Source organism: Marmota monax, unplaced genomic scaffold (assembly GCF_021218885.2).
Source record: "Marmota monax isolate L192 unplaced genomic scaffold, Marmota_monax_Labrador192_F-V1.1 WCK01_AAM20220418_F8-fsc00140, whole genome shotgun sequence".
NCBI lineage: Eukaryota > Metazoa > Chordata > Mammalia > Rodentia > Sciuridae > Marmota > Marmota monax.
Genome location: NW_026694256.1, coordinates 3,248,843 through 3,393,021, shown reverse-complemented (window position 1 = coordinate 3,393,021; position 144,179 = coordinate 3,248,843).

Genomic DNA, 144,179 nt, shown 5'->3' with positions numbered 1-144,179 from the left:
CTTACACTCCAGGCCACTACACACCTGCCCTAATCACCCCAGTGTAGCTGCCAGGCAATGACAGGCAGCCCCTGTATACCTTAACCTATGAAATTAGCCAATTCTAAGTCTGCTTACTCTGTTTATGCCGACTCTTTCTGATAAAATCTCCTGTCAACAGTTTCTTCCTTTCCTGCTGATGATCCATGCTGGTGTCCACCGTGTCCACCCCTGTAGCATGACCTCTCATTCTTCTTTTAGGATAAATGAATATAATAAACTATGTTTTCAGTGGCAGTTATCTCTTTAACTGTTGGTCTTACCATACCTGAATGAAAATAAACCTATTAAAACAAAGTGGAGGCAGGAAGAGAGAACAAGGAAGGTGGGTATTAGCTGAATCTGAGTAAGTGGCAGAGAATCTGCGTGTTTTCTCTGTGGTGTTCCACCCAAGAAGGACAAAATGGCTGTCTCCTTTCAAAATCAGGACACAAGTAGAGCTGGTGTGGAGGCCACTAGTTAAAGTCCAGCTAATAAGCAGGACAAATACAAAGCTGGGGGGGGGGTCAGATAAAAAATAGAAACAAATTACAATTGCCAAGCAGCTTAGCAAACACCATCTTGGAAGAGTTGCAGCATCAATCAGCAATCAGTTGAGGGTTTTTCTTGAGGTTTCTCAGTTGAGAGAACTGTCTGTAAGAGGAGGCAGTCATTGTCACTTCTGCAGTATGCAGGCTTCTGTCCCTTCAAAGGAATCCTAGGAAGGTCCCCTGCTCATAAACCTCGACAGATTACATAGGGATGGTCAGCAACTCCCAGGGGAATAAAGCAAAATTTCTCCATTGTAACAAAGTAATCAATACTAGAACCTCAATGTCAAGCCTCCATTGAACAACTATCAACACCTCTTGCTTCTCCCAAATTCTTCATCCATTACTTAAATATGCAGGATAATTTCTTCTCAACATGGCTGCATGCATTTTTCTTCTCCCAGCTAAGGATATTTGAACACAAAAGAATTCCCCCAATACCTGAACCAAATAATAAGATGTCTTCAGTAGTCCTCCCAGTACTGTTCTCTAGGCTTAAGCTTAAGAAAAAAAAAATGCTGAAATGACAGTGGTGAGTGGTTTCTGAGAAAAACCACACGTGCTGCAATTCATTAATTAATTTTAGTGCTTATCACATTAACTGTTATACCATTTCCCAACCAGTAAGAAAATATTTCAATGTTTAATAAATAATGTGTCTACATTGTTGTGTCTCTTAAGTATACGGACTGGCTAATTCTTTGCAAGAGAAACAGACTCAGCACTCTACAGAGAGCAAACTTGCATAAATCTTAGCAAAGCCTCCAACCATAACTTTTAAATAAGATGTCCATACATACATACTCAGGGATACAAACATGTATATAGCAAAGTGACTATTTTAAAAGTTTTCAGTGTTTCTTAATATAAAAATCTTTTTTTCTTTTCACAGATTTGCAGTTTAGCGGTCCCAAGTGCTGGAGGTTCTCCATGCCAACAGGATACTCTCCCTGCAGCATGAAAGGCTCTTTGTTACTGTGTTCTTGTGCTTGTTTTCCATTTAGAATGTTTCAGAATACCACAGTTATTCCATACTCTATTATAAATAAAAGAAACACAAATGGGGCTTTAGGAAAGTGGTAGAAGCTAAAAGAGAAGAATTTTTTTTTAAATAAGGACATTATAGTATTATGGATAGAAGACCATGAATACTCTTGTATAATAAGGCATTGAGACTTCACCATAGGGACTGAGAAAGGAAGTTAAGTAGTTTATATAGGAAAGCATTTGACCATATTTACAAATTAGAAAAATCAGAAGTCAGAAGGATCAGGCAAGTGGATCAGGAAAGGCTGATTCCAGGTAGGGTGATCACAAAGTTTTTGCCAAACCAGAACACTTTGAAAGTAAAAATACTGAAAAGCAGGCATAAACTTGGAGTGTCCCCAAAATTCTAAGATGTATAATCACCCTTATTTGAGGAGATTTGGGCACACAGAAACCATTTGAGACATTTCTGACATGATCTATATTGGAGGCCAAGAAATCTGAAAGAAAGTGATATCAGTGGGGATAAAAAGAATGGTTGAATTTGAAAGAAGAAGATGAACCCAGGAAGCTTTGATTTAATGGTCACAAAGAATGAAGATAAGTGAGAGGACTTCTACCATCATCCCTGATATGTTTAAAACTTTGAAGATATCTCATCTTGGGCTGGGGTTGTGGCTCAGTGGTAGAGCACTTGCCTAGCATGAATGAGGCACTGGGTTTAATCCTTAGCACCTCATAACAAAATAAAAAATAAATAGATATCCCATCTCTCCGCACATTAATAGCACTTCAGGCCAGAGCCCTGATGGACTTTGGACTGACTGAATTAGGTCACCTGCCCATATCAGAAGTGAGAGAAAACAATAGGAAAAGGAAAGATGAATTTAATCACAGATCAGCCAAAACCCAGAATGCAGCTAATCTGCCTCTGCCTGTCTTATTGAGTCGATAAAATTCATAAGAAGAAAAGCTAGGAAATAGGCATACGTAGATTTAGTCTGGCTGTGCTAGCTAGCCAGAGATAGATGACAATGCCAATTTCATTGGTGCCCACAAAAACCTGGAGTTAGTGGCAGCTTTTCACTTTCCATTCACAGCATAAGGAAGCTGGTACAGAGAAACAGAGATTATCAGGAAATCGGAAAGCAAAAAGCAACTGGGGGCTTTCAATTTCAAAGAGGCACTGTTACACTTATAAGAAACAGGAAAGAAACTGAAAATCAATGACTTGTTCTTGAGTCCATCAGAAAACAGGTTACATGGCAAGCCACCACTCGCAAATCTAGCAAGACAGGAAAATCCAGAGTAAAAGGCAAGCTATATTCACATGGAAAAGAAACCTCTGGAACCATGCACTATTAGGGAGACTTAAAATGGTAATCTGGATGAACTGCTGGAAGCTGAATGTAATCTAGCAGGAGAATGATAAACTCCATAGGGAATATTAGAGAATCACCCACACTTCCAGGGGTTCTACCTCCAGAAATCCCACTAGGGATTATCTTCTCTGATAAGCCAAGAGAATCCCCCTGTGGCTCTGGCAGTGGGGGGAGGGAAGAGCCATAGAGTGGTCTCCAAAACATAGGACAAATTCTAGGAGAAAAAAACTTTAACAGAGCCTTATCAATCATGTGAACAGGGCACTCCCCACAACTCCTGCCTTTTCTAGCCTTCTTGTCTCATATGGAAAGGAAAAAGGTGAAGAAATACTTGTGAAAGTCTTAGTCCTCAACTCAGGGCCAGTAAAAGCTGAGATTTATTCATAAGATTATTGAATACTTACCTTCCTCACATTTTACCACTATACCAAGAAGGCTTTGATAAAATAACAGTGGATTGCAATTTGAGAGCTGCCAGATGCAGAGACTGTCTAAGGAAGAGTTCCTATGGAAACCCAAAGTCAATAAGAGAGACAAAATCAAGGACACTAGAGGAATTTGAAGTCTCTAGCACTAGTAACTACAGCAAATATTAAACATGGCCCAATCCAATTTGCAGCAGACTAACATGATACCTTACACTAAAAGAGAACTTTAAAGCTAATATCCCATATATTCCACAAAAAAATTATAAGGCATCCTAAAAGGCAAGTCAAAAAATATTTGAAGAGAGAAATAAGCATCAGACCCAGATCTGGATATGATAGCAGTTTGGGGATAATCAGACAGGAAATTTAAATTAACTATGGTTACAATGTTAAAAATTTCAATTGAAAAAGTAGAAAGCATACAAAGCAACTTGGTAATGTAATAATTGTGATGGAATCTCTTAAAAAGAGATCAAAAGGAAAATGTAGAAATTAAAATCACTTCATCGGAAATGAAGATGCATGGTGGACTCATCGATACACTAGAGGAAAGAAGTGTAAGAGCTTGTGTAAGAACATGATTTTTTAAAATCTATGATTGAGTACACCAATGAGCTTAAAGATAAGTGAGCTTAAAGATAAGTCAATAGAAACTTCCCAAACTGACATAGAAAGAATAAATGAATTTATATATATATATATATATATATATATATATATATATATATATATATGTGTGTGTGTGTGTGTGTGTGTGTGTGTGTGTGTGTGTATACATATATATCTCAAAGAACACCATGGCAATGTCGAAAGATCTAACCTATACATAATTGAAACACTAGAAGTGAAAAAAAAAGAAAATGAAACAGAAGAAATTTTAAAGATCCATGAAGCTCAGAAAACACCAAGAAAGTGAATTTTAAAATGTATACTTAGAAATATCATGTCCAAATCAAAGACAAAAAGAAAAATCTTGAAAGGAGAGCATGAATGGCTAGTGATAACTCTCAGGCATTAGTGTGGATGGCACCTAGGAGATGGGGAAACAAGCTAGAGAAACTTTCACCCTGAATTTGGCCCTGTATTTGTTCTTGTTTCTCTATAACCTTCTTCTCGGCATCTGTCAGCTCTCTCGGGCACCTCTTCATTCTACCTGGACTCCTACATCAACATTTTAGAAACCACCCTAAATTCATGTTCTCCCTTCCCTTCTGTTATCCAGCTTTGTACTGCTCTGTACCACTTTTTAAAATAATATTACTTCTAGTCTTATTTTTTTACAGTATCACTGATTTTTTTCACTTTCCTGGATACTTAAACACTTTAACATTATAAGATAGTATGTTTTCCTTGTATAAAACTAAGAAAATTGAAAAAAGAAAAAGAAAATAAATCAAATAAAAACAGTGTAAGAAAAACAAAATCACTCATAATTCTATAGTCCAGAGTTAACTGCCATTAACAAGTGATATAGCTTCCAGTGTTTTTCTCTCTGGACATAGCCACCCCTCTCCTATCTCTTGTTCTAACACTTGCTGTTCTATTTGTCTGGAATTCTCTCTTCCTACTTTAATGTGCTTTCCAGAACAGTGGCTAAGCACGATTATATGAACCCCAAAGAGCTAAAATCTTGGCACAAAATGCAAGGTACCTCAATAGCCCGGTGTGTTTATCTGAGTGTGTATGAGGATTAGCCATGGTGACCCAATACTCTCCATTAAACTGTAAAGGCTCAGTCCTTAGCATTGACATTGTATGTCAGGGAGCAATGGCAGAAGGAATCTAATCAGACAGATAGTTCTCTCTGTGCTTGATGTTGGATTCAGGACAAATCCACACATTTGTTTTCTCCAGACTAAGTTCCTAGATTCTTGGATGCTTCTTCTTCTCCTTCTCCTTCTCCTTCTCCTTCTCCTTCTCCTTCTCCTTCTTCTTCTTCTTGTGGGTGGTGGGGGAATGGGAGTCTTAAAGAGAAGATACCATTTTGTTTTACTTTCTAGAAAAAAGTGTAGCAGAATAAGTGATTGATTGGGTGAAATAGGGGCAAAGATAATCATATTATAATCATATTTGTGTCCTAAAGTTTGAAACAGTTCATGGAAGTTCCTGTTCTGTACATGTTCTTTACAGAAAGGAGCTGTATGTATCTGTAGGAAGCATTTCAAAAAGCCAATGATCATCTCATCAACACGTAAGCCAAATGCAGCATTGTCTTGCTTTACTCTTAATAGCAAAACAAATGTGCTATTACTTCTCAAAGCAAACACCATCTTTTAAACTAAAGAAAATTGAGAAACTCCCTCTCTTTCATTAAATATATGTTAACTTCATTCATTCATCGGGGCTAAATTTTTTTCTGGGTTTTTTTTTTTTTTTGCATTACAAAAGACAATACATAGGCCTTCATTAAACAAGCTCACCAAATAACACTTCCATTAAGAACAAAGCCAGTATTATGGCAAGCAAGTTATGATATATAGTCTTGTCCAATTAACTCCAGTCAATGCAATTACAAAAGATCTCTTTCACGATCTTGGTTGACAAATGTTAAAAGGTGTTTATTTACCTGCCTTGCAAATGGACAATTTTCTATTCAAAGGTTACCAAAGAATGAATGAATGTTTTTAAAATCTTGTAACTGTCAATGTAGGAAGAAAAAAAAAAACAACCATAGGACATTAGAACTCTTCAATGGAACCTATTGATTTTTATTGAATTTTCAGCACTGTATTTATTGCCTTTCTGTAGGTCTTCACAGTAAAACTCATTTCACCCCTGAGGCTATCACAGTTAAAAAGATACTTCTTTCTCATGAACAAGTTCCACACAGTTAAGATTTGCATGGTGTACTCAGTCATAGATTTTAAAAAATCATGTTCTTAATTATCTACAATTTTATACAAGAAAAGCAACTACTGTGATTACTCCAGGAACAAAAAAGCCTCTCCATATTCCTTCTAAACAGCAACATTGCATAAGATAAAAAGAAAAAAACGTGTATTTTATTTTGAAGTAAGCATCAAAAGAGCTTGCCTGGTGGGATTATAAGAGTACAACTGGGCTAAGAGTGGCTCAGGCTAGAAGTTCCACACCGTGGAGGGGCTGGGAAGAACAGCAGCCCTTTCAGGAGCTGCAGAGAGGGCTGTGAGACTGAGAGGCTACTTTCATCCTTTGTCTAAGACAAATTCAGGGCCAGATCCATGCTCTTAAGTGGATGCAGAGTGAATAAAGAACATGCCTGGTATCCAAAAGCTGATTCTCCACTGAGATTCAGGATCACCCTTTTTGATTTGGGGGGTAAAGGAATCTACAAATGTTGGAGAAAGTATGTGTCTTTTTGATGTGAGCTGAATGTAGTTGAATCCTTCTTTGCTCATCTGGTCTTTAATCTCCAGTCTCTCCAATTACAAGGGGAAAAAGTAGATAAAATGAGAGAATGAAAACACCATGTAGCAATTTTCCCATATTTCTTTTTCCAATCTGAGTTGTAATAGAGGTCAAAATTGAGCTTATGTCTCAAAAGTATGGAGAAGTATGCAGAAAAAGGCTGAGCTGAAAGACACAGGGATATATGTGCTTTTGATCTTGTTCCAAGTTACCCAACCAAATACCCTTATTCAAAGTTCTGCCCTCTCTCAAACTCCTACTTCTGCATTAGACATTCCCAGACAATTCAGACAATTCAGCCAAAGGGATCTTCTAGAATCAAACCACTTAATGCTGGTAATGCTCATTTGGCACTAAATGCTTATGTCCTCAAATGATCATTCGCACATGTTGGATTTGAAGTAACTTTAAAACATTCTAGTTGAGAATTCCAGCAGAAAATTGAAAGCACGAGTTTGTCACTCACAAGGATCCAGTGTAGAGATAACGAGATTATAAGGTGGAAATCTTTACAGAATGGGCTGTAATTGGAACCAGAAGAAAGAATGTAAATATATAAAGGAATGTAAAGTGGGAAAAGAATTTGAAAAAAATTCTGAAGAATAACATTACTTAAGCAGTAATAATAGAAAAATTAGTGCAAGAGAATTGTAAGATGTCAAAAAGGCAGGAAAATGGTTGCTTTGGGTGTGTTTTTAGTTTCCCCAAAGAGGGGAGAGGGGGTCATGTTTGTGATTTCTGTATTTTCTAGACAACCTATCACAATTCAATGTATAATAACAAACCCTAAATACTTATTTATTGAACAAGATATATAAGAAGAATCATAAATACTGCTCTTATTTTTCTATTGTTATTACTTTCTTAGCCTTATAACACTAGGACCACTTCTCTCAGAGGACAGTAAGTGGCAGCAGCCGGTCTGCTAATAAAGGACTGTCACCTCCAGGGGGCACTCCAAGAGAGGCATACTGAATAAAGGTCAAGATTAAGGATTTAGCTGGGTCATGGTGGTGAACTGTGTATTTGTTGAATTAGGAAGGGATAAGATCCTGCTTAGCATGGTTGAATCTTTGGTTCTTTGGAAATCAAACCTTTTTAAAATTCTACATGACAGCATGCAGATCCAAGCTTGACTCCCATTTGGAAATATTGTCCTAACCTGCCCCATATCCCGAAACTAAACAAAACACTACAGTAGAATTCATGGATTTAAAATAATGGCCAGGGGCTACCCATAGTGATCAGCATGTTTGGCTCAAGATATGGGTGGGGGGCAAGGTCCAAGAATTTGAACAACTTTAGACTTTGAAATAGGCATAAATTTATCATTCTGCCATAGCCTCTACTACTTTTTTCATCTGATAGATGCCATTTTTCATAGATTCTTGCTACTTTTTTTTTTTAGTTGGCAGATATTATTTGAATTTGTAAGTACATTTTTATACTTTCCAAATCTTCATGGTGAAGATTTGAGTGTTCAGTACCTCTTAAATTCCTGCATCCCTTATCAGAAAAACAACAGCTTTATTTCCTTTCTCTGGGATCATGTTTTGTTTTACACCGGGTAGCTTAGCAGAAAAGGCTGAGGATTGTGTGCATGCGCCACAGAAATTACCAGTCTGTTCTGACTTTTTTGCCTTTTGGTTCAGTCTCTTCCCTTATAATGTCTACCTCTGTAGAGTTGGAATTGGGGAGTGCACCTCTTAGAGGGAACAAGTCTGAATGCTTCTTTGGGATTGTGTATCTTATCATAAATAATTCAATACAAAATACAAATAAGACTTGAAAACAAATTATCCAGTACTAGATGTTAATCAAACCTTGATTTTCTCATACTCAGAGAAAATGAAGTGTGCTGAAGTGAAAACCTTCCCCATAGTTCTATGATCGCATCCAAAGCAGGAGACTTCACATTCTGATACAAATGAACATTTCAAAGCAGGAGGGATTGGACAACCTCCATGAAGCAAGCACACTGCCATTGTACCCTGGATTTCCCAGGGTACAAAATGCTCTTCTGCTATCCTAAAAGTACAAACATGTCAGGTCTCACCATGGGTACCGGGAAAATCAGATAGAAAAGGGTATACCAAACTTTAGACTACCTATTGGTTTTTGTTTTTGTTTTTGTGGGGGAGCTTTGTGCATATTTTGCAAACTCAAGAAACCTGGTGTTTAATTTATCCATCCAACCAAAACAGCATTAAGTGTTTACTGTGTGTTGGGATCTATATACACATAAAGGTACAAGGCAAGGTCCCTGCCTCTAAAACCTGACAGATCAGCGCTACAGGCAAAGGTAGATGGATGTCCTGTCTCTACCCAGACCCACAGCAATATTTAATCTTGAATCCATAGGGAAAGTACTGTGAACCCACAATACTTATAAGAGCAAGTACCAAATATTAGCATTCCCAGGTATGAGACATTTCAGATATATTTTTTGTGGTGATTTTCAGGGTCCCATGGCAAAGATTTTAAATGAACTTGATCAAAAGTCAAAAGAAGCCCTTTCACATGCTCTTGCTGAAGAACTTGGCATTGAGACTGTACCTAATTGAGAGGCTTTGTTGGCTGAAGTGTGCTGGCTTCAAGCCCAATCACAGGACCCCTTGGAACAATTAGTAAGGCCATTAGTTTGCATGCCTAATCCCAAGTGACCTTGTATGAGTCTCCCTCTTTCTTGGGATTTGCAGGTCCCATGGTTTGGTAGCATGGGAGAGTGACACATTCACTAATCCTGCTCTTTTTTCTCTCTCACCCTTATAGATTGCCACAGGCCACTGACTCCCATAAATGGAGATAGAATCTTTTTTTTGTTTAACAACTTGACAGTGAAGCTTACATCAGAGCATGTAAAAAGTACAGGTGATGTTAACTTTGAACATCAATCTGACTATACATGTTTTCTTCTTTTGGCCTTAGTAATAATTCCCCCTCCCTTTTTAAAAGAAACTTTAGTAACCAAGTGTAACTGGTTTAAATGCTACCAATTAATTTCATTTCTTTTTTCCTTGATCATTATTATTTCTTAGAATCTTATTGCATACTGGATTTGTACTTTTTTTTAGTATTAATAGAGTGACTAACCAATGCAGTAACTAGCTATCTTAAATACATGATGTATTATTTACTTCATTCCTCAGACATTTTCTCTATATTTTTTAAAATATATTTTAGTTGGGTTCCTCTATATCTTTGTCTTTAAAAAGAGCAAAACAAAGAAAAAAAGAAAAGAAACTAAATTCAACAAAACTTTCATAAGCAAAACCAAAAAAATAAAAGTGAAACCTGGGCAAATATAAATTATTTAAGCTCCATTTTCCATTATCATGGCCTGGCTTTGACATTTCTTTTTTGCCAAACTGTTTGTTTCTGGTTCTATGGAAAATATTTTGAGAAAATAACTTGGAAGAAGCAGAGGAAACAGTTCTTTAAATAAAATAAATGTATATAGTGGTATAAGATCATTAGCAGATGGTTTTTAGCAAAATTATACTTTAAAAATGATGACAGCTGAGGTTCCCAAGGATCTTTCTCTGTTTTTTTCTTTTTCTTTTTGTTATTTAGTTTCTTTAGCTGCTCTTCATGAATCTCTACCCTGTTAGGTAGTACAAAATCAAGTCTTAACAAATAACATCTTAATTACTTATGGTTTATAGCTCCTTTCCTGCTGAAATGGTATAGGTTTTCTAAGTTAAATTCCAAAGAATGTTCTTGAAGAGAAAGCATTCTTTCTCTGAAGCTTGACTGGGGGTTAAGAAGTTTGACATTAGGCACCATTCCATCTAAGGACTGGTTTCCAGAACATAGAACCAGGCATGCGATAGTGACCACTCCATAGATGTTCTCCACCATGAACTTCAGATCTTGCTGTGAATACTCCTGAGCTAGACCTGTTGAAACCCTATGAAGAAAAGACCCCAAATTAGGATCAAGTGAGAAGCTGGAGTCTGTCTGAAGAGAAAACAAAACAAAAATTACCTTGAAATTGTTTAAGTAAAACTAAAATTAATAGTTTCAATGAACAATTATACATATTTTTTCAAAAATTATTTAAACATCTATTTAACCTGAAACAAATGCAGAAATGGAAAGTATTTTATTTTCCTGTAATGAATACCCAGTTTTGTCTATGGCCTTCAAAACCTATTAGTTACATAATAGCTGTTACTTCACCCATGAGCCCTGAACCCTGTTCCCAAATCATAGCCCAAATGGTTCCCACACTCTCCGCCCACCTTCCCCCACCTGTAGAGGGGCTAATTTTGACCAAATACGAATTATACAGATCTGTACATCATTAGAGAGACTTTGTATAATGAGACTCAAAATCCTAGTTTTGCTCTATGGCCCATATGAATTGATCTTTTGCTGTTTGTGAAACAAATGCTAAATTTTAGTGTTTAAATTTGAAAAGATGTTCAAATTTGGGAGAAAACAATGAATCAAAATCAAGGAGAGATATTTATCTTCTTTATTGTAATGTACATCGACAAAATTCACTAAATACTTATTGACTGTTTAATAAAAAACAACAACAAAAAAAGCTAAATAATAGCATAAGTGTTCTATCTTTTCAGGTAATTGGCTAATGTAATCAGGAGGGGTTAATATAAGACTATATAGAAAAACGTGCTGATTTTTGTCACATATGATATCATCAGATGCTAACAGATATGGTGAAATTAGGCCATTGCTCAAATAGACAATTGATTAAAATATGTAAAAGGATTTTCTGCTTTTAATGTAATTTTTTTAATTTTTCTTTTCTACTTGTAAATATTTGTATACTACCTTTCTAAGATTTGACATATTTCACCATAAAAATAAAATACATAAACAAAACTCTGGTGCTGTACTTAGTTTAAATCTAATCACTCAAAATTTCCATATAAAGATTGTGTCTTGAGTTTTTCCCAGGAAGTCTAAAATGTCTATAGTCACAGATGTGTTCTCCCCTACAGATAAAAACCAGGCAGCCTGTTTCTGTGTGCCTTTTATCAGTTCTGACACATCCCAACTCCTGCTTCTTCAGAAGTACCCAGAATGTAAATGCATACTGCCCCACCTCACTAAAATTAGTGTTCTTATCTAATAAAGGCATTGGGTTCTGTTTCATGTGCCTTCTGAGCTCACACTATATTTATTAGAGGAAAGGGCAGAGTACTGTTCCCAACACTGCTAGGTGATTGCTGCCTCCCTGTACTATTTTAAAGATTTTGACTCATTCACATTTCAAGGTAACAAAAATGGAACCGCTGCTTTGGATTTTGAGTTGTAAGAAATGGCAAGTGTTGTTAAATATATCATAGATTATAAGAACCTCTGAAAGAGTAATTTTTTGTTCCCACTGAAACTGTTACAGGAAATTGGGAGAAAATAGCAAATGCCCTCAGCCTTGAGCAAAACCTGAATAAACTTTTAATAATCATCCTGAAGCAGATATGTTTCCTTTTCTTTTACCACAATAACTCAATTATTTGTTTAGGACTTCCCATTTCTGCATCCGGGCTATTATTGCCACTCTTCACTGTGAAATTTCTCTTTTACTCTCACCACTGTTTTCAAGTTCTCTGATTCATCTTGAGTCCCAACCACAGGCAGTGAAAACTCACCTTCCTAAATCTCTCATGCTTGAGCTTTTGGGTAGATGCTCTTCATCCAGTGACAACACAGTGATGCCCAAATCTACTCCAAATGTCCTGTCTTCTCTACAGATGTTAGATGCATGCTGTCTAAAACAATAGATACCAGCCACATGTGACTACTACATGTGACTACTCTGTTACCATGTGCCATTTTCCATGTAGACTGTCCCCAAATTATAATGATTTGACTTAAGGATAATTGGACTTTACAATTGTGCAAAAGTGATACCCATCCAGTAGAAACCTTACTTCAAATTTTGGCTTTTGATCTTTTCCCAAGTTAGCTATAATATGCTTTTGCAGTGCTGAGCAACAGCAACAAGCCACAAGTCCCAGTCAGTCATGCACAATCATGGGGTAAAATAACCCATAATCTACAGTGCACTGTGTTGCTGAACTGTGATGTTCAGAGGCAGGTGTATTAGATGCATTTGTAACTGACATCAGTTGAAAAAAGAAAAAAAAAAAAAAAAAATATATATATATATATATATATATATATATATATATATATATATGACATTTTAACTATTTCTTTTGCCATCACCTTAGTCCAAAGCATCATGTTCACTTGCCTGGATGACCTCATAGTCTACAACCCTTCCATTGAAGTTCCCCTTATAATATTTCCAGAAAAACAACTGATTTGTAAAAATGTAGATCAGATTACCTTACTCTCAAAAATATCCAGTGGTTTCTCATTAACTAATGAGAATAAAACCTAGACCCTTGATCATGATCTACAAATCCCTCCATGGTGTGTGCTCCATCTTCTCAACCTTGTCACTTTGGTTCTCCTTCTATTCCTAAAACACAGCAGTTCATCATGGGGTTCCTCTATCTTGGAGGCCTGTATCTTGTCACCTTTCACCCTGTGACCTTTCACATCACAGGGATGTACAGGCAGATCCCAAAATATACTGGAGTCCCAAGTTTACCTACAATTCCAAATAGAATACCCAACACCTAAAGGTCATTTCAGTACATGCTATTGAATACAAGAATATAAGTTTACAACAGCTTCCAGAGCTTACAGGGTGGACATGTGAAATAGAAGGCATTTCTTGCCTTCTGTCTGAAAAAGCTCTTCCTCCAAATATGTCATCATGGGTCCTTCTTAGCTTCAAGTCTAAATCCCAATGTTATCTTTTCAAGGAGTTTTTCCCTGGACCTAATGTTGCTACCTCATTCCTAGTTATTGGCCTTTGTCAAAAATAATTGCTATCAGAAAGGTTTCATTCATTTACTGGGAACCAAGGCCAGGCTTTTACTCATACAACAATTTATAGAGGCAAAGAAGATAGAATTTCTTTCCAGGGTCTATTAACTAATCTGGTTTTACTTGTGACATAGTCTCCAAGCCCACCAGCTAGTAGTAAGGAAAAATAATAGAAATTATATGTAATATATTTCACTTTAAAATTTAATTTAATCCAAGGGTTTAAATTGCCTCTTCCGGTTTGATTTGGAATAAATATTTCATCTTTTAAATATTTCCTCAACACCTTGCTTTCCTCAAGTTGGAAGAGGAATTCATACAACACTGTAGCAACACGGAAAGGAGATTCCCTGTCCTCATGCTGGTTCTGGGGTAACTCAACTATGTTCAGTGTTTATTATAATCCTATTATTCTAAATTGGCCACAAGCATTGTTTAATTCAATCATTGTAACAACTCCATGAGGTAAATACTTTTATCGGTCTTATTTTATGAAGAAAATGAGGCAGACAGAGGAAATGTTATTTGTATAAAATTAAACCACTGTAAATGGCAGGGGCAAGAATTGTGCCCAGTCAATCTGCCCCATAACCACCATCCTATGCTGCCTGTTTTTATACTGGCTGGGATCCAGTGATCTATGGTTGGCTCGGTCCCACCCTTGGGTTTTCTGGAACTCTTTGCTGCTGACATCTGTATTTGAAGAATTGTGGTTGAGACTACTTGGCTTGGCCAGGGACAGGGCTGTCAACTCAGCATTCATATTGCAGCAGGCCTGAGGAAGCTTCAGGAGAGTAAACAACACGCTGGATCAGCCTGTCTATGCCAATTCACCAACTTACCTAGTACGACTCTTCCACTTTTTGTGTGGACACTCTTTAGTGGACTCCTCCCAGAGAGCCAGTGGGGACTGAGGACAAATCCTTTATTCTCTTTGTGTTCCTTCATGGGCATGTGTTCCATGTCTGACTCTCCCCTGCCACCCAACATGTCTTGGTCTTCTCTATCTTGTTCTGTCCATCAGCCACTGACTCAAGGACGTATTCTGCCTGCCTGCTTTGCAACTCAACTTTCACTACCATATGTCTTTCTTTTTCTAAAGAAGCATTTGTCATTATCTAATTTCCAAGGGCTACACCAACAAGATCACTATTATGGAACATGATGTGTAAGTGAGAGAGATTCAAACACATTAGTTTAATACTTGTCAAATATTATTCCTACCTCACTTGATTGTCTCCCCCAGAAGAATACAGGTTTAATGATAGCAAAGATTTTAAATGACCCTGTCAGTACACCAGCTTTCTGACTTCTAAATCTCAGGAGTTTGCTTTCTTAAATCATAGGAAATGACCCTTAATAAGGCCTATGCAATACTTAGAAGAATGAGATGCATTGTAAAACATTTCATCCATCAAATATCTGTCATACTGCCAGGCCAGGTGGAGTGATAATTGTGTTTGCATGTATCAGCAAATAATAATGCTAATAGATGAAGTCACTTCAAATAATTAACTTACTCATAGCTTTTTTTTTTCTTTTAAAAATTGGCTAGAAAAACTGACGTTGTGAAGAGCCAGAAAGAATTATATGTGTAGAAAAGATTGCCATAGCACCACCCTGTATGCCTAACTATTGACAAGGCAAAGTCAGCAGCAATACAAAAACACACATGCTTGCACACACACACAAACACACACCCACGTGCACACACACAAATGTACAAATAGTCAATAACCCGAAGAGAACCCTAATTATTGGTTAAAGTGAAGAATGAAGGAGTAACCTTGCTGCGTACACTTAGGTAAAAAGAAGATAATTCAATGTGTTTGATACGATTATAATTTGTTTACTGTATTGCTGGGAGCCATTAGCCAAGTAGGTATGACAATTTCCTTGCCAGCGTACCCCATGTTGCAGTGACATTGAATGTACGTGACCTTGCTCAAGGACCAAGGCAGATTAGGGTGTTCCCGGTTTTAAGATAATCGTGTTTAGGGCGTTCCCAGTTTAGGTTCCAGGTTTAAGGTTTAAGATTATTCCTGCTGGGAATAGGGCGTATCCTGCTGCCTCAGTTCCCCTTGAGTTCTCACAGGATTCAGACAATATATTTTGGAGATAGAAGCCCAGTGGAGGTGGATTTGGGCAGAGAACGGGGATTTGGGAAGAGAACGTGGATTTCCCCAGAACGTGATTGTAGACGGCTGGTGTGAGTTCGGGAATAAAGAGTTGCTGTTTGAATCTACAAGCTGTGTGGTGGCTCGTGATTGTGTGCCCAGCCAGACTGCGGCATTTGTGCCCAGCCAGACTGTGGCACTGTATTCATTTCCTATGGCTGCTATTAAAAATTACCATGGTGGCATAAAACAACAGAAATTTATTCTTTTATGGTTCTGGAGACTAGAATTTCAAAATCTAGAGGTGAGCAATACCATCTTCCCTCTAAAGGTTCATCCCCAACTTCTGGTAGCTGCTGCCATCATATATTGGCATGTGTCTATGTCCCTCCAACCTCTGCTTTTATCTTCACATCAGCATCCCTGTGTGTCAGATCTTCCTCTGCCTACTTCTTGTAAGGAGATATGTAGTAGCATTTGAATCTCACCCACATAATCCAAGATAGTCTCCAGGCCAGACAAGGAGAGGACACAAACAAGAAAAGGAATATCTAATTTCCTGGCATGATATCTACCGTGGTCAAAAGAATTGGCCTTTAGAATTTTCTGTATTTCCATGACCAGGAAAATCTCTGGCCCTCATTGTTCTAGCTCTCTCATAAGTGTGTTACTACTAAACTTTGCCTAGATTTGTTAAGTGAAGGTCACCTTTTACCATTTTTATGTTCATTTGAAATTAAGCTCTTGATGATCTTGTCCACTATAAACTGATATTTACCAAAATATGCAATGATGTAAGTACTTGCCACCTCAATTCAAATGACACGTGATAAATACATAAAGAGGATATAAATAAATCAACTCATTTTTTTTCTGTCCTCCAATTTTTCCCACTTCCATCCCATATCCCACCTCAGTCCTCAAGTGAAATGAGCATAGGGAAAGGGGGAGATAGCTGTGTATGTCTGAGTCTGCCATTGTAGACTCCAGAGGAAGTTTGGAACCACTCTGAAGAAAGTAAAAAGCCCAAAACTCTTCAAATGAACATGATTTAATAACAAAAGTGATTTAATCATGTTGGGTCAGTTGGACACTTTTTCTTCATTTAGATTACCTTGAATATGATATCAGCTTGATGTTTGATGTACAGAGACCCCCAAATAAGTCACTTGACACATATGGTAGCTCCAAAGCATCAATGACCAAAGACACCATCTACTTTAGTGCTCTCAACTTCATGATGGGTGGTATCTGCTTTGTCAATGGATGTCCCAACACCTACCTTCCCAAAGATGAGAAAGAGAAAGGGAGCATGGAGAAGACAGCCCCTTAATAGAAAAATATGGAAGTGCATATGCTGCTTCTGCTCTAGAAGCCAGAACCAAGTTATACAACCCTACGCAGCCACAGCAGAGGCTAAGAAAAATGCATGCTATGTCCAATGTTGATTTAAGAGGTAAAATGCTATTACCATGGGTTAGGAGAGCATTATTAGTCATCTCTCCCTTAGTTCATCCTTTCTTTTACTGTGTTAACTGCTTTTATACACAAAGCACATTAAATCCCCTCTGAGTCCTGCTCAGCATCTGGCAATCTATAAAATGAAAGACAAGTTTGTGTCTTCCTCCATATACACTAAGTTTAAAAGAGTTGAATCAGATGACAGTAAGAGTCCTCAAATCTGTAATTTAAAACAGTGGAAAATGGGCAACACTAAACAGTAATCTGTCCATAGTGATTTTCAAGGGCGATTGGGTATGAAATGCAAAGATCCCCTGCCTTAGAGTAAGTTCCTTACATAGTTGGGAGGTCCAGATTCTTCTATATATAAAGAATATAGCCCACCATCTTCTATAGTTCCATGGCTTTGGTCTTTGTGAAGTTCTTTTCAATCTGTTGTTCTCAGCAGCCGCAAGATATATGATGACTGCTCACCTGTTGCAGACTGGTTTACGGAATTATCTGATTTAAAGCTGGAAACATAATAAATCCCTTGTTAACCAGCATTCCTAATAACCATTTTGTGATTGAAGTGTTTAAACCATTTTCTTACACTTAATTTATCTGGATATGGTCAAATATCGGCTTATGTTAATATCATTTTAAAGCCAGAAATAAAAGATAAAACAGAGAACAAGGAGGGAAAGATAATGATATAAAAATTAAAATGAACGTTTGGACGGAACTTGCAGAATCAAAAATATTCACCTGTGAAAGAAATGCTCTTCCTGAGTAGCTCTCCACAACTGCAAGTGTGGGCAGCAGATTCAGAGCTCATGCCAAGGCTTTTTTGGAACCCAGCCATAAATTTGCTCTTCTTCCTATCCCCTCTTAAAATTACTTAACAAACTGAGACTTTTGACGTCTATGAAAAGAAGAAAAACAAATTAAAGGGTTTTAGGAGATTCTAGTTCACAAGCAGTTTATGAAAATGAACACAAAGACACAACAGAATTTTATTCTTATTAGAAATACCTGCAACTATATCTCACTTGGAGATTTTGGGTAAGCCTACATCAGGGACCTATTCTCATAGTCACTGAAAGAAAGCATAGGATCTTATTTTAAAGCAAAAGATACATTCTTGAATTTAGTGATTTTTTTTATTGTCCTTTCAAAATCCTCTCCTTGAGAAAATATCTCCATGTTATCAATAGATAAATATAGTGCTTAGAAAAATCTGCATAAACATGTCACTTTTCTCTTTTATCAGTCTCTTCAGTTTAATCTTTTCTTACTGCAATTATCAATATAATCCTAGGTCAAATGTTAGATCACAACAAAAGAAATCCAATTTCATCATTCTCACATCTTGTCTCCGTTCTCTCTGCCAAGGGATAACTTCTACACAGAAAGGCAGCAAAAGCCCACAACCATGTGCAAAAATAGCCCTGCACATACACACAAACACACACACAGAAAAGTTCCCCCGACACACAAGCACACACACAAACACAAACACCAGACTCCTACAGATGGAAATAAGACTTGAGACAAGTGAATTTCTGTGACGAATTTCCCAAACTGGACCCAAAATAGTCCTTCTACACATAAAACACCAATTTGATGCAAAAAAAAACTTACCATCTGGTTACTGTCAGTTCTGCAAGTGCATAAAAGGAGGCTCTGTTTTTATACTTTGATTTATTTTTCTTTCACCAAATAGGCTGGATTTCTTCCCCACCGTGTGTATTGTGTCTAGAAAACACATATTTAGTCCTCCTAGTCTGGAAAGTCATGACAGAACTATATCAAATCACTATTATTAGTTTCTACCTATTGCCCCACAAATATAATAAGCAATATTCACTATTTTATGTAAAAGAATCTCGAATTCTAAAAAAGTGCAGCTCCTGAAATCACCTTCCTTATAGTCTCATGCAAATCAAAGACATAGAGACTGTACCCAGCTTCAGCATGCATTTCCACATGGAATTTGATACAGGAAAAACTAAACCAAAAATTCCAGAAGAAGTGGACTCCTGAATAGTGCCCAGGATTCACACTCAATGACCTTATTTGAAGATGTTCATGATATCAGTCCTGGTCTACACTGCTAGATTTCCCAACTCCCTGAGCCCTAGCACACAAGCCCAGCACAGCTGCTTTTATTTCCCTAAAATAATGAAAATAGCAGAAACACATCTGTTTGCACGTTCCATTGTTGACAACTTACCAAAAAAATGTTCATCCAATAGTTTTTTATCCAAATAGACAGAGTCAAGTTGGGTCCAAAACACAGAAAGTCTATATGATGTTTTGGTTTTAAGTTTGTGCAAGAAGTTTCAATTTTTGCACTTTCTGTTATGCCCAGAAAGAATCTCACTGACTTCTGACAATATTCTTAGTGAAGTTCAAAGTATTTCCTGGAGTGTCAATACAGTGAGTTGAATGAAGCTCATTCTTACTTTTTATAATGCATATTTTGAGCTAGTTGTTTAATAAAAATGAATTATGCAAACTATTTTAGTCTTCAAAGCAGGGTAAAAAGTACAAATGCATATATAATGCACAGATGATATGATATAACAGAAGACACATACAAAGTGATATCTGCTACATTATTGATGCTTAGCATACTATATTTGGGTTTTTTTTAGTTCTAACCCCCCTCAAAATAAACCTCAAGTTGAAAAATCTAATTTTTTAAAAAATTGGCATAATATGTATGCTTATTTATGAGATACAGTATTATAATTCAATGCAATGTCCAAAGATTAAATCAGGGTAATTTGCATTTCAAATTTCTCAAATATTATCAATTCTCTGTGTGGAAAACTTCAAACCCCACCCACCCCTTTCTTAATAACCCATATCTGAAAAATGTTTAGTTTAATAAATTAATATTTTTCATAACCTCAGGATAACAAAGCATCCACTGTGATTTTTATCACTCATCAAACAGAGTGAGAATGAGCACAAAGCTACACAGCATGTGAAATTTTGTAAACCTCAAAGAAAAGATGTTTTCAAATGTGTCTGATCAGGATTCCCCGGGGGGTAACTATAGGAGGATGTCAGCTGAGAAGCTGTGATCAATTGGGAAGGTTTTGGGAGGAGAACAAATAAATGGAAAATTATTGGCTTCCATTGTATAGTTTGTTTCAACCACATCAAATAGATGTTGAAAATGAATAACCACATGCTGTTAATACTAGCTATCATGCTATTATCATAAACTACTAGAATCAACGTGTTTTAAATACACATCTAACTTTCCTACCTCTGCTATTAAAATTTAGTCTTAGAATTAAATCTGAATGATCTCTTTTTTTTAATTATTGACTTGAGTATCTTCCATCTAATAGTAGCAATTAATTTATCACTGAGATGACAAAGGACTATGTTGTGTTTTTGTTTGTTTGTTTCATATAAGAAAACCAAAGATCTTAAGGAAATTTTGTGATTATTCACAAATGTCCCAAAAATTTATTCTGCAGAAGAATCTACATATACCTAAACAGACAACTGAAAAGAGTCAAGTTGATTTTCTATTACAAGGCATTAGATTACTTTGAAGTAAGACATTGCCATGGTTTAGACTGAGATGTTCCTCAAAAGCCCATGAGTTAAAGACTTGGTCCACAGCCTCTGATGCCATTGGGAGGTGATGGAACCCTTAGGAGGTGGGGCCTAGTAGAAGCATGTTAGGTAATTGGGGAGCATGCCCTCAAAGGAAATTGTGGGACACTTACCCTATTCTTTCTCATTTTGCTTCTTGGTTGCCATAAGGTAAATGGCTTCCTCCACCATGTATTCAAGCCATCTCAGGTCCAAAGACAATGGGGCCAAGCCACATGAACTGAAACCTCTGAAACCATGAGCCAAAATAAACTTTTCCTTTTTATGTGCTGATTTATCTCAGGCATTTTGTAAGAGTAATGGAAAGCTAACTTAACACAAACAACTTTACTGCCAGAAAGGCAAATCAATACAAATCGTTCTAAAGCTGGTATAGACGAAGCAATGCAGAATTATTCAGCTGAGTTTCAAGTTAATGTTTTTAAACAATAATTTCAAGAGAAGTGGAAGACATTCTGTTTTTGTTACATACTTTAGTCTACACTCCTTTCTACCAAGTTGGCTACAATATTTGTGCAACTTAATTTCTCCAGCCCATGTGCACCCATTTGAACATGCTGAGATTCAACTTCAGTGGGACACTCATATTCTGTTGATGAGCATTTATTAACTAATAATTACTATAACTTCATAATTATTTCCTTAAGAGAAAAAAACACTAAATTACCTCTCCAAATGTGAGTATTCATACAATATAATGTGTCCTTACCAAATGCATGAAGATGTTATTTCTACATTCCAAATGCTTAAGACTTAACTGCTGAAATTAATTAATTAATTAATTAATTCTAACCTAAAACAGAAAGAATTACGGGGAAAAAGAGGCAGTATAAAGACCAACTTCCTCATTTGTAAAATAAATGTGTGAGACACCAGAAGTTTGATTTTTGTCTCAGTCATAGGAAAGTGGACATTTTCCAGAAAATGGACAGATTAGAAATGAAAGTAGGGAATTCAGGCTTAAACAACATTCTCCTTTAAGTGTTTGGCAAACTTCCTGCTTCCTTCTCCCTCCTCACTTTACCTTTAGACATTTCTTACCACAGAGAATGCTGTGCTCTGCATTACTGCATGTACTCTGGTTCACCCTAAGTAGAGCCCAAGACTACATTCTGCTAAGCATTATTGTCTGTGAGAGCTCATCATTTATGGGGAAGGGAGGGTGCATCAGAGGGACTCTGGGCTAAGAAACAAGGAATCTAAATGCTAATCCTAATTTCTCCTTGTTTAGGAATTCATTCTGACCAAGTCCACTAAACTCTTTAGATGAACTTACTATAAAATATGGTGTATTGAGTAGCACAGAGTTTTTTGTTTTGTTTTGTTTTGTTTTGTTTCTAATTCTTAAAAGTGGGTTTAACTCCATGACTCATTTTAACTCATTGATAAAATGAGCATAATGTTTGCATTACCTCACAAAACTGTTCAAAATAGAGACCTTTATGAACATTACATATGTTCTATATTATTATTGTGAGTAAACCTGCCAAATATTAATTCTAAATTTAAAATTATAAACCACAAGTAATTTTTTTTTATTTATTCAGTCATATGGAACCCTGAAGTACAATTAAAAGGTCTTTAAGTGGCCCTATGAAATAAGAAGTGGTAAAACAAATCAGCTCTGCCAGATACTGAGAGTTCTGAAAACCTCACTCTGCCCCCAGTCCTGCTGGTTGTCTTCCAGTTCCCACTCAGACATTTTTATCTAATCAATGATTTTTTCTTATTTAAATGCAGATTTAGTAACAAAATAATAAGTAGCTATTTTATGGTTCTTGCTTCTTTGTTCAACCACATCTCAGATCATTTCCCCACTCCCTGTGCTCCAGCTGTAACAGGTTCCTGTTTATACGAACCTCTCATCTTGGTGTCAGGACTTTTCCCTTTGATGTACTCCCACTGCCCCAAATCTTCACAAGACCAGTCCATTCTTATGCTGCAGCAGATCTCTGCTCCAGTACTACCTTCACAAAATGCCTTCCATGAACATTTCCTCCAGGGAGAGAGTAGTATCTTCCCAATACTCTCAACTGCATCATCCTTGTAAGAAGTGGTACTTTCATAATAATTTTATTTTTTAATTGTATGCTCCAAGGAAAAGAGAATCATCTTTGACCTTTATCTTTTCTTCACCCCTGAACCCAGTCTATCAGTTACTCATCTCAATCTCCAAAATATACTCATTAAATCTTCAATAATCTCCATTTCCAATATTATTACTGTACAAATGACCCTGCAATATCCCTCCATTTGGAGAACCTGCTTTCCCATCCATCCCCATGGTTTCAGCATGATTTGTGCCCTCTGATACTCATGCTGGAGTTTAATCCCCATCGGGATGTACTAAGAGGGTGGAAACTTACCTACCCAGCATCTGGAGGTGCAGCTTGTGGAGATTGTAAGAATCAGAAAAGTTCATCAGGATGAAGTCTCCATGGTTAAACAGGAGGTGACTGTATGAGCCCGAGGAGTGAGACCAGAGGACACACACACACACACACACACATGTGATTCCTGTCTCTTGTCATGTGATCCCTGAGCTGCCTCAGGGCTTTGCAAGTAAGAGTTCATCACATCACACAGTCCCTCAATTTTGGTTCTCCAGAAACATGACCCATCCCGCCAAAAGTAAAATAAAATAAAATAATCCCTTTTCCTTAAAATTTAATCCATGCTGGCAGCAACAAATTTTTTTTTTCATCATAGCCATAACAATCTCTCCTAAAAACTTACGTTAGATTTAGTGTGCCTACTTAAAATCCTCCCAGATTTTTCAGTACTTAGAAAGAGATCCAAACTCATTAGCATGGTCTACAAAGTAAGCCATTTACCCTCCCTTCTCACTCTGTCCAGCCATACATCCATGGGCTTTCTTCTGGTCCCCATAGGGCATTCGGGGGTTGCCTGTGCTTGAACATGTCTCTGCGGCCTTCACATGACTCATTGGTTCTCATCATCCATCTCATCTCAAATGCCACCTGTTTTGCAATGTCCTTCTAGACCTTCTTCTGTCCCCACCACTTTCTAATACATTACTTCTGTTATTTTATTCATAGCACTTATCACTATTTAAAATGATCTTTTTCTTTTATATTTTCACATTTTCTGTCTTTCCCATGAATGTATTGTATCTTTGAGAGTAGGATATTATTTATTGTGTATCTAGTAGTCAGAGTATTACTCTATCAAAACAGTAGATATTTGATATAAATATTTGCTTAATGGATTAAACAAAGGTTCATGCCTGCCTTCCTCACAAAAGGGTAAGGAAAGGACCTTACCCTATTTTGGTATCCTCTTGTCACATACACATTGCTGTCTCTATCACTTATTCCGATACTTGATAAATACTCATTAGTTATTTTTTAATACATTTGTTGAATCCAAGATAAATGAATGACTCAGTCTGAAGAAGAAAATAGATGTTAAATATTTCTAGGCTTCAAAACACTATATATTTGTAATTAGTATTGGGGTAGCAGAGATTAAAAACTCTTTTTAGTATCTTTTGGCAACCTAGTGGAAGGGAAAATGGTGAAGAATTTACTTTTAAATATGTATCTGGTACAGTAAGTATGGGTTCTCATTCCAGACTAAAGTATTCAATCTCTTAGTTGTTCAGATCTTTGCCTACTGATGATGCTCAGAATCCTTTCCCAAGAAATCTCCATCTGCCCAAAGGAGCTGCCTCGTCCAAGGCGATGTTGCTCACAATCAGTGATTTTTAGGTACGGGGTTATAAGGCACAATCTCCTGCTTCAACATGAGATTACTTAAAATCTCATTCTCAAATACATGTTCCTCTGGCTTTCCTCTTTACTTGAAAGGTGTCCTTCTTGCCCTTAAGTCTCTATCAGAGTCTATTCCACTGAGAGAGCTAATTTCTAAGAATCAGTTTTCAATTCAAATTCTGGAGTTGAATCAACCCAGTGACAATGAGGACCTGATATTACGTGGAGTTTAGACAGCCCCACCCACACATGAGTTCTCAGTGTACAAATGCTACAACTTTCACCAGTGATGACCTGGAGCAAGATACAAGTGGGACAGAATATGCTGATGATGGAACCATCTCAGGTGTCTGAGAGGATCAGGAAAAGTAGTAATTATAAAGATTATGGAGTCATACATTCATTGCCAGAAGCTACTGAGACATTTGGGAAAGACAATAAAATGTTGAGGGTGATTAATTACCAATTAAAGTGAAATCTGAAAGCCAGAGGCCTTCTTGGCAACATATAAAAAAGACTCATTCTTGTAGCCAGAGGCACAAAAAGCTGAAAATCAGGCCTAAGCTTTAAATATGCATATTTCAGAGAAGGGTGAGTCCTCAACTGTGTCCTATGGGGAACTAGTTGGGAAGGAATAGGGCCCTGAAAATTGGCAGGGGAACATTGGGGTCAATTGTGCTTGAACATTTTTTATCTCCAGATTTCTTTATGCCTTGTGTGCCTGCAGAAGAAAATTGTTATTCCTGTTTAAAGTGAATGCCTAAAAATGATGAAGTCCCTGCCTTACAACACAGCAAAGAGAAGCTGTTCCAAAGAATAAACTCTCATTTTCAAACTAAAATGGATCTGAGCAAGGCTAGACTGCTGTGAATGTCTTGGGGCACCGTCCGTGGCCCCATTAAGGTTCAAGGCACTCATTCCCACACCTGCTGATAGTGAAGATTCTGGTGGCTCTCAACTGAGGCCTCTAGGGAATGCCTGCACCCAATAAATGACCAAGGCAGGAGTACAAAGGCCAGCCCTGTCTCCTCAGTTCAGAACGTCTTGGAAGTGCAATACTACTTTCAGACACTTCTGTGGGATTGGCTGAAGATTCTTACAACTACTATTTGTATCCAGTCCTGCTTCTCTTACCCATCAAAGTGAATTACAATGGAATTCATGGATAAGCTGTCTGCAGGGAAATTGTCATCTCTGAATCCATTTCTAAGCAAACCTGGCCCATGCCATTATTAAACCAATATTAATTTAAGGAATTTAGTTTTGCTTTGAGTGGTTGTGACTATCCTTTTTTTATCTGAGAACACCCTAATTAAGTGTTGATATCATGTAGGAATAAGCAAGATGTAGAATAACCAATACTGAAGAGTTGACTCTCTTTCACTTTGTGGAAGAGGTAACAGTATGATACAGCTGTGGAACATGGCTAGATAAGTAGAAGGGACATAAAATAATAGATAGTCAAACAGATTACATAGGCACTAAATTTATATCATGTGCAGTCCCACATCATCTAGCACTTCAGAACAAAGCTGTCTCCAAATGGATAAAAGTCTGCATATAAGAAAGACAATCTCTAAGAAGACACAGGGCTGGCAGTGTAGCTCAATGGGAGAGTGCTTGCCTGGCCTGTGCAAGGAACCTGGACTTAATCCCCAGCAAAGCAAAACAAAACCCCAAGAAGACACAGAACATGTTATGAAATCAAATCTTCAAATCATAAACTGTATTGAAGAAAAAAATTTTCAGGATTCACTCAAAGCTTTTTTCTTTCTAAACCCTAATTTTTCTAAAGCCTTGATTTTTCTGGTTTGGACCAGCTATGTGTTAGAGCTATTAATCAGTCGTGTATGCCTTGATGCAGTGGTGACAAAATAAATGAGGAGATAAATGAGACAAGAATATTGATGGAGCAGACAATCATAGAAATGGTGGGCAGATCAGTAGGCAGTTAGATGGGCTTTGAGGTAGGTAGCAGGTCTGCTTTCAGGTTTAGTTCTTCTACCTCATGCAAATTATTTTACCAGGTCTTCTTGTTTTTTAACAAAACTGGGCAATTTTGCTAGGCAGAATAATGAATCTCAAAGATGTTTATTGTTAAAGATGATATCAGATAAAGCTTGCAAAATCGTTCAATTTCTACTACATACAATGTTAATTATGGAAGTCCAACGTGGTAGTGTAAGGGCATTCAGTAGGCCAACAGTTCACACTGTTCCCTTCATTGGGGCTCCAAGTCACAGAATTTGGGGTTTATAAGCATGATCCAGTTATTGAAAGTAGCTAAAGTTGGTACATTGTTCTTTCAGGAAAAAAAATGCAAGTGTGATTTCTTTCTTCAATTTTAAAGAGTGTTAAAGCTAGATTTTATTTACGTATAAAATGCTTTAAGGAAAAGCATGCCATTTCTGCAAATGCCAGGTAGATTATTTATGTAGCTGTACATAGGGAGCAAATCATGGAGTTCTCCAAGGTCAGAACAATATTAACCTGAGAGAATCTGGGTCCTTCTTGAAGTCTACTTGCTGATCTTCATGCGCCATGATGATAACCTTCATAAAAAAGGTCTCTCGCCATGTATGGCTATTACCTTCTCACACAGACACAGCTACAAAGAAGAAGAGTGACTTGTATATCCATAGCTTCACCTACAGTATATAATTATATACTTACATAAAAATTCAAGTAAGTAAGTGTCTATGATGGAAAATGGATTGTAAATAAACAATAACAACTACAAAGGAAGCCAGTAACGTGATTCTAGGATTCTAGGCCACAATGTAGCACCTGGGACAGTTGATCTTGGAGACCATTCTCACTGGTGATTCCACATCACTGCTGGAAGCAGGTGCTCAGCTTGCCTAGAGTTTTTACAACTCTATGGAGAAATGAAATAAACAAGGATAAAACAGTCATTTTTTTCTTCAATTTAGTTTTATTGCACCCAAAAGACTGATATTCTGAGATTATGTTGCTCCCACCTTAAGGTATTCAAATTTTCTCTATAATGATGAGGATAGTAGGTCGATGTTTTTATTTTAAAAGTGTCCTTATATGACCAAAAAAAAAAAAAAAAAAAAGTGGAAGCAGTATGCCAAATCCTTTGTTTTTTTTTTTCTTTACTGATCCATGAATACAAGTCCAAGAGCCACTGCATTACTCTCACTTCTGCAGAGGAAGAAATTAAGGCCCAAAGATCTGAAATACCTTCTTCAGTATCGTGTCAGTGACAGCACCAACCTAGAAGCCAGCCAAGTTCAGTTTTTTATCAGTGGTCTTTAAAAATAACTTTCCTTATAAATAGCCTCATTACCCATCCAAAATTTTAACTTTTTTTTCCTAAAAAAATATTATTGAAGAAGTTCCAATGTTTGTTTTGGCTTATCAGAACTGTAGTATGCATGTCTAAATTTATATATGCTGAGCACAGAATGAAACATAAATATATTGCCTTTCTAGTTGATGTTCACTTTAGTGCGGAGTCATCCTTTTAGAAATACATAATCCATCAGGCCATTCTGCCATAATAAATGATAGAAGCAGGTGACAAATATTCACATCTCAGCAGGGCAAGAGATCAGAGTTTTCAGTTGGATTTCAACTGATTCTGAAATGTTAGCAGAAGTTACAAACTTTTTAGTATCTTTTTGGCAGCCTATTGGAAGGGCATGTTGCCAAAGATAGGTCAGTGACTATGAGTAATTTTTGTTGGTGGTGGAACTAATGGTAAAGATAAGCACATTTGTTTGGAGGTTGTGTAAACAACTCTGCCCTGAGATAAGCAATTTGCATATCTGGATAGAAAGCAAAAGACAAGCTTCCCCTGGGGCCTGACACTGTTTTATTCAGGGCTTCAGAAGTGACAGAGTTGTTTCCTTAGCCGCTGGGAAGAATCATATTAGGTAAATGGATTCTTAAATAAAACTAAGGAATGGAATTGGAATCCCAAGGCATCCCACTCCTATTTTGTTTTATTCTCGTCTGAAAATGGAAGTTCTTACAATGTTGTACATAATGTCTTTGCATACACAGCCTCTGCCTAAAGCAGGTGATGTTGATTAAAGTTACACAAAAACTTAACAGTGGAGAAACTGTAGCAGGTAAAAAGAGAAAACTGTATATGCTATAGGAATCCTGAAAGCCTCATTTTTTCTTCTTCTCACTCAGATTATGCATCAAAGCCCCTTGCTTGTTTTACTTCCAGAAATGGAAGGAATTTAATGTAAAAGTTGAAAATCTATGACACAAGACCACTTTTCAGATACAGTGCTAACACTCAAACCTTCTAGCTGATTTTAAAACTAGTATTTCAATTACTCACCATAAAAAAATATCAGTGGGTAGTTGATTTCTTTGAATGCTTTTAGAAGCATTTTTATTGTGCTATTCTTGCTTTGGAAATTTATAATTTCTATAATTAATAAAAACTATATGGCTAGTTCTAAATACATACTTACTTTCTTTGATGGTTTGATGGCTAGGTTTATCTGTCAACAAGGCTAGATTAGAATACTCAGTTATTCAAACACTAATCTAGGTGTTGCTTTATTTTGTGTTTTGTAGATGTGGTTGGCAACTGCAGTCAACTGACTTTAGGTAAAGAAGATTATTTTCCATAATGTGGTGGACCTATCTTTTTCAGTTGAAAGGTCTTGAAGATAAACAGTGACATTTCCTTGAGGGAGACATTCTACCTAAGACTACAGCATCAGCTTTTGTCTGACCAACAGTTTTCAACCTGCATGGCTGTCCTACAGATTGCCAGTCCCCACAACAGCATGAATTGATTCCTTTAAATAAATCTTCTTATAGACATCCTTATATATGCTTTTTACTCATTCTGTTTCTTTGAAGAACCCTGACTGGTACAGCTTCCAAACGACAACATTTTTACATAGAGAAAAAGTCATAATATTGTCAAGATCATTACCAATGCTTATCATAAAGCAGCAATTGCTATAAACTAAAATCCTACACCTATTATCCTATTAACAGCAAATGCTTTTTATTTCTATACTTAAAGAGCAAAAACTGAAACAATCTTCTTAACTTTCCTTTCAACAGGAGAGAAATGTTTATACTTAGTAGGGGAGAAAAAGACGTATAAATTAAGCACTTAAAACTACTACTTGGGGCTGGTGTTGTGGCTCAGAGATAGAGTGTTTGCCCAGCTTCTGCAAGGCGCTGGGTTCAATCCTCTGCACCACATAAACACAAATAAATAAAATAAAGGTATTGTGTCCAACTACAACTAAAAAGTATATATATATATATATATATATATATATATATATATATAGATAGATAGATAGATAGATACACTACTACTTATTAGAAATTAAGAAAAAATACGTATATTCAAAGAACCTTCCTCCATTCTGTCCTTAGTTAGTCATTTGAAAAAAGGTAGAGGACAAGAGGGACAGAGGCAGAGAGAAAGAAGGAGAAAGGAAGAGAGGAAGGAAAAGGGAGGGATAAGGAGGCAGAGAGAGGGAAAGTGAAAGAAACTTTCACAATTTCCTAAAACTGCAACCTAATGCTACCTAATGTGGAAATTTGGGAGAGACAAAAATGCAGGCATTTTATAAATACCTTGGGGACAGATGGAAAGGATAAAGGCCTTTCAATAATTAGCTAGTTCGACTCTGAGATTTTGTCATAGGAAAATAAAAAAAAAGATCAATTATGATGGCAACTTCTCAACTAGTTCAGATTACTAAGATATAAAGATGAACAAACTGCAGTTCTTGTCTTCCGTGTGCTTAGAGAGTAACACTATGAAACCAAATCATAAGGGCAAGTTCACTCTCTTTTCTTTCTTAAAGTACACTGACAAAAAATTCCAAGTATTTGGAAAACTGGAAAAGAAATCTCTGGAATCTCTGAGCATGTTGAAGCTGTTTCCTTTGCCAAAGTCTTGTCTGAATGTCCATTTGACCTCCCAAGACATAATGGTAACCCTCCTGATAATTTTTTCATTGTACTTTGAATAAAATTAAACTACATCAAATAAGGATCAAAATTTCCAAAGGGTGCTGTATTTTCTCTTAAAGATAATTGAAATTGCTATGATTTGGGTCTGAAATATCCCCCAAAGCCCCACGTTAAAGGCTTAATCCCCAGCTTGGCACTAGGAGGAGGAGGGCATCAGAAACATCAAGAAATGGTGTGTTGTGGGAAGTCTTATGATCACTCGGGGAATGCCCTTGAAGGGAATAGTGGGATCCTACCCCTTTTTCCCCCTGCCCCCTTCTGGTTCCTGGCCATAAGGTGAACTGTTCACTGAACACTCCTCAGTTATGGTGCACTGCCTCACCACAGCCCAAAAGTAACAAAGCTAGCTGACCATGGACTGAAACCTCCAAAACTGATTCCAGAGCAACTTTTTTTTTTTTCTTATAAGTTGCTTATCTAAGACATTTTGTTTCAGTAACAGAAAGATGACAAATATAGACATTTTATCAGAATGTTTATATTTTGCATGGTACATTAGGAGAGTATGAGGAAAATTAGAAGACATGGCTTCAAGTTCATGCTCTGTGATTACTTACATGTGACATTATCTCAGTGTTTCACATATCAGTTTCTTCAACTCTTAAGAACTGGTGCTTTGGTTATATTATCTCTAAAATTCCTTCAGTCAGAAATCCTTTGATGTTTCTTCAGATGACTAATTATAAATTTTTCAGAAAAAGAGAATAGCATAAATAAATACAATAGAAACTTTCAAAAGCCAAATATAATACTAAGCTATTATTTTCAAGAGAGAAAAAAAATAAAAAATTTAGCTATTATTGCAAATTTAATTAGTTTGCTTTTAAAGCATTCCACAATTATCATTAACTCTTCTAATTTATACCATTCATCTGGGGACTACAGAAAACAGAATCAAATTAAGGCCAGAATCCCAACAGATGAAATTTGGGCCAAGAGTCTAAAATACAGTTAGAGTGTTTGAGTACAGGTACAGGGAAACTAGCCAGTTATCATTAGTTTTTAAAGTACACCTTGCCCATCTCTGCTAATGGATTTCAAGCTCTGGGGTGGGTCCTGGACATTTGTACAAAGAAAAAAAAAAAAGCTCCTGAAAAAGCAGGGTCACTATAACCTTTGTAAAAGGGCACCAAGTACTTCTTCTTCCTTATCTGAAAAAAAATCTTAGCTATGCTTTCAAGATTGCTTTCTGGTCAGCTTTAGAAGAAAAAGTCTTTCACCCCTCTGCCTACTTTGGGAGCCTATGCATGTGATAAGCATCATACATTTGAAATGCAATGACATCTCTGTAAACAAACTTGTCTGGCCTCAGACCCTATATAACAATGTGTGTTTTTCATTTGTGAATAATCACTCAATGATTTTTGGAAATTGTCAGGAAAAAAATCATCAGTTCTCCAAATATCCTCCTTTAGGAAAAATAATCGTTCTCCTATATAATTCCTTTGATTTTAGTAATTAAAATTACATTTTTCTTTCATAAATATTTTTATCCTCTTGGAATAGAGCTCAAATTGCTGTTTTATAGAAAACACATGAAGCCTGATTTTTTTCCTTGAATCAGAAGCATTTCTTAAATTATCCCAAATATATTTTATTTCCTTAAAAGGCAGCTTGGGGGACAGATGGAAAAGATAAAGGCTTTATAATAATTAGAAGTATTGGCTTCCTGTGCAGACTTTTCCTGTTCAGTTCCTATCCATGTTTCTATCAAAGAACTGCACTTCTAGGGATGGTTTTATATATATATATATATATATATATATATATATATATATAGAGAGAGAGAGAGAGAGAGAGAAAGATTTGATATTATGGTAATAGAAGGTAATAGAAGTTTCATAGAAATGTGTAGAGTAAAAACTAAAATGAGAAAATTCTTTTACAAAGAAGGCAATAGAATGACACAATACACAATGAAATGTTATTATTCAATAGCAGCTCATTAAACAAATGAAGAAAAGAAGAAGACAGAAGAGAAACAGAGAGAGAGAGAGATAGAGGAAGAGAGAGCCCCCTCATCTCAGAATATGAGTTTATTTGGAGATAGGGCTTTAAAGATGTGACTAAGTAAAAATGAGGCCAGTAGGATGGGCCTTAATCCCATCTCACTAGTATCCTTATAAGAGGAAATTTGGGAAGAGTGACACCATAGGGGCAAACAGGCAAAAGACCATTTGAGGATGCAGCAGGAAGACAGCCATCTGCAAGTCATAGAGAAGGGGTCTCCACAGAACTTGTGACCTTCCTGCCTCAGCCTCCTGTTTAGCTGAGATTACAGGCATGTGGCAAAATTCCAGGCTTATTTTAACTTTTAAAAAACTCTAAGCTGACACAGAGAATGTGGTAGGCAAATGTTTTCCATAAAGATCCATATAGTAAATATTTTAAGCTCTGCAAACCATTGCCAATACTAGATTTTGCTGTTGTAGCAAAATTTATAGTCAAGTGACTATGACTATGTTCTAATAAAGCTTTACATGTGGACATTGTAATTTGAATTTTATAAAATTATCAGATATTTTGAAATGCTTTTCTGACTTAAGAACCATACTAATAAGTATTAGCCTTAAAAAATGATAGAAGATCATGTCTCATGTAACTATTTTAAAAATTGGATAAAATATTTTATTAACACACAAAATACCCTGTCATTTAAGAAAACAAAACTTTTTTTAAAAAAAAACTAAATGTTAAATAAGAGATAAATCTATGAAAAAAACAGTTTTAAAGTCAAAGTATAGGCAAAGGTGTCAGAAATATGAAAATTACAGTTATGGTTTTAATAATAACATTTAAGAGTATGAATTAAAAACAAAAGGTATTAAAGGTCCAAAATATGTCATTTTATGTAAGGTTGATGAAAACAACCTACCACAAATTTAAAACAAGTCTGAATGTTTATAAACAAAGAACAGAGTAGCAAAATAAAACAAAAACTGAAGGTATGCAAAGAAATCAATAAGATATAAATGGTGACAGATGACTTTGCGGATACCTGTGAGCATAATAAGTAGACCAAAAGATCATTAAGGATCTCAGGTTCTGAAAAAAACAATTATTAAGAGAGTAGAACGTTTCTCAAGGGTGGCTTCGATTAATGCATGCACTAAGGTAGAGATGGCAAAGTTGAAATGGGGATCTGGGCGTGCTATTCCCAAGCCCCTGGCATCATATGGGACAGGGACAGAAGCAAGGCCTTACCTCACAGTGCAGGGCCAGGAAGGAGCAGGGTATGTTTTCTGCCTCATAACCTCTCCTATAATAAACTAGGAGGGTCAGGGAGAGAACAGTGGACAAATTTCTTCTGACTCCAAAAATAATGAGCTATGTCATTTAAATATATGCAATTCAAAAAAGTAGCTCATGTAGGTTACATAAAATGTTTACATAAATGGTCACATAGAACATCTCCAGTCAAAAGTGCCCACACATCCCACACTTTCTCAGGAAGTTCAGAAAAAGTTGTCCATAGAGAGACTCTCCTATGTCATTTTCAAAAAGATGCCTTCCACTTTCCACATGTTTCAAGGTTCTCTTCTATTCTTCTTTCCCTGACTTAAACATACCTAATTAGCACAATTAGCATGGGACAAAGAAAATATGAGGGCTAAAGTCAGACTAATTGGGGTTCGGATTCTGTTGCCCATATTCCAAACTCTCCTGAGCCTTGGTATCTATATCTATAGCAAGTTTTAATTAAATTCTATTCTATGCCTGTTTATGCAGAGAAATACTATCATTTTCCAGTATGCCATATGTCAATTTATTCTCATTATATTCAATAAGCATTGTTATTGCCCATTTCCAATTGCAGGAATGAATAAGAAATTCAGTAACTCTTGGAGAATCTCAGCTGGTAAGAGCTGAGGATCCAATCTTGTGAAGTTGAGAAGCAGAGCCCCTACCCCTCACTAACATGCATGATGTGCACAGGGAGCTACCTGTCAGGGTTCCTTTGGATGAAGTCAGCTAAAATGAAAGATCAGGAAGAGAAGGGCTATCCAGAGAATTAAAGAATCTTTTACAACTGATGGAGGGTGCGGCCACTTATTTGAAGACTGGAACAGGAATAGGAGAACTACCTAGAAGCCAAGTCACCTGTCGCTGTTTTCTCTGAAGCTGTTTGTCTAATTCTTTTCACCTTGGTCTAAGCTTGGCTGCTTTCCCAGCTTCTCCTTGCACACTGCCCACTCACACCCGCCCACACCAGGGCTTCCATACCAAGTTTCCTTGGGGACTTTGGAGGCAGTGTCCTAATTTCAAATGCCTACATGAGAAAACTAAGGCTGGAGGAGGAGGAAGGCCAGGGAAAGAGATTGTGAAAGGAAGGTTTAGAGTAGTCGAAATTAATAAATAAGACCAGATAAAATGGAAAGTAAGGAAAGGTCTTTAACAGTGGAACATATTGTGGGTGAGGGCATTTCTCATTCAAAATCAAGGGGGGGGAAAAAAACTATTGGATTTTTTTTATTTGCTGTTTACTTCCTATAAAAATATCTTAAATTCTGCTTGAAATTATTGATACAAGAAGATCTATTTATAATTCCTCTCCTCCTCTTTCTCTTCCTCCTTTTTATCAGTTCTTGCTCAATAGAGTTGGAAAATTACAGCCAAATGTCTCCTCTTTGAAGAATAAATGTTTCCAAGCAAACTTGTAAATTAGGATGTAAAATCTATTCAGCACAGAAATTTATGCTCTATCATTTTTATTGGCTTTACCTTTCCAATTCCAACATTAAAAAGAACAAGCTGGACAACTTCTTATTTCTGCTATAACAAATGGGCTGCATCTGCGTCTGTGTGACATTAATTTAAGAGAGACTTGTGGCCATACCGAACCTTGAAATGTGCTGTGTTATTTTAGTTCTTCTCTGTCTCCAATACCAGAAATCAAGTTTGCTTGTGCTGTTGTCTTGGCATTGCTCTTTAAATATTATTTTTGTTGTTCAGAGCAAAACACTTTGTCAAAGAAAAAACAAAACTTTGTTCATGACACACATCTTTTTTTTTTTTTAACCTAATATTTTGGTGGTTTAAGATCAGTGTTCCATAAGTGCAAATGAAGAAGCAAGTGGTGTAATGAAAATGGGCCTTGAGTCATGTTGTAAGAAACTGGATTAAAAAAAAAAAAAGAAGAAGCTGAACTCAAGCCCTCAATAGCCATGATTTAATTTCCTGTAGAGTAAATCGATTCTCAGGCGCCTGTGGATAAGTTTGTTATTAAGCACTTCACTGAGTCTCTTTTTGAACTTTACAAAGAAACAGACCCAGGGTCACAGGGTCCCAGAGCTTTGCCTTGTTCTCAGTGGGAGTGGACCATCCCCTGACATGCAGCTCTAACCCTTTAATACATGGTCATTGCCTTTCACCCTTGATCATTGGCTAGGAGTTAACCATGCGCAGAGAACAGCTTTTGTTAACTTTGGTCATACCGTACATTCCTGGTAAAAACTAAAGAAGGATTACTGGAGAGAGAAAATGGGAGAGAAATTGAATTAGCTATGTTTTGTTGTTAATGTTCTTTTAAATGTATTTTCTATATTTCTGTGTGGGGTATATATTTCATCTGGCAAATATCACAATTTGTTTTGCTTTCAGAAGTTTGAGCTTGTTTTCTACTATTAACAGCATTTTTTTTGTCTTTTGTAAACAGAGATATTCATACTAGTAAAAAATGCCCCTTTAATATTACAGCTGGAACATAGTAGTTGTCATTCCACCACAAGAAATCTCCTGGTTGCTCTGATTCAATCTTTCTGTCACCCAGATAATGCATCGGAAGAAACCAGGGAGATGGGACTCTCTTCCAGAGCGCTACAGTTAATTAATAAGAAAGCTGAGACTTCAAGTCCTGGGACTCGGGGCAATGGCTCTTCTCATGACAGAATTTTGCCTATGTATGGAGTGGATGATTGGTTCTTTTCTGTCTGGTACTAACCTGATGCCTTATATAAAAGCTAACTTTTATAAGAAAGGATAACATTGATGAAGACATGAAGAAGGCTTCATAGTCATTGCCTTCCATCTTATATATTCTGAACACTCAGGACTGATTCACAGAGTCCTGAAAAGCTTCTCTGAGATTGTCTGGAGCTGCATGGCAGAGGGTTATCACATGGGGTACTATAGTTTGGCTCTAAAGTATCTTCCAAATCTCATGTATAAAGGTGCTTGGTCCCTAGCTTAGTACTGTTGAGTGTGGTGGTAACTTTAGGAGATGGGGCCTCATAGAATGTCTTCCAATAACTGGGAGTTGCCCTTAAAGGACATGGTAGGACCCCAATACCTCTTTTTCCTCTCTGTCTTTCCATCTTGGCCATGAGATGAATGTTTTTGCCACATGCTGCTGCCATCATGTGCTATCTTACTACAGGCCCAAAGCAACAAGATCAACCAATCATGAACTGAAACTTCCAAAACTCTGAGCCAAAAAACCTTTCCTACTTTTAAGCTGATTTATTTTAGATATTTGTTGTAGTGATGGGAAGCTAACTAACACATTGACTCAATGTGTTTTACTAAGCCCAGAACTTGGGGGGGGGGGTTGTTGTTTGTTTGTTTGTTTGTTTTAATTTTCTCTTTCATGAAAGGACTGTCACATCATAAATAGTACTCTATTCAAAGAAAATTGCTGCAGAATAATAGTAGAGAGGGGCTGGGAATGTGGCTCAAGAGGTAGCGTGCTCGCCTGGCATGTGTGCGACCTGGGTTTGATCCTCAGCACCACATACAAAGATGTTGTGTCCGCTGATAACTAAAAAATAAATATTTAAAAAAAATAGTAGAGAGTATGTCACTATGAGATTTTGCTCTGTATAGAATTTTCCATATTACATTTTTATATAGCATTGCAGAATCTAAAATGTTTACACGTTTCCTTCAGACACAGTAAAAAAAAAAAAAGCATGAAAGAGATATGCCCTCCAATAGTAAGATACTCATTCTACTAACAATTCTAATAATTTACTAAACCTTAAAATTTGCAAAATATTAATAGTTTTTCTGACTTTTTCAAAGTATACAGAAAACTTTCAATCTCAAATTTTACTGTCTATATTTGATTGTGCTCAGAAAATTTAATAAATTTACATGTACTATGATTTTATTTCAGTACTGAGCTAAGTAAGCACTGTTTCTCAGACTTTCTGTAAACCCTCTAAGAAATTTGTTCTCATTCTGCATACACCCCATGCTTTTCATGCCTCAGAGGTATGTACATATTTATGTAACAAAGTTTAACATTCTTTAAGAATGCAGCAATGCAGATAAGATGCTCTTGACAGATCACTTGCCTAGCAGTGGCACCTCCCTCTACCAATGGACTAATGCCAACACCTGCCTCAGGTTTCCAAGACCAATAAACTATATTCAAGCAGTTCACATTAATTTCTCCTTTTGCTAATAAAAAATTCTTTTGGGGGCTAGGGATGTAGCTCAGTTGGTAGAATGCTTGCCTTGCATACACAAGGCCCAGGGTTCAATCCCCAGCACCACAAAAAAAAAAAAAATTTCTTTGGTCCCAACCTCCTTGAATATAATCATAATTTACCATGGCACATTCATATTCATTACAATGCTGTATATTAACCTTGGAGGAATATTTCTCGATATGATACTTAGGTTAACAGAACAAAATTCCAGTCAAGAATAATTTATAATTATCTATTACACTATATGGTGACCACAGTTAATAATAATACATATTTCAAAATAGATTTTGAATATTATCATTGCACACAAAAATGATAAATTTAATAAAGTGGTGGGTATATTAATTATCTTGATTGTATCTTTCTATAATGTGTATATAGATGAAAGCATCACATTGTATCCCATAAAAACACACAATTGTCATCTGTCAATTAAAAAATTTAAAGAACAAAGAAAATGAAAACTTAAAGAAGATTAATCATTGCTATTTTCTGAAAGCATTGGGCTCTGTTAAAGTTCAACATTGTCCTTAACAGTAGTTCAATAAACTAAAGTCTACAATAAAATTTTATACTAATTATCTCCTTCAATTTTAAATTTTTCCTTTATAATTTTCATGGGATGCAAAATTTTTCAACCAAGGACAACAGCATCCTTAGGAACAAAAAAATGATACTATATATTTTAAAATAATTGCTTTTGCTATGTATATGTCTGCAAACTGAGTCTAGTGTAATAGTTCTCACAAGTTTTAGTCTCAAAACTCTTTTATATTAAAAAAATTATTGGGCTGGGGATGTGGCTCAATGGTAGAGTGCTCACCTAGCATGCATGAGGCACTGGGTTCGATCCTCAGCAACTCATAAAAATAAAAAATATTGGGTCCACCTGAAACTAAAAAATAAATATCCTCTTTAAAAAAATTATTAAGGACACTCAAGAGTTTTTATGCATATGGTTTATTTTGATTAATAGCTGTTGCTTTGGAGATTAAAAGAATTTAAAAATACCTGCTGATTAATACATTAAAATGGCAATAATTCATCACATGGATAATCTTATAGTTAATATACTATTGATAGTAATATAAATAAAAATTTTATGAAAAAAAATTTCCAGAGAAAAAAAATTAGTGAGAAAATATCATTTACCTTCTTTTATTATGAAACAGTTTATAATGTCTAGCTTAATATAAGATAATGGAATCTCATGTTGATTTCTGCATTCTATTTTATGTTATTTAGGCTAATGAAGAAAATACAGCTTCAAACAGTTAATGCAGTTGGAAAAAAATAAAAGTTGCCTTTTTGAATCACTATAATTATTTTTCATATTATACCCAAATTCAACAAGCTGTCACTCTTAAGAATTTGTTGCAATGGTGGAATCTGAAACCCTTTCAATAAACTTTTCACACTCTGGAATGTTACAATCTATTGGTCTTTCTTGCACTTTGAATGGACCCTTTACCTATGCATGTTTTGCAACACTGTCCGTTAATCATGTAAAAATATCGAGCCATTTAATAACACAGATCTTATAAATGCTGACGCATCTTGTTATATAATATCAAAAAATAACATTCATTAACCTCACCACTGATCCCAGCAGAAACATCTTTTTTATGGGGAAGCTCTTAGATAGAAGATTTTTCAAATTTCTATTTTTATTTAAGAGCCTAAGTATGAACATGGCAGCAAATACTGTCATTTGCTTTCCTTCCATTAAAGTCTGACTTGCTTTGTTTTTGAGAAAAATTATCCTAAACACCTAAGTGTCAACACCATCCATAATTTGTCTTCTGTCTTAGCTCCAAATAAACATGGGGATTCATGAAGAAAGGAGATAGTTCAGCTGGTGAACCACACACTACTGCTTCTCCTCCAGATAGCCATTGTTACTCAGCAAGCACCAAAGGTGCTTTATGTCTACTTCTATTCCTTTATACAGGATATTAAAAGGAGTGTACTTGAGGGTTAAGACGTTTTAAAATCAAAATGTTTTTATTGTTGCATCAATAATATTCTTAAACTGGCTTCCCCTGCCCCTACTGTGAGCATATAGCAATGAAAAATACAATAATGACCACTGGGAACCATTACATTTGGAGCCACTGCTTTGATTTATACTAAAGAGTGTGTTTGTGTGTGCGCACGCGCACACGCGTGTGCCTGCGTGTGTAAATGTCAACAGAGAAAAAAGAAAATAATGTCTTAGTATTATTAGGAGAATAGTTTTGACCTTGAAAGGGTGTTGAGAACTCCAGGAGTCACCAGACCACATAATGAGAACTGCTAATCTAGGGTGATGACTATGCAAATCAGGAGCCAAAAAATGGCATTCCTTGGACCAAGCATAGCCTGTGAATCTATTCTGCTTGGCCTCCTCACAATATTTTTATGCTTTTAGACAGGGAATGCATTCCTCAGTTTACTACAGTTCCCACTACTTTCCTTCCCCCTTTGACTCAGCTCCTGCTTTACTTGTTGATGTTAATTTGCCTTGATAGACATTTGAGTCTGTGACGGTTGCCAACTCAATGAGAAAGTAAAATCTGAAGCATAAATCTTGGAAAGTCATTTTTTATAGGCAGTATGATTATTCATCTTGAAAAATCTAAGAAATTCATCTGGCAAATATTAAAAATTATGAGTTACAGTAAACATGCCCAGTAATGATATCAATGAAAAAAATCAATATTTTATATAACACAAATATAAGAAAGTATAAATACCTAAAATTGAATCTAATAAGTAATATTTAAGAACAATATGAATAAAATTATACAATTTTAATGAAAACAGTATAATTGCTTGGTAATAATAATTACAATAACAAAAAGCATAATTTACCAACATTTTGTAAATATCAGGTAGACTCTTACAGTCTTTCCTTATATTATCTCACCTCATCCTCATAGTACCTCTTTGATAACAGTATTATTAGAATCCCTATTTTATACATGAGGAAACTAAAGTACAGGGAAATTGAATAATCTGCACAAAATCACGTTAAGATTTTCCTAGATGGGAAAACTCAATTTCATAAGTAAATCAGTTCTCCTGAAATTAATTTATAGATCATGGAATGTCAATGAAAATTCTACTTCAAGTTTTTTAATAAAACTTGATAAGTTACTTCAATTTACATGTAGGGAGAAAACTTTAATAGTAAAAACATTTTTTAAAAAAATGAACAAGGCCAGGCACCGTGGCACATGCCTGTCATCGCAGCAGCTCAGGAGACTGAGGCAGGAGGGTAGCGAGTCCAATGCCAGCCTCAGCAATGGCGAGGCACTAAGCAACTTAGTGAGACCCTGTCTCTAAATGAAATAGAAAATAGGGCTAGAGATGTGGCTCAGAAGCCGAGTGCCCCTGAGTTCAATCCCCACTACCCACCCCCCCCAAAAAAAAGAATGAAAGAGGACTTTCCTTATAAGATTCAGAAAGACTCTATGAAATTAAAGTAATTAAGACTTTGTTATGTTTGAAGCAAATAAAAAGAAAGAGATGAGTGAAATGAAGGTGGCACAGAAACTAGCCTATAAATGCAAGTACTTAATATTTAATAGATGTCAGTGCTTCAAATCAAGTCTACGCAAAGATGAGGGCTATCCAATGAATAGTTTGTGACAGTGGTTTAGTCATTTAGAAATCTAAGTAAGAAGTTTCATATTATATGGTAGACAAAATACTCCAAACAAAAAAAGCTGAATATAAAAATCAAGACATATAATATAAGCAAACAAAATATAGGAGAATTTTTTTTATAACGAGATATTAAAAACCTTCCTAAACTAGGTTTTAAAAAGCCTAGAAAACATAAGGAATAAACTAACAAATGTGACCCTATGCTAAAAAAAAATATGTTTAAAAAAAACTTTTAGGCCTAGAATGCAGCTCAGTGGTAGAGTGCTCACTTAGCATGTGCAAGACCCTGGGTTCAATCCCCAGTACCTGCCCCCACAAACAGCCAACACACACACACACACACACACACACACACAACTTCTATGAGATAAAACAATGTTAAAATTCAAGTGAAAATTGGGAGAAAATGCATGACTTATTTAACAGAATAATGATAATAATATCAAACTGTATAAAAAGTTCTTTAAGGAAATAAATTAACAGCAACTCAAGTTTCAGAAAAATGGGCAAAAATAATATTTTAAAATTCTACAAAAAATATTAGTGCCCGTGTTACTCAGTTGTCCATCACAGTGACCAAATACCTGAGAAAATCAACTTTTAAGTTTCTCCTTTAGGAGAAACTATTTTATTTCATGGCTTCAAGGGCTTCCATCCATGGTCTGCTGGTTCCATTGTTTTGGGGCCTCAGATGAGACAGAACATCATGGCAGAAGAGCATAGCAAAGCAAAGCTGCTCACTTTGTGGAGGACAGGAGGCAGAGATGGAGAGAGGAAGGAACAGGGATACCTTTCCAGGGTATGCCTCAGTAAACTGCTTCCTGAAAGCAGGTTCCACCTCCTATAGTTTTCATCACCTCCCAAAAGCCCATTTAATTATGTGCATATGAGTGAATTACTCTGATGATAAGATCCAAGCTTTCATGATGTAATCACTTCCACAAAGTCACAAAGTCTCATCTCTGGACATTAATGCACTGGAGATCAGTTCTTCAACACATGAGCCTGTGGGGGACATTACAGATCCAAACTACAATAACAGCCAAGAGACATTGGAAGTTATATTCATTCTCACAAATCATTAGGAAAATACAGTGCATAATATTTTCTATTAGAATAACACAAATTCAGAGATTGATAATATGAACAATTACTTGGAATTCACTGAAAAGTACATTTTCTCACTGTCAAATATAGTCGAAATTGGTATAACCTCTTAAGAAGAAAAATCATCCGTATCTACCCATAGTTTCAATATTCCCATAGTTTCCTTTCTGAATTTCTCCTTTATTGGAATTCCATTATTGGTGGTCTATTTTAAAAATATTCTAGCACATGTGCTTTAGCACAAGTAGTCACAAAGATGATCAACGCTTCATTAATTATGCTAGCAAAATCAATAGGTCCTTAATGGATGATTGATTATTTAACATAGTAAATCCAAATTACAGAATACTATATAATTAGTACCAATAAACACTAGCTTCTGACATGAAAATATCCATATACATACTGTTGAGTGAAAAAAAATAATATTGTAGCTTTAGTAGGTTTAGAAAATGCTAGTTAGGTAAAAAGAAAATATACAGATACAAATTTGCAGGTAACTGAAAGATGGTGGGAAAGAAGGAAATCAAAGTGTTTGCAGTGGCTGGGGATGGAGAAAGGGGGATCAGTGATGGCACCTATTTTGCTCACTAAAGTTCTGCACAGTTTGATTTTTTTTCCCAGTGAGAATGTATTGAGATTTATGCAACAGATATGTATATGGATTGTATTTTAAATATTTTTATATGTACCTGAAGTTGACTTTTTTTTCACATCTTCATTGAATATCTATCTTGTGGCAAGCACAGAGTGAGGCATTGATTTAAAAATATAGTCTTCACCTTCAGGTGTCTCCCACTGTGCTGAGGGAGCAAGAGAAGTTAGCACATGGAACTGTGACCTACTATACACAGGGTTTTGGTAGAGATTCATGGAGAGCTATGCTAAAACAAAAGGATGGAAGGCAGGGTTGAGGGAAGGGCAAATCTGTGAAGGTGAGGAAATTCACCACAGAGAAAGTAACAGTGATCTGGCTCTTGAAGAAATGAGAAATTTTTCAGAGAGCAAAGATAAGGTGGGCATTTTATCATTTCCTGGCAGAGAAAGCAGCACAGGCAAAGGGACACAAAGAGGAATTGTTAGTAAGAGTAGATGGGGACAGGATGAAGTGATCATTTTCTTCTCTAAATTATATCTGTAAGAGTCTGGGTAGTTATTAATAGGTCTGCTAAATGTCAGGCAAAATTAGAATAATAATTGAGAATTTCTATAATATCTTCAACGTCTTCTTATTATTCAAATTTCCTACTGCTTTTCTACAGACTGTTTCAATGGCCACCTTTCCACATTGTAAAACAACCCTGACTTCCACAATTGAAACTATTCTGTTGCCCCTTCTACCCACATATTTGTTCCCTCACTCGTTGTTCTTTTAAAGTATCCTGCTTAGTTTTGTATTGGGTCTTGTGAAAGCTCAAATGCCTTGGGGCTTGTATACAAATGTTGAACTTCTTTTCCAAATGTATGGTGATCTGATTACTTTCTTAAATAACAGTGGAAGCTGTATATATTTCTTTTTAGGAGCTAGCGAAGTATAAACTTTTCCAATCAAAGAAGCGTTAATACAAGCCCCTATCAGGAGTTGAATAGGGGAGACACCCTGTGCTATGTGGAAGGATGTGTACCTCTCACATTTCTTGCATTCCTGTTCATTCCTTCACCAGCGATATTTATCTGTTTTTCTTGCCAACACATTTTGGGCTTGGGTTTACTCATTGTGCATTTTCTGAGCCACCAGCATATGTAAAAAATGAATCACACAAATGTTCTCTCGAATAATACAATCTTTTAGCCAAAGAAAAACAGGCCCCAGAGTTGTCATGTGAAGTTTATATGGTGAATGCCTGCAATTGCTCTGGTGACACAGCTGTCAGCCACAAGAACTGCCTGGGCAAACTGGCCCCTTGAATTTAGGGAAAGGCCATGAGTTAGACAGAATGTATTTTTCGCTGTTTTGGAAGCCGAGAGTTCAAGATCAAGGTGTTGGTTGGGTTGATTCTGTTTTGTTTTGTTTTTTGTTTGTTTGAGAAGTGATTGATTCTTTCTGTGTATCAAGAAATCCAAGTCAGTGTTCGATTTAATAATTCCCCTTCATTGAATCAGAATTGGCGAAGAGTTCTAGTGTCATATCAAGGAATAAAGAAGGGACCTAACATATGCCAGAAATTGTGAAGGGGTGATACATTTATATTTACTTGCCCTTCAGAAAGTATTTAGGATTACAGTATGACTATTAGGCCTATTTTACAGATGAACTGATTTTTACAGACTTAAGCTGACTTACCTAAGAGTATATAGTATTTGTAGAGCCATTTCTGGAACCCAGTCCTCTCTGACATCCATCCAAGCTCATGTTCTTACTACTGTACTAGGCAATGCAGGGAAGGAGATCACTTAACACTGAGTCTGCCACATGACAAGAATACAAATGTCAGATGTCATCACCACTCAATTAGAGATCCCCAGAGAAACAGAACCAACAGGATACAAAGAGATATATAGAAATAAATTCATTTTGAGGCTTCAGCTCATATGATTATGGAGGCTAAGGAGTCCTGTAACTTGTTTTTTGAAAGTTGGAAATCCAGGGTAGCTGATGGTATATATAGTTCCAGCCCAGCTGGGAATATATAAGAACTCAGGGAACCGAGGGAGTAAGTTCCAGTCTGAGTTTCAGGTCCTAAAATCTGAGGGCTGATGGTGTAAGTCCCAGTTCCAAGGGCTCCAGAATCTGTAGCACTGATGTTGAGAAGCAGGATAAGATGGACCTCTGAGATCTAGGAGAAGGAAAATCTTCCCATTCTTCTTTTTGTTCTATTCAGGCTCTCAAAGGATTGACAGAGGATCCTTTGCATTGGGCATAGTGATCTTATTTAGTCACTGATCCAAATGCTAATCTCTTCTAAAAATACTCTCACAAAATACCCAGAATTAAGCTTTTCCCCAGTCATCTGGGTATGTCTTATCCTAGTCAAGTTAGTTTAATGATATTAACCCTCCCAACCACATCTACCATGTCAATCAATAGCATCATTATCATCATCAGCAGCATCATCCTCAGTCATCATTATCATCACATTCTACTCCAAAGGCTAAGCATTATTATTCCTACTTTACTAAACAGATAAAGAAACTTAAAGAAGAAAAATATGTGCCTGGATTTGGACAGTTTTTTTTTAACTGTAAATCTGTTTCCACCATATCATGTCTCTCACGGAATTGTTTGCTGAAGTTTGAGGGCTTCATTCTTTGGTTTTAATTCATTGTAATTTCTTCACAACTAGGATATGGGAATGTGAACTAAAATAATGATTAAAAGCTGGGAAGTGTGAGTCAGGTCCTCACTTCTATTCATGTATATGGATTTCCACAAGGCGTATTTTTATACTGTGTCCATTAGTCACTGAAGTTGTTTGCATGAAATTCCTAAGTGGGGCATTCTCCTTTTCAGTAAAATTTATTTCATTTGGGGATATTTATCTTTTTTCAAAAAATGTTCTTATAACCAAATTTGTGAGAAAATATGACACCATTTCTAAACAGTTTTCAAATCCTGGATCATAATTTATCATGAGAAACAGATTTATATATTCTTAACCTCAAAAGGACTATACTTCTTTAATGATCAGGTTTCCACTTGAAGGCATGTGTGTTTTCTAAACTGTGATCAAAGTCACTTATTTGTACATGATCATCTGTCAATTGATTCTGAATATCAACTTGTATGGTTGAATAATATACTATGGTCGAGTGAACATAATCAAGTAATGTTTCAGTTCCATTTAGGTCTCTCATTGCTGTACACAGTCTGACTTTTAAAAGATGTACATCTACATCCTTCTAAATGAGTCTGACTTGTCATTTCTAACAAGAAACACAGCACATGTTTTAGTACCGACAACTAGAGCTCATTTCAGTGTATATAGCAAGAAATTTGCATGTCTTTAAGTAACTTTTGTTTCTTTTTAAGCTTTAGCAGACATGATATGCTTTTCAAAAATAATAGTTTTAAAGGAAAATATTAAGTTTTTATTGCAAAGATGTTAATAATATGCACATATTTTTTTCAGAAGTAGGAAAAGAGAAAAAAAATGCATCAGGTCTCTTCCTTTATGCTCACCTTCTGGACAAGCATGCTTTACTCTGTTCATGGTCACAGAAAATGAGAAAGGTAAGCTCCATGAGAGCAAGGATATGTTTAGCAGTAGCAGGTCACCTCACACACATACACAAAAAAATGTGAGTAATAAATAACTGCTTAAATGAGTGAATACAATTGATCTTGGAATATAAAAGTACCACCACTTTTAATTTACAATTAAAAGCATTTATAAGAGCAGGGAAACACTAAAGTAGGAAAATGCTGATGTTCCTTCATAGCAGTGGGGAACTGAGAATTTTGATCCTGGTAAAATATGATGTTGTGCATGGATATTTTAGAAGGCTTTTGGGCTTTGGGATTTTTATACAGCTTGTGCAATGTAAATAAAATTTTAAAAATCTTTTCTCTTTCTTACTGCTTTAGAATACTTTGATTGTTTTACTTATTGTCCTTTTTTAAGAAAAATATATCTACCAGAGAACACATGTCACTACCTATAGACTCCCATCTGCTATGATTGAAGACAGTTGTGATTTCTTTAAATCAGTTGCTGACCTCAGACTGCCTGGGCATGGCAGCTGAGGATTGCGGGCAAGTGCTTACCACCTAGAATGCAGTGACTCAGCACTCGGGGTTTTCATTCCGAGCAAAGTTATTAACTCATGGAGTGACCTTAAACAGTCCTCTTGTGACTCAGTTTCTCCAAGGAACACAGTTCTCACATAATGAAGGAGATTAGTAGTATAAGCCTCTGCTGATTTCATGGGAATCTTTAAATCTCAGAAGGCAAAGCATAATTTATTTTAAAATATTTATTTCTCTTTTTTTCACTACTTGAAGTCTATAATTTTATAATATCAAGAATACTGGTATTTTGAATATAATACAAATATTGAATAATGAAGATGTTATTAATAATTAAATTAAATCTAGCACCTGCTATGGTTTGGATGTGATTAGTCCCTTCCTAAACTCATGTTTAAATGTGGTAATGATATGGAAGGGTGGGGGGATCTTTAAAAATGAGGCTAAGGGAGGTGAATGGACCATGACTGCCTTCGGGAAGGGTTTAGTGCTGGTCTCTTGAAGTAGGTTTTGACATCCAGGCCTAATGAGTTCCTGTGAGAATGATCCTGGGTCCCCCCTGTTCTCTTGTTCCTGACCCTTTTTGCATGTGACTGATTCCCTTTGTTTCTCTGCCATATTGTGATAGCCAGACGGTGGTGCCATGCTGTTTGGACTTTTCATCCACCAGAATTCTGAGTGAAGTAAGCCTCCTTTCTTTTTACGTTACCCAGCATCAGATCTACTGGTATAGCAATGAAAAATGAACTAGAATAGTGCTCCATTTATATAAACTGTATATGTTTGCAAGGTAAAACCATTCATTTCCATCTAACAAGAGAATATTTCCTAAGTCTTATGAACAAAATCTTTTTTTTAATATAGTAAGTGACCAGAAGATGATCTGTCTTTACACATTTTAAATATATCCTTTCAATTTGATTAAAAACAAAATCGCACCCAAGTTCTGAAAACAATGAACTTCTGTGGCTACAGTTCATTCATTTACTCCCTTGGTCATCTGAGGATGCTGTCAACACTCACTATGTGCTAGAGCTTCAGATGTAGCAATGAGCAAGCTAGACACAGCATCTTCCCCAATGGAGTTCATCATCTGGGAGTAGAAGACAAATGTTTGTGAAAAGGAAAATACAATAACTGGAGGTTGCTATTAGTGTGAACAAAGAACCAAAGTAGAGGCTTTGATAACAAATAAGGGAACAGGATCTTTTTAAAAAGATGAATACAGATCATACTTGCTCAGGTTTGACTATGGCTTGCCACCTCCAAAACTCATGCTGAAGTTTAATTCCTATTGTGAGAGAATAAGAAGGTGGAAACTTAATCCTAATAAGGTATTCAGAGGTGAGATGATTATGATTAAATAAGGTCATTGGGTTGAGCCCTCAGGATGGTCTGTAAGAAAAGAGAAACCAGCAGACATACCAATGTACACTCTCTATCTCTTACCATGAGATGCCCTGAGTCACATCAGGACTCTGCCAGCAAATGGTCATTGACAGACCTTGGACCTCCAGAACCATGAGTCAAAATAAACTTTATTCTTAAAATTTGCCCAATCAGTGGCATTGGGCTATTAGTATCAGAAAGCATAATAAAATATCCCTAAGAAGTGAGATTTCAGCAAGCCCAAAGGAGGAGAAATAGACTTCCATGAAAAGGAAATTGAATGAACAATATTTTGGGGTATGAAATCATGTGACAAACCCCAGAGAAAGGCAACCAGCTGGCCTAGGGAAGCTACTGGGGGCTTAGATTAAATGAAGTAATATATTTTCATGAAAGATAACAATATAATTTTTCATGTGTTAATATTTTATTGCTTATTTTGAAGTTCTTCAATTTTCATTCTCACTTCATAGCATCAGTCTAGGTAAGGTCCTTCTCCATTTCAGTTTTTACTTTTTCCCTCAATCCTCACTCTTGTTCACCATTGATCCTCACCATGCAACCACTCCCTCTGATGTACTTGATTTACATACTTAAGTATATGGCATTATTTTATGTGTTCATTTTGCATAAATTGAGTTTAAAAATTTCATTTTATCTTCTTATTCAACGCTCTGCTTTCAGCCCATCCACATTAATCAGTGCTTCCAAAACTGCATAGAATTCTCTATAATGAGCACTTCACATATCTGTTCCTTTAGCTAGCAGTAGACTCATAGGGGATTCTAATTCTATGAAAACACACACACCCACACAAACACACACACTCTACTATGATGAACTTCTTCTTACACATCCACTTATGGATAATTATCTGGGAAAAAATGCACTTCAGGGACAGTATTGCAGATTCATAAGGCACATGGACACTTCTCGTCCTGGTCCTGTGAGCTTTCATCATCGTTAGTGAATTTGAGCATCTCTATGTGTTTGTCAGGCATTTGGACTTTCCCTTGCAGAGGTGGTTTGTTTGAGCTTTTTGTTTCCACTGGTTTTGTTCTCTTTAATTATTGATTTGTAGAAATCCATCATATATTCCAAATAATGATCTCTTAATGGTATTTACCAATTCCAAATATCTAGTTGCTCTGTGCACTTTCTGTTGTTTTTTAGAGAGAAATTTAATATAACTAGCTTATTATTTTTTTTTTCACTTTTGGATTTGAGCTTTTAAAGACTTTGTTAAGAAATATTTTCCTGCTTCTGGGAAATAAAATGTCCCTCCTAATTTTTTTTTATACTTACCTTTCACATTTAAGCATATAATTCAACTAGAGTCCTTTGTATATAGTGGAAGGTAGGTCCCAACTTTAGTTTTTTTCAAAATAATTAAACTTTTTTTCCAACATCGTCTATTTTTTTAAAAAACCAATCCATTTTGTTTCTTTTTTCTTGTTGAAATTATATGTTAGGTCCCATGTAAGTGTTTTTCTCATCTCTGTTTTACTCCATTAGTTTATTTTTCTGTTCCTTCCAATACAATATATCTGTATTTTTAAAGAAGCAATGCAACTCTATACTATTACCTAATACCAGCAAAGTAAAATCACCTCTTGACTCTTCTTCAAGAACATAGGAGAATATTTAAATCTATTAAACATACCCTCCACCAAGGGAGAAGGGAAAAAATAAGAAAACTCAGATAAGCTTCAGTATTTAAACTGACAAATAGAAAGGGGAATCATCATTGGCTTAACCATTGATTTAGTTACTGGATAAACTTTGTGCTAACTCAAGTATGGCTCATATCTATAAAAAATAGATACATACATATATATGAAGATGTGAAGGGATTTGAGTTAAAAAATCAAAACTATATCATGGGCTATGATCGTGGCTCAGTGGCAGAGCACTTGCCTAGCATATGTGAGGCACTGAGTTTGATCCTCAGCACCACATAAAAATAAATAAATAAAATAAAGGTATTGTTCCATGTGCAACTAATAAAAAAATTTCTAAGTATATTATGACCATTTTGTTCATGATGCCTGAAATCCAATTATTCACAGATGTATTCTTCTGGGCAAAACTACTTAGGCAAAGCCTCCTGGGAGGAGTTCTACCAATAACAAAGGTGTTTGCCAAAAGAATTTATTGTTTCCAGTTGGTTATAGGAAATTCAACTTGCGTGCTAAGAGTATTTTTAGGGGGTTCACGTAAGAGGTAATTCTGGGAGTAGAGGATAAAGAGGGGCAACCCCTTGTTCCTTCAACTTGTTCTTTCCCAGGCTGTGTCTTTATATGGTCAGTGTCCTCATGCTGTTGACTATCATAATTTCTGACACAAGATTTCTATCCCCATGCATGGTATTGTATTCCTGTGGAAAAAGTGCAGGTTTTGCTATTGCAGGTGCTGAAAGGATTTCTCTCTGTGTGTGTGTGTGTGTGTGTATTTATGTGTGTTGTGTTCGGAATTAAAACATCTAAAACTGATTGCTGTTTGATACTATTTTTTTTACTAAGTTGCTTGCCCAATACCTTTGTTAAAAACAAACAAAATATCTAACTCTTGATTTTCCTGCTGTGATTGCCCAAGAGTCCCACCCCCACATCCCCCCCACTCCCAGCCACTGGGATTCAATTTTAGACATTCTACAATTTCTGTGGAAAAGTCTAATTTAATTAAATACTTAACTGTCAACCCTGTGGTCTATATGCAACTATTGCCATTCCTTCTGGGCCACTGCTCGTCTCATCTTGCAATGTCATGGGATTCCATGAAGCAATGATTATTTTCTTTATGTACAAATTATAAGTGGGAAGAGAAAGAAAATTGGCACAGGGAGAAGGAGGAGGAAAGAGGAAAATATGCAATGAATATAGGAGAGAACTAGGACACGTTGCTACTTTTATTATTCCTCAGTAAAAAACACAGTCCATAAGGTAATATTCTATTTGATGTCCTTTGTGGAGGAAGATTGGCTGAAGGTAACTTGACCTTTGTGTTTTGTTGTGTCTCCTAATCTCCTAATTTGTAAAACAAAAAGATTCTATTATTCACACATTCATAGGGGAATATGTTGAAAATAAACATAAATAAAAATAATTAGCTAGGAGAAAACCCTATTCCCCATGAGGAAAATATAGCCTCTAATTCAGGGTTTCATTCTAATTACTATGTCTACTTTTCATCATTTAGACATTTTTAATAAAACACAGAGAAACCAAGTGTTAATTCTTTCTACAATTTATTGACCTAGCATCACCTTTTTTTCTCTCAACTGCAGATTATTATATCCTGGAGAATGTCAGTTAGTGAACATAATGTTATTTTTTTTTAGATGATTCAACTTTAAGAAATCTTGAGTGGTGTGCCAAATTTTCTTCTATAGACTTTCTTATTTTTCCTAATTATTATAATATTTTTAATCAATAAGGAAAAGAGAAAATAAAAAAAACTATTCTGGGCTGGGGAAGTAGCTCAGTGGTAGAGTGTTTTCCTAGCAAGTGCAAGGCCCTAAGTTCAATCCTCAACACTGAAAAACAAATTTGGAGTATGTGTCATTATGTAGCTTCCTTTATTTTCTTGGAATCTTGCTTTATGACAGGCCAGCAAGTCAGTAAATGCTCTCTCTGCTTATAAGGTTGATGCTTGATACGATCTAAATGACAGTGAGAGGCCTATTCTGTCCACCATTTCCAAAAGTTTAAAATATTACTACACATAGAGCACTCTTCAGGTATTTTCATTAAGCTTAAAATCTTTCAATGCTTCATCACAGAGGTATAATTTGTTTTCACATTGCACACTGGGAAAGATTCCTAGTGCAAAAATGGAAAAAAAAATGCTGCTTCTACTTTTGAAGATTATGGATTCTTCAGAACTTCTCTTTTCTTCCCTGTGTTCTTTCAGTATTATTCCTAAGAGGACCTAGGTACTAGTATCCCTGAGCAAAGTTAATTATACTCTTGCTTCACTGACCCTGAATTATATTACTGTATCTGATGATTGATGGCAGAAGATAATGTGAAAACCATTTTTAAAAGTCTACTCAATGTGATAGCATTCCCAGGTAAATTATTCCCATAATTTCCATCGGTTACACAATGAGCTCCCCAGGAATGATAGGTAACAGACAGACTTGAGTGGTGGGAATATGAGGTAAAGGGAATAGTTCTATTATCTGGGTCCCCTGTGCTGCTCCCACATGCTACCTTTTAAAAATCACTTTACCTGCATCCCTAGCTGGCTTCAGTCAATAGGAATGTTACATTCCTCAGCAAAGAACCTGTTATCTGTAGTTAAACTGATGACCTGAAATTTCAGTTAAAAACAGTTAAAAAAATAAAACAAAACACAATACCTGGGGGGGAAGGAAGGCTTTCATGACCCTTACACAGACCAGATCCCAGAACTCAGAAACTCAGTGAAATAAGGTTGATTCCCCTTAGCCATAAAAATCTGTAAGAACAGGTTCTAATCAGAACTGGTCATCATGGTTCAGTGAGCTTGAGTTGTCCTGGACTTTTACCAGGCACAGTGGGAACTTAAAATCTGATGTCATCCTACTGCCAGCCAAAAGTCAAGAGATAAATCTGGGCAGGACTCAGTGGAAACTTCCCTGGACCCCAATAAAATTTGAAGGCAGGAGAGACATGGTATCATTTTCTTCTCTGAGAGGAGTCAGTCTCTACTATGAGAGTGTCCTCTTTTCTCTCTTCCTATATCTTCTAATAAATTATGTGTGCTATGTTGAGTGCTGTTACTGAAATCCTTCTTGCGTATTCACAAGAATTGTTGAGCTATGACTGCTTCAGCTCCATGACAGGCTTTGCCCCATAACACATCTATAGTATTATTTAGTTTCTCCCCAGTGTGGAGAATGCAAACTCCATGGGATTGAGAACCAAGAACTTTACTCAGGTAAGATTTTTGGCCTTCTTGATATCCCATACATCATCAATACTCCCCCCAAATAATTGTCAATTGAATGGTTCTTTGAAAAGCTCCTAAAATCGTAATATCAGTAAGAATGGTAACACCTGTGACTTCCTTAAAATCTGCTATGAGTGGACTAGGATTTGTCCCCTCCAACACTAATGTTAGAATGTGATGGCTGTTGTGGCAGTGCTGTGAGGTGGAGCCTTTAAAGGTCTTCAGGTTGTTAAGAAGGATCTATGTCTTTCTTGAGTGCATGGGTTAGTTCCTGTGGGAACTATTAGTTACTTTGAGAGTAGATTGCTAGTCGTAGTAGAAAGCCTGGCTTTCCCTTGTGTGTTGACCCTTCTGCTCACATTCTCTTGCCCTTATGCAATTCACCATGGTATTTCACAACATGAGGGCTTCTCTGGAAATGGCAGACCAATCTTGGACTTGCAGCCTCCAGAACCATAATCTAAATAACCCACATATAATCTTATCTGTAACATTATAATTTAGCAGTAGAAACAGACTAAGGTAAATGTCCTATGTTTTCTGCCTAAATTTAGTCTTATCTAAACTTTGTTTTTAGTCTCTTTAACAATAGAACATACAGGAATTTTTTTTACAGCACAATCCCACTGTAGTTATCTATCAGTGATTAAACATATTGGTAAAAAAAAAAAATAGATGTATTCTTGGTGAACCCATTTTGGATTTAGAAGCATTATTTTCATTTCCAGTGTTCTAATTTATAGTTCATGTGTACATACCCTAGCACACTTTTCTTTGGGGAAACTATTAAAGTATCTGTCCATATCGCTCCCCTGTCTTCCCATGAATTTTCAAACTAAGTCATTACCAAGATTGTCATAGAATTCAGTTTGTGCTTTATTTTATGAACTCCAAATTAATTTCTTCTTTTTCTGGTATGCATTTTCTTTTTTTATTATTTGTTCTTTTTATTTATACATGACAGTAGCATGTATTTTGACATAACATATATACAAGGAATACAACTTCTCATTTTTGTGGTTATGCATGATGTGGAGTTACACTGGTATATAGGCATAGGAAAGTTATGTCCAATTCATTCTACTATCTTTCCCATTCCCATACCTCCTCCTTTTTCCTCACTCTGCCCTGTCCAACTAGATGAACTTCCCCTTCTCCCTCCTCATCCCTCGCCTATTGTGAGTCAGCATCCACATTATCAGGGAGAACATTCAGCCTTTGGTATTTGGGGATTGGCTTATTTTGCTTAGCATGATAGTCTCTAGTTCCATCCATTTCCCTGCAAATGCCATAATTTCATTCTTCTTCATGGCTAAGTAATATTGCATTGTGTATATGTACCATGTTTTCTTTATCCATTCATCTGTTGAAGGTCACCTAGATTGGATCCATAGCTTACCTATTGTGAATTAAGCTGCTATAAACATTGATATGGCTGTATCACTATAGTATGCTCATTTTAAGTCTTTTGGATATATACCAAGAAGTGGAATAACTGGGTCAAATGGTGGTTCCATTCCAAGTTTTCTGAGGAATCTCCATACTGCTTTCCAGAGTGGTTGCACCAATTTCCAGTTCCAGCAACAATGTATGAGTATATCTTTTTCCCCACATCCTCACCAACAGTTATTGTTGCCTGTATTCTTGATAATTGCCATTCTGACTGGAGTGAGATAAAATCTCAGTGTAGTTTTCATTTGCATTTTTCTAATTGTTAGAGATGTTGAAAATTTTTTATATTTGCTGACTGATCATATTTCTTCTATGAAGCATCTGTTCAGTTACTTTTCCTATTTATTGACTGAGATATTTGGGAGTTTTTTTGTATTAAGTTAATTTTGAGTTCTTTTTATATCCTGGAGATTAATGCTTTATCTGAGATACAAGTAGCAAAAATTTTCTCCCATTCTGTAGGCTCTGTCTTCATGTTCTTAATTGTTTCCTTTGCTGTAAAGAAGCTTTTAGTTTGATGCCATCCCGTTTATTGATTCTTGATTTTACTCTTTTGCTTTAGGATTCTTGTTGAGGAATTCAGTTTCTAAACTGACATGATTGAGAGTTGGGCCTACTTTTTCTTCTTGTAGGCTCAGGGTCTCTGGTCTAATGCCTAGATCCTTGATTCACTTTGAGTTAAGTTTTGTACAGGGTGAGAAATAGGGGTCTAATTTCATTTTGTTACATATAGATTTTCAGTTTTTCCAGCACCATCTGTTGAAGAGGCTATCATTTCTCCAATGTATGTTTAAAGAGCTTTTGTCTAATATGAGATAACTTTATTTATGTGGGTTTGTCTCTATGTCTTCTGTACCATTGGTATTTGTGTCTGTTTTGGTGCTGATACCATGCTGTTTTGTTACTATAGCTCTTTAGTATAATTTAAAGTATAGTATTGTGATGCCTCTAGCTTCTTTTTTTGCTAAGAATTGTTTTAGCTATTTTGAGCCTCTTATTTTTCCAAATGAATTTCATGAACACTTTTTCCATTTTTATAAAGAATGTCATCTGAAACTTAATAGGAATTGCATTAAATCCAGATAGCACTTTTGTTAGTAAGGCCATTTTGACAATATTAATTTTGCCCATCCAAGAACAGAGGGGATCTTTGTATCTTCTCAGGTCTTCTTCAATTTTTTCCTGTTCTGTATTTTTCTTTGTAGAGGTCTTTCCCCTCTTTTATTAGTTGATTCCCAAATATTTTTTTTTATTGTAGGCCTCTGTGAATGGGATAGTTTTTCTAATTTCTCTTTCAATTGATTCATCACTGATGTATAGGATACAATTGATTTATGGGTGTTAATTTTATATCTTGCTACTTTGGTGAATTCATTTTTAAGTTGTAGAAACTTTCTGGTGGAGTTTTCTGGGTCTTCTAAATAAAGAATCATGTTGTGGCAAATAAGGATAGTGTGAGTTCTTCTTTTCCTATTCATATTGTTTAATGTCTTTCTTTTCTCTAATTGCTCAAAGTTTCCAGTACTATGTTGGATAGAAGTGGTGAAAAAAGCCATCCCTGTCTTATTCAGTTTTTAGAGGGAATGTTTTCAAATTTTTCTCCATTTAGAATGATATTGGCCTTAAGTTTAACATATATAGCTTTTACAATGTTAAGGTATATTCCTACTATCCCTAGTTTTTTTTAGTGTTTTGGACATGAATAGATTCTGTATTTTATTAAATGCTTTTTCTGTGTCTATTGAGTTAATCATATGATTCTTATATTTAAGACTATTGATGTGATGAATTATGTTTATTGATTTCTGTATGCTGAACCAACGTTGCATCCCTGAGAAAAACCCCACTTGATCATGGTGCACTATTTTTTAAATTTGTTTTTGTATGTAATTTCCCAGGATTTTATTAAGAATTTTCTTCCCTTGATGTGTCTTTGTCTGGTTTTGGTATCAGAGTGATACTAGCTTTATAAAATCAGTTTGAAAGGATTTACTCCTTTTCCATTTCATGGAGTAATTTGAGGAGAATTAGTGTTAGTTCTTCTTTAAAGGGATGGTAGAACTTGGTGGAGAGAGAATCTGCTCCTAGGCTTTTCTTTTTTGATGTTTTTGATGGTGTCTTCAATTTTCCATGTTCTCCTTATTCAATTTAGAAATTTGTCAATATTTTCCAAGATTTTCTATTTTTTAGAGTATAAATTTTCAAAATAGTTTCTGATTATCATCTGTATTTCAGTAGTGTTCATTGTGATATTTTCTTTTTCATTGCTAATTTTAGTAATTTGAGTTTTCTCTCTTTCTCTCTGTTAGCTTGGCTAAGGGTTTATCGATTTTATATTTTCAAAAAACCAACTTTTTTGTTGTCTTTTAGGATTGTTTCTTTTGTTTCAATTTCATAGATTTCAGTTCTGATTTTAATTATTTCCTGTATTCTACTATTTGGGGTGTTGATTTGTTCTTCTTTTTCTAGGGCTTTAAGACGTAATGTCAGGTCATTTATTTATTGTCTTTCTATTCTTTTAATGAATCAACTCAATACAATACAATGAACTCTTCTCTTACCATTGCCTTCATAGTGTTCTAGACATTTTGATATGCTGTATCACCATTCTATTATTCCCTGATTTCTCCTGCTATCCATTCATCATTTAATAGTGTATTATTTAGTCTCCAGGTTTTTTAGTAGCTTCTGTTTTTTATCTTATCATTGATTTCTAATTTTATTCCATTATGATCTGATAGAATGCAAAGTACTATCTCTATTTTTTTTTTTTTTTTTGCATTTTCTAAGAGTTGCTTTGTGGCCTAAGATATGTTCTATTTCAGAAAAGGATCTGTGTGCTGCTGAGAAAAAAGTGTATTTAGTCATTAATGGATAAAATATTTTATATATGTCTTTTAAGCCTAAATTATTTTTGTAATTTTTAGTTCTGTAGCTTCTTTATTTAGTTTTTGTTTGGAGGTTCCTATTCAGTGGTGACAGAGATGTTAAAGTCACCCAATATTATTGTGTTGTGGTCTCTTTGATTCTTGAAGTTGAGAAGGATTTGTTTGATGTATGTATATGCTCCATTGTTTGAGGCATAAATATTTATGATTGTTATGATTATGATTATTATGTCTTATTCCCTTAAGCAGTATGAAATGTCCTTCTTTGTACCTTCTAATTAACTTTGACTTGAAGTTCACTTTATCTGATATGAAGATAGAAACTCCTGCTTATGTATGAGTTCCATGTGAATGTTAGGTTTTTCCCATCCTTTTACCTTCAGTCTTTGCTATGAGATGAGTGTCTTGGAGACAGAATATTGTTAGGTCTTATTTTTTAATTCAATCTGCCATTCTATGTCTTTTGATATGTTTAGGCCATTTACATTCAATGTTATTTTTGAGATATGATTTTTACTTCATGTCATTTTTTATATTTCTGATTTTTAATTTGAATTAATTTCTCTTTGACTATTTTTCTAATGTAGTCCCTCCTTTTGTTGGTTTTTCACTTTTATTTTTCATTTCTTCTTCATGAAATAGTTTGTTGAGTATGTTTTATACAGCAGGCTTTCTAGTTGTGAATTCTTTTAACTTTTGTTTATCATGAAATGTTTTTATATTATTGTTAATTCTGAAGCTAAGTTTTGCTGGGTCTAGTATTCTTAGCTTGCATCCATTTTCTTTCAGAGGCTGATATATATTATTATAAGAACTCCTAGCTCTGAGGGTCTGAATTGAGAAATCAGCTGAGAGTCTGGATTGCTTTCCCTCTTAATGTGACTTTTTGTTCTTCTCTACCAGCTTTTAAAATTCTATCCTTGTTCTGTATGTGAGGCATTTCATAATAATGTGCCTTGGTGTGGTTCTGTTGTAATTTTGTATATTTGGTGTCCTGTAAGCCTCCTGTATCTGATATTCCATTTCATACTTTAGGTTTGGACACTTTTCTGATAATATTTCATTGAAAAGACTGTTCATTCCTTTCATTTGTATCTCTGAGCCTTCATCTATCCCAATAAATCTTAAATTGAGTCTTTTGATGTTATCCCATATTTCTTAGAAGTTCTGTTCATAGTCTTTTTTTTTTTAATTTTTATTGTTGGTTGTTCAAAACATTACATAGTTCTTGATATATCATATTTCACACTTTGATTCAAGTGGGTTATGAGCTCCCATTTTTACCCCATATATAGATTGCAGAATCACATCAGTTACACATCCATTGATTTACATATTGCCATACTAGTGTCTGTTGTGTTCTGCTGCCTTTCCTATCCTCTACTATCCCCCCTCCCCTCCCCTCCCCTCCCCTCTTCTCTCTCTGCCCCCTCTACTGACATTCATTTGTCCCCCTTGTATTATTTTTCCCTTTCCCCTCACTTCCTCTTGTGTGTACTTTTGTATAACTCTGAGGGTCTCCTTCCATTTCCATGCAATTTCCCTTCTCTCTCCCTTTCCCTCCCACCTTGAACATCTTTTCTCCATGGACTTTTCTCCATGGTCTTTTCTCCATGGTCTTTCTCCATGGTCTTTATTTTCAATATACTCAAACATACTCAATAAAGTATTTCATGAAGAAGAAATGAAAAATAAAAGTGAAAACCAACAAAAGGAGGAACTACATTAGAATAGTCAATCAAAGAGAAATTAATTCATATTAAAAATCAGAAATAAATCAAAATGACAGGAATTAAAAATTTTGTCTTCATTGCCTGAAACTCTGTCTTCTAAGTGGTCTAGTCTTCTAGTAGTGCTTTCCATTGAATTTTTAATTTGGCTTATTGATTCCTTCATTTTGAGGAATTCTGTTTGAGTTTTTAAAAATCTCTGTTTATTGAAGTGATCTTTCACTTCTTGTATTTTCTCTCTGATCACTTCTTATATCACCCTTTACCTTGCAGATTAATTTAATTATGTACATTCTAAACTTCTTCCCTTATATTTCTTCCACTGTGGTGGTGATGAATTCTGCTATTGAAGCATTTTGGTTTGTTTGGAGTAGTTTTTTTCCCTTGCTTTTTTACATTGTTTGTATATTTACCCATTTAACAATATGGATGTGAGGCAGTATAGTGTCCCTAAAGTATTCCACTACCTTACTCTTTTTGGGGAGACAAATAATAACAACAACCAATGCAAACATTATACATTATTAAACCAAATATTTCCTGCTATGATGTGTACAAAGTTGCCACATTAAACAGAAATGATATGTCCAGTTATTGCCAAGAATAAAAACAGTAAGTTTGCAAAATATTTTACATTTTCAAATGATGGCTACGGAGAGAACAGAAGTGTAGGGCATGATGATTATGAGGAGGAGGAGGAGAGAGGATAGAAATAAAAAAATTAAAGGAAGAGTAAAAGAAAAACAGATGTTGGCTATTAGAAGAAAATAAAGAGATTCAAGGGAAATAGATAAGTGAGGGAAAATATATATAAAGTAAAAATTTAAGAAATAAAAGAATACAAAACAAAATTAAAATATACTAATCAAATTTCATGATTGTAAAAATACTGATCCATGAAAAATAACTGTTTTCAAAAATGCTAAAAGTGAGAAGAGGAAAAAACATATGAATATGTATAAATGTCCATGAACCATTAAGTTCACAATTAAACAGAGAAAAGAAAGAAAGGGGAAACAAAGAAGATCTTTCTTCATGGCAAGTTAAAGAATTGATCCCATTGGAGTTGAAAAGATTCTTAGCTTCCCTTCTCAGCCACCAGGTGTGGCTGTCTGGAGTATGATGCTTGCTCCACTCTCAGGGAGGGGTTGTTAAAATGAGAGAGGTAATCCCATTCGTGGAACTCCTGGAGTGGGGGTTTAGGCTTAGATGGGCTCCAGGCTCTTTGCTGGAGGCCTGGAGATTCCAAATAAATACACCTCCAGGGCCCAGCAATTGACAGTCCACTCTGGAAGACTGCACACCAGGATCTCCCTTGCATTCCACTCAGATGGTGGAGGAGCCAATTCTTAATCTATCATGTGGTTTGGGGACCTCATGTTTCCTTGTTTTGGGTTTAGTCTCCAAGCTCAGTTTCTCCATTCCCCACTCTTTTGAATTCTGGCTCTCTCCCAGCCAGTCTAGCAAGCAGTCAGATTGGAGGGGGAGGAGGAGAGCTGGGTGCAGCCCGAGACCAGTTGTCTCCTGTGTAAATCCCTCTCCACATTTAATTTTCGCCTGGTCACGTAGGCACACTTTATGTCGTACAGTGTGCATTTTCCAGGCCTGTATTTCAGGCCAGACTGGGATCTGCCAGGACTTGGCTTCCTCAGCTGCCAGACCATGCGTCCTGGTGGTAAAATGATTTCTTCCTCTGTTCTCCATAAGCTGCTGGAAGTTTCTTGCCTGTACAAGGCTATTGTGCAGTGTGTCTTTCAGTTTAGTCTGGTAGTGTCTTTGATCTCTAAACTCTGTATCCAGACATACCTCAGTCCTCCTAAAAATGCAGTTTTCTTTAATTCCCTTATCTATTCACTGTGCTTACAGAGGGACCACTGTGTCTGATGCCTCTGGCCCCATTAGTGACTCTGACACTGGAGATTTCTTTCTTATTTTGTTATATTCACCCTTCTGAGTACCCAATCTTCTTTAGTGTCCAGTATTACATTCCAGTAAATCTCCCCACCCCACCCCACCCCCGCTCCACACACACAAACACATATTTTTTCTGTTCACCCACCTTGCTGAGAAATACTCTGTTCACTTTCTTGGTTTCACACCATGGAGCAGCCAGGAAAGTGTCCTGCTCTCAAATTAATTTGAACTAGGTTTTATGACTACGTTTATATAAGGCTGTGACAGCATTTCCTTTCCTTAAATGTAGTAACATAGTGCTTCATTCTCTGGACTCTAGAGTGATGCTGTTTGGGATTAAATGTTCTAGTTTTGTGATCTTGAGACATTTAGCTTCTTTGTGCCTGAGATTTCTCTCTGGAAAACTTAAGGATGAAATGAATATAATACCAATAACATTACAACCTCCAAGTGTTACTATTAGGTGTAAATGTGATAATATATATAAATCTCTTAAAGCACCTCACATTTAATAACTAACTAAGCAAGCATGGCCTGACTAGGGAGGCTCAGATAGACAACATTTATCCCTGAGATCCCCACCAGGTTTCCTGGGCCTTTGTGGGCCTGCATCATAGTTCATCTTCTCACCCATTTATACTTTCTTCTTCCTTTCACAAGTGTTGATTCTTAACAAATGGCTTGAAATTCCAACTCCTATGAACACCTGGAATATCAGATATTTCCAGAGAAATCCTCATGTAACATCAGATCATCAGGAAACATTTAGAACTTTCCTATAAATATGTCTCTTAATAGTCCTCATTGAGATAGTTCATGGTTGAAGTTAAGAGTTTGATTTTCATACTGCTTTTAGGCACTATGGGTCACAAAGAGCCATAAGACAGTGCCTCCATTTTAAAAGTAAGCTACTGGGAAAGAAAGATGAAAATAACTGACCCAAATATATGAGAGTAAAATAAGTGCTATTAGAGGTGTAGAGCAAATTGCTGAAAGGGAAATCAAGCAAAAATGAAAAGCAACTCTAAATGGAACTTTAGGGAGGAAGATTAAGTCTTGAAGACTATTAAGAGATGAAAGGAGGTTTCCAGAACAGTAGGACAAACATAACAAGAAAAGACATGTGACATACAAGCAGGCTTGAAGGATCATGGAAGGATCCCCTCAGATACTATAGATTTGTTTTATTTTACAGAACTAAATTATTCCTCAACAGCTGCATGGAATTTGAATTTTTATAACTGACTCAAATTTAACGTGGGCACTGACTAAATTAAATCACTTAACTTTAAAGCTAAGAATCCTTTTTCAGAGTATAAAAAAAATCATCTCTTTTCTTTCTTTTTTAAAAATATCTCCTTAGTAATTCTATCTTTTCTTATATTCTGATTTTAAGTCAATGGAACTTGTTCTTTCATGTCTTTTGTAGTGTTCTTTGTAATTCATGGTACTGCTTCTACTTTGTGTTTTTTTGGAGATTTTTTTTTCTTTTTCTTTTGGTTTTGTCACAGTTGGTTATAATTCTCATATTCCCTTTTCTAAATCTGTAAACACTGAATACCAGCAAAATGCATAAAAAAGGAAATATTTCCAAAATGATTTCAAAATCAGATTTATTTTTCTGTAATTTGATTTATAGGTAATGTTGAAAAAAGAATCAGGAAAGGTTTCAAAATAACTCAAAATTACTAACAGATGAAAGTGTATTGGCTAAGCTGAAGCAAGGGATTCAGGCAGCTGATTATGTTGGAAATTTACATTGCATGCTTAAATCAGTGGTTATACTCCTTCTTTCTAGACTGGCCCACCCAATGCTTTCAATGTCCACATTTACCTATATCTATTTTTCTATGGACTTTCACAGTTTTGGTTAAAAATATTATGGGACCAATCATGATCTAGCCCCAAACACTTAAAAGAGTTCTTAGCCTTTAAAACCGTGTACATTAAAAAGTATTGTCAATGCCTTCTTTAACAGGTATAATTTTACTTTGTAATATCCTTGTCTTTAGTTTTTTCTCTCAGTTTCAAAGATGAAATTTGACTCTGGTCCTGAAAAGTAGAGTCAAAAGGTAGTCCTTGTTTAGAAGATGTCCATCTTTAACTTTGAGTTTCATCACCCCAAATTGACTGTGAATTGTCATAGAACACCCACAATGGAAAATTATAGGGATTACCTGATGCCATAAAGGCAAGAGACAGTATGAGTGAAGTATTTTGGAATAATGATATCAAAGGTATACCTGTATATGAGCTGGATTTGCTGAAAGAGACTGGACGCTATAGTCTCTGAGACCAAGTAGTACAGATTTTAATACCTCCAACAGATGAGTTCAGGTTATAGAGAGACAGAAAAAAAAATCAGAGCAATAATGACCACAGGAACATTATTCATGATAGGAGTATGTGAATGGTGTGGGTATATGTTTAATTCATGCAGAGATTTAAGAAGCATAAAACCCAAAGTAATTATTGTAGTTATCTGAAGAATATAAAAGATGCTCATTTTTTTCTGTTTATTATAGTAATAAATTCTGTTACATATAGGGACAGAGTCAGAATTTGGGGAGTCTTAATAATATTTGGGAGACCCTCCTATTATTTAAGAAAATTTATTTTTAAAAATTTTTACTATAAAATTACTAGGCCTCTTTGGGGTGTAAGAAGATAATTCGTGCAAATTCAGAATCCTGACAGTTTCAGGATCTTCATTGAAAACCCACTTGTGATACCAAACATATAATAAAGGAAACCCAATTATCCTCTTCAGCATATTATATAGGATGAACAGCTACTAGTCAAGATGGCAACATTTTTTAAAAAAGAAGCAGGGGAGAAAGGAGAGAACTGATGAGAGTTGGAGGGAATAGCTTATGTGATTTATGCACAATAGTTTTCAGAAATAAGCTCAAACAGTCTCACAAGAATCAGCTGTTAAACTTTCAGGAATTTTGTGCCTCAGCTGATGCCATGTTTGTATCTTGAAATCAACCATGATGAGAATATTTATAACTTGGAAATTGGTACATGCTATGATTCAGGGCTTCTTTCTCCCAAGAAGCCAGTTGTTAATATAAGCTCACCACTGGGTTTATGGGAACTCAAACTCCATGAACTTAGTAAGTAAAAACTATGACAGAATTTAGGCCAATATAACTCTGACTCTGTTATACGAAGAGGAATCTCATTCCAGGGAAGGTTTTTTCAGAAACTTTAAAAAAGGCAAGAAGAGAAGCACACCAATTGTTCACTTTCTTCACACCCAGGGCACATCTTCAGTGTGGGTGATTGTCATATGGATGACATCCATCTGTTTAGTCTCAGTAGACCTTAACCTCCTTCACCAATAACTGCAATTGTTCTCCACATTTATGACCAGATTTTGGACCTTTTCATCATCTTTAAATATTTTGTATCTCTGAAATTTATGTTTCAAACTTTCAAGACTCTAAACATAACCTCAATTATTTACTGCTTCAAAAAATATTTATTTTACATGTATTATATGCTAAGCAGTGATAGATGTTAAGGATAATGAAATGAATAAGAAATAGGCTATGAAGCAAAAGAGACAGACAATAAGCAAACTAACAAGATGATTTCTGGTATTGATAAGTTCCAGAGAAGAAATGGGGCACTGGGTGATGTGACATATAAAAATGTTGGGAGAGGAGTCATTACCTAGATTGGTTTGGGCATATCTCTCTGAAAATTCTTATTAGCTAGGCCAAAGAAGTAGAAAGAACCACATGAAGAATAAAGGGAAAGGCTCTGTAGGGAGGGCAGACAACATGCACAGTAGCCACAAACTGGACAAATATTGACTTGTTTTAATAATATAATGGGGAGGACAGGAGTTGTGGCTCAATGGTAGAGCACTGACCTAGCATGTACCAGGCATTGGGTTCAATCCTCAGCACCACATAAAAATAAGTAAATAAAATAAAGGAACTGTGTCTATCTACAACTAAAAAAAATTATTTTTAAAAAATGGAATATAATAGGAAAAACAGTATAGATTCATAAAGAAAAAAATGTAATTATGCAAAGAAAGAACTAAGAAGAGATTAGTATGGTATATCATTTTTTTGGATTTTATTTCAAATACAATAAAAAGTTCTTGAAGATGTTAGGCTGACAACATGATCTGTTTTTTTTTTTTAATTTTAAAAATAATTACTCTGCTTTATGCAACTTGCACTGAAGAAAGATAAGGTACCATCAAGAAACCAATAAAAAGGGCTTTATGAGTATTAGGCAGATATAAAGGTAACTGCAACTATGGTGCAGGTGGTGAAGATTCAGAGATAGGTGGATGAATTTGAGAGATATTCTAGAATTATAACTAAAATTTGCTCTTGAATGACACATTGGATAGGGAAGGGAATATTAAAAAAATGTCTCTTAAAACTTTTACTTAATAGTTAGGTACATAGAGATTGATTGATTGATTTACTTTTGCAGTGCTGGAAGTCAAACACAAACAGGGTATCATGCCTGCTAGGCAACGTTTTACCAGTGAGCTATATTCCTAATCCAGGGTATTTTATCATGAGATGCAAAGATTAAAAGCAGTAGTAGGGGTTTGGGGGGAAAATCAAGAGTACCATTTTGGGTATGCTAAATTTGAGTAATTCCTTTCAAATGGAGTAAAGTGTCAAGTAGACAGTTGAGCTGTTTTTGTCTATATATGGAGTTCAGTTAATCAATATTGAATTGTTTGCCAATTACTAAGGAAGGAAGGACTGAGGAAAGTTGGATTTAAAATTTTTAATTGATATGAAATAATTGTACATCTTATAATGTGATATGGTTTCAGAGCATTAAGCCCATGGCTGCTTGGCCCCATTGCCTTTGGGCCAATGAGGAGGTAGTACATCATAATGGGAGCATGTACCAGGGGAAGCTGCTCACCTCATGGTGGCTGGAAAGCAGAAAGAGAGAGAGAGTGGAAGGCACTGGGTTCACATATCCCCTTCAGAGGCACATCACCAGTGGCCCATCTTCCTCCCATGAGGTGGCACTTTTTAAAAGTTATACGAGCTTCCAATAGCACCCCGGATGATGACCAGTTCTTTAACACAGCACCTTTGGGGGACACTTATCCGATCATGGTGGTTTCCCACCTGTGCTATAAAATGTTACAAGTTATCCCTACTATCCAACTGTTCTCCTGTACCCATTAACCATTGGGAAGTGAGGTTTTTAATAGGGAATAGATTAGGGTGAGGAAGGAGGCATGATGTTTGAACTATTGTCAAGTAGTAGATAGGTAGACTCATGTCTCTCTAGAAGGCTGACTCCTGAACAGTGATGGAACTTTGTAGATAACAGACCGTAGTCAGTGTAGAAATTTCAATAATTATAACTGTGGAAAGAATTTGCATTATTTTAAAATTTGACATTTAATCACTAGTAGTAAATTCTAGTAGTAAATCCCTTTCCTTAGGCACAAATACAGGAAACTGGGACACAGTCCCTGCATTAATAAAAGGCAAATGGAGATTGAAATCTCTTTGCAAATCTCCCCATCTAAGATTCTGAAGTGCTTTTAGAAGCAGGAATATGAAGAGAAATTAATGCTTACTCTTCACCAAGTGTTTACTAAGCATTGCTTTAAAAAGTTTTAGTGTTTAGTGTCAAATAATGTTTGTATCCACTCTCTTGAGGTAGGCGTGATTATTTGTGTCCTACTCATGGCCTGTTTTGATGAAATTTAACTGGCAAATAAATACAGAAAGCAGATAGAAATGACAATGTTAACAGCTTTCATGCTGCTAGTTCTATGTTAGATATTGTGCATTGATGGTGAAACCAAGTGTATTTCCCAATACTTCCATTAAGATCTCACTTCCAGATAATCCATCCCAAGGGGACATCTGCAAGCTGGCTGCTACCAAGACATCTGTCCTCATCAGGCTCTAGAGGTGAAAGCAGACAGTGACATTCCACATGTTCTAGGGTACTTCCCACATGGACACAGAAACAGAGCTGAACACACCTGCACAAAAAAAGTAAATGCTATTGAAGGCTCTATCCCCCATTGATCAGATGAAACAATTCACATTTTATAGGAAAGAGTTGCTCTTTCCAGTGGCTTTCCTGACCATAACCCAGTGGGAACAAGGGAGTGATTGTTACTAATATTAATTTTCTTACTTTCATGTATGTTTATTTTTGACTATATTAAACTGAACATTCATTTTTAACTAAAACATCAATTTTCAGGTATCTCTAGTATTTTGTCATTCAAAACCTTCTTATGTGTTTTCTTTTGCTTAAAATGTCTGTTAATGACTCTATCTTTTTTAACTGCTACAGAGCATCAATATTTATCATTCAAAGCCCAATTGAACTATCATCTCTCCTTTAATTATCCCCTGTCTGACCCCCAAATCATAATAACTGTAGCTGCCATACAGTTTAATTATCTGTTCACTTGTCTTTCCTATTAGAAAGAAGATACTCAGCTTCTCGGGGGTCTTGATTTCTTTCATCTCATATCCCCAAGGCCACAAATAGTACCAGTACATAGTAGCTGCTCAGTATATTTTCATGGAATCAAGCTTAATTTTTTTGTAGCTGGAGGACAATGAGTGGGTAGACAAAGAAACCAGCCATATCAGGGCCCTCATCCCAATCCCATAAGGTTTTGGCCCCCGTCATATGATTAACATCTTTTATTCAGATGGCTTTTCTTTAGCTTGAATTTGGAGAATGGCGGGTGTCCTAAACTTTTTTGAGAACTGGTGGATTGCCCTTGGCTCAATGAATAGTACTTGCCTCCTGAAAAAACTTTACCACTACTTTCCTTCTTAGTCTTTGTCTTTCAAACAAAACTTCTTTCAGAAACAGAGCTCTGCTCTCTGAAAATTCAGAGTTGATTAGCATTCCCCTCTGTGTGGCTGTATTTTTAACTAGAGCATTGCAGTGTGGTTGTATTTATTTTTATTCCCTAAGCTATTTTTTTAATTTAAAAAAATCATACACAGGAATGAAGATTTCACATTCTCTTCTTAACTAAGAGATGTCCCTATTTCCTCCCCCAATAAAATTTTATTGGGCCACTTAAAACAACAATAACAAGAAAGCTTATAAAGCCATTGCAGGTCACTTGCCTTTTCTGGTAAGACATTGTGTTTCTGAAGGGGGACTGTGATTGCCCAGTGATTAGAAGCCCAGGCTCTGAGCCAGATTGCTCAGGAGGAAGTCTCACTCTACCAGCTTCTTGTTGCCTGACTGTGAGCAAGCCTTAATTCCTTGGAGCCTCATTTCCTCATGGGTAGGACAAACCCATCTCAAAGCTTTATGGTATAATTAAATATTAGGTCTTAAAAAGAGTGATTAGAAAGAGTAAGTTTACATCAGTGATGAGAAGAAAGCAGACACTATCTAAGCATTGGTTAACATTTTTAGTGCAGTTTAAAGGATAAAAATCAGACTTAAATCCTGTTGGGTAAGTTGGTGCTTTCTTTAATAAGAACCATTCTTAACTATTTGTTTTCTCCTCTGCTTAAAAAGAAAAACAGATTTAATATCATTTGACAACTGAAACAATGCACTGATACATAACCTGCCCACTCAACATCCCAGCAAAGTCAACATTACATAGCAAAAAGTAACTCAGAATTCTCCTCAAAAACCTACTCTTCTTCCATTTCCTCTTCCTTTGTCAGTCACCATTGCTCAGTTCATTACTCAGGCAAAAACCTGGGAATCATCCTTTAAAAAGTTCTTTTTCAGTACTCCTCCAGCCTATGAGCACATCTTCAGAGACTACCTTCAAAATGTTCCTCTAAGATTAGGGCTGTTTCTAACTGCCTCGGGTCACCTCTTATAATCATCATCACCATCACCTCTTGTAATGCCTGGACTAGCACAATAGCCCTCTAAAGTGCTTCCCATGCTTACCTCACTGCAGTCTGTTCACTGGACAAGCATCCCCTGTTCACACACTTGAAGGACTTCCAACAACACTTAGGGTAACGTGCAAGCCTCCTGTGGCTGACAGGGTCACACATGAATGTGTTATGCCTTCTGCTCTGATTTTATCTCCTACCACTTGCTCACTTGGTTTATTTGATTCTGTCATACTGTTTTCTTCGCTTTTCTGGAAGCAAGCTATGTTCATGCCTGTCCTTGACTGGCTGTATTTTGTCTGTCTGAAAGGCCCTCCCCCACACTTCCAAGTCTTACTCTTTTTAGGACATTCAAAAGTCCTCCATAGGCCCTTTCCACTCTCTACCCCCTGGTGATTTTTCTTTCTCTGTAAAAACACTTTTCACTACCTGAAGCCATATACATTTGTTTACTATTTACCATCTTTCAGGTGAGAATTTACTCTTCCTTCACACAGAGACTTTTCCTATCCTTTACATTAGTATAGTTCTTGGTGCCAGGAGAAGTACCTGATTTCACTGTCAGTAATCTATACATACATGACAAATAAACTTTATCCAATAAAATAATTGTTTAAATAATTAATAAATGATACTTGACTGAATTGGTTTAGATTAAAATCATGAAAAGTGTTTTATTGACATCCAGACTATATCCACTGAAGTGAATATGTTCTCCCTATGATAAGGCTTTCCTTGATAATTTGGTTTGGCTCTGAATTATTCTGAGATAATTAATGACTATGATGTTACATAAGAGCCTCAGATGCAATAACAAGTGGAACATTAAAATGTGTAATGTTGTATTAATACTACCCTTCATTTTAGCTTAGGACTTATATATCGGTATGTAGATTTTTTTTTCTTTTTTACTTATCACATCTCAGTATGTTTCTGGTTTGTTTAGTTTCTATTTTCTGCTTTAGATATTATCAAGACCTGTGAAGGGTCTTAGATTTTACCTTACTTACAACTTAGCCTACCATAAATTTAGGGATTAGCAGGAGACAAGAGACCTGAGTGTGACAAAAGACAATTTTATTGCTCACAGCAGTAACCGTAGCCAAGATATCAGTATTTTGTTGCTCTAATTCCCCCAAGTCCCAATTCCCAGAGAGTAACATGACAAAGGCCAACAGAGCAGATGTAAGGAGACAAATCCTGAGTTTAGGAAACCTCTGTCTTTAGAAATGGACTGCAGCAAATCTGACCTGTCTTGCTTCAGGAAATACATTGTCCTTATTAAGCTGCACAAAAAACAAATCTGCCCTTTTGTCCAGAGAAAGACGTTACTTGTTTTCCAAAGCTGATTGCTTTGTAACATCTTTGAAAGGACAATCAAGGGGAAAAAGAAAAAGAAAAAGAAAAAAAAAAAAGAAAGGGCATCCGTTCTTCTTTTCATGAAAGCATGCAGAACTGTAAGAGTCTCATAAAAAACTGTCTTTTCCTTTGGACTAAAAATGTCACCCAAAAATTCATGTTAAAGTGCTAATCCTCAATGTGATGATATTTGGAGATGAAGCCTTTGGTAAGTAACAAGGGTTAGAGGAGGTTATGAAGCTAGGGCTCTCAGGATGCAATTAGTGCTGCTCTCACCCCAGTCAAACAAAAAAGAGAGGTCATATGAGCATACAAGATGGCAGCCACCTACCAGCCCTGAAGGAAGACCTCAGAATGAAACCTACATAGCTGGCACCTTGACCTTAGATTTCCCAGTCCCTAGAAGTGTGAGAAACAAATTTTAGTTTAAGTCACTTTGTAGTATTTCTTTTTTTTTTACAACAGCCCAAGTTGACAAAACATTTCACAGCATCTGTCTCTTCCTCCTTCTCATCCTCCTTTAAATAGAGAATTTTTCTTAACATGGCTAATGAAAGTATTTTGGCAGATAACTATGAGTAGAGAAAAAAGACAATACTTCAGAAATATTACATCAAATGAAGTCAGATCTCTGTTTTAAATAATTATCCATTACTTTCTACTTGACTTAGTCATTTTTTAAACAAATGGGTTTTCATCATAGAACAAGAAATATTATAATGGTATAGCTTGGTACAGTGACTCATGGATGCATCAGAGGTAAGCGACCCAGTCCTGTTATTCTTCTGTTCTTCCCACCTTAGTGTGACAGTAAGACAGGGTACAGAGCAACGACCCAAATGTACATAGCATAAGAAATGCAGCCAGATCATTGTTCAGATGTTGGCGCCATCATTTAGTGCCAAAAAGTATGGGATGACTAATTACAACTTCAGAGATTAATGATTTGTCAGCAGGCACCTTTGAGATATTTCTTGTTAATGACTCTTTTGATCAGGTGGTAAGTCAGTTCTTATTAAGAGAAAGTTATAGAGCCCATGATCATATATTGTAGGAAAGTTATCCTTTGTAATTTAATTGTACCCATTGCTGCAGAGAGTTTTTATTTTCATTTTTTTTCTATGAACAAATACTCTTATTAAAAAATATAACCCGCTGATGGGTGGAAAATTTAAAACTCCCCATTCTTTGGTAAATGTTCCTGGAGATCATTGTAATTTGAAAACTAATGCAAAATTCTAAGTTGAATTTTTAGTTTGATCCAATCCCTCTTGTAGGAAATAAGTAAGATTTAATGAAGTTCCCAGGGTTTTGCCAAATTCACAAGAATAGGTTTAAGTATTGTCCAGTATACACTCTTTAGTTTATGGAGACCGAAGCCCTGTTAAGTGACACAAAGTCTAAGATCACACAGCCACTCATCAAGGCTGATTCTGGAATATAGGCCCCCAGTTTCTCAGGTGCTCTCAAGTTCGCACTATCAAATGAAAATGTCAGTTGTTGATGCTACATGTGTTTCTTTTAACATCTCATCATTTTAGTATTAAACATTTTCTTTTACTGCTTCAGACAAAATATTTTAGACACTAAATGTGAAGCTTAAAATTTAAAAACAGGTAGAAAACTTAAAAATTAGAGATCAAGGACTGGAATGTAATTCAGAGGTAGAGAACTTGCCTAGCATGTGTGAGGTCTTGGGTTCAATCCCTTGTTTAAAAAAATAAAAATGGAGATTACACTAAATGATGGATTTTACTATTTGAAATCTTACCTTATTTGTCTTCGAAGCAGAAAAAAATTGAAAAATACATATATTTTTCAACTGGGCTGCTTTAGGTTGTAGTCTAATGCTTGGGAATACTTAAGTTTTATTTTAAGCAATAAAACTACTCTCTTACTACTGCAACCTTGATTTCATACCAGGAACCCACATCATTTTATTTTAAATAGCCACCAATGATCACCTTCCAATTGGTCTGGCATTGACCCATGGTGTGGCCACAAGTCTGTCATCCCCTAATGATATCCCAGGCTGTGCACATTCCACATGGAGACCTAACGTGGAAGGTAAAACGTGCTCCATGACACCGTGACATTGTCTGGACAAGGATGTTCATTCTTTGTGAACATTCCCACGGAGAACCTGACCTCTGTTCATCACAAACAGGAACTTTCTTTTCATTTTTTATTTTTTTTTTAAACCGGAAGGTAGAGTGAGAGAGGAAACAATGTTGATTTCTGGGAGAAGTGGTGTTGGAAGTCCAGTTTGCTGGCTCTCGGAACAATTATGGGAAGCCCCACAGAGCATGTCCTTTTTACTCAGAATAATGGAAAGCACTTCCACTCCTCTGCGGAAACAGCAGTTCAAAGACAGGACACAGAGTCCCTAAGCTCTGGCAGCTTTTAAATAGTGTTTCTCCCCACACACTGGTAAACTGAAACAGGACTCTCCATGTAGGTCAATTGTGTGATGTGGGTCTCATTTATATCCCACCATGCAAATGCCTTTGAAATTAAACAGCCTAGAATATCTGGTCCCATACATTTATTCAACAAATATGCATTAATCATTTTCTCTGCATTGAGCTAGACACTGTAGAAATAAAGAGTAAAATTCTCTCCTCACCTTCAAGGAATATATAGGCCACCAAAATACATGAATTGAAAACATACCATTCTGGAGAGTAATTAGGCAATATATAATCAAATTATTATAAATGAGCAATCTTTCTCCCAGTATCCAAGCCAGAGAAATTCTCACCTAAGCTCTTTATGGTCCAGACACTGAGATTTTTAGTTCAATCCTTTATAAGTGAGCAAGGATTTGGGTGCAATATAGGTTCTGTCCTCCTGGAAGCTTGCTATGAGATGTTTTGCTACAGTTAGAAACAAAGAACTAGACACAACAAAATGGCATAAATATATTTAAAAAATAATACAATACTCTACAAATTGAAATGGAAAGAACAGAGAATAATCTATGATACTACCATATGTGTAAGTTATAATACTTGCACACTCAGTCGTTGTGCCTGTTGACCATACAAATAAAAGCATACCTAGAAATGCATTTACAAAGACAGTCTGTGGTGTAGAGGAGCAAGGAAACTTTTGGTAAAAAATATTGAATAAATAAGTAAGATGAGAGTGGAATTTCTATAGAATACTGGTGGTTATGTGATACAAATTGGAGAGTGTGAATAAGTCAGTCCTCAAAAAAATTCCAAAGATGGATAAGGAAAAAAAACTCCAATCATAGTACAAAACACTGAAAGTGTCCTTAGAATGATAAGTTCTTTGGGAGAAGTTTAATAAAATTAGCAGCAGGAGATCAAGGAAAATGTCCTGGAGGTGACATCCAGATTGAGTCTTAGACACCGATTCTCAGTTTTTTCCCACCTTATACTGGTTCATCCTTGCCTTTGAATATGAATTCAACTTTATATTAGTAAGTTAGTCCCTAGTAATTTAAACGCTTCTCCCCAATAATATTGATGATATTGTTCATTCCAAAGTAAGTGGAGGGGTGCAATTCAGATTAAAAGTAGAAATGAAAAGAGTAACTATGCTTAGCTTTTCACCTGAATTTGCAATGTAGAAAGCACAGCATACCAGAAATTCAATCTTCTGACCATGCTGCTTCTGCCTCATTCAGAGGCTCTGAAGTATAAACCCATGCTGGTCGTCTCATTATGATTTTGTGTCCTGGGGTCAAGGGTCAATACATAGTTTCTTGCACTGTTTTTTATTTACTTATTTTTCATGTAAGACCCAATCTTGTATTTCGCTTCTAATAGTTACGTCCCTGGTTTACTCTACCATGGTCTATCCAATGAGCTCCACCACTTGATTCTTTTGTCTCTGAAATTTTGTGCTACCAGGTTCTGCCCAGAGTCCTAGGAACCAGAATCCTGCCATGTGCCTAACATTCTATCATAGAGAGACTGAGTATTCTGTCTTGCTCCTCTGCCTCATTTACCCTATGCCTCTCCCTGTCCCCCTTGTCTTTTAACATGGTCTGTGGAGACTTTCTTTCACCTTCATGCCCTTATGGCTACTCTTTTCTGCCACTCTGGCCTTTTCTTACTATTGTGATGCCTCAGTCTATCTAAAATTAGCTGGTGGGAGAGGCATAGTGTGATTATACCAGTGGCCCTAAAGCAGGGTCCCTAGGCTCAAATTTAGATATTCAGGTAACTCTGCAGAGGCATAAGCAGGTTTTTAAACTTCAACACATAGGGGATGAGAAGGGAAATATTATAAATTAGACTTTAAGGCTTTTACAAGCATTAAAAAACCTGTTATGGCAAAGTCCTTATAGCAGTATCTGACATGAGACAAGTGCTCTGGAAATGTTATCAGTGCTGCTATTATCTCCAGGTTTTACCCTCCTGGGATGCCTATCTCATTCTAACAGCCTCAGTGCTGGGCCTTGGAACCACCAGGGAGGAAAAAAAATCAATGACATCTTTCTTTCCTTTTAAGTAGAGAAAATTGTTTTGGGGGGATGAAATGTAGTATAATGGGAACAGTTCAGAATCTGATTCCAGATGACCCAGGTCAAAGTCACAGCTGTCTCTTCCTCACTGTGTGGTGCCAGGGAAGTTTATCTGTCTTGGCCCGTTTCCCTGTTTATGGAATGGAAACAATAATGACCTCTACCACCCAGGAGAGTTGTGAGGATTCAACCAGGTGAAGCTTGTGAAAGCCCTTTTGCAAATAGTATTATGCTAATATTTGTCATTGTTATCTATCATTTGTTTCATGCTGCTAGAAACTATGTCTTAATACTTCCTTCAGAATCAATGAGTAGTAACCCCAGTCTAATATTCTAGAAAGAAAATTACTCTATTATGATGGCTAATACTCATAGTTTGAGCTTACTGGTCCAATTCATTGTGAACCTAGAGAAAAAGCAATCAGTATGTGAAGCTAAGTCCATTATTAACATATTAACTTTTGAATGTAAAACACAAGCACCACATGTCCCACCACCAGGCATAAATTTAAAATTTCCTTCTTATTTCTCACTTAAAACTTACTTAGCTGAATCAAGAGGACAGAGTGTTAGTCAGCTTTCTCAAGCTACTACGTAAGAGAGCCTGATTTTGAATCCAGGTGGTCAGCTCTAGGTCCTTGTTAAGTTGGTTCATTTGTTTTAAGAATGTGGAAACCATGACTTGACATTTATTAATATTTATTAATATTCAGGTTAAATGCTAATTAGACTTCAACCCTTTAGTTATTTGAAAACTATGCATGCGGGGTGAAATAATATATTGAGTAAAACTTTCAACACCAGTATGTTGGGTGAATATTCACTAAACTGGTGAAATAAGGTCTCTTCATTTAATCTGTAATGGTTATGGGTCTAACTCTAGGTACTTCAGATTCCAGAATTATAAACTGAGGATAATAGTATCTACTTAATGGATTATTATGTAAAATTAACAATGACTTGTAAAATATTTAGAATAATTCTTATGACATAGTAAATTGAGTAAGTCCTAAATAATTTTGTCTATACATAAAAATAAACCTAAATTATATATTTATATATATATATATTTCATATATTTTCACATAAGCATTACACATGTGTGAATAAAAGGCCATGATATCACATTTCTCAAAATATCTCCCTGAAGTTCAAACATTCATAAACTTATACATTTATTAATGCTTGCTCTCTACTGAAATTTGGTCTTTGTATTTGTTGTTAAACACTACGCTTAAATTGAATTCTTTACTACTAAAATTGTAGAAAGAAATTTAGATATTATCCTTAAGAAAACTTGAATTGGACAAAACTTCCCAAGAGGACAAACTTTATAAAACTAATGATAAAACTATTTAGTGAGGTAACAATTTTCGACATGGGGTAATGTACTGGAATAGATTCCTATGGAATTCATATCCTTTTTATGGCACTTGGTAATCCAATGAAATGCCAACATCAAGTTCTCCCTCACCTTCTCAGTGGATTCAGTCAGCAACACTTGTCTCTTCATCTAGAATGTGTGAATCAATCTTTTTTCTTCTAGTTCTTCTGCCCTAGTTCAGATGCTGAACATTTCTCATATGGATTCACTAACTACTTCACTAACATTTTCCCCCAATCTATGCTCCATGTGTTCACAATTTATCTTGCTGATAATCACTGATTTATTTTATTTTATTTTATTATGGTAGTAGCGATTAAACTCAAGGGTGCTTTACCATCGAGCTCTACCCCCAACCCTTACTATGTTTTCATTTTGAGACAGGATCTCAGTAAGTTGCCAGGGCTGGCTTTGAACTTGCCATTATCCTTCCTCAGCCTCCTGAGTTTTGGGGATTACAGGTGTGTGCCACCACACCTGACTTGATTTAATCTTTTACATGACTTTTTCACTTTAACAATTCCAGTGTCTCCCCATTGTCCCTAAATTACGGTTTAAAATTGCAGCACGGTAAAAAAAGGTCAACATGAAACCCTCTTAACTTACCATTTCCTCCTTGTCTGATGCCACTCTCCTCCTTTCATGCCCTCTTTAACCTCATACTAGATGATATCAGCGACCATCCCTTGAACAAGCTATACAATTTTAACCCCTCCACATCTCTCACATCATTGCTTTTGCTTCTGATGCCCTATTTCTTACTCTCAGTTTAAAAGAGTCTCAGATTGACTTAAAAACTCAGTTTAAGATAACTTTCTCTCTAAAGTTTTCCTCTAACTCTTCTAAACTTCTAGACCACTTTGCACATGTATTTATCATAATAATTCATACAATAATTGATTATCTATATATTTTGTCTCCTCTGATCCCTATAATTTCTCAGAGCCATGCATATCATAAACATTTTGTAATCCCAAAGCTTATTCTGGCTTGGGTCATAGTAGAAGTTTAATGTGTGTGTGCCTGTGTGTCTCTGTGAGTTTTAATATAGAAAGTACCATTTTCAGCTCTGAAACCAATTGAATCTCTTTAGATAAGCCTGCTACTTTCCTCTTAGTTCTTCAAAAATGAGGAGATTGTGGTAAAAGGTCCTTCGTGGCTCTAAATGTGATGATTTTATAAAAGTAAAATAAAATTACAAGCATACTGAGTACAAAAATACTCTCTATCAGTTAATAAATGTTCTATCTGGTTAATAAACACAAATGTTCTTAAGTATAAGTAAACCAATTTTAGTATTGCAGGTCATTACCTAACCAAGTTAATGCTGAACTGTGATCTCTCCTTCATTATACTCTTAAAAATTTGAAACTCTACAATGAAATTTATTAACATTTGATTAAAAAAAAAAGAAGTGAGGAAGGCAAGGAGGGATTACATGGAAATGTGGAGAGAATGAGAGTGTAGAGGTCAATTCAAATGCTATTTTCAATATTCATTTGTAGGATGATTACAGTATTATTAGGGTAAAAGTTGCACCTAGCAGAGGGGTCCTAGTGACACTGGATTTCCACATTGTGCCAGATGCAAATATTAATTAAATATGATCTGAGAGAAAAGGATTCTTAAAATCCCTTGGCTTGGCAGCTATGTCCTTTCTCAAGAGACTACGAATACAAAAGAAAGAATACATAACTTTTTTGTTTGTCTTGAACTGAAAGATAGAAAATAAATTGTGAGGAGTTATAAATAATCTCTGATAAGACTCAGTGAATTTTCCGTTGGATTTTCCAATTAAGATAGGTAAGGTTCACAACATTTATTTTCCCTTTTCTGCCAAACCACAATGAAATTTTAGAGGCATAAATTTTTAAAAAATTTTATTTTATGATCAGATCCAAAAATTTATAAATGATAGTTCAATTTGATAACACTATTGTTTGTTATTATTGTTACCCTTAAACCAAAGATAACCTAATACCGAGAAACAAAGCTGAGTTCAGAAGTGCTTCTTTATATCCTTCTCATATTTTCAAAGTATTACACAAATTACATTGAAGAATGCTAAAAAATTGAAGATAAGGTCTTTGACCCCAAGGAAAACAAGACTAACACAGAGACAACAAGCAGATAACACGAACAAGGCCAAAATAACATATCTACAAACTTTCCGCCAGAGCCAAGGATTACAAAACTGAGGACTAATCTTGTGGAGGAAAATTGGTCTGGGAGGTGCCTCTAGCAAGGTCTTGGAGGAAGTAAAGCTCAGGTCATGCAGCTGAGGAATGAGAGCCTTCCAGGCAGAACAATAGCCTTAGCAAAATACACCCAGGTGGTGCTGGACCATTTGCGTACAAAGTTGAGAATAGCATGATGAAAGTAAAGTGACTCTGTGATGTGACTTGGAAAGAGACAGGAATGGTGAGGTTCATTTGGAAACATCCTTGGATGATATCAATATTTAGTTCAAGCAGTGAGGGAGAGCCAGAGTTAATGTAATAAACTTTTCATCCTGCACACCCATAATCAGGAATGCATTATGAGTTCCCCAGTGGATATTATTACAAATTTCAACTCCCCAGTTTAGACTTAAAAGTTCTCCAGGGATCTAAATTTCTATTCTGGCATTCAAGACCCTTCACAATAGGATTCCATCATACTGTTCTGCTCCGATGACCTACTTCTATAAATTACCTACACAGTCATATTGAAATGGGGTAAAACTGAAGATTTTTTTGTTTTTTATTTATTTATTTTGCACCAAAAAAAAAAAGTTTGCTTTTTAGCATTTCTCCTATTGCTCTGTATTTTCACTTTTACCTGAAATACCTTTCTTGCTCTTGTCTCTCTTGATCTTCTCCATCATTCCCAATCTAGATGCACCATGGAGACTTCTCAATGTCTACAGCCCACAGTGGCTTCTGCTCTATACACTTTACTATTGTGCTTGTTTTTTTGGAACACCTACATAGCATTGTCTTGTCCACAGTCCGTTCACACCAAGGCAGTAGGGTGGGTTCCAGACAGGCCAAAAACATTGCCCAGAAACAGCATGGGAAACCGAATGGAATGGTTTACAATCTATCAGTTACTGCTCCAGGAAGAGTACAGCAACAGTCGGACAGACAGCACCCGCATTCCTCAGTTGCTTGCTAAGTAGTGCTTACTCTCCTTCATGGTGTTGGTACAGTGGTAACTGGTTGGACAAGTGGCACATATCCTTTCTGTAGTGCTCTGAGTTCTGCACCCATCCTGACTCAGAGAGGGGTTTCATATGTGAGGCTGCACAAGCAGTGACATCTTCAGCAATAGCTTGCTTAGTGTGCTTTTCTGACCAGCATCTTAAGGAGCAATTCTACCAGCATCCATGCAATAAAAAAGTAACTTCCTGCAGATAACACTAACTTGTCCTTGTCCCCAGGGTGCATAAGAGAAAGCCAGTGCATGTCAAGATAATATGTATCTGGACTGCCTGCCTAGGTTCGCTCTAATTGTTCCCTTCATGTCCTCAGAATTTAGGAAACAGAAAGGAGACATTCAGGCACATGGTGCTTTACTGTCCCCTTTTACTTTAGAGATGATACAAGCACTGAAACACTCACTTATTACACTGATATTTTTGTATACTATTTATGTGTATCATTGTATGTATCCTTGTAAATAACTAATAAGAAACTGAAGGGTAGAGATTTCACTTGTAATTTTCATTTTACAAAGAAACTTTGTGCACTTTAAATATTCAGTGAAAATTAATATCTTGACTTCTTAGGATATGAGAAAGCATGGTTCTATCTTTTAGTGTTTTATCCCCATCTTGCTAAACTCCTAATAGATTATAGTTTTATTCCCTAATAAACAAGTTGAATGAATAAATGATAATACAGTGAAGAGGAAGAAGTACAGGTTCTGCAATCAATCAGATCTAGATTCAAATTGAGCATTTTCTCCTACAGGTTTGGAGACAAACTTGGCATATTCTCAACCTCCCTAACCTATATTTTCCTCCACTAACAATGAGGTAATAATAGCTAATTTGCAAATTGCAACAAGATAGCACATATTCCACCAAAGCTAAAATAAAGTTTTCCATCTGAATTGTTTCCTTAATCATTGCATCTTCATCCTTCAATGGAGAAATTCACTTCTGACTCTAGCACATCCTTTGATTATTTTCATCATTTATAATTTTTCTACATCTCTTGGAATAAATTCCTTAATCTTTCTCTATCAAACTAAATGATCCCTTTCTTCCTTCAAGGCATGCCTATCTTCAATTAAGCAAACTATGCTATATGCATATAACTTAATGCATTAATAAAACCATTTTTGAAATCCATATTCTCTTAAAATTTTACTGCTCACAATCCACCAGGATGCTGTCACCCTCTTATTATGTCCAGGCCATTTTCCCTTCTTTTCTAAAACCCAAGCTCCCAACTCACTTTATTATTCCCCACCACCATTGCCATCATACATTTTGGTAAGCCTAGCACCCTTACAGAAACAGTCCTGAACTTCACATATCTCAGTTCTCTGACTTCCTTCTATCCTTGTTTTCCTTCACCCCAACTCAGTCACTGACTCCTTGCTTATATGTTAGACCTTGGCAAAAATTATTTTTGAGACACTGACACCAAAAAACTCACTCTGATCAAACAATTTCCATTTGAATTATTTTTGGCTTCCTACAGCAACAATTATTTAATTCCGCTGGTACTAAAATCTGTTGTCTACAACAGTCCTTCATGCCCTCCTCACTGCCCCCTTAACCCAACACATGTTTAATAATTCACTCCTGAGCTCACTTCTTTGCATATACCTTCAATTCTCTTGCTTTCTAGACTTCTATTGTAACTCCTAACAAAACCCTAATTCAAGTTATATCATCTATCACCTACTAGTGAGATTTAAATATGCCTAGAGAAGAATGTACAAACATGCTAAAGTGTCACTTTAATTAGTATCTCAAATCTCTTGGATACATTAAATACTTCCTAGAAATTGTACCACACTTATCTGGTTAATTGCTTTTCTACCATCTAAAATGTTTCACATAAACTCTCTAGTCAATCATCTATTACCTCTTCACTTTGCTTTTTATGTAACTAACAAAATAAAAGTAACTTAAACATCCATTTTATGTCAAATTTAAAACCCTACTGTGTCTAGGTCCATAAATATCATTTCTCCTATTATGTTATTAGACCAGTCAAACTCCTGTTATTGTACACTGTATTTCCTTCCTCTTATTTTATCAAGGATCTAATTTCAATAATAATCTCCTTTATGCTCTGAACTTTCAATTTTTAACTTATATCCCATACATTTGTCATGCCTAAATATATTTGTTCAAGTAAATAGTTAAGCATATACTTAAATTTCTTGCAGCTTCTGTCCCATTCCTCTGCTCTCTACTGTAAAGAAACGTTGCTCAAAGCCATTATATATGCATTCTCTTTAACTCTCTCTTCCTATTTTCTTTGATTAACTTTTTAAACCTTCAATCCTTATCAAATTAAACAATTTTTTTCCTTTAATTTTTTTTAGATGTAGATGTACTCAATACACTTATTTTATTCACTTATTTTTATGTGGTGCTTAGGATCGAACCCAGTGACTCATACATGCTAGATAAGCACTCTACCACTGAGCTACAACCTCAGCCACATCACCCATGTTTTAGTTAGCCTTTGCATCACTGTGACTGATATTGCTGACAAGAACAATATACAAGGGGAAAAATGTATTTGGGATGCACAGTTTCAGAGGTCTCAGCCAATTCTATTGCTTTCAGCCTAAGGTGAGGCAGAATATCATGGGGCAAGTGCCTAGCAGAAGTCAGTTGCACAATTAATGGCAGAATCAAGAAGGAGAGAGAGAGAGAGCACACGCACAGGAGTATGGAACTACAGGAAAGATACGCACTTCTTCAGTGACCCACCCCTTCTAGCCATGACCTATCTGCCTATAGTTATCACTCAGTCGGTCCACTCAAACTAGGATGGACTGATTAGGTTAAAGCTCTTGTAATCCAATTATTTCACCTCTGGACATTCCCGAGGAAACACAGGAGTTCTGGGGGGACACTTCATATCCAAGCCATAACATTCTTCCTCTGACCACTAAAAGTTCATGTCTGCTTCACAATGCAAATCCATTTAGTCTAAGATTCCTATAGCCTTAACAGTTTCAACATTACCCCAAAAATCCAAGTCCAAAGTCTCAAGTGAGACTTAAGCTCTTGTAAAAATCAAAAGCAAGTTATATGTATGCAACATACAGTGATACAGGGTAAACATTTCCACTGCAAAAGAGAGGAGTGGAAATATAGAAAGAGATGAGGCCAAAGAAAGACCAAACCCAGTCAGGCAAACTGGTCTTAAAATTTTGCGTACAGCATCTAGGACACATGGTGGCATGACGTTATTTCCAAAGTGCAAGGCAACACTACCCCTTTGGCCTTGCCTGTTGCAGCACATGTGGGCTCTTTTATTCTGGCACTATCTACAGCCAGAAACTTTTCCTAGCAGACAATCCACAGTACTGGCATCTCAATTCCCAAGGTCTCTCTGCATTCTCACTTTGATTTCACTTTCACAACTTTATGCATCACCTTCTCAGGGGCAACCCCAAGGGACTCCAACCCCAAGGGACTCCAAAGTATACCATGGTACACTTTGCCTGACCACCCAAAAACCTTTGAAATCTTGGTGGAAGCCTCTGTGACTCCTTAACTTCTGCATTCCTGCAGAACCAGCTCCTTGTGGATGGTGCAAAGGTGTTTGACAGTTCATGCAGCAACTGGGCTCCTTGGTATCATGGCTACAGAGGCCTCTGAGTGCCTACAGGGCTTACTTAGCATGATGAAGCAACTTCCTAGGGCCCTCTATGTCAGCAGAACACCCCCATGGTCCCTCCTAAAGGAATTGTTTTGTGTACCCTATTGGCTCTTGTGAGTATAGTCTTGCAAATTCCTGAGTTGTTTTCAAGACATCTTAACTATTGTCTTTGTGAAGTACTTGGCCTCTGTTTAGGGGCTGTAATCTCTTCAACAAGCACACTCTTTTTGGCACCAGCTTTATAAGCATTTTTCTGACCAAACTGCAAGTTTTAAAAATCTTTGAGCTCTCTTTTCTGCTCCCAATTCTCACAATAAACCTGGCTAAAAACTGCTAACAATATCCATGCCACTGACTGAATACTGTGCTGCCTTGATATTTTCTCTGCCAGAATTATTAGTCCATCACTTTTAAATTCAGCCTCACATAAAGTCTCAGGACATGGGCAAAATGTAGTCAAGTTCTTTGCCAGAATATAACATGAGGGACCTGTAATCCAATTCCCAATAAAGTCTTCATTTCTTAAACCTCATGAACATAGTCTGCATTTCCATTGCTATTCTGGTCTTCTGAGTCCCCAACAGAATTTTAATTAAACTCCACTTACAGCATTCAAAAGCTTTTCCCACTTGCATCTTTGAACTCTTCAAAATTCCTCCAGTTAACTAGTTCTAAAGGTTGCTGAACCACATGTTCAAATTTGTCTCTCTGATGACACCATTTCTTGGTACCAATTTCTGTATTATTCAGTTTTGTGTCACTATGATCAAGATGCACAACAAGAAAAATTTTGGCTCATGGTTTCAGAGGTCTCAGTCGATAGATAGCCAATTCCATTGTTCTGGGCTGAAGATGAGAAGGTAAGGCAGCACATCATGGAAGAAGGGCCCAGCAGAGAAAAGATGCTCAGTTCATGAGTTCATGGCATGGGAGCAGGGTCAGGAATGAGAGAGAGAGAGAGAGAGAGAGAGAGAGAGAGAGAGAGAGAGAGGGTGAAAGTGACCAGAGGGAAGGTATACCCTTTCATGGAGTTCCCCCAGTGACCCATCCTCTCCAGCCATGAACTTGCTGCCTATAGTTACCATCCAGTCAGTCCATTAGAAGTAGGATGGACTGATTAGATTAAAGCTCTCATAATACAATAATTTCACTACTGAACATTCTTTCATGAACAGGAGTTTTGGGGTAAAATCTTATATCTAAATCATAACAACCAATGATGTCCACCTTGCTAAATCTAATGATCAATATTCTGTTTTCATAACACATGATCTCCTTACAGATTTTGATATAGTTGACTTTCCTTTTTTCTTAGGCTTTTTGTTTCACTTAACTTCTGAAACACTACCTTCTTTTGGTCTGATGCTACCTCTCTTTAGTCTCTCTGCTGCTCACTTCTCCTGATTCCTTACTGTTGCAGTGCCTCAGGGAACAGTCAATCTTCCATCTAAGCAAAATTCATTCAGATATCAACCATCTCAAAGTTGGCATTAACTTTTTAATCTTCAAATTCAGCCTTTGATTTATCCAACTAAGTCAATAATATCATTATTCAACCAGTTTCTTAAACTTAATAGTCATTCTATTTTTTTTAGTTAGTTATGGACACACATTTTTATTTATTCTTTATGTGGTGCTGAAGATCGAACCCAGTGCCTCACAAGTTCGAGGTAAGCACTTTGCCACTGAGCTACAACCCCAGCCCTTTAATAGTCATTCTTGATTCTTCTTTTCCACCCACTCTGCCTTCAGTCCACCTGAAAGTTTTGGTAATGTTCTATTGAAAAAAAAAAAAGAAACTGGTTTCTTTGGTTTTGCTTTTGATCTCCCATATTTTATTTTTTATACAAGTCACAATGATATGCTTAAAACATAAATGAGTTTATTCTCTTTTTTAAAGCTTTTTTTTGCTGTTAGATAAAACAAAAAAGAAGAAAATCAAATTATTATTTATACTTATTGTTAACAATATCTGTAATTTTCTTCCCCAGATTTTTGAATATGTTAGTGTTTTAATCTTTTAGGTCTCTACTTAATGTCACCTTCTCCTTAAATTTTCTCCAAAAATTGTCAAAAATACCCCCATCCCCTGTTTAGAATTTTTCACCTTTTTACCTGTTTTGTTTTCTTCATATCACATACCACTATTTAAAATTATATACCTTTAAAATTTATGCTACCAAATTAAAATATTTTTATTAGAATCCATGATTTAAATTTTTGTAAAATACATCTACTTGGAGTTATATGAAAGAAACATTAACATTATCTTCTAACTTGATAGCTTACATTTTGAATACTATAACTGTGTATCACATGATCAAGAGGGCAAACTCTGGAGTCAAATTCCTAGGTTTAAAATGCCAAGTTAGGGCTTGACGGGTAGCTTAGTGGTAGATTGTTTGCCTACCATGCACAAGGCCCTGAGTTTGATACCCCATATTACAAAGAAACAAAAACAAATGAAAGAAAGAAAAAAGAAAAATAATTCAAATGCTAATTCCTCTGCTTCCTGGCTTTGCAACTTTGGGTAGAACGGTTAACATATTTTTTGCGTACCTCCCTCATATTTAACATGGAGAGGATAATTAGTAACTATGTCATAGGCTGTTAAGAGTATTAACACCAATGAAGACATGTAAAGCTCTTACAACAGTGGCTGGCACATGGAAATCACTCCATGTATGTGAGCTAAGAGTCATCTCCCAACTTCTATACCCAAGTACTTCTGCCTCCTACAAAGCTGCCTAGAGGAAAAATCATCACCACTTGACATTTTGATTGGGATAATGGAATTCACATTAAGGGGACAGACAAAAATTTCCTGCCACACATAGACCATAGACTCCTTCCTATATAAATTTGCATGCAGGCTCTTGCTTTATACTCTATAACTAGAGGTCAGTGGTATTATTTATAGTACTGATGTTATAAGGATAAGCATAAATGATTAGCCAGCTGCTGACCCACACATTAAAGCAGACAATTTCAAAACCACACAGCAAATTCACAGTAGTCACACTTCATGTTAAACTCCTTAAAGTCAAAATTATTCCCTTGATAATATTCAATTTTAAGCAAACAATATGGGGTTTTTTTTTATGTAAGCATTTTTAAATGGAGATTTAGAGACTTGACACAAATTCATCTTCTTCCATAGGGAGCAAATTAATGGATTAAATTTTTAAAGATAAAAAGCTATTAACACAAAAAGACAAGTTGTTGGAATGAGATCATACCAATCTGTCAAGCTTTTAAATAATTTGAGAAACTTGTCAAGATTTCCATGGCAAGGAATCTTGAGTTTTTTTCATCAGAAAATTGTATATCCCCGCCTTTTAAAAAAAAATCTCCAACCCTTAATAAAAGAGAAGTTCTAATTTTTGTTTCTTATAGCAATCAATGAATGAAACTTGCATGATTAGATCCTTTACAATAATTGCTCCCAGTTTAGATTTTCAGATTGCCTTTTTTTAACTTATTCTAATTTGTTATACATGATGGCAGAATGCAATTCATTTCATAATACACATATAGAGCACAATGTTTCAAGTCACTGATTTTACACAAAGTATTTTCACACCATTCGTGTCCTATACAAGTACTTAGAGTAATGATGGCTAACTCATTCCACCATCATTACTACCCACTTGCCCCCTCCTTGCCCTATCTAAAGTTCCTCCATTTCTCCCATGCCCCCCAACATTGGCATTATGAGTCAGCCTCCTCATATGAAAGAAAACATTTGACCTTTGGTTTTTGGGAATTGGCTTGCTTCACTTAGCATTGTATTCTCCAACTTCATCTATTTACCTGCAAATGGTATGATTTTATTCTCTTTTAATGCTGAGTAATGTTCTATTGTGTATACACCAAAGTTTCTCTATCCATTCATCTACTGAAGGGCATCTAGGTTGGTTCCATAATTTAGCTATTGTGAATTGTGCTGCTATAAACATTGATATGGCTGTGTCCCTGTAGTATGCTGTTTTTAAGTCCTTTGGGTATAAACTGAGGAATGGGATAGCTGGGTCAAATGGTGGTATGAAATAAATATCAACAATCCATACAGGTATGTTCTCTTCTCAGAGCTATTGTTTGGAAAACTCAAGAAATTCACTTTGTTTTGCCTTTTGATTAACCAGAGTAGCCCTAAAATATTAGTTTTCATTTATGTGTCTTAGCCAGCAAGAAAGGAGAACATTTCAATTGCCTACACTGAGGTTACACAGCCTCTAAGCTTATAAGGGGCATGGTTAGAATGACCTCAAACCAAACAGAGCTATAACCAGGTTTTAAGAGAAAAGAGAAGTGGAATATGTTGTGACCATTTCAGTCTAGAGACAAAAATAAGGAAGTGGAAAGGCTCAGCAAAGAAATACCCAACACTTCTGGCAACGTAATACCTTCTCATTGCTCAATTATGTGATGAGTTTTCCCCTCATCTCCACTGGCTCCTTTCTCCTGTCCTAAAGGGAAAAAGTATGGTGAAATAAAATGTTGAATTTTACAGATTTAACCAAAACTATGTTGGTTCGAAAATTTCATGAAATTCTAATGATGAATATGCCAACTGAAAATGTCTGGAGATGTTGTAAAACCAAGATTCGAAACTGATAGTCAAGAATCAGAAGTGTTTTATTGTAGAAATGTTTTATAATATTATTTTACTTAGAACTGAGGGCTTGACTCACTGAAAAGAAGTGAAATTGTTGTCTCTCTGTCTATCTTTTCTTCCCTCCCCTCCCAAGTCAATGTAAATGCCAACTTTTTCCTCAGATAAAAATTCAAACCACAGTCCTAAGGGAATCTCCACGCTGACCTATGATTCCGAGTACTGGTTTAGGCTACAGCACTTTATGGTCTAAGGGAGACCTTAAAGCAGCTTGGTGAATACACTCAGCATCTAAAGCCTATGCTAACCCTCAAAACATAGAAGTACATTTATGACACATCCATTTTCTTTTATAACAATTAAGTAAACCACACCACTCTACAGTTGCCAAATAATTGATCTGTTCTGAGGTGTTACTATCAGCTTTTTGTTCGTCTACAAATACTTATCATTGCTGAAATTTTACATTTATATATGAGATCATATAATCTTGAAGACTTCATAGCCACTGTGCTGGTAGAGAAAAAAATGTGTACAAAGGAAATAACACACCAGGTGCAGTGATTCAGACCTGTAATCCCAGTGGTTTGTGAGAATAACGCAGGAGGATCACAAGTTCAAAACTAACCTCAGCAATTCAGCAAGGCCCTAGGCAATTTAGTGAGAACCTGTCTCAAAATAAAAAATAAAAAGAGCTGGGGATGTGGCTTAGTGTCTCAATACCTGGTGAGAGAGAGAGAGAGAGAGAGAGAGGGAGATAAAGGATGCCTACTCTTTACTAGGTAGCAGGGCTTGGAGAGAGCATCAGTAACTGTGTTTTAATATATACATGTAATATGTTCATGTACCTATTGTGTATGTGAGTATGAAATTCAGTATATATTGTATGTAGACATATTATACTACATATATATACATACATACATATATATATATATATATATATATATGATATTTTTTGTCAATTTCTATTAGCAAGCTTTTACTACGTGGTAAGCTGAATGCTGTAGGTACATTAGAGGCACCAAAGAAAGGCATGATGGGCATTTGCCCCCAGGTTAATCTCTACCAATCTCTTTGAGATTGACTGTAAAAGAAACACGAAATATAAACTGTGTGTTGTGTTGTGTTGTGTTTTCATAGCCTGAATATAAGTACATTTTCAGTAAGTGTTAGAGCTAAGTTCCTTGTCAAGAAATTCTGTAGCTATTTCGGGGCCTAAGGTACATGAAGGTAAAGATATTAATTCCTTCGAGTAATTTGATTCAAATGTGCCTTTCAATGAATACATGGAAATTTTATTTATTGATTATAAGAAAAACAGCATTTCAGGGAATGGCTTCTAAGACCTCCATACAAACTCAGCACAATAGGTTTCCAACATATGCTTACTATCTCATGAGTTCAGTTGCACATAAACTGTGAAGATGTTAAGCCTCACTTTCATCATGTCTTGGTTCTCAGAACCAAAGTGACCTTATTTCAGGTCACTGTATATTCATCTAGCATAATTACACTTTAGATGAGAATATCTCATCTTCTAGCTTCCAGTGGGTAATAAAATTGTCTGAATCACCCAGTCTTTGGCATTAAACTTCCTTATATGAATCCACACAGCAAAATGCTGTTCGCCTGTTTCACATTACCAATCTCTGGAGACCAGCAAATACTAAAACTAACAAGCTCAGTCTTGTGGACTTCGCTGTATGAGTGTGTCCTATTCTTACTAAACATGGTCTCAAAAATAGCTATGCTTTTCTATCAAGAGGCAACTCAAAAAGATCTCTGTGCATTCATTCTGATGCTCTCAGACCAGGCCACACAGATCTGCCTCTCATTACCTCTCTTTACTCCACCCCTAGAAAAACTGCTTAATTTGCATATTTAAGATAAATATTTGCAGTGTAAGACAACCCAGATGGATGCTGTTATTGGGCTTCAAAGGAAGAGTATTATATTTTTATTAATTCACCTGCTTAGCCTTTTGCTTTAAACTGCTTTTGAAGACAAATGGGCTTAATTCTTCCCTTACATCTAACTAAAGGCAGCACAAATTGCAGATCCTGTTGAGGAGGATTTAAATAGAGATGGCCCTTTACTCAGTTTTTCTTTGTGGAGTATACCACAGAAATCTTCTCAGGCAAATTTAAAACATATCTGTTTCAGACTTTGCCAAATTGAATATTATTTTGCAATTTTAGTGCTTTTTAAAATTTCTATATAAAAGTGTTTTTCTGTCTTCACTCTGTTCCTCAAAGTCTTTTTACTTTTGTCTGTCTCTTGTACCTTTTTTTTGGCAAAGACAGTGAAAAATGATAAGAAATTTGCAATGAATCCGCTTTTGTTTGAAAAACATGGCTCTTTCTGTAAAAATGAATTTTAAATAAATCCTGCTATGGGCAGAGTATATATTGTTTATAAAATATTGGAAACATCCTGAAAAGAGAATCAAATAATAGTTTCTATGTGATGAGTGTAATAACTTTGCCCACTATCCCAGCATTACCCCCAGTCTGTCTCTAAAGACAACATAACACTCCTTTGAAGTTATATCATTTCTTCTCCTCAAAGGATTAATGATGCTTTCACTTAGTTTATTGGATCCTTTTTCTTAGGTTAGTAAATGTAAATTGCTCTTAAATATAGGAAACTTTTTCAACAGTATGGTATGGTGAATATTAAAATTGGAGTCAAGTGATTTATGCTGTTGAACACATCCTTACCATTGGCAAAGTATGCCAATATGCCAGAGTCTAAAAATCCAAACTCTGACAGACAGCACAGTAAAACTTATTTTATATCAACCTCAAGAATTCTCAGTCCTGGTCCAAGAAAATTTGCTCAGCTGAAGTCTATCAGATAGCACCTTGCTCAAGGTGGCAACAGGTTATGGCCCTTCTTAGAAGACAGGCCCGCCCAATAGCCATGTGCCGCAGTCTGGCTGGGCACAATCAGGAGCCACTTGTCAAAAGAAACTAACTTTATTTTTAGAACCACACACGCCAAACAAAACAGCCTCTCAGGAAAAACCCTCAGAGCCTCAACTGCCACCACCGGCTTTCCACAAGCCTCTCTCTCCCACACAAGCTTCTCTCCACCTCCCACAATCCTCCTGCTCTTGAGGCCGATTGGCTGGGTCACATGGGCGGGGCCAAAAAAGTCCCCCAATGAGCAGCTCCGTGGTCTGAAAGGGCAGGGAAACAGCCCAATGAGCATCACCGCAGAGGAGCCAATCAGCTAGATGTTGCTGGGGCCGCTGTGAGCCAATCATCAGCCGGCAGCTGGAAGTTTGCTGGCAGCTGGAAGTTTGCTGGGGCCCCTTCGGCTGTGGCTCTCAACATCTCCCCCTCTCTGTTTAAACAACAAGCATGTGGCTTAGGGACCGTGCCTGCCTTAGGTTGTCCAATAGTAAATATGGTCCTTAGGTTGGTACCATTGCAATTGGATCTTACCCGTCACTGACTACCGGTCCAGTATACAGCCACACCTGTGGAAAGGTCTTTGTACCAGCGGGGGGTGAGGTTCTTTGCCTCACCTATGTTGGCCCCCAAATTTTAGCTGGATGATCATGACAAGCAGAAGGGAGGAAGATACACCAAGCCAATTGATGGCTCCTTTTGGAAAAATTGTACCACCAATGACATCATCAGCAAAAATACCCCAACACTACCACAAGGCGCTGCACCAACAGATAGTTCACAATGCATACAGGTGAGCTCACAATGTGTCCAGGCAAGTTCTGCAAGCAGTTCAGTGATGGCTATTGTAGAAGCTGTAGATTGGTTTTATCTTTGACTTCACCAGCACTGGGATGAAGATAGGAATTCTGGCAATAATGGCTAAAGAAAAAATTATGTAACATTACAGAAGGTACTAAAAGAAAACAATTTTCTTAACAATTTACATTGTCTTCACCGGCACTGGGATGAAGATAGGAATTCTGGCAATAATGGCTAAAGAAAAAATTATGTAACATTACAGAAGGCAATAAAAGAAAACAATTTTCTTAACAATTTACATTATCTTTAAGAGAATTATTAAATATAATGAAAAGGAAAGGTGAAAGTAAACAAACAGATCTGTTAACCTTCTTTTTTGTTTACATATTAAAACAATCCTCAACAGTTGTTTACCCAATTTAAATTAAACCATATAAACCACGTGAAAAAAAAAATTTGGATCCATTTTATCATGAGCGCTCATCATATATGATATATGGACATACGTACATTCAAACATATAACACAAAACACAAGTGTGCACACATAATATAATACATACAACACATAACATTATAGTAAAGACCTTATAACTTTTTACAGGTGAAATCTCCATTGCAATGTTTAAAAACTCTATAGTCAAAAAATAGAACTGATCAGCAAAACATTAACCTAGGTCTGTATGAGCTCAAAAAACAAAATAGAACTTCATGATATAGCAAAGGGCAATAATAAAATAGATATTGAAAAAAGCATCCTGGTTCTGTTGCAGATGTAAGAATAGCCAAACTGGAGTTTTGGATATCAGTTGTTATGGATTTGAGCCAAATCATCCTCTTTTGAGGGAGGAAGATGGCGGCGAGGGGAGTGCATTGCCCCCGTGTGCTGCTTCACTGTGTGGGAGTATGACAAGTCAGGACGGCTAAAGGATACCTTGTTAGGAATTTCCAGCAATAGTGGGGTGCTCCGGAACCTTGAGGAAGGATTTCCATCGCACGAGGATCGGCTACGGGGACTCAAACACGAGAGGTTTGTCGCACGGAGGGTAACACTGCTTATTCAGCAAATCGCCCCGCGGCTAGAGTCTGCAGCGCGCGCTGGGATAGAGACGCAGGGTTACAGCGCTGCAGTTTCTGCCAGCCACACAAGCACCGTACTCAGGGCTGAATTCTGGGTTTGAGACGGGGGAAGGAAGTGGTCCATCTCGGTTCTCCACACCGGTCAGTCCACAGAGGAGGCCAGCAGCCACCATGTTGGTAAACTGACGTCACCTTCCCTGTTTTCGCCTGACCACAGCTCATTCAGCCATAGAACAGGTAATTTCAGGCTGCAATTCGCCTGCGGCTTGCAGACAGATTGCTAGGGTTCAGCGCCTGGGTGCTTCTTAGAATCTGATCTTATCGGAGCGAACACAGAGCGCGGGGCGGCCGAGTTCCGGCTCCCGGAACCGTCCCGGAACCGCCCTGGCCCAGGGCTGTGGAGCCTGCGGAGGCTGCTTCTTGGACCCTGCTACTATCAGAGCATACACCAAGCACTAAGCAGCCGAATTCCGGCTCCCGGAACTGAGCCCGCGGGGACTGCTTGTTGGAGCTTACACTTATAGGAGCTTACACCGAGCACGGAGCGGCCGAGTTCCGGCTCCCGGAACTTCCCTGGACCGGGGCTAGGAGCCCGTGGAAACTGCGTCTCGGTCCAGGTCCTGCTGAGGGCCGGTCAGGTCTTACCCGTTGCTTTGGTTGCCCGGCAAGGGGAACGAAATGCTGCCATTCGCATAGGATACCAACATGGCAGAGATCTGATGTCAGCAGAAAGCGGCAGAGGAGAGAACTTCATCAATACCAGCGGTGACATAAGCAGTTGGTCTCCTGGTAGGGGGGGGTGAGGCACAGTAACCCGAGTCTCCTCAATTTGTCCTCGAGCCAGAGGGGAGGAGCTGGGCCGCCGCCAGCGCCCGGAGCAGGCCCAGCGGCTCACCAGCGTGGTGACCGCGTGACCCCAATTGGAGAGGGGGCGGAGCGGAGCCGCCACCCGCACCCACAAGGTGGGCAGACCCGCGACCCAGTAGTACATGGGCGTGGTAGGAGGGGCAGGGCAGAGCCGCCCTTCGCACTTGCAAGGTAAACAGACCTGTGACAGCCTGGCGGGTCAGGCCCAGTGGCCTGCCAGTGTGGTACACACATCACCCCAACTGGAGTAGGGGCAGAGCAGATCCTTCTCCCACGCCCGGATCAGGCCCTGCCGGTGTGGTGGTCACGTGACCCCAATTGGAGTGGGGGCGGAGCGGAACCGCCACCCGTGCCCGCAGGGTGAGCAGACCAGTGATCAACCTGCAGATCAGGCCCAGGGGTCCGCAGGCGTGGTAGGAGGGGCAGGGCAGATCCGCCGCCCGCGCCTCCAAGGTAGGCAGACCTACAACAGACCGGTGGATCAGGCCCAGGAGCCTGCCAGCGTGGTACAAACACCACCCTAATTGGAGTAGTGACAGAGCAGAGTCGCCGCCCGTGCCAGGAACAGGCCCAGCGTCCTGCAGGCGGGGTAGTCACGACACCCCAATTGGAGTAGGGGCAGAGCAGAGCCTCCAGCCGTGCCCGAAAGGTGGGCAGATCTGCGACCGACCAGCGGGACAGGCCCAGTGGCCTGCCGGTACGACAGACACGTCACCCCATTTGGAGTAGGGGCAGAGTAGAGCCGCCGCCCGCGCCTGCAGGGTAGGCAAACCTGCAACCGACCGGCGGATCAGGCCCGGTGGCCTGCCGGCGTGGTACACTCGTCACCCCAATTGGAGTAGGGGCAGAACAGAGCCGCCGCCAGCACCCAGAACAGGCCCAGTGACCTGCCGGCGTGGTAGCCACGACACCCCAATTGGAATAAGGAGAGAGCAGAGCCGCCGCCAGCGCCTGCAGGAAAGATACGCAAGCAGTATGAAAAGACAAGGAAAGAAAGGACCACAAGCAATGCAGGTCAACGCAACTTTAGAAGAGGTAACAGCTGCAGCAGATGGAATGTCAGATAAAGAATTCAGGATATACATGCTTCAGATGATCTGGAGTATCAAGGAAGACATTAAACAGCAAAATCAGACAATGAAAGATCACTTCGACAACGAATTACGCAAACAAATCCAGGAAGCAAAGGATCAACTATACAGGGAGATAGAGGTTATAAAAAACAAGCAATCAGAAATCCTAGAAATGCAGGAAGCAATAAACCAACTTAAAAACTCAATGGAGAATACTACCAGCAGAGTAGAACACTTAGAAGATAGAACATCAGACAATGAAGACAAAGTATTTCAACTGGAAAAGAACATAGACAGCTCAGCAAGACTGTTAAGAAACCATGAGCAGAACATCCAAGAAATATGGGATAACATTAAGAGACCAAACTTAAGAGTCATTGGGATACAGGAAGGTACAGAGCTCCAAACCAAAGGAATGAGCAGTCTATTCAATGAAATAATACGAGAAAACTTCCCAGACTTGAAGAATGAGACAGAATCCCAAATCCTAGAAGCCTACAAGACGCCGAATGTGCAAAATCATAAGAGATCCACACCTAGACACATTATAATGAAGATGCCCAACACACAGAATAAGGAGAGAATTTTAAAAGCTACAAGAGAAAGGAAGAAGATTACATTTAGGGGTAAGCCAATCAGGATAACAGCTGATCTTTCAACACAGACTCTGAAAGCTAGAAGATCCTGGAATAACATATTTCAAACACTGAAAGAAAATGGGTTCCAACCAAGAATTGTGTATCCAGCGAAATTAAGCTTCAGGATGGAGGATGAAATTAAAACCTTCCACGATAAACAAAAGTTTAAAGAATTCGCAGCTAGAAAACCATCTCTTCAAAACATCCTAGCCAAAGCATTACAGGAAGAGGAAATGGAAAATAACAATGAAAACCAACAGTGGGAGGTAGGACAGTAAAGGGGGGGGAATAATCAAAGAGGAAAACAAACCATGTTTAGTAACAGAAATAAACAAATATGGCTGCAAGAACAACCCATATCTCAATAATAACCCTAAATGTTAATGGCTTAAACTCACCAATTAAGAGACACAGGCTAGTAGAATGGATCACAAAACAAGACCCAACAATATGCTGCCTACAGGAGACGCATTTGATAGGAAAAGACATACATAGGCTGAAGGTGAAAGGTTGGGAAATATCATATCACTCATATGGACTTCGGAAACAAGCAGGCGTGTCCATACTCATATCAAATAAAATAGATTTCAAGCCAAAGTTAATCAAAAGAGATAAAGAGGGACACTACATACTGCTTAAGGGAATCATACACCAACAAGACATAACAATCCTAAATATTTATGCCCCAAACAATGGTGCAGCTATGTTTGTCAAACAAACTCTTCTCAAGTTCAAGAGTCTAACAGACCACCACACCATAATCATGGGAGACTTCAACACACCTCTCTCGACACTGGACAGATCTTCCAAACAAAAGTTGAATAAGGAAACTATAGAACTCAATAACACTATTAATAACCTAGACCTAATTGACATATATAGAGTATACCACCCAACATCAAGCAGTTACACTTTTTTCTCAGCAGTACATGGATCCTTCTCAAAAATAGATCATACATTATGTCACAGGGCAACTCTTAGACAACATAAAGGAGTAGAGATAATACCATGTATCTTATCTGATCATAATGGAATGAAACTGAAAATCAACAATAAAAGAAGGAAGGAAAAAGCATACATCACTTGGAGAATGAACAATAGGTTACTGAATGATCAATGGGTTATAGAAGACATCAAGAAGGAAATTAAAAAATTCTTAGAGATAAATGAAAACACAGACACAACATATTGGAATCTATGGGACACATTGAAAGCAGTTCTAAGAGGAAAATTCATTGCTTGGAGTTCATTCCTTAAAAAAAGAAAAAAACAACAAATAAATGATCTCATACTTCATCTCAAAATCCTTGAAAAAGAAGAGCAAAGCAACAGCAAAAGAAGTAGAAGGCAAGAAATAATTAAAATCAGAGCTGAAATTAATGAAATCCAAACAAAAGAAACAATTGAAACAATTGACAAAACTAAAAGTTGGTTCTTTGAAAAAATAAACAAAATCGACAGACCCTTAGCGATGCTAGCGAAGAGAAGAAGAGAGAGAACTCAAATTACTAGCATACGGGATGAAAAAGGCAATATCACAACAGACACTTCAGAAATACAGAAGACAATCAAAAACTATTTTGAATCCTTATACTCCAATAAATTAGAAGATAGTGAAGGCATCGATAAATTTCTTAAGTCATATGATCTGCCCAGATTGAGTCAGGAGGATATATAAAGCCTAAACAGACCAATATCAATTGAGGAAATAGAAGAAACCATAAAAAGACTACCAACTAAGAAAAGCCCAGGTCCGGATGGGTATACAGCAGAATTTTACAAAACCTTTAAAGAAGAACTAATACCAATACTTTTCAAGCTACTTCAGGAAATAGAAAAGGAGGGAGAACTTCCAAATTCATTCTATGAGGCCAACATCACCCTGATACCTAAACCAGACAAAGACACTTCAAAGAAAGAAAACTACAGACCAATATCTCTAATGAACCTAGATGCAAAAATCCTCAATAAAATTCTGGCGAATCGGATACAAAAACATATCAAAAAAATTGTACACCATGATCAAGTAGGATTCATCCCTGGGATGCAAGGCTGGTTCAATATACGGAAATCAATAAATGTTATTCACCACATCAATAGACTTAAAAATAAGAACCATATGATCATCTCGATAGATGCGGAAAAAGCATTCGACAAAGTACAGCATCCCTTTATGTTCAAAACTCTAGAAAAACTAGGGATAACAGGAACATACCTCAATATTGTAAAAGTAATCTATGCTAAGCCTCAGGCTAGCATCATTCTGAATGGAGAAAAACTGAAGGCATTCCCTCTAAAATCTGCAACAAGACAGGGATGCCCTCTCTCTCCACTTCTCTTCAACATAGTTCTCGAAACACTGGCCAGAGCAATTAGACAGACGAAAGAAATTAAAGGCATCAAAATAGGAAAAGAAGAACTTAAATTATCACTATTTGCAGATGATATGATTCTATATCTAGCAGACCCAAAAGGGTCTACAAAGAAACTATTAGAGCTAATAAATGAATTCAGCAAAGTGGCAGGATATAAAATCAACACGCATAAATCAAAGGCATTCCTGTATATCAGCGACAAATCCTCTGAAATGGAAATGAGGACAACCACTCCATTCACAATATCTTCAAAAAAAATAAAATACTTGGGAATCAACCTAACAAAAGAGGTGAAAGACTTATACAATGAAAACTACAGAACCCTAAAGAGAGAAATAGAAGAAGATCTTAGAAGATGGAAAAATATACCCTGTTCATGGATAGGCAGAACTAACATCATCAAAATGGCGATATTACCAAAAGTTTTCTATAGGTTTAATGCAATGCCAATCAAAATCCCAACGGCATTTCTTGTAGAAATGGATAAAGCAATCATGAAATTCATATGGAAAAATAAAAGACCCAGAATAGCAAAAACAATGCTAAGCAAGAAGTGTGAATCAGGTGGTATAGCGATACCAGACTTCAAACTATACTACAGAGCAATAGTAACAAAAACAGCATGGTACTGGTACCAAAACAGGCGGGTGGACCAATGGTACAGAATAGAGGACACAGAAACCAATCCACAAAACTACAACTATCTTATATTTGATAAAGGGGCTAAAAGCATGCAATGGAGGAAGGATAGCATCTTCAACAAATGGTGCTGGGAAAACTGGAAATCCATATGCAACAAAATGAAACTGAATCCCTTTCTCTCGCCATGCACAAAAGTGAATTCAAAATGGATCAAGGAGCTTGATATCAAATCAGAGACGCGCCGTCTGATAGAAGAAAAAGTTGGCTACGATCTACAGTCGGTGGGGTCGGGCTCCAAATTCCTCAATAGGACACCCATAGCACAAAAGTTAATAACTAGAATCAACAAATGGGACTTACTCAAACTAAAAAGTTTTTTCTCAGGAAAAGAAACAATAAGAGAGGTAAATAGGGAGCCTACACCCTGGGAACAAATCTTTACTCCTCACACTTCAGATAGAGCCCTAATATCCAGAGTATACAAAGAACTCAAAAAATTAGACAATAAGAGAACAAACAACCCAATCAATAAATGGGCCAAGGACCTGAACAGACACTTCTCAGAGGAGGACATACAGTCAATCAACAAGTACATGAAAAAATGCTCAACATCTCTAGCTGTCAGAGATATGCAAATCAAAACCACCCTAAGATACCATCTCACTCCAGTAAGATTGGCAGCCATTAGGAAGTCAAACAACAACAAGTGCTGGCGAGGATGTGGGGAAAAGGGTACACTTGTACATTGTTGGTGGGACTGCAGATTGGTGCAGCCAATTTGGAAAGCAGTATGGAGATTTCTTGGAAAGCTGGGAATGGAGCCACCATTTGACCCAGCTATTCCCCTTCTTGGTCTATTCCCTAAAGACCTAAAAAGAGCATGCTACAGGGACACTGCTACATCGATGTTCATAGCAGCACAATTCACAATAGCAAGACTGTGGAACCAACCTAGATGCCCTTCAATGGATGAATGGATAAAAAAAATGTGGCATTTATACACAATGGAGTATTACTCTGCATTAAAAAATGACAAAATCATAGAATTTACAGGGAAATGGATGGCATTAGAGCAGATTATGCTAAGTGAAGCTAGCCAATCCCTAAAAAACAAATGCCAAATGTCTTCTTTGATATAAGGAGAGTAACTAAGAACAGAGTAGGGACGAAGAGCAGGAGAAGAAGATTAACATTTAACAGGGATGAGAGGTAGGAGGGAAAGGGAGAGAGAAGGGAAATTGCATGGTAATGGAAGGAGACCCTCAGGGTTATACAGTGGAGGAGGTAGAGAGAGAGGAGGGGAGGGGAGGGGAGAGGTGGGGAGGGGGGAGGGTGGAAGATGGGAAAGGCAGCGGAGCACAACAGACACTAGTATGGCAATATGTAAATCAATGGATGTGTAACTGATGTGATTCTGCAATCTGTGTATGGGGTGAAGGTGGGAGTTCATAACCCACTTGAATCAAAGTGTGGAATATGATACGTCAAGAAATTTGTAATGTTTTGAACAACCCACAATAAAAAATTAAAAAATAAATAAATAAAAAAAAATCATCTTCTTTTTGGTCTGTAGAAATCGCTTTAGTTAATCTTTCTGGAATCCAAATCGGCTGCTGTTCTCCCTGTGGAAACACATAAACAGACCCACGACTCCAGACAATCACTGGGTCAGGACCTTGGTTAATCTCTCTGGAATCCAAATCGGCTGCTGTTCTCCCTGTGGAAACACACAAACAGACCCTCAACTCCAGACAATTACTGGGTCAGGACCTTTCCATTGTCCTGTTAGAATATCCTTCCAAAGTACCTTGGGCTTATGCACATTTTTTGGACACATATGCCTTTCCGCAGCACTAAGTCCTGATGAATCCAAATTTAAAAAGTTTAGAGTAAAAAGGGTTATTTTAAGTTTATCTTTGGGGAATATATACGCCTTCCCAATTCCTTCTTTTTGCTTTAATAAGTACATTTTAATAGTTTGATGAGCTCTTTCAACTATGCCTTGTCCCTGTGTGCCGCAGTCTGGCTGGGCACAAATGCCGCAGTCTGGCTGGGCACACAATCACGAGCCACCACACAGCTTGTAGATTCAAACAGCAACTCTTTATTCCCGAACTCACACCAGCCGTCTACAATCACGTTCTGGGGAAATCCACGTTCTCTGCCCAAATCCGTGTTCTCTCCCAAATCCAAATCCACTGGGCTTCTATCTCCAAAATATATTGTCTAAATCCCGTGAGAACTCAAGGGGAACTCAGGCAGCAGGATACGCCCTATTCCCAGCAGGAATAATCTTAAACCTTAAACCTGGAACCTAAACCAGGAACGCCCTAAACACGATTATCTTAAAACCGGGAACACCCTAATCTGCCTTGGTCCTTGAGCAAGGTCACTTACATTCAATGTCACTGCAACATGGGGTACGCTGGCAAGGAAATTGTCATACCTACTTGGCTAATGGCTCCCAGCATCTCCCCCCTTCTGATTAATTAAACAACAAGCAATGTGGCTTAAGGACCGTGCCTGGTAGGTTGTCCAATTCAACATATGGTTCTTACCCGTCATGGGAAAAACTGACCTTTAGGCGTCAGCCTCCTGTCTTAGGTTGATACCACTGCAATTGAATCATACCCGTCACTGACTACCGGTCCAGCATACAGCCATACTTGTGGATAGGTCTATGCACCAGTGGGGGGGTGAGGTTCTTTGCCTCACCTCTGTTGGCCCAAAATTTGGCCTTGGTCCTTGAGCAAGGTCACGTACATTCAATGTCACTGCAACATGGGGTACGCTGGCAAGGAAATTATCATACCTACTTGGCTAATGGCTCCCAGCACCTGTGGATTGTATGGGATTCCTGTTATATGAGTAATGCCAAATGTTGAGCAAAATTGTTTAAAAGAGGTAGAAGTATAACCAGGGGCATTATCTGTTTTTAACTGTTTTGGAACACCCACAGTGGCAAAATTTTGTAAGCAATGAGCTATAACATCTTTAGTTTTTTCTCCGGCATGAAGGGAGCCCATCAAAAATCCAGAAGAAGTATCAACTGTAACATGCAAATATTTTAATTTTCCAAATTCTGGCAAGTGTGTGACGTCCATCTGCCAAATATGGTTAGGTATCAATCCTCTAGGATTGACTCCAAGATTAACTTGTGGTAAAAAGGTCACACAATTTTGACATTGTTTTATTATTTGTCTAGCTTGTTCCTTAGTTATTTTAAAACGCTTTTGTAAAGTATTAGCATTGACATGGAACTTTTTATGAAAATTTATAGCTTCTTCTAGTGTAGAGAAAATATGTATGTCATGTGTAGTTTTATCTGCTAAATCATTGCCCAAACTAAGGGCTCCAGGCAATCCTGTATGTGCCCTGATATGTCCTATAAAGAATGGATCTTTTCTGTCCCAGATTAGACTTTGTATAGTGGAAAGCAAAGAGAAAACAGTAGAAGAAGGGGAAATCCTACCAGCATCTTCAAGAGATACTATAGCATTAACTACATACTGACTATCAGAAAATAAATTAAATACAGAATCTTTAAACATCACAAAAGCTTGTAAAACTGCATTAAGCTCTACCTTTTGAGCTGATTGTTTGGGTACTAAAAATGAAAAGTTTGATCAGGGGTAACTACTGCTGCTGTACCATTATTTGACCCATCAGTGAATATATTTGGAGCATTCATGATAGGTGTTTTTCTTGTCATTTTTGGAAAAATTACAGGATGCAATGACCAAAAAGACAATAAAGGATTAGATGGTAAGTGGTTATCAAATGAAACATTAGATTTGCACATGATTATTGCCCAAGTATTTAACTCATTAGCTAACTCATCAATTTGATTCATAGTATATGGAGTAATAATTTTATTGGGAGAAATTCCAAACACTCCCTTTGCTGCTTTTATTCCTTTGAGTATTAATTGTCCTACAGCCTCAGGATACCTAGTAAGAATAGTGTTAGGAGAATAAGATAAATGTATCCATAATAATGGACCTTCTTGCCAAAATACTCCTGTAGGAATATTTTTTGTTGGTAGTACAATAAATAATAAAGGCAAACTTATATCAATTCTATCCAAATGCATATTTTCCATATATGTTTCAATGATTTTTAATGCCTTTCTTGCTTCAGGCGTTAACATTCGGGGTGAATTTGGATCTGATGGACCTTTTAGGATATCAAATAAAGGTCCCAACTCTCCTGTTGGTATACCTAAATAAGGCCTTATCCAATTTATGTCTCCTAATAACTTTTGAAAATCATTAAGTGATTTGAGTTGATCCAGTCGTATTTGAATTTTTGGTGGACGGACCATGGTTGAGGATAATAGAATTCCTAAATAATTAATTGGAAAATTTAATTGTACTTTATCTATTGCTATCTCTAGATTATAATTTTTTAATAAGTTTGTAAGTGTGGCATAACATTCTAGCAATGTGTTTTTATCTTTGTGTGCTAATAATACATCATCCATATAGTGAAATATTTGTAGTTCAGGATTTTGATTTCTAAGTGGCTGGATTGCTTTGTTAACATAAATTTGACACATAGTTGGGCTGTTAGCCATCCCTTGAGGGAGTACTTTCCATTCATATCTCTGATCAGGACCTTCATGATTCAGTGCAGGGATAGTAAATGCAAAACGTGGACTATCCTCAGGATGAATTGGAATTGAAAAAAAACAATCTTTAATATGTATAACTAAAACATACCAGGTTTTTGGCAAAGCAGACAACTGAGGAATCCCTGATTGAGCAGGTCCCATAATAACCATCTCATTATTAATGGCTCTTAAATCTTGCAATAATCTCCATTTACCAGATTTCTTTTTGATGACAAAAATTGGAGTATTATGGGGAGATACAGAAGGTGTATATGTCCTTCTGCTAATTGTTGTTTGACCAGGTCATGGGCTGCTTGTATCTTTTCTTTAGTCAGGGGCCACTGAGGAACCCATACTGGTCTTTCTGATTTCCAAGTAATTTTTATTGTCTCAGTGGCCCTTTCTGAAAATCCAACCCATGTCTGTCTGTTCCTTGATCTATTTGTATTGGTGCTGCTATACCTTGTTCTTGTTTTTCCAATCTTTTTCCTTTCCTAAAACCTTGTCTAGTCATAATAGTGGGTGAATTTTGGTTGATGTTATTTGTTAATGTCAAACCTAATTGATCTAGGACATCTCGTCCCCATAAATTTACGGGAAGATGATCCAATACATATGGCTGTATAGTTCCTTCACATCCTTTAGGATCCTTCCAATCTAATACCATTGCACTTCTATGGGGATTAGTTGCCACTCCTAGGCCTCGAAGCGTTTGAGTGGCTTGTTGTAATGGCCAATGTTTTGGCCATTCTTGACGAGAGATGATGCTAAGGTCTGCACCTGTATCCAGTAGTCCATTAAATTCATGTCCTTGAATATTTAGTTTTAGCATGGGGCGAGAATCTAAATTTAAAGAAAGCATAGCCCAATCTACACCTGTGGAGCCTAATCCCTTGGAACCTCTTTCTACAGTACAACTGGAAAATTTATCATGTAGGCTGGGTATTATTAGTAACTGTGCTATTCTATCTCCTGGTGAAATTACTGATATACCCTTTGGAGAACTGGCTATAATTTTTATTTCACCTTCATAATCGGGATCAATTACCCCAGGACTTATCATAAGTCCTTTTAGAGTAGAAGAGCTGCGTCCCAATAATAAGCCTACTGTTCCTTTGGGAAGAGGTCCTTTCACCCCTGTGGGAATGATTTGAACTCCCATCTCTGGAGTTAGTACTGCTCTGGCGGAGGCGCAGATGTCCAACCCTGCGCTCCCTCTGGTTTGTCTGATGAGGGATCTGATGGACAATTTGTCCTGGGCACTACCCTGATGGGGTTGCTGGGTTCCTCCAGTGCTCCGTATATTTGTGGTTTTGGGCCCCGGAGCATTGGGCCCCCCTGTCCATTTTTTGGCAATGGAGCCCGATGCCTTTCTCCACGATATCGTGGATAAACACCTGGTCCTTGTTCGTTTTTTGATAATGGAGTACCCTCTATGGTGGTTTGAGAACGGCATTCATTAGCCCAATGTCTCCCTCTACGGCATCGTGGGCAAATACCTGGTATTCTACTCCTTTGATACCTAGTTTTGTTAAACCCTCCTCCAATGGGGCAATTCCTTTTAAAATGTCCTGTTTGTTCACAATTGTAGCATGTTCTTGGCCTGGCATCTAAAGCCTCTTTTACTGCAGCTGCCACAATTTGGTCTTGTTCATTAATGTCTCTGGCATCTAAAGCCTGTTTTACTGCAGCTGCCACGACTTGCTCTTGTTCACTAATGTCTCTACATAATTTAATATATGTGTTTAAATCTTCATGTTTCCATGGTCTAATGATATCTCTGCACCAACGTTTCGCTTGCTCATAAGCCAGGTGTTTTAGTAATGGCATTGCTTGTTCTGTATTCCCAAAAACTCTGGTAGCTGTTTGAATAAGCCTATCTACAAATTCAGCATAAGGTTCATTAGCTCCTTGTATTACCTTAGATAATTGACCTTGTAAACCTCCATGTCCTTGTAAAGTCTTCCATGCCTTAATTGCATCTACAGCAATTTGTGCATATACACCAGGATCATATGCAATTTGTTGTTGCTGATCCTCATAAGGTCCCTTTCCTAACAACATATCTAGATTTCTCTGAGGATAACCAGCTGCTGCATTTCGCCTAGCCGTCTCCTTGCAAAATTCCTCATTGGCAACCTTCCATAACAGGTATTGTCCTCCATTTAGCACAGCTTTACACATATTAGCCCAATCTGCTGGCGTCATGTTCAAATTGTTAATGGATTCGACCATGCTTACAGTGAAGGGTGCTTGAGGACCATAGGTTGTTACAGCCTCTTTTAGCTGCTTCATTGTTTTGAAATTTAAAACTTGGTAAAATCGCTGCCCTCCTGCCTCAAATACAGGGCATGTTAATATTTGAGATCTTGTCTCAGGATCCCAACTATCAACTGCGGGGGTTGGGGACCTCCCAGCATATGGAGGTGGCCTTGTTAGTTGGACACTTACGTCCTCTGGTGATAGAAAGGTGTTAGTAGCAGTCTCCTGTAGAGGTGGTGCTGTTGGTTGGACACTTACACCCTCTGGTGATAGAAAGGTGTTAGTAGCAGTCTCCTGTTATAACTTTCCCCCTGATGGCTTTTTCTGTTTTACACTTTCTTTCTCTGTCTGACTAGCTTGAGAGGCCTTCTCTTTTACTTGAATCTTTTCCTCTGTCTGACTAACTTGAGAGACCTTCTCTTTTACTTGAATCATTATGTCTTCTTCTTCCTCTACCATTGTCTGAACTGAAGGCTTTGGACTAAGCAAACAAGATATGAACGTCCACAATGGCAATGTGCCAACTGGCAGAGTCCCTGGGCTTTTCTTTTCTATTCTTTTTAAATCTTCACCATGATGGTTCCATTGTGTTATATTTAACAACTCCTCCTTAAAAAGCCATGGGCTACATTTTTGTATTGTATCAATGTATGCCCTGATTGTTCTTGATTTTACTGAGATGCCTCCTTCCTCTAACAATTTACTTAACACTCTTTCAGTTTGTTTTTTACTAATTTCTGATCCCGTATTTCTACTAGAATACAACCCAACAAGATAACGCCTAACAAAACTGAAACTTAGTGAAACAAAATTGGAACAACGCAAAATCATTATAATAGCCTCCTGAAATGTCCATCCGTCCTTTCTCCCTATCTGTTCCTCAGATGTGAGCGGTTTTTCTTCCATCTTACACATCTCCAGGGACAGGCAACTTAAAACAAAAGTGAAACAAAATAACAAAAGAAGAATCTTAAAATGGCTACCCATCCTCTTGCCCTGCCCTCAGGGGCGAGCAGTTCACTTACTCTCAGTCGCTCCCCATGCGAGCCACCAAATGCCGCAGTCTGGCTGGGCACAATCAGGAGCCACTTGTCAAAAGAAACTAACTTTATTTTTAGAACCACACACGCCAAACAAAACAGCCTCTCAGGAAAAACCCTCAGAGCCTCAACTGCCACCACCGGCTTTCCACAAGCCTCTCTCTCCCACACAAGCTTCTCTCCACCTCCCACAATCCTGCTCTTGAGGCCGATTGGCTGGGTCATGTGGGCGGAGCCAAAAAAGTCCCCCAATGAGCAGCTCCGTGGTCTGAAAGGGCAGGGAAACAGCCCAATGAGCATCACCGCAGAGGAGCCAATCAGCTAGATGTTGCTGGGGCCGAGGAGCCAATCAGCTAGATGTTGCTGGGGCCGCTGTGAGCCAATCATCAGCCGGCATCTGGAAGTTTGCTGGCAGCTGGAAGTTTGCTGGGGCCCCTTAGGCTGTGGCTCTCAACAGCCATGTTTATTAATGCTACCTTAGAAACTCAATCAAACTATAAGAGCTCATCAAGTTCTATGTAAAATTTCCTGGAGAACATCATTCCCCATCCATCGTTTAAATTAAAACTATAAAATCAATTGTAGTATTTTTGTGACAGTAACTTCATATTGAATGTTTCCAATACTGTGCTGAGAATTTTATACACACCATTTCATTTAACCATCTCCTCAGCACTGGGAGGTTAGTGTTTGGTCCCTATCTCATTAGTATTATAAATCTGAGAGAAAAACTCAGTAATTTGCTTTTTCACATGTTCCATCATGTTTAAGAGAGTTCATAAACTCTTCCCCATATTTTCCTCCTCTATGCAATGGGGACAGTGATACCTCATGAAGTTTAAAATCTTGTGTTTGTTAATTAGGAAACAAAAATTCAAAGATTGGCATAGGAAGGATGAAAAGAAAAGGCCAAGATAAATTGTTGAGTTTGCCCCCCCCAAAATTATTTCAATACAACAGTCTTCAACTTAAAATGTGGGTGTAAAAAATAATATTGTCCAAAAGTATTCCTTAAGAATGAGCCTTAAAATCACCTTCTAGGTTACCACCTTACAACAATATTTAATAGGCATCAGCAATGGAGTTTTATTCGGCCATAAAGAAAAATGAGAATATGTTATTTCCAGGGAAATGCATGGAACTAGAGACTATTATGTTAAGCAAAGTAAAACCAAACTCAGATGGTTAAGGGTCATTTTTTTACTCTCTCTCATATGTGGAAGCTAGAGAAGGAAAAGGGGGGAGAGGGGGAATCTCATGAAAATCAAAGGGAGATCCGTAGAGGAAAGGGAACAGTGGATGGGAAGTAGGAGGGAGGGGTAAGGACCTTGGCCAAATTATATTGTTAGCTTGTGTGAATGTATGAATATGTAGCAATAAATACCATCATTATGTACAAATATAATGCACCACTAAAAAATGTGGAAAGATACTTTTTTTTAAATAAACATCTAGAGTCCTATTTAAAATATGCCATGTCTGTTTGGTTCAAACTTTCATAGCACTTTTCAAAACCACTATGCTACAAAAGCACATATAGGAGCAATTGAAATATGACAGGCAGAACAAAATTCTGCAAGAAGTTATTGACAGAAAAGAATGGGACATCATGAGCATTGGACTCTAGTCCTATGCTCAGCATGGCCTATTTGGTAACAGAATCTACTCAACCCATATGAGTCTCAGTTCTCTGAGAAACTATTTGATATAAGCATGCTACTAAGTGTATTCTCAAATTCTCTGAGGAATTTTTGGGTGTAATTGAAAAGAGACAATAGCCAGGCCGTAATGAAGGGCAGCAATAAGTGTCAAAGATGATTTTTTTCAGCCTAGAAGTACACCACATGTACTAGAAGGCAAGTCCACATGGGCTAAAATACTTGGCATGACACCTCTTAAGTGTTGTGGAGGAATGTATTTCAGTCTCCTTAGTTCTATTAATGCAAATAAGTGGTAACATCTTTAATAATAATATTTCAAAATTCTTAAGAAGGATAAGGAAAGTACTCTGTGTGATTTCAAACACAACATTCAAAGAAAAATGTATATTGTTTTCAGATTTTTAAAAATCAGTGTTTAATAGTGTCTTTGGCAAAGGGAAAATTGTGAATAACATGGTATGCAGCTGTGTATGGAAAAACTAAAAATGGAACTGTAATTGGATCTTAAATTAGAAGCACATCTGAGTTTTGTTAACAATTTGAGAGTGATATTAATTTGTTGGTGTTTTTTTTCTTTTTTCACTTCTTAATTGTGTGTTTATGTGTTTGTGAGGAGAAGCAAGGGAGAGAAGAAAAGGGAAAAAAGGAGGAGGGGAAATCAGGAAAGGGAGGCAGAAAATACATGACACTAAACATAGGTACCACAGTTGATATGTGCACTTCATTCTGTTCACAGTTAAGCTCTTTCCTAGAAAGAGAAAAATCAATGAAGTTCTTTTAAATTCAACTAAAAAGAAGCATGTTAAGGGGCTGGGGCTGGGGCTCAGTGGTGAAGCGCTTGCCTAGCATGTGTGAAGCACTGGGTTCAATCCTCAGCACCACAAACAAATAAATAAATAAATAAATAAAAGGTATTGTGTCCATCTACAACTAAAAATAAATAAATAAATAAATAAATAAATAAATAAATAAGAAGCATGTTTAGAGAAAACCATGACTTCTGAGCTACATGAATAATCTAATGATGTTCCTGTCCACCACTGCAGCCACAGCCAGCACAGAAATACAGAGCCAGTGAAAAGCATTAGAAAGTCCCCTGAGCTGAATAACCTGAAAAGTTCACTTGACTAAACTGTTGAATATGAGTACATAGAGTGGATTTATTTTTACTACTTGAATTCATAAATGCTTCTCATTTAGACTATATACAAATGCAAATATCCCAGCTTTCCATGCAAATTCACAGGCATCATATCTGTAGCTCAAACACAAGTTAATTCCATGGTACTAACATATTCTTTGGGACAAGTTTATTTCATGCTAAGTATGAATTAGTATTCACATGTGCCCTTTAGTCACACAAGTCAAAAAGAAAGAAATTAATAAATGCACTGACTGACCTTTGTCGCAATCTCAGATATACTCAAATTGGTCCTTAAATGTCTTCCCAAGGGCTGATGATATGCAAGGTGATTCCTTTATGTTCTGTTTCTAAATTGAAGTATTGTGCCATTGGAAATTTTCAAACATTAATCTGTACAACAACATTAATCCAGGAGATTGTCAACAAAGACAGTTCCTACCCAAGTGATTCCAAGGCAAGGTAGAGAATACAGGAGTACTCTAGGAACTGGAGTCTAGGAAACTTGATATACTACATCTTTAGAAACACTGGCTGCTTTATGTCCAAGGTTCCTTCAGGCTATAAAATGTTTAGAACTTAAAGAACAGGAAATGGCAAAGAAAATATAGAGTATAAGTGGGCTAAGATATTTGAGCACAGGCATATACAAAATAAGTAAAACACTCATTCTTTCATCAATACCTATGGCCAGTATAGCCAGTACAACATACATAACTGGGGATAAAAATAAATGAAGGAAGCTCCACTATTTTGGAGGTGACAGTTTATAAACAAAGAAAAGTAATATAAATTCAATCATGGAGGTGTGTCCTCATACAGGAGAGAACTGAAATGTGATCAGCTCTGTCAGTGAAAGAAAGCACCCTGGATTAGAAAAGGATGAGGATAGAAAGAGACTAGATTAAGAAAGAAACAAAAGGGAGTAAAGATTAAAGTAGTCACTGTCAGAGAAAGAAGAAAGGAAAACAGTAAGACAACCCAGAGCAGATAGGCCCCAGAGAAACTGACAAGTTCTGAATTTTGCTCTAAGCTTATCGATTCGATATATCTAGAACATTTTCAATTTTTTTGTCTTTTTCTCTCATTGTTTTCTATTAAAATCTCAACCACTGTCTAACTGAAATTTTGTAATAAATCTATACTTCAGTTTGCTAAATAAGCTGCATTGATAGTATGTCTAAGGGATTAAGTCAGAATGTTAGCATCATTCCTATCTATAATTACTGGCTTCCAAATATTTAGATTAATTGGCTAGTTGAATTATTTGGAATCTGCTATTTTCACTTGTTTTCTCTTTGGATGCTGTAAAACAGAACTCTTGGAATAGTTTTTAAACAATTGACAATCACCTCACTATAGTTCATTCTTTTGTGCAAACAAACTTAAAGCAAACCTGGGCCCTGTTACACAGTGTGTGTGTGTGTGTGTGTGTGTGTGTGTAAAGGAAAATTGATTGTCACATCCATGCACAGAAACCAAACCATTTCTAATAGCCTAAAGTCCTTAATAATTTAGGAATAAAAATGTTGTTTAGTTGTTAAAGTTTGGCTTCTGCTGCTATTGCAGTTTTTTATCTTTTTATCCCCCAAAAGAAAAATAGCATGTAAGCTGTCTTAACCACTTTGGAAAAAGCATTTTATAAGAAAAGTGAGAGGAATAAATCTTCTTATTTTCCTCTTTGTAACACGTTTAATCACTTTATAGATAATTCTTATTTATGTATATATAGTTCATATATTTTACATACTAGAACAAATATGATCGTGTACATTCTGATTTTCAAATTAATACATATTTTTCTTTTTCTTTATGGTTTTATTATTATTATTAAACTAATGCATTCCATCATCTCCCCCATAGCGAAGCCTAGTATCATTGAGCACCTGGTCTCCACAGTCATATAATCTTACCTTGACCTATTGCCACCTTTATACAGATACACATATATATTTGATTTTTTTCATTGTTGTCATATTGTGGCCAACAGATTCTAATGTGTCCCATAAAGCTCCTACTTCCTGAAATTCTCATCCTCATGTATTTTCCTTACCTTGAGTGGGAGTAAGGTATGTAATTTCTTATAAATTGAGAAAGGATCTTCAGGGACACATGAGTATATATATGACATTGTTACCGAAGATTGTGGTATGTGTCTTACTGAAAGACTTTCTCTTGCCTGCTCTTTTTAGGAAGCAAGTGGACTATGCTGCCATAGTACTCATGGCAATGAACTGAAGGCAGACTCCAACCAAAACTTACATCCTCAGTCCAGCAACCTGTGAGGAACTGTGTGCTGCCAGCAACCAGTTGAATTCAGAAGTGGATTCTCCCCAATCAAGTCCCAGCAGACACCAGGATTGCAGTCTTATGAGGTACTGAGGAGAGGACCCAGGTAAGCCATGTCCCAATTCCTGACTCACAGAAAAAGGAGAGTGGCATGGAGCTGTTATCACAGATTCTGCCCAAGAAGGCTATCTGAAAGTGGTGAAAAGGCCTCAGCAGAGGGACACTGAAGTGGACCAGCAGATGTTCAGGGAATCAAGCAGATACTGCAAACTAGCAGTCAAGAGAGTTGCATCAGCCCAAGGCAAGAGAACTGCAGGACAACACGTCGAGTAGTGGAAAATTATCTAAAGAACCCACAAACCATCCATTAGAAGTAAAGTCAGCTTTAAACATTTGCCAAGCCTGGAGAGTGCCAGCTCAGGGCAACTTAGTCATACAGAATCTTTCCTGATCCTTTACGTATCTGTCTTCTCTTGTTCCATCAGTATTCCTTTGATGCTTGAAGAGTCAGAAACCATAGTCAGCCAATCATGGGAAAAGGCTGGGAACAGATAGGCTTCCCTTCAGCTTCAGACCACAGCTGTGGAGAGGAGAAGCTTTGACTTTGAGTGAAGTCTTTAATTATTACACTGACTGTTCATATTAATCACTGAACTTGGACTTTCTTAAGCCAAATGATTGAAAGATATTTTATTATTTAATAGTGAAGCAGAAATTATGACTTTGCCCTAGATTTTATTTAACAACAGAGTTCTAGAACTCTCCTGAATAACTTGGTAGTAGTTGAGGACAGGAAATGCTATGCATTGCGTCCTAAAAAATCATGTACTTTCAAAGTTTTTCTGTACTTTTTTCACTTCATGGAAGTTCTCACTAGTCATTTTGTGTAACTCTCATTCATTCATAATGGTTAAGAGGCATCACAAAGTATTTGACGTGTTGATGGGCACCCTATTTTCCTCCATCAGGAACAGCATTTTTTTATATTAAACATGTAGAAATGAATATGTATGTACATATTTTTAAATACTGATGCTTTGTAATTATATAAAATATTCCCAGAAGTAAAATTTCTTGAGTGGTATATATACACATGGAAATATCCACAAAGTCTGAGACACCACACTTCTTCAAATAATGAGAGTGAATGCTCACCATGCTCTACTGTGCTTTTTTCAATTTTCACCAGTCCAGTGGATACAAAATTGATAATCACTATTACCTTTTTATAAATATTTTTCATAAAAGTTACTGCTTTAGTTCCTGATATTTAAGTGCAAATATACACATATAAATAAATATGTTCTATATTTTCCAAATGATTCTTTACTGTTATTTTCTCCTTATAGGTAAAATGGATAAAAAACCAGTTATTATTTCACCTCTAGCAAGGCTAGTCAAGACTTTCTTGTCCTTATCTTTTTATTCTATCATTTTCTAGTGTATTAGAAGGAACTAATAGCAGTGAGTGACCAATTTCCTAGCACCCAGCACATTTAAACAGCTGCACAGGTCCTATATTTTTTGAATTAGGCTTTGAAAGAAAATGTTGCCCTTTTTTAAAACAATGTTTTGTATTTTTTTAATTGACAGATAATATTGTATTTGTTGTGTATAATATGATGTTTTGAAGTATGTTTACATTGGGAGAATGATTAAGTATAACTAATTAACAAATGCATTGTTTTACATGGTTATTATTTTTGTAGTAAGAACACTTATCATGTACTTCTGCATTTTTCAAAACTAAAATAAAACATCTTCTCATTAACTGTACAATAGAGCTCTTGAACTTATTCCTTTTAACTATAATTATATGTCATTTGACCAACACCTCCTCATCTTCTTTCCCCTAACCACGCCAACCTCCTGTAACTACCATTCTACTCTCTACTTTTCTAAGATCAATATTTTTAGATTCACATGTGTTAGTCAGTTTTCCATTGCTATGAATAAATACCTAAGTAAAACAACTTAAAGGAAGAAAGATTTATGGTTTTTTTAGGTTTCAGTTCACAGTCACTCGTCCCCATCTGTTTGGGCTTGTGGTAAGCCTGAACATCTAACAGAAAGGTGTGGCACAGAAAAGTTGCTCACCTCATGACCAAGAAGCAGAGAGAGTGGGGGAGAGAAAGGTCAAGGGAAAAAATATACTTCAAAGGCACTCCCCCAATGACCTACTTCCTCCAAATGAGCTCCAACTCTAGTAGCCCATTCAGGTGTGAATTCATCAATAAATTAATCCCTCGTGATAGAATCACTTCCAAAAAGCCCTACCTCCGAACATTGCTGCATTGGGCACTAGGATTTTAAAACATGAGTCTTTGGAGGACATTTCATATCCAAACCAAAATATCACAAGTGAGTGGAATCATGTGGTATTTATCTTCCTGTGCCTAGCTTATTTTACTTAAGATAATGTCTTCCAGGTTCATCCATGTTGTTCAAAAGACAAAATTCACTTTTTTTATATGGCTGAATAGTATTCTATTAGATATAAATATTATATTTTTTATTCATTTATTCACTGATAGGCAGGTTGGTATTATATATATATATATATATATATATATATATATATATATATATATGAAAGAGACTATTATGAATAGTGCTTCAATAAGCATGGTAACACAGCTATCTATCTCTTCAACATAGTGATTGAATTTTTTTTAGATATATGCCAAGTCATGGCATTGTTTGATCACATGGTAGTTTTATTCTGAACCTTTGGAGGAACCGACATGCTGTTTTCCATAATGACTTGTACTAATTACATGCCCACCAATAGTGTGCCTTTGCTGCCCATTCCTGTCAACACAGAATATCTTTTGATAACAGCTGTTAGTTAAGTGATATCTCATTGTGGTTTTGATTGTATTTCCTAAATGATTAGTGATGTTGAACATTTGTTCATATACTTTTCACTATTTATATGCCTTCTTTTGAGAAATGTCTAGTCCTGTCTTTTGCTCATTTTTAATCAGGTTTTTTTGTTTTCTTATAATTGAATCATTTGTGTTTCTTGTATATTTTGGATATTAATTCCTTATCAAGCATTTAGTTTACAAATATCTTCTCCCATTCTTCTGGTTGTCTCTTTACCCCATTGACTGCTTCTTTTGCTGCTCAAAAGCCTTTTAGTTTAGTAAAATTCCATTTTTCTGTTTTTGCAAGTGGTGCCTTTGCTTTTGCGTTCATACCTAAAATAATAGTCATTGCTCAGATTAATGTCTTGGAGCATTTCTCCTGTTTTCTTTTAGTAGTGTCATAGCTTAAGGCCTTACATATATGTCTTTAATCCATTTTTAATTGATTTTTTTTGCATCTGGTGAGAGTTAAGGATCTATCATCATCTCCTACATGTGGATATCCAGTACCATTTACTGAAGAGACTATCCTTTCTCCAATGTGTGTTCTTGGCAGCTTCAGCAAAAGTCAGCTGTAAATGTGTTGATTTATTTCTGGGATTTCTATTCCGTTTCATTGGTCTACGTGTCTATTTTTGTACTTTACCATGCTGTTTTGGTTACTATAGTTTTTTGTATACTTTGAAGTGAGGTAGTATAATCCTTCCAACTATTTTGTTTTTTTGATCAAAACTGCTTTGGTTTTTTCATTTATTGTGAATTTAAGAATGCTTTTTGTATTTTTATGAAGAGTATTATTGGTATTGTAATAGGTATGATATTGAATCTCTAGATGGCTTTAGATAATAAGGAGATTTTAATAATATTTATTCTTCAATTCCATGAATATGAAATATCTTTCTGTTTATTTGTGTTTATCAATGTGTATAGTTTTCAATGCAGGGTATTTCACTTTCTCAATCAAATTTATGTATATAATATGGCTGTCTCAATTTCTTTTTCAGATAATTTGCTATTTGTACATAAAATGCTACTAATTTTTATGTTGATTTTGTATTGTACAATATTACTAAATTCATTTATTAGAGATAATGTTTTTGGTGGTCTTTTGGGTTTTCTATATATAAGTTCAGGTTACAAGCAAACAGAAATAATTTAATTTCTTTCTTTCCAACTGGTATAAGGCTAGACATCAGTAACAGAAGACATTTTAGGAACTTAAACAACATGTTCCCGAATAATCAATAGTCCAGTGAAGAAATAGAAAGGGAAATTTTAAACTGTTGATCAATAGAAGAAATACATGTGTTTATGTATTATTTACTTGTATTATGATTTACTATTAAAACACCTATCTATATAGGCTTATTTTAAGTATAGTATAACACCTGAAATTAAACTATTATAGTTCATTTGGTTCCACAGTTCACTCATTGTGATTTTGAGCATTTTTTTTTACCTGAGCCTAATTTTCTAATGTGCCAAATTAAAATAATAAAACGCATGTCTCATAGGATTGTAATAAATCTTGAAATGGCATAGTTGTTAGTGTATAAATTGGTATTTAACACATTTCAGTTCTGAGTAAAGTGGGAAGTTTTGTTTTTTTCATTGTTGTTTTGTATTTTAACATAGACCCTTAAATTCAGAACATTATAGAAATCAAGAAATCCTTAACTAATCCAGTGATCAATAGAAAATTTAGGGCAAAAACAGGTGAATCATTTAGCTCTTTAAGGACCAACTGTCTTACGTGTAATGATTTTTTAAATACATAAAACTTTCCCTAGTGTCAATTCAGATGTCACAATTATTTGAGTTTTTCATTGGAGCAAGGTACTTGTGGAGTCCTACAGCCCCAGTCATGAGCTACAGCATCCATCTCATAGCACCAGTGTAAAAGTTTTATGATGGATTCTTCTTTAAACACCCATTTCTTTTGAGCTACCATTCTCCACCTTAACAATGTAAAAAATGCACACTAAATAAGAACTATAAAAAAATATATATACAAAAATAAGGTAGTATTCATTAATGAACATAAAATACTGAATTACTGGAAGAGAGAGAAGTAACCCTCTGATGAACAATGTGATGTTATTCATTTGAGACATATTTGCTATGCAATGCTTACATCATAGTGACCCAGGAAAAAGTAACTGCCAAACATTTTCCCAAACACTTAAATAAAAAAAAAAATGTAGAAAACTCTGAGGAAGGGAAATGCTGTCTTGAGCCTGTTGTCTTTTCCCGTCAGATCTACCCATAAATCATATTATCACCATCTTTAACTTTATAATTATTTAAAACTCTTAATATTTAATGTTAAAAAAGGATTATAATTTCTTACAATTCTATAGTCTGTAGAAGACTTTTTCCTCACTAAATGCATTTGAGTATTGTGTGCCAAATAAATCTCATCTCCTCACAGATAATAACAGATAATACCCCTGTTATCTGGATTTTATTTCTGCTGCTTTGCTCAGCTTAATTGCAACAAATTCCAGCATCCTTTCCAATTTGATTGTCTCTATCAAATATTTTTTCAATCCTAACCAAGCCTTGGAGGGAAACCTAGCTGATTGGCCTCAATCTAATTATCAGCAGCCATCCATGAAGCACAGCATGTGTTATACAAATATTTTGACTGATCATCTACTGTGCCATGAACTTTAAAAATGGTCCTGCTTCAACCTTCATTTGTCCTCTAAAAATATCAACCAAAATAATAACTTGACAAGAGAGGAAAAGAAAATAATAATAATTAGATGTGTTTGGGTGGAAAGGAGTGGCACTCAGTGTTTAGAAGGTAATTTTGGGTCATTGCTATTGATAAGAAAATAGGAAGGGTTAAAAACAATGGAGATGTCATAATTCAACATCCAAAAAATAAAGAAAAGGGGATAAATATGCGCAAAAGCCCTAAAATGATTTCTCTCCTCTGGATGTTTTTTGTTTTCCTTTCTTAAAGCTCACTGATAGCAAAAGAAGTAATTTCAATGAGAATCAAAGATATGAAGCATATTTCTTTAACCTTACTATGGTCTATTCATGAAAAGATACAAAGTAGGCGTGAGACCTTGAAGGAACAACTTTACTTCTTTTTCTGTAGTTTTCTCAGCTGCAGAATGAGTGTTTTGACTAGGCGGTTGCCACTGTCTGTGCCTGCTGTAATTTCTAGGGTGTGTATATGCATGGCTGATTTGGCTGTCAGGAGATTTTAGGCATCCAAACAACAGACTGAATTAGTTGCAGCAATTTCTAATTCAGTGAAGCTATTATATATATATATAGAGAGAGAATGTGTTGAGATGACTTTTAGTTGAAAAGAAGTAGAAAATGGTACAGCCTTAGAGACATGAGTTAAAACAAATTCCCAAGAGAATTGAATAAAAACAAATAATAAAGTTACATGATAATGGAGTGATGTTCAGTGTTAGAAATAAAATTTTTAAAGACCTCAGTGTTCCACAAAAGAGAGTCTATCAAAAGCAAGAGAAGATATACAATCACAAAAATCAACTTTTTGTTTTTAACTAAACAAATTTCAAGTAGAGCCTAATAGCTAGCAATATATCTCTAAGAATGGGAAGGCGGAAACTAAGGGAATTATGTAGAAAATTAGAACATAGCATGAGCTCAAAAAATGTTTGTCAAATGATTAAATACTAGGTTTTCTATTATTTTAATGACATGGGGTTTTTGTTTTTGGCTGCGGTGTAACCAGAGTTGGGTTGCTTCTTCATTCGTAACTCCTCCCCACTCTCATGGTCCATCAATAATCAATAAGTCAATTAACTAAACATATGTTTTGCATCCCTGCCATTGTACTCACCACTGCTAATTCACTGTCTGCAAGCCTAGCTGTTTAGATGAAGGTCCATATTTTTTGCTTCATGAGGAAATATTTATGCATTTTCAGTTCCCCCCAAAAATCTCCTGACTAAATTAGACAAGTGGAAGAAGTTGGCTTAAAAAGAGGTCACTTTCACGGATTGTTTATAATTTAACAATACAATAGGGTTGTGGATGAGACAAATATTGGAATTTGATTTGGTTCAATTGAACTGTGGTTTCTCAATCAATAAAAAAGACAACAATTCCTGATCAAAGAGCCCACAATCTACAATATTTTTTTTTAAATTTATATATGACAGCGGAATGCATTACAATTCTTACTACACATATAGAGCACAATTTTTCATATCTCTGGTTGTATACAAAGTATATTCACACCGATTCGTGTCTTCATACTTGTACTTTGGATGATAATGTTCTTCATATTCCACCATCATTTCTAACCCCATGACCCCTCCCTTCCCTTCCCACCCCTCTGCCCTATCTAGAGTTTGTCTATTCCTCCCATGCTCCATTATTTATGTAGAAAAACTATAAACATATAAAAAACTGAGAAAAATCGTAAATCAATTTAAGCATAATAAATGAATAACTGGCCAATAACTTTATACACACACACACACACACACACACACACACACACACACAGAGAGAGAGAGAGAGAGAGACTCCTAATTGTTCTGAATTGAGAGAAGAATAAGATCTCTATGGACATAAGAAATTGTTAATGTTTCTTTGAGGAGTACGATCTTACGATCTTGAATTAAAACTTAAAGAGTTAGTAGAATATCAGGAGGAAATGTATTTATATAAATAAATCAACACAATTAAGTATTTTAAAGTAGAGTACTAAGCATAAGATCTGGACTACTTTAAATGTCGGCACATTGCAGAGGAGATAGATAAAGGATCATTGTGAAATACAAATTAGAGTTAAAATCAGATATATGATTCTACCCCTGATTTTACAAGAGAAGAACTATTAATTTACATTAACAACTTATTCAATGGATGTAAGTCATTGGATCATTTGCAGTAACTGTGAATATTTAAGTGTATATAAGGTATAACAAACTCATATCCAACTGAGAAATTTAGCAAAAGATGAAAAGAGCTGGACATTAAGCCCTGTGAATCAACAAAAGGAGACTTGGATGCAGTTTTCACTTTGTTACCAACTGCCTGAATAATGTTAGTTTCTCGATGATTATTTTTCAACTCTTGGAATTATGTCTCATTTGTGAAAGATTGATATTATGTTATGCTCGAATTCGGGACCCCCAAAGACCACCAGAGACCCAAGATCGATGCAAGCAGCAAAGAGGTGTTTATTGCGAGGTAGCTTGGTCCTCCGCGCACACACACAGCAACTGGTGACGCTGAGAGGCCCCGAGCCCAGCAGTTTTATACATTCTTTGGAGAGGGCAGGGACTTCACATACATCATAGCAAATCATCACACACCGCGGGAAAATCAAATAACAACTCTAAAACATGATTAGCACATTCACTGGCGGGAACAAGTTGGGTAGGGGTGATTGGTCAGCACAAAGCCAAGAGGGGTGTATGTGTTGAACTACATGGTTTCCCAACTTGTTATCAACCACCATGAACCACTGGAAGGGTTACTGGCATCCCAGGTATTTCCCTGTCTCATGCTGATTGGTGTCTGCTAGGGGGCTGCTATGGATCCCCACCTAGCCTGACTGAGTCAGGGACACCTGGTGCAGCAGATCTCTCCTGTTATTTGTAGATAAACAACTTAGCAGGGTGGGAATGTGCTTAGGAGTGCTCTGTGGGTTTTTCCAAGGACAAAGGCCATGTCCCTTCCTTGGACAGGCTTTGCTCTGAGATAGAGGCTGGTTTTTCAATTAGGATAACTAACTATTGCTTCTGTTCTAAAATCCTGATTCTTAGTAAAATCAGGTCATTATGTTTTCTAGGAAAGACTACCTTAGCATTCAATACTTCAATTTGTGCAGCAAATTGGAGTATCATGTAGGGTATTGAAGCACATGTTTCCTAAGACACTCCAGACCCTGATAAAAGTCACACTGCTGGGAGCCATTAGCCAAGTAGGTATGACAATTTCCTTGCCAGCGTACCCCATGTTGCTGACATGTTGCAGTGACATTGAATGTAGGTGACCTTGCTCAAGGACCAAGGCAGATTAGGGTGTTCCCGGTTTTAAGATAATCGTGTTTAGGGCGTTCCCAGTTTAGGTTCCAGGTTTAAGGTTTAAGATTATTCCTGCTGGGAATAGGGCATATCCTGCTGCCTGAGTTCCCCTTGAGTTCTCATGGGATTCAGACAGTATATTTGGGAGATAGAAGCCCAGTGGAGGTGGATTTGGGAAGAGAACGTGGATTTCCCCAGAACGTGATTGTAGACGGCTGGTGTGAGTTCGGGAATAAAGAGTTGCTGTTTGAATCTACAAGCTGTGTGGTGGCTCGTGATTGTGTGCCCAGCCAGACTGCGGCATTTGTGCCCAGCCAGACTGCGGCAGGATAACTAACTATTGCTTCTGTTCTAAAATCCTGATTCTTAGTAAAATCAGGTCATTATGTTTTCTAGGAAAGACTACCTTAGCATTCAGTACTTCAATTTGTGCAGCAAATTGGAGTATCATGTAGGGTATTGAAGCACATGTTTCCTAAGACACTCCAGACCCTGATAAAAGTCACACTACTTAAAAATTTACTTGATTTATTCCTTCTCCACTGTGAGGACACCATTGAACACCATTGCCAACTAGTGAAGAGAATATGTATATTTTTAAATCAGAAAAGCATTCTATTGTACAATAATATTGCTATAAAATAACAAAATACATTAGATTAAACCATATGTGAAATTGCTAAAATTTTACTGGATTTGACCTACAAAATATCCTTTTGATATGGTTCAATGTGTTAGTTAAAAAGAATGTTCAATTAGTTGTAGTGGTGCACACATGTAATCCCAGGGGCCAAGAGGCTAAGGCAGGAGGATTCCAAATTTGAGGCTAGCCTCAGCAACTTAGCAAGCCCCTAAACAACTTAGCAAAACTCTGTTTCAAAATAAAAAAATAAAACAGCTAAGGATGTGGCTCAGTGTTTAAGTACCCCTGGATTCAATCCCTGATACAAAAATTTTTTAAAAAAATGCTTATCATGTAGACCAAATGCTACAAAAAGGAAGTAATTAAAGATTAAAATATTTGGAAGTACAATCAGACTTTTTAAAAGGAAAAGCTGACTAATTAAAGGAAAAGTTCATTGAAATTTCAAAGGAAAAAAAAAAAAGCTATGATGTGGTGAGTGTTGCCAGATTTGTCCTCCCACCAAAAACAACTAAAAAGTGGGCAAAATATATAAGTAAACAATTTTCAGTCACTGAACAACAGGAAGTTCAGTACTCTGATCCCTGGAGGAAGAAAACATTAGGGCAAGTTTCATGATCCTTTGGTTTTCTGCCTGGCTTTCCTGGTACATTGCAAAGAGTTAGTAGGAAAACTGAACAATGATTTTGCTAAGCTAAGGAGGCAGAGATTAAAGTTCTAGCTGCTGAAGCAAATGAAAATGTCAGAACAATGTACCAGACACAAAGTCACTCTGCTAGTGCTCAGAACTATGACTTATCAAATAAGAGAGGCCAAAGAAATGGATAACATCAAGAGTGCTGAAAGGAAAACACATGCGTTGTCAACCTAAATGCTTATGTCCAGTGAAAATTATATTTAAAAGTGAGGGTGAAATGAAAACACGTTATATAAGTGAAACCTGTGAGGACTCAAAAACAAAAACAACCTGCCTACCCAAAAATGCTTACACAAAATTTTCTTTTTTTTTTTGAACCTAAAAATAGTATTTTTTAATTGATTTTACTATTTTTTTAAATGCATGACAACAGTGGAATGCATTACAATCCTTATTACACATACACAGCAAAATTTTTCCTATCTTTGTATATAAAGTAAGTTCATGGCAATTTATGTCATTATACATGTACTTTTTTGCATTACAATTCTTAATACACATATATACCATAACTTTTCATATCTCTGTTTGTATATAAGGTATATGGACACCCAACTCAAGTCTTCATACATGTACTTTGCATAATGATGACCATCACATTCCACCATCCTTGCTAATCCCCTTCCCCATCCCTTAACCTCCCACCCCTCTTCCCTATCTAGAATTAATCTAATCCTCCCATGCTCTCCCTCTCTACCCCTCTTATATCAAAGAAAACATTCGGCATTTGTTTTTTGGGGATTGGCTGACTTCACTTAGCATTATCTTTTCCAATGCCATCCATTTACCTGCAAATGCCATGATTTTGTTCTTTTTTTAATGCTAAGTAATATTCCATTGTGTATAAATGCCACATTTTTTTTTATCCATTCATCCACTGAAGGACATCTAGGTTGGCTCTATAGTTTAGCTATTGTGAATTGTGCTGCTATAAACATTGATGTGGTTGTGTCCCTGCCTAGTATGTTGTTTTTAAGTCCTTTGTGTATAGTCCGAGAAGAGGAATAGCTGGATCAAGTGGTAGTTCCATTTCCAGATTTCCAAGAAATCTCCATACTGCTTTCCAAATTGGCTGCACCAATTTGCAGTTCCACCAGCAATGTATGAGTGTACCTTTTTCCCCACATCCTCACCAACACTTGTTGTTGTTTGTCTTCATAATAGGAGTGAGATTATATCTTAGAGTAGTTTTGATTTTCATTTCTCTGATTGCTAGAGATGATGAGCATTTTTTCATATATTTGTTGATTGATTGTATATCCTCTTCTGAGAAGTGTCTGTTCAGGTCCTTGGCCCATTTATTGATTTTTTTTTGTGTGTGTGTGCTTAGCTTCTTGAGTTCTTTATATACTCTAGAGATTAGTGCTCTATCTGATATGTGAGGGGTAAAAAATTGCTCCCAGGATGTAGGCTCTCTCTTCACCTCACAGATTGTTTCTTTTGCTGAGAAAAAAACTTTTTAGCTTGAATCCATCCCATTTCTTGATTCTTGATTAAACAAAGTTTTCAACTTGAAGTCAAATAACATGAAAATTGTTTATAGTAATGAAAGAAGAATAATAGATATTGCAAATACACAGATAACTCTATACTATTATCCTCTTTTTGATCTTCTCATCATTTCTTTGGAAATGAAATTAATTATTGAAAGGAAAAATAATAACATTTATTGTAGAATTTAGTGTGCTTACAGATGTTAAATATTTGACAACAGAATGGAGAATAAGGGTGATGATTAGAATTTTACTTGAATACATACAGAATAAACTTTAAGCAGATGGATAAATAAAGGATACATATTATAGTTTTAAACCAACTACTAAACAATAATGCAAAAAAGAATAGCTAAAAATCCAACAGAGATATTAAAATAAAATACTAAACACTAACAGAGGAAATCAAAAGAAAGCAGACAGAAAAAAGAACAGTTGGGACTAGAAAAACAAACAAAAAGATGGTAGGTTTATTTCAACCATTTCAATAACAAGGTTAAATATTAACAAACTAAACAATGAAATGATCAAAGCAGATTTAAAAAAAAAAAAAAAGTCCAATTCTCTAAGTTGTAAAAAGAAGCACACTTTAACATAATGGCACAATTATATTAAGAGGAAAATAATAAAAAAAAAAATTGTTCTTTGCAACTATTTAAGCATAAAATGCTGACATGGCAATACTAATCATAGATAAAATAGATTTCAAGATAGGATTATTAATAGAGATAAAAAGACATTTGTATATAATATAAAAAAAATAAAAAATTCTTTAAGAATACCTAGCAGTTTTAAAGTGAGCATGTATTTAATCTCATAGACTTAAAATAATTAAAAACTGGCAGAACTACAGGAGAAAACAGATCTAAAGATGTAGTTGGAGATTTTAACTTCCTCTCTTAGTAAATGATTAAACAATATGGACAAAAATTATCAGTTATGATAGATGAGACTTCAATAACAAATAAATCTAACATTTATCAGATATAAAACTAAACAATTACAAAATATACATTATTTTTGTTGTTGTTTGTTTTGTGGTACTAGGGATTGAACCCAAGGCCTTGTGCATGTGAGGCAAGCACTCTACCAACCAAGCTATATTTCATATGTTACCGCTGTTGACCGGTGACGAGTTCTTGCTTCCCCAATGTTGAAGAATAACACCAAAGAAGCACGCTGAGGCAAGGTCAGAGTAGAAATTAGAAGTTTATTAAAGGACAGCAGAAAAGACTTCTCCCGGAGGAAGAAGGGGACCCAAGAGGTGGAATCCGTGGAAGGGATGTTGTCTCCCCTTTTTATAGTTCTTTCAGTGATGGAATGTAGGTGGGAAGGCCCGAGGGGTGGGACACAGGTGGGCCAAAGAAGTAATCTGGTCAGGAAGGACTTCTGAGTCAGCACCTTTTTGCTGGGGGCTGTTCATTAACATTTCTTTGAGGTGGACTTTGGCCTAGGGCCTTTTCGGGACTTCATTAACATTCCATGAGTTGTCCTGCATTTCCCGGAATCATTGCCAGCATGGCCTCCATTTTAGATTTCACTCGGCATTAGACCCCATAACTACACTGACTACCTAACTTTAAATCTGGCTTCATTTCCAGCCCCAAAATATACATTCTTTTCCAATTTACATAAACTATTTAACAGGGCACACTAATATATGTCTTGATAGGTTTATAAAGACTGAAATTATAAAAATATATTATTGATCAAAATGGAATTACTAGCCAGACAGGATGTCATAAACCTGTAATCCCAAGTACTCAGGAGGCTGAGGCCAGAGGATCTCAAATTCAAGGCCAGCCTAGGCAACCTAACAAGATTCTGTCTCAAAAAAAGGGGGCTGGGGATGTAGTTCAGTGATAGAACTCTCCTGGGTTCAAAACCTGGCACTTAAAAAAAATGGATTACTAGAAATCAATAACAAAGAGTTATTACAATTTCTTCACATATTAAAACTTAAATAAAATATTTCTAAATAAAATATTTCTAAATAAATATTTCTACATAAATAACTGGTAAATTAAATAACTGTTAACGAAAATATAGTATACCATATTTGTTGAGTTTAATTAATGCAGTGTTAAGAGGAAAATATATAGTTTTAAATGATTATATGAAAAAAGAAATATTAAAAGTTGAAAATTTAAGTTTCCACCTTTAGGAACTAAAAAAAGAGCAAATGAAACCATAACAAAAATTAAAGAAGGAATAAAGTTAACAGATGAATTAAATGGAATAAAAAACAAGCAGAGAAAATTAATGTAGCCAAAGTCATTGTTAGGAAAGCTTAACAAAATTGATAAACCTTTACCAAAATTGATAATGAAAAAGGAATTATTCAATTCCCTGATATTGTGTGAAAGAGGAAATGTTTTGTTATGCTCAAATTCGGGACCCCCAAAGACCATCAGAGACCCAAGATCGATGCAAGCAGCAAAGAGGTGTTTATTGCGAGGTAGCTTGGTCCTCCGCACACACACAGCAACTGGTGATGCTGAGAGGCCCCGAGCCCAGGGTTTGCAGCAGTTTTATACATTCTTTGGAGAGGGCAGGAACTTCACATACATCATAGCAAATCATCACACACCGCGGGAAAATCAAATAACAACTCTAAAACATGATTAGCACATTCACTGGCGGGAACAAGTTGGGTAGGGGAGATTGGTTACTACAAGAGGGGGATTCATTTGAACTGATTGGTTTAAGCCAAGAGGGGTGTACGTGTTGAACTACATGGTTTCCCAACATGTTATCAACCACCATAAACTACTGGGAGGGTCATCTGGCATCCCAGGTATTTCTCTGTCTCATGCTAATTGGTGGCTGCTAGGGGGCTGCTATGGATCTCCACCTAGCCTGACTGAGTCAGAGACACCTGGCGCAGCAGATCCTTCCTGTTTTTTGTAGATAAACAACTTAGCAGGGTGGGAATGTGCTTAGGAGTGCTCTGTGGGTTTTTCCAAGGACAAAGGCCATGTCCCTTCCTTGGACAGGCTTTGCTCTGAGATAGAGGCTGGTTTTTCAGTTTCAAATTATGAAAACATTAAAATGATAAGAATCAATTTACAAATTAATTTATGCCAATAAATCTGACAACTTAGATAACATGGACAAATCTTGAAATATGCATTTACCAAAACTGGAAGAAATAAAATAAAATCTGAATAACTTTATGTCTATTGCAGAAATTGAATTTATAATTAAAGTCCCACAAGAAAACTCAAGGCAACATTAATTCACTGGTGAATTCTACCAAACATTGAAAAAAAATTTGATACTAAATAAAGAAGAAATGGACCTTCCCACCTTGTCTTAAGACACCACCATGACCTTGATACTAAAACCTATTATTATAAAAATATAACACAGAAAAGATATTATATCAAACAAAATTAAGTATTAAAATGCATCATTCATATAGTTTCAAAAATGATATAAAATGCTAGTAGATTAAATTCAGCAATACATATTAAGAAAAGTTCACATGAAACTGAATCAGGAGGACATACACAATTTAAACAGATCATTTTCAAGCAAGGATATAGAAGACTCTATCAAAAGCTTACCAACAAAGAAAAGCCTGGGACCAGACAGATTCTCAGCAGAGTTCTAAAAGACCTTCAGAGAAGAATTAATCCAATACTCCTCAAATTATTCCATAAAATAAAAAAGGAGGAAAACCTTCCAAACTCATTCTACTAAGCTAGTATCACCCTAATACCAAAGCCAGACAAAGACTCATCTAGGAAAGAAAACTTCGGACCAATATCTCTGGTGAACATAGTCACAAAAATTCTCAATAAAATTCTGGCAAAACACATACAAAGACATAATAAAAGAGAATGCATCATGAACAGAGTTCATCCCAGGGATACAAGTTTGGTTCAACATATGGAAACCAATAAATGTAATTCATCACATTAATAGACTTAAAGATAAGAATCATGATCATCTCAATAGGTGTAGGAAAAGCATTTCACAAAATATAGTACCCCTTCATGTTCAAAACACTAGAAAAACTAGGGATAACAGGAACATTTCTTAACACTGTAAAAGCTGTCTATCAAGGCCAATATCATTCTAAATGGAGAAAAAATGGAAGAATTCTCTCTAAAAACTGGAACAAGACAGGGATCCCCTCTTTCATCACTTCTATTTAACATAGTCTTCGAAACTCTAGCAGGAGCAATTAGACTGAAGAAGGAAATTAAAGGGATACAAATAGAAAAAGAAGGCCTCAAACTATCACTGTTTGCCAAAGACATGATTCTATACTTAGAGGACTGAAATATTCCAACAGAAAACTTCTAGAAATTATAAATAAATTCAGCAAAGTAGCAGGATATAAAATCAATACTCATAAGTTAAATGCATTTTTATACATCACTGATGAATCCTCTGAAAAAGAAATTAGAAAATCCACCCCATTCACAATAGCCTCCAAAAACATAAAATACTTGGGAATCAATTTAACAAAAGAGGTGAAAGACCTCTACAAGGAAAACTATAGAACACTAGAGAAAGAAACTGAAGAAGACTTTAGAAGATGGAAAGATCTCCCATGCTCTTGGATAGGCAGAATTAATGTTGTCAAAATGGCCATTCTACCAAAAGCGCTATACAAATTCAATGCAATACAAATTAAAATCCCAACATCATACCTCATCAAAATAGAAAAGGCAATCATGAAATTAATTTGGAAAAATAATAGACCCAGAATAGCCAAAGCAATCCTTAGCAAGAAGAGTGAAGCAGGTTGCATCACAATACCAGAACTCAAACTATACTACAGAGCCATAGTAACAAAAGCAACATGGTATTGGCACCAAAATAGACATGTAGACCAATGGTACAGAATAGAAGTCACAGAGATAAACACATATAAATACAGTTATCTCATAGTAGACAAAGGCTCCCAAAACACACATTGGAGAAAAGATAACTTTTTCAACAAATGGTGCTGGGAAAACTGGAAATTCATTTGTAGCAAAATGAAACTAAACCCCTATCTCTCTCTACGCACAAAACTCAACTCAAAGTAGATCAAGGACATAGGAATTAGACCAGAGACCCCACACCTAATAGAAGAAAAACTGGGCCCAAATCTTCATATGTCAGATTAGGCCCTGAATTCCTTAACAAGACTTCTAAACACAAGAAATAAAATCAAGAATCAATAAATTAGATGAATTCGAACTAAAAACCTTCTTCTTACCAAAAGAAACAGTAAATGAGGTGAATAGAGAGCCTACAGTATGACAGCAAACTTTTGCTATACACACACATCAGATAGAGCACTAATCTCCAGGATATATAAAGAACTCAAAAAACTTAACACCCCCCCCCCAAAAAAAAAAAAAAACCCAATCAATAAATGGACTAAGGAGCTGAACAGACACTTCCTACAATCAGAATGGCAGTTATCAAGAATACAAACAACAACAAGTGTTGGTGAGGATGTGGGGAAAAAGGTGCACTCATATGTTGCTGGTGGGACTGTAAATTAGTGCAACCAATCTGGAAAGTTGCATGGAAATTCCTTTAAAAACTTGGAATGGAACCACCATTTAACCCAGCTATCCCACTCCTTGGTTTATACCCAAAGGACTTAAAAATATCAACTATAGTGACACAGCCACATCAATGTTTATAGTAGCACAATTCATAATAGCCAAACTATAGAACCAATCTAGATGCCCTTCAATAGATGGATGGATGAAGAAACTGTGGTATATATACACAATGGAATATTAATCAGCAATAAAATAGAATTATGGCATTGCAGGTAAATGGATGGAATTAGAAAATATCATGCTAAGTGAAGGTAGCCATTCCCCCAAAACCAAAGGCTAAATGTTTTCTCTGATAAATGAATGCTAATCCATAATGGGGGATGGAGCATGGAATGAGTAGAGAAAATATGGATTGGCTACAGTTGAGGGAGGAGAGGTGAGGGGGCTTGGGGATAGAAAAGATGGTGGAATGAGATGGACATCATTACCCTAGGTACATGTATGATTGCGCGAATGGTGTGACCCTACTTTGTGTACTGCTGCAGTCTGGCTGGGCACAAAATCACGAGCCACTCAAGCAGGAACAAACTTTATTTCCAAAACTCCCGCGAACACCACACACGTGGCCTTCTCCCGGGACACACCACACCAACCGGAAATCCCTCCTCCCAAAATCCCTCCTACCGCACTTACCCAACCAATGGGAACTCTCCAGAAACCCCGCAAGAGCTCCAAAGTAGCAGGCCAAGGCGGACAGCAGGGGTCTAATATCCAATTGAATACACATCTTTACATAACCATTATTATCTCAATGGCTTGCTGGCGTCACCTTTCAACCAAAAATGACAGGAGTCATTCCTACTCGGCTATGGCTCTCAGCAGTGTACAACCAGAGAAGTGAAAAATTGTGCTCCATTTGTGTACAATGATTTGAAGAGTGTTCTGCTGTCATGTAAAACTGATTAGAACAAATAAATTTAAAAATTAAAGAAAAAGAATAGTACACATGATCAGTTTGGATCTATCACAGTAGTGCAAGGTTACTTAACATTAAACAGTTACTTGTCTTAGTAATTTACCACATGAATTGAACACTATCAGCTGACAGAATGGGAAACAACATTTGACAAAATTCAATCACAATTTATGGTAAATATTCCCCCAAAAAAGTAGGAAGAAAAAGTAACTCTCTTGGTCTGAAAAGGGTAGTCCTTTTCAAATATATCACAAAAAGTCATAGTTTTATCGTACTTAACAGTGGTTTATTCAATTGTTTTGTTTTACATTTTGGAAGAGAGTAAGATTATCCATTCTAACCACCTCAGTGAAACTCTGGTTTGAAGACACCAGCCAACGCCTTCAGGCGCGGCAAGTGGGGAGTGTCAGATTAGAAGATTTAAAATGGGTTTTGTTCACAGAACTTTTTTTTTTTAAAAAGAAAATACAAGGAAATCTAAAAAGCACCTCAAAGTTATTAATTTTAGGAAGGTGATTGAAAACATATGAAAGAGAATACAAATGAAAAAGAAATGGAGGCAGACCTCAATGGATCAGTGAAGGTTTATTAACATCACTGCATTAATAAATCAAATGTGTAATAGAGGGGCACATTTTCAAAGGGAAAATGACGACTGGGCTATAACAAGGGTCTTGGTTTTACAAGGTTTAGCAGGGCCTGGTCATAGGAGGAATTTTGGTGGTGGGCTCATTAAGGGCGGGGCAGGAGGCCTGATAGGGGAACAGTTGTGATTAAAGGAAGTTTCCTGGGGCCTACTGTAGGGGGGATAACCAGTTCAGCAATAGGTGGGGGCCAGGTGTAGTCCCTTCTGTGCTCTTCCCATTTTCCCTTCCTGCCTTCCCTCCAGCTGCAGCATGAGCTTTTAAATGACAAAAGATTCAATTTACCACAAACATTTCCTCATACTGGGCAAGAGGGCAGTTAGGGGAACTTTGGAAGATAAGGGAAATTGTGAAAGTGGGGAGTCCTCAGTTTCCTTACCCCCCACCCAGAAATTGTAAGTTTCCACCTCCTTCAGTGGCAAAATAAAAGATCAATATGCAAAAATAAATAAATAAATATACAAAAATAAAGATCAATATATAGTATTTGCAGTATATGAATATACTATAGCAAACAATTGGAAAATTAAAAAATAATTGCAATACAATATAGACAAAATTATAGCTTGTCCTTAAGTTAAAAATTTAATGGAAGATGAGCAAAAACTTTATTTAATACTAAACATGCTTCAAAAAGCTTTTTTAAAAAAACTAGATGAATGAAGATGTGCCATGTTAATAGGAGACTTAATATTGTTAAAATTTCCATTGTCCTAAATTGATTTGTAGATTCAATAAAATCTGCATATAACCCCAGTGAGATTTTTTTTATGTAGAAAATGACAAGTAAGTTCTAAAGGAAATGCTAAAGAGCTAAAAAAATGCCAAAACAATCTTGAAAAAGAGCAAAGTTGGAGAGTTCACTCTGTCTGATTTCAAGTCTAATTATAAAGACTCAGTCATCAAGACAGCCTAGTATTAGGGTAAGGATAGAAAAATAGAACAGAATGCAGAAGGAGACCCACACTTATGTGGTCAGCTGATCTTTGATACAAAGGTATCATTGTAATACATTGGTGAAAGGAAGGTCATTTAAATAAATGATATGGAACAATTAGATAAATATGTGGGAGGGGCCTGTGAATGAGCCCTGAATTGCCCTATTGGGTTATGAACAATGGTCTGAGATGCTCTTGGCTTCGAGGAACATTAGTTGAACGTTCAATTCACTGTTGCCTCCCTGCTATCCACTTGTTGTGTTACTATAATGCCAGATTCGTGGGATTTCTTACATTCACAGGAGATTAAAAGTCACTAGCAAAAAAATTTTTTTTTTCAACAAATCTCTGCTATATGTTACAGAATAAATACTATGTTATATGAATGTAGCAAAAAAAAAAATGAGATCTTTTTTAAGCCTAATAGAAAAGGGACTGATCACATTAAGAGTATGGTAAAAGAAAATACAAACATCATATTAGAGTACATTTCGTAGAAGAAACTTGGGGTTACCAGGATTTGGTAGATTAACAATTTTTAATGTAGTTTATAGGCTACAATCAAGGGCCTAACCTTATCACTGTGTAAGCAAAATTCCTAGATCATTAGGAGAAAAAGTTTGAGATGTTTGCTATTGAATATGGCTATTGAACATGTTTGCTTTTTAAATTCTTAAATTTAAGAACTCGGGATAAATATATTATCAAAATTGATGTAATCATATACAGACTCATTTTTAAAGCTAAAGAATTAAAGTAGGAATGTTCTCTTCACATGTAATACCTGCAGTTCTTATCATTAGAAACCTAATAATTGTAAAGAATAATGACAATCAAACTTAAGAGGCAGCAGAGAACCTACATTGGAGTTGGGGCAAATCAGCACTCAATAAATATGGAATGATAAATAAATGTTTAAGTAAATGGATTTACTAAACAAACACTAAGAGACAGACGATTTTGTTTTACTGAACATCACAGCATCTTTGGAGGTTTTGTTTCTTCACTTATAAAACAGAAATGACAATACTTGCCTATCCCACAAGACTGCTATGAAAATAAGAAGAAATATTTGATGGGAAAACAATTTAGAACAGAGATGGAAATATAAACTATTCCTTCTAAGGCTAATAGAAAGAAGCCATATTTTTCACTACTTACAAAGGACCATCAGTAAATTCATTTCATTGAAACACAAAGTCTAGAGGAAATTGCTGCTTGTAAAAAGTGACCACTCTGTAGAGCTGACTGAACACACTTCTAGAATGTAAGCTTCACACAGACCTTTGTTATCAACTGGACAAAGAGGTGATAATAGTTCCTTTATTTCTTAGATTTATTGCTCTAACTTCAAGAGGGTTGTTTTCAACATCTGGAGAAGGCAGGGATTCAGGAAGAAATATGCTTTAACCAAATGGTGGAATGATCCTTGGTGTTTTTATCCAAATAAACAAAAAACCCAAAGCAATTGTGAAAGGAAACCAAAGAAAATAGCTCCTCTATTATCTTTATTTTAGGTCAAGCTATTTGGAAGCAAGTCACCACATTTTGGCTCAGGACTAATAGTATTACCCACTGAACTTACAAGAATGGGAAATGCTAAGGTTTGCACTCTAAATATCCACAATTGCTTTTTCTTTATGTGACCAATGTTCTCTGATTTACACCATAATTTGATGGTAAAAGGGATAGAAACGACCCTGGTTAATAAAATAGGTTGATATCAGGGTAGGGACTAATACAGCATGTATTTTTTTTTTTTAACTTGTCCCAATGTTGCAGATTCTTAAAGAAAAAGTTTTTCACTATCTGTTACCTTAAATTTATTAAATTCTTCTGGAACAGACAAAATGGTAGAGAGAAGCACTAAGTATAAGGGACTCGGGTATTTTCCATAGATGTTCGGTAAAACCTCATCAATTCCCATCTTAACCAGAATTACTATAAAATATCTTTTCCTCTAAGTTCCCAACATATTCAGCACTGAGAATACTAAAGTCATGCTTTACTTCCCAATTATACTGCATGTAATTAGAAATAGCATCTGATAGGTAGGTAGGTGCATGTTAGGGATTCAGTAATTATTTATTAAATGAACGTGTGAAATGAGTGAAACAAAAACTTTGAAATCCTAAAATGTATAATCTAAAGACTTTTTTTTTTTTAGTTGTAGGTGGTTACAACACTTTTAATTTATTTATGTTTTTGTGGTGTTAAGGATTGAAACTAGTGCCTCACACATGCTAGGCAAATGCTCTACCACTGAGCTACAACCCCAGCCCCTAGTCTAAAGTCTTTTTTATTTTTTTTCAGGTTGCATTTACACTGGAGTAAATCTAAATTTTCTCATGGTTGATTCTGTAGTTTATCTGTCTCTACATTATTTATCTTCATTTTGGGTTTGGGAACACATCTAGCATGGAGCTTCTTTGCCATTTTTGCTTCTGTTTTTGTCTTGTCTCCCTTTACATTCATCAATAATTTTTAAATTATCTTCCAAAAGCTCTAAAAAGCTTATATTGTGTTTGTTTCTTTTCTAATTTGCTACTGCGGATAAAAATGAAACTTCCTGATTTTCACACCTTGATATTTTATCCAATCACCACATTGAAATATTTTAAAGAGTTTATCAATAAAATAGGGTTATCAATGTAAACAATCATCTACCAGTAGTCTTGTTCCTTCTTTTCTAAATTTTATTCTTTACATTCTTTTTCCTTTTGGTTCTGTGGATTGAATCCAGAGGTACATTTGCAGTGAGCTACATCTCCAGTTTTCTAAATTTTTATTCTGAGTCAGGGTCTAAATTACTGAGGGTCTTGCTAAAATGACTGTAATCATACATAAACATGGGATTCATTATGCTATATTCTTACATGTGTATAACATGCTTGTATCAATCTCATTCCCCAGTACCTTCTCCTTCCCTCTCCAAATCCCTCCCCTTCCTTTGATCCACTTGCTCTATGCTACTGATTTCTCTTCTATTATTATTAATATTTCAACTAGTGCATTAAAATTTTACATATAAGCAGGATTCACTGTGGTATATTCATACAAAGCCAAGCATATTTTGGTAGATTCATTTTTGGTAGATTCAATTTAATTCCCCAGTATTTCCTCATGTTCTCCTCTCCTCCCTCCCTCTTTCTTTGGTACCAGGAATTGAATCTGGGGAGCTTAACCTTGGAGCCACATCCCCAGCCCTTTTTATTTTTTTTATTTTAAGGTGGGGTCTTGCTGAGTTGCTTAGGGCCTTCCTAAACTTCTGAGATGGTCCTGAATTTTTAATCCTCCTGTCTTAGCCTCCCAAGCTGCTGGGACTACAAGTATGTATCCCGATCCCATGCACCCCTTCTTGAGCCCCTTTCTCTATTCTATTGGTTTCCCTTCTGCAGAGACCTGCAGGGCCTTTAATTAAGAAACCAAGGAGGGACTATGATGCAGGATTAGAAAAGATAAACAGACACACATAGAGAGAAAGCTGAGACCAAGTGGGACCAGGTGGGAAATTATTCGCTGATAGAGAATGAATGACACAGAGCTGGCTCAGCACATTTCTTATATAGGTTTTAACATTTTCTGTGAGAAAGTTTCTTCAATGCAAGCAGGCTGAAGGATGAAGTTCTGGATAGCCAATTATATAATTTAATTATCTTTTTTGCACCTATCCCTACTCCCAATAACCCCCTCCACACACATACCAAGCTAATATCCGAATTCAGGGTCAAGACTGATAGTGTCTGCCATACACAGAAACACCTTTGAGCAGAGTGTCACCATAATAACTGGGCAGTGTTAACCTGCAGTCTTTGTATAGGAAGTTCCCTTGCCACAGGACACTCAGAGAGGGTGATTCAAACCACCATTCCTAACTCTCTTCTATGAAAACAACTTCTTTAGGCTTTTGCATCTATATTCATAAGTCACTGTATATAATTTAATTTTATGGACTCACTCTGATCCATTTTGGTATTAAAGTTAAACTAGCTTTAGTAAGTAAGTTAGAGGGATTTTCCTTTCAATTTTTTTTCTCACTCTCTGAGACACTGTGCATAAGATTTTAATTATTAAAAATAATAAAATTTGCCAGGCATAATGGTGTATGCCTATAATCCCAGCTACTCAGGGGCCTGAAACAGAAGGATTGCATGTTTAAGGACAATGTAGAAAGAAGCTGTCTCAAAACAAAATAATAAAAGGGTTACGGATATATCTCAGTGTTTATCTAGCATGTGAGAAACCCTGGGTTTAATCCCCAGTACTACAAATAAATAAATAATAGCAAAATTTATCAAGTATTTGTTTCTGTCACACATTATTTTAATGTTAACTCATTTAATTACCATAAAGGTACATGAGGAAAAAATACTATTATCCTCTTATTACATATAAAAAATTCAGACTACTACCTGGAATCAAATTAGAAATCACTAAAGATAATAGGAAAATTTTCAAATAATTAGGAATTAACCAACACATTTCTAAATAGTCACTGTATCCAAAGGAAATCTCAGGGAAAATCAGATTCACTTAACTGAATACAGAGAAAAGCACATGTCAAAATGCATCAGACACAAGAGCTAAGATGCTGAGAAAAAATATGACAGAAAATGATTACATTAGAAAAGAAAACCAATAAGCTATCTCTGAGGAAAAGAAAAACTCAATAAAATTGACAAAGATCTAGTGAGACTGACAAAAGAAAGAGGAGAGAAGATATTATTATTAATATCAAGAATGAAATGAGGATATAACTGCACACTCCATAAACATCAAAAGGATAATAAGAGAATACAATGAGTAACTCTTTGCATAAATTTGACAACTTAAATGGACTAACTACTAAAAAAAAAAATTGAATTTGCAATTCAAAAACTTTCAAAAAAGAAGTGCTCATTTGAAGATGCTTTTAACTGGGGATTCTACAAACTGAAAGAAAAATTAGTATCATTTCTACCCAACTTCTTCCAAAAAATAAGAGGGAAAAACTCCCAATTCATTTTATTAAATTAGCATTACCTTATAACAAATAATACAATAAACAGTACCAAAACACAAAACAAAAACAAAACACTACAGATCAATGAACTTCATGAATATAGATACAAAACCCTTAAGGAAATATTAGCAAATAGAATTCATTAGTATATAAAAAGTATTAAAAAACAGAGCATCTAAGTGAGGTTTATTTCAGGAATGCAAAGCTGGGTCAATATTTGAAAAGCATTTAACATAATTAACCAGATTAGTAGGCTAACTAGGAAAAAAATCTCATAATGAGGTCAAGTGATGTGGAAACAGTATTTGACCAAATTTGACTAAATTATACAGGATGGTAACAGACTGATTATTACCTTCTCCTACCCCTAATTGGGAAAGAGACAAGGATTTCTGTTCTCATTACCCTTAAATCAAAACAGTTTGGAAAGTACTAGTTAATACAGTAATGCAAAAAGTAATAAAAATAACACAGATTAGAAAGAGACAAAACTGTCTTTATTTGCAAATAACATAATTGTGCAGAAAATCCAAGGAATCTATTTAAAAAAAATTTCTTTAATAAGTAAGCTCAGCAAAGTCACATACAAGATACTAGATAAGTGTAAAAAAAAATCAATTGCCGTTCTATATATGAATGACCATGTAGCCACCATAATTTAAAATGTAATGTCATTCACAACAAAATAGTAGGTATAAATCAATAAAACATGTATGTGTATGCTGAAAACTACAAAGCACTAATGAAAGAAATCAAGGAAGATACAAACAAATGGGAAAACAGTGTGCTTGTGAATTAAAAAACTAAATAATGAAGATATCAATTATCCTTATATTGGCATACAATTCCTATGAAAATTCTAGCGAATTTATTTATGTGGGGTGGGGGGCTGGGGATTGAACCTAGGACCTCATGAATTCAAAGCAAACACTCTTCCAACTGAGCTATATCCCCAGCCCACTGTAGTAAATTTTTGTAGCCATAAATAAGGTTATCCCAATAGTTATATGAAAAGGCTAAGGAACAAGAGTTGTTACTGGACAAATTTCCAGAGAGTTATTCTTAGAAAATAGAAGCCAATTCCAAGTGACAATGACCTATATTATTCCTCTGATATCACTCTTTGAAATGACAACATTACAGATAGGGAGAACATATTACTGATTGACAGGAGTTAAGGAGATGGAGGTAGAGGGAAGTGATGGGGCTGTAAACGGACAGCATAAAGAATACTGTGATGATGGAAATGGCTGTGTCTTGGCTATATTAAGGTCAATACACTGGTGGTGACATTGTCCTACAGTTTTGCAAGCTGTTAACCTGGGAGGATACTGCACAAATGGTACAGTATTATTTCTTACTACAACTGTACATGAATCTACAATGTTCTCAAAATTAAATGTTTAATTTAATTTTTTAAAGTATATTCAAAAGAAGGAGGAGTAGGAGGAAGAGTGGACAAGTAGAGATTATGCTATCCAAGAGTCCTGCTTACCTTCCAAGTACAAAATAATTATTATTTACAGATTATCTAAATTTTTCATAGAGTTTAAGTGATATTTTCCCATCATTTGAAGATACTATAATCTCAGTACCAATGCCTGAAAGAAATTAAAAAAACATTATCACTTATGAATAATACCAACATTAAAATAAAAAAAAAAAACAGGAAGTAATTATTTTAATTGCTTCCAAGAATGGTAAGATGATTTAACATTAAGAAATTAATTAATTTAATTCATGTTATTAATAGATCAAAGAATAATGGTAACCTTGATTTACCAGAAAAGGCTTTTCCAAATGAAAATTCATAGTAAAACATGAATAAATATTCTTTATTGTTAGGTTAAATAATATCTTTCTGAAACAAACTGCCAGCAGAACAGAGTAGAATGAAATGCTAGAATACTAACATTAAACATTAAAAGTTCTATTAACATTAAAAACAGCAAGATAGCCACTGTAACAACTCTTGTAGCTCTTCTGTACCTTCATAATGTCAATCAAAAAAAAAATCAAAACACCTGACATACATTTGAAGAAAACTAAAACTTACTATGAAATACAAAAGACATCATACACAAATGGATAGTCAAATTTTTATATTCCTTGAAGACAAAGTTTAATGTAAAGAATATGCATTTCATCAGCAAACTTATCTAAATATAAAAGATAATTCCAATGTAGACCTTAATAATACTTCTTAAAAATGGATAAAATATTTCCAAATAGATCTTTTTGTACTTGTTATTAGAAATCATTCCTATGTTCATTTACTCATTCACTACTTATTGTAACTCTATGATAGGGTAAGCATTAAGCAAGGCAAAGAAATTGCTGAAGAAAAGTGTAATGCTGTGTATGTTTGGTTCCCACTTTTATAAAACATATTTTTATATACAATAGAAGGGGACACATCTAATTTTGAGGACTAATTATGTCAAGGAACTAGGAATTTTGGTGACAGTTTTCTAGATTTTGCTTACCTTTATTTTCATAGTGAGGAAATCACCTGTGTAATTTTTGCTAGAGATCCTCACTAGTATATGACTGCATTAAATTATTTCAGGAATACCAGAGATGAGAAAGATGTAAAAAACAAATTACATCTACACATTTGCATAGTCCACCAGGTTTTAGTCAAAATACTTTTATCTTTGCTACAAAAATGTTCTTAAACATGGGAACACAGGCGTTCATGCCTCATAAACATAATAAAAAATAGAGCTCCCATCTCTGGAACCTCTACTACCTGTTCTTTTTCAGTAAATGTTTTAGTAATTTTTTTTTCTGATGTGTCCATCAATATATTAAGGACTCAATTACTATCTATTTGTGTGAACACATGAGTATAAGAATTGTACATATATAATGAATCAAATACAGATTTCTTTCTTTCTCAGATTTGTACATATAAATTAATTTGCTATTTGTTTTATAATAATACTTTTGGCTGCCTTAGCTGTTCTTTCTGTTTTTGCAGGGGCTGGAGGTGGTGGAGTGGGTACTAGGAATTGAACTCAGGGGCACTTGACCTCTGAGACACATCCTCAGCCCTATTTTGCATTTTATTTAGAGACAGGTTCTCACTGTGTGGTTTAGCACCTTGCTTTTGCTGAGGCTGGCTTTGAACTCACAATCCTCCTGCTTGACTTAGCTGCTCTTTCTGATACTTAGTTTCCTTTTATCAGAGAATAAAAGCTCAGAAAATTCATGCAACTTTCCCAAGATCACAAAACCAGTAAGTGTCAGAGATGTGATTTGAATCCAAGCATTCCAATTCCAAAATCCATTTGCCTAACCTCTACCTATTGTTTTAAGTCTCCAAATAACATAATACCTACATATTCTATGAACTGCTAACCAGTTGTTTGTCACATACAAAAGGGAAAATTATTTCCCACATGGTGTACAGTCATTCAGGATGATCCAAAGACACAAAATAAATATTTTAAGTAATTCAAGTTAGAAAAAAAGGGAAGGAAGACAGGCATTAAATGAGGAGGTCAATCAGATTTATACTGGAAAGGTTATTCAATAAAGAGCAAAGAATATAATTTGGAGAAACAATGAATGACTCATGATGCCCATGATCTAGATGGGAAATTGACCAGGAAATAAATCACATTTTGGAAATGCGAATCCTTCAGTTTTTTAAAAAGTTTTCTAAAATACTTCTATTAATAAGTTAAAGCTGTCCATATCTCAGGTTAAAACCATTTTTTGAAAATGAAAAATAATTGGTTGTCCAATACTAAAAGTGAACATAAGGGTGGACTCTAAAACCTTCAAGGATAATTTCCACTTCTCTTTCCTATTTTGATTCAACTGTTCTCATTAAGTTTCTGTGGTTCTTGTTATTTTGTTTAACATAATAAGTTCCTTCTTAATTCTATGTCACACGTCGTACATTTTTTCCTTATTAATTTTTGAATCACTTAGTTGGCCAAGTATTAAGCCCAACTTCATTTGAATTTAATTAAATATTATCTGGGATATTTTTGATAATTGGTTAGCTGCTTAGTTTATTATTTAGTTTATGTGAATCAAATACATATTAATTTTATTTTGAAATATATTTTAGTGGTTAATTAAGGAATTATAACATGGTTAGAATTCCAAGAGAGCAATAATAAATAAAACATGTTTGGGGCATAAAATTGAAAGCATTTTACAAAGATAATGATTCTACATGTTTCTATTAATATTTTCCTTCATAAGAGTTGCAGATTACATTTTCTATAATCAGTAAGTAGTCAAGAAATTTACTATTAGGTAATAATTGAAAAAGTAACTGTGGTTGTTTATGCACACCTTACTATTAACTCTTGAGACAACAAACTTCATATGCAATAGAAAAGTTTCAAACTAAGCTTTCACAATATATTTTGATTTTAATATTTCTTCCCTGCTTTCAAACAGGACTATTCTATGATTTTTATTTTTTTTTTGGGGGGGGGGGGGTTAGCTGCTTAGTTTATTACTATTTTTGTATAATATTTTTAATTCTTAACTTTTAAATGCATCAAAGTTCCAATTTTAGTTATTGCACACACTTTCTTCTTTTTTGTAAGTCAGAAATTCCTTTTTTCTTGTATGTGTGTGTGAGTGGGAGCCTGTCCCCTTAATGATCAATGCATACTTGCATACTTTTGTTCTATTTTATCTTAACTCAATGGAAGATTTATTTTATTTTTTATAAAGCCAGAAGTGCTCAGGTAAAAAAATTCATGTTCAACTTATTGCCCATTCAGATTACTTTAAATATAATGCAGGGAAATGCTTTTCTCCTTAGAAATCAAGATTTTATTTTATGGATATTAACTCAGTTCATTGTCCATGTCTAAAAATCTTACAAATATCAACTATTGATCCTGATAGTTTGAAAGGTTTTTTTTTTTCTTTCTTTTTTCTAAGTAGTCAAGCAATCAAAAAGGTGGAATGCTTAGTCACAAAATTACTTAAGAAAAAATATTTTTAAGAAATAGTTTCCTGATTATGAGTCAACATTAGAGTCTGATAACACTCTGTTTTCCTTGTGAATACTTACTTGTTTTTTCCCATGGATGCTCTTAAAAGAAACTGCATTATATTGGGTCATATTTATGAAACAAGGATAATGTCGCCAAGTCCTCAAAATACCTTTCCATTGCATACGAGGGCAGGATATGGTTTCTTATTCTCTTGAGGAATGATAAAAAAATGTTTGGCTTTCAGTGGGAGGTGAACTATCTCTGGCTCTTATCAGTGACAGAATTAAGTAAGAAGTATAGTCTACCTGTGCCATCCCTTGCAGACATAAAGTTAGTAGAAGAGTGACAACTTGCCCTAGAAAACACTTAGTCATTGTCTCACATTATGTGTTTCCAGGTGCCAAACAACTTTTGGCTTGTTTTATTATTGGTTTACTCCCTGCCAGTTTATTGTGTTTTAAACAATAGGTGATGCAGACCCTGGGAACCTCCGTTAACATGTATTCCCTAACAGCACCCGGATGTCAGACATATATTTCTGGTGGGAAAACAAGGTACATAAAGCAGTGTCATTGACCAGACAATTCAGTGCTCTTAAATATCTTAAAATAATATTTAAGAGCACTGAATTTGTATGAGGAAGTTTATACTGAGTTGGGAGCTTGTTTGATTAGGGTTGGAAAAATTCTATATGTGAACATGCAAAGAAAAAACAATTTCTTCTGTTGGGAAATTTTGTAAACAGAATGCTCAGGTTTGCCAAGTGTCTATCAGAGTTAATTGTTTTCCACTAGATTTCCATCCTTACATTCCAATGTTGCACATTTATTTTGCTTCATCCTCATAGATGACTATAAGCATTTTTCCAAATGCCCAGGGACTTTTTGTGTTAAAAGAGATGGTAGAAAACATAATTGTAATGCCCTTCCCATCAGGAAATTTTTCTAAGAAACAGCAAAGTAAATTTTATTTCAATCTTACCAAATCATACAAAAAGAATGATTTAGAAAGGGAGACTATCATTTATAATTTACCAAGAATAGATGCATATAATTCTTTGAATAGATGCATATAATTCTTTGATTTCTTATTTATTGTTACAGGCAAAACAATGATCAGGTATATTGGACCAATATAACGCAAGGAATTAAAAGCTCACTTAGATTTGAGAAGAAGTAAATGATTTCATATCAAATTAAATTAGGATTTCTGCATAAAAAGTGGTTAAATAAATGTTTTCTTAATTCATTCATTCAAGTAGAACTTTTATAACATTTAGCTTTAAGCACATCTAGTGTCATCTTGCTTTATTTATTTTTTAGTATACATATAGTAGATTTATTTTTACATATTATCATATGTACACAACAAAATTTGGTTAATTTCATTCACCAGTATTTCCTCTTTTCCTCCTCTCAACCCTCTCCCTGGTCTCCTTACTCTATTCAACTGGTCTTCCTTCTATTTTCATAAGATTCTTTGCCCGCCCCCCACCAGCCCTGCTTTCCTTTTTTCTAATTTCCACTTATGAGAGAAGACATATGAAACTTGACTTTCTGAGTTTTGTTTACTTCATGTAATATAATATTCTCAAGTTTCATCCATTTTTTTCTACAAATGACATAATTTCATTCTTCTTTATGACTGTATATACTACATTTTCTTTATCCATTTATCCATTGACAACACCTAGGCTGGTTCCATAATTTGGCTATTGTGAATTGTGCTACTATAAATATGGGCCTGCCTGTATCTCTAGCACTACTTTAATAACCTCTTTTTAGTTTTTATATTGCCTGTTGCCTCAAATTTTTATGTAAAATAAAATCATACCCAATAGACATAAAAAAGTGGGGTGTGGGGAGTAATAGGAGCATCTCATGAAAATAGAAAGGAGACCAGTAGAAAAGAGGAAGGGACTCATGGGAAGGAGCAAGGGAGAGGAAAGAGAGGTACTGTGAACAAAATTCACCAAGTTATGTTGTTCTATTATGTGTTTGTGCAAATACGTATCAACAAATCCCACTATTATGTATAATTTTAATGCACCAATAAAAAATGTTGGAGAAAGAACAAATGAACACATGAAATATAAAAATAAATGCACTTAACAAATCTAAAATTAAATTATGCCTGTGTACTAAAAATAAATGCATGCCAGCTAAACTTATTCACAGTCACTTCACTGACCATCATGAAAACAGCAATCTAATCCAACATGTTTTATTTCATAAAGTGAAAGTGGCCACCTTCCTAGTCTGACTGAATCTGCCATACCATAATCAATTCCATTAGGTATTGTGAAATGAGTCACACTTATCTTGAGCTTGGCATGTGTTAGAGATTGTAGGTTATATTTGAGCAAAATTTTTCATGCAACCCAAGTTTTACTTTCAGTTATATCTAACTAAAGTGACTGCATTTAGTGGTGTATTCAAATTAAAGAAATAGTCCTACATTTAAAAATCACTGTGCCTTACTTGAAACAAAGCATTAAAATTCAAAAATCTATATTTTGAATGTTAGAATGTTAGGATATATGCATGTGTGTAAATGTATATGCTTTCACTGTATGTTTACAAAAAATACAATTTTTATGATGAGTCCCATTTTTTCACCAATAGTTTGCCAATTTTCATTTATTGATTATATGGGAAAGAAGGATAACAAAAAATTTTAAGTTAAAGATATTGTGGCTTCT